This window comes from Diospyros lotus, chromosome 3 (genome assembly GCF_014633365.1).
Source record: "Diospyros lotus cultivar Yz01 chromosome 3, ASM1463336v1, whole genome shotgun sequence".
In the NCBI taxonomy this organism is placed as follows: Eukaryota; Viridiplantae; Streptophyta; class Magnoliopsida; order Ericales; family Ebenaceae; genus Diospyros; species Diospyros lotus.
This window is the reverse complement of record NC_068340.1, coordinates 19,593,243-19,737,421: the sequence shown is the minus strand read 5'-3', so window position 1 is coordinate 19,737,421 and position 144,179 is coordinate 19,593,243. Positions and strand designations below refer to the sequence as shown.

The 144,179-nt window shown below is 38.0% G+C and overlaps 5 protein-coding genes across 9 annotated transcripts; all 5 read left to right on the top strand.

The window, feature by feature from the left end:
* The first annotated feature begins 9,668 nt into the window (after nt 1-9,668).
* LOC127797844 (basic leucine zipper 43-like) lies at nt 9,669-10,583 on the top strand. Its single transcript, XM_052331004.1, has one exon. The coding sequence runs from the start codon at nt 9,772-9,774 to the stop codon at nt 10,366-10,368; it is 597 nt and encodes a 198-aa protein (XP_052186964.1). The 5' UTR covers nt 9,669-9,771; the 3' UTR covers nt 10,369-10,583.
* Nucleotides 10,584-21,823: 11,240 nt separating this feature from the next.
* Nucleotides 21,824-24,888, top strand: LOC127797430 (6-phosphogluconate dehydrogenase, decarboxylating 1). 2 transcript variants are annotated; one of them, XM_052330324.1, is made up of 2 exons: nt 21,824-22,016; nt 23,088-24,888. In XM_052330324.1, exon 2 carries the CDS (start codon nt 23,139-23,141, stop codon nt 24,594-24,596), a length of 1,458 nt encoding a protein of 485 aa, XP_052186284.1. In that variant the 5' UTR covers nt 21,824-22,016; nt 23,088-23,138; the 3' UTR covers nt 24,597-24,888. The 2 variants fall into 2 exon arrangements, with proteins under 2 accessions (XP_052186284.1, XP_052186283.1); XM_052330323.1 differs by having other exon boundaries at nt 21,825-22,016; nt 23,131-24,888.
* A 23,716-nt stretch (nt 24,889-48,604) lies between these two features.
* LOC127797405 (ASC1-like protein) lies at nt 48,605-79,660 on the top strand. The gene is made up of 7 exons (XM_052330271.1): nt 48,605-48,931; nt 75,947-76,176; nt 76,295-76,450; nt 76,723-76,908; nt 77,455-77,639; nt 78,838-78,902; nt 79,211-79,660. Exons 1-6 carry the CDS (start codon nt 48,794-48,796, stop codon nt 78,867-78,869), a joined length of 927 nt encoding a protein of 308 aa, XP_052186231.1. The 5' UTR covers nt 48,605-48,793; the 3' UTR covers nt 78,870-78,902; nt 79,211-79,660.
* A 13,032-nt stretch (nt 79,661-92,692) lies between these two features.
* Nucleotides 92,693-123,411, top strand: LOC127797280 (uncharacterized). Of its 4 annotated transcripts, none has more exons than XM_052330039.1 (3): nt 92,726-92,845; nt 122,079-122,178; nt 122,256-123,411. In XM_052330039.1, the coding sequence occupies exon 3, from the start codon at nt 122,284-122,286 to the stop codon at nt 123,076-123,078; it is 795 nt and encodes a 264-aa protein (XP_052185999.1). In that variant the 5' UTR covers nt 92,726-92,845; nt 122,079-122,178; nt 122,256-122,283; the 3' UTR covers nt 123,079-123,411. The 4 variants fall into 4 exon arrangements, with proteins under 4 accessions (XP_052185996.1, XP_052185998.1, XP_052185999.1 ...); XM_052330040.1 differs by having other exon boundaries at nt 92,810-92,841; XM_052330036.1 differs by lacking the exon at nt 122,079-122,178 and having other exon boundaries at nt 92,693-92,841.
* A 1,278-nt stretch (nt 123,412-124,689) lies between these two features.
* LOC127797279 (peroxidase 11) lies at nt 124,690-126,812 on the top strand. Its single transcript, XM_052330035.1, has 4 exons — nt 124,690-124,991; nt 125,364-125,555; nt 125,665-125,830; nt 126,156-126,812. Exons 1-4 carry the CDS (start codon nt 124,755-124,757, stop codon nt 126,578-126,580), a joined length of 1,020 nt encoding a protein of 339 aa, XP_052185995.1. The 5' UTR covers nt 124,690-124,754; the 3' UTR covers nt 126,581-126,812.
* The last annotated feature ends 17,367 nt before the right edge of the window (nt 126,813-144,179 follow it).

The following is a 144,179-nucleotide window of genomic DNA, read 5'->3' as shown; positions in this document are numbered from 1 at the left end:
ACAAAAAATCCCTAACCTTGGGAAGCTCCTCAATGATGAAACAACAAAATATTACCCTGATATAGATGAGGGTGAGCCAAGAAATGATAGCCAACCCAAGCAACCCAGTATATACCCTGAGTGTCAGCATAGATCACTAGATGATGGGGTAAAGATCACATAAGAACGCTCAGTGAGGGCTCATGATCTCATGATCAAGGGCTAAGGGGTTGGCAATTAAATCTCATGTAGAGCAGCAAACTCAAAATGTACAAACGCCTTCCAAGAACCCATGAACGTGCCGCTACTTGAAGGCCGATGGTGTTTGCAGAACACGGGTGCCTCAACAGTAGTGAGGTGCGTGATGCTTCAAGCAAGAGAGGGAAGGAGGAAAGAGATGGGGCAAGGGAAGTGTGGAAATCTTAGGTAAAAGAAGTCAATTGGAAAAGAGCAATTGGGGAAAATCAATTAGTGGAAGATCATATGGGGACAAAACGATCGAGGAAGAAAAGATCGATTGGGGAAGGGAGAAAATTGATTGAAAATTAACCACCGTGATGCAAATGATTAAAACCCTACAACAGAGAAGCCATGGGGCACCCAATGGCGGCAAGTTAAGCTCAATTCCTATACAATAAAGATTTTATTAAGTTGTAAAAACCCCTACAAAAATGGAGAAATTTTCTCTTAATATTCATAAGGATTACTGTTGAGATTGTTTTCCCTTTCCATTCTAGGGTTTTTCTAATAGTGGAATGTGTTATACGTTGCCATGGCTCATCGCCCTCCCTCCCCCCTCCCCAATGATTGTTTCTGGTGAATTCCTTTCCTCAGACCCTCCTAATGTTGATCATCACCTCATCGCCTACATGGTCTCATTATTCTTGGTCCACACACACACAAACGTTGCTTGCATCTATGCTATCACCCTTGTTCTTACACACACGTGTTCCTTCACCTTGTTTTTCAACCATCTTCTATGGTCGTTCCGACCTTCGTTGTCTTCATCATTGTTCTTTATCTTCATCCTTATTCTTTGTTCCATCTCCATTCACTCTCCATAGAGCCTCATGCACCCTTATCCCTTGATACCCAAGGTCTCACTTTAACTTCAATTTTGTTATATTTGGCTCGAGTATGATCGATGAATCAACCATGAGATCACCAAAAATAAAAAATAAATAAAATCTTCATCCTTAAGTTTTCTCAACCCCAAATCGAAATAACATCACAACCAAACAAGAAAGCTCATGCCCTATAATTAACATCAATGCTGCAGCTTGATGTTTTTATTGGCCTTATTCTCTTAGCAAGTATAATCTATCCAACTCATTCATTTCCCATATGGTTTAATGATTTCTTCATCTTGCTATGAGTATTTAATCATAGCCTCTCATCGAGAGTGTAAAGACCTTCATAGATTATTTTCATCCCTTTTTAGGAACCTTAAGTATAGCCATTCAACATATATTACATTTTTCATGGACTACCATACTGATTTCCATGTATACTGTTATTTAACTCTGCCTCCATATTTGGTTGTTGAGGGCGATCGTTGAACTCCTAAATAATATACTGATCTGATCTCCATGTATTTAAATAGTATTGTCTAGGTGTTATTTCGATCTTCGAGCTTTTGGTCTAGTTTGAGGATTTTTAGTTTTAATATTTTTTATCTTATTTGCAATTCCAATAATTTGATTTTTGTAAGACCACCGGCTAGGTAGCTAAGCTGCGTTACTTTAATGTTTTTACTTAGAAAAAAAAATTATTAAGATTTAAAGAAGAGGAGAAATACGCAGAACAATAAACATTAGTAGACATGACTAGACAAAACTCAGAAGAGCCTATGCATTAAAATTTAAAATCTTGTAAAAATGATAATGAAAGTAAACAACACCTAAACGAAAAACATTGATGGATTATTCAAATTAGCTTTTAGCCTTCCAAACAATATCAAACAACTTTGCGTGTGAATTACTATGTACTATTCCAAAATACATCATCCCCCACTATATATTTGTATATATGACAAGACAAATATGAATGATAAATAGCACTGCCACGGGGAGCATAAAAATGGCCTTAACTACAATTAAAAGAGCAGAGAGACCGATGTAACCACCTGGGGTTGGCCTGTAACACTAATTAATTCCAGCCTCATAAAAATGAAGGAGAAGAGACCAAAAATGGCGAATGGAGAAGGAGAATGGAGGAGAGGAGGATGAGCTTATCCTCTTTGAGCCAATCACAATGAGCTTCGTGACCTCACAACAGACATTTACAAGAAAATAATAGACAAAGGGAAAGAAAGAAAGAAAGAAAAGAAAAGAAAAGAAAGTTTGTGTGGTTGTTTGGGTGGGGAAGAAAGTGGAGACACAGCCCCATATGGTATTGTTTTGTAAGACGGAGAGAGAAGAAACAAATAAGATGGCCATGAAATGATGGGAGCTTAAAGGCTCTTAAAAAGAGGCTTTTGGAGATGTGGTGACCAGTGGTCGTGTGGAATTTCCATGAGTAGAATTAATGCGGAGAAAGCAGAGGCGTTTTTAACTTAAATTTATTAATTAATTTAAACATGGAAACAGTACTATACTGTCTCTCTTTACACGCAATTTTGATGAGACCTGCAGCTTGGCCTTCTCTGGTTAATGCAGTGTTAATTAATTAGTTAGTGCTGTGTTTGTTTTGTTTGATGTAATGTTTTTGGTAGTTTATGGGGTAAGACGTAGATATGTGGCATCAAGCAAATTTAGATAATTAATCTTTGTAATAAAGTTGATCTGTATATCTATGTATATTTAGTGAAGTTTTTGCTATAAGTGATGCGTGCATATATATATAAAAAGAAAACAATATTTTCACAATATATAGCTTCTCCATATAATTTATGTTGTTATGCATAGTTATTAACAAAACCATGATTAAGGTTAATTACATATATTTTCAGAGTAGATATATAAATATTATGAAACTTTAATAAAATGAAATTTATGTATGGAAATAAAAGGAAGAGTGGGGAGAGAGAGGGTTGATTGATGGATGTAGGAAGCTAGGCCAAGTATTGGGTTTGAGTTGACAGGTTGTGCAATTGGGTGGCAGGGTGGTGCACAAGCCACCCACGCTCCCTTCGAGTATTAAGGGACCCATTACCCATAAAAAAACAAAACAAAATCTATATGTATATATATATTAAAACGAACTGTGCAAGATTTAATATTTATATATACAGTTGTTGATACATTGTAATGTTCTATAATAGATGAAATTTGAACTATTGAAGAGTTAAAATTACTTGTCTATATCTCTAGATCACTCGTTATAAATTTATAAAAAAAAAAAAAACTATTAAAAATCCTTATAGAAAATAATTTTGATATTTAATTTAGTCACAATTTTTAAAACATAAAGAATAAAGAGGAATTAGTGAGAATAATCAACTCTCTTACTCGTCACAATCTGAATCAAAATGTTTTTAATGAGAATATTTCACTTCTTATACTTCCAAATTTTGTGACATTATCTTTTCTAAATCACTGATTTAATTAAAATTACAAAATGGATGATATTTTTGTGTTTAGGAATGAAATAATTATTTAGGTAAAGAATTTATTTGTCATTTATTATAATTTTCGTATTAATTCACATATTATTTTTGAGATGAGAAGCCATGCGCCCATCAATAATGTAACAATTTTCGTTCTATACCATTACCCTGGGGGGGGGGGGGAAACATCTTATTATATAGCATTTTCATAAAAAGAAATTGTAATTGTTTAGACAGTCAACAATGGTGCACCACGGGATGTACCAATTTGACTTGTAAAATGGGGACGGCAATGGTAAGGGGTTAAATCAGGTCCCCCTCCGTACGTGGCACACTCGTCACTGCCCAAATCCATTTTATAGTTTGCTTTTTCCCCTTTCTAGTCAAATAATAAATCCTTATTTTTGGGCATTATAGTCAATCTAGGAAAAACTTGTAGATTAATATAAAATTACTATGTGATTGAAGAAACACGTTGGATAAATTTATGGTATAAATTTGTCACGTTATAAATTGGGCAAAATTTTTGAGATAAGTATCTTAAAATACGCATCACATAATTAGTCACTATGAACGTTCATTAATGAAAATATAATTATCAATGGAGTCGAGCGCCTATACCTAGGGCTTTGAAAAATAGGAATCTCAAAAAAATCATTGTTTCTGGCCTGAACAATTGGGAAGCTTGGCAAAAACCACCAATCACCACAATCTTAGTCAATAGTTGAGAAATCAAGCACCACAATTTTGTCAATAATTGTTGAAAATGTAGATAAAATTTTCACATGTTTTGGGTGCCCAATAAAGATAACGAAATCCTTCTTGCTCTTGAATGTAATCAATAAAGCATAAGGAAAGTTTTGTCTCAACATCTCCTGGCTTTTAACAATGTCCCATATTAAAGGACTTTGAGTATTACATGTACTCGAGGTATAAACCCAATGAAATGGCAATTTTCTCCATCTCCTTCAAGAGCTCTTCCACAGCCACGACGTCCTTGAACTTGGCCACCACCAGGTGCTTGAACTCTATCGCCATGATTGTCGTTGAACCAATCTATTAAATGGGCAACTATAGGCATGAATGTATACACATTATTGAACGGAAAAAGTGTTATCTACAGTTAGCCTAAATGAAGGCTAGATGCCAACAAGATGCGATCGCCGACAGAGAAAAAGGAGATGGGGTAGACACGCAATCACCAGTCAGGGTTCACGTAGACTCAAGAATGCGGGCGACAAGAGAAAGAAAGAGGGTCATTACCAACGCGATCGTCGGACTGCCTAAAACCCCACCAATCCTTGAGCTAGCCCTGGTTATGAAGATAATTACTAATCAAACGCTATAAACCACATAGTAAAAGTTATGATAATATATGTAATTAACTAGCTTTCAACTATTACTAACCAATTATGTCATATTGCAAAAAGGGTTATTCTTCATCACGGTTGGAGCAAAAAATTGCATCATGGATGATAAGAAATAGTTGCGATCCAAACAGAAGACATGTAATAGACCATGGCCTCAAAATATGGCCGATGAGTAGCAATTTACTAATGCTCATTATCGAGTGAGTTCAACCTCCCAAGTAGTTACTACACCAATTTATAAAGGACCAAATAGATACTTGGAATAGAATAAGCATAGCATAATTTTAAATTCTTTCTTTCTAATTATTCCATCATGATTAAATCTCTAACTTAAACATTGAAGAGTATACCTTATGGTATAAGAAGATAACTTTTTATTTTTGTTGACATGACAAATATTTTGACTGTTAACACATCTCGAAATACTTAGTTCCTACCATCCCAGCCTAAAGAGCAAATTACAAATTTTAGTATCAACAAATCTATATCTCAATTTACCCTTTAAATTAACTAAAATGGTATATAAAACCCTATGTCATTTATTTCACTAAATTTGGGTGTCAATTCGACCACTATGTAATGCCACACAATTAGATATGTTCGCGTAAAATTGACATAGTCCAACTTATTCCAAGGTCAAATTATATTTGAATTCTTAGTGGTGTATCACATCTTGAGTGTTCTTTTTATTTTTTCTTATTTAAAGTTGTTTTAGAAAAATTATACATTAAAGTCTTCTAATTTATACAAAAATTAATTGATAAGAAAAGAAAGTAAACGGATAGGCCCAAATGGATTAACACAAACTCTATAAATTAATGTGCATGATTCATAGGAGACCCACTAATTGAAATCTAGGATTGGTTTCAATTTCAAGCCATGTATGAAGATGGAAGACTATGAACATTCATTCATTCATTCATTCATTCCCCTTTAGCTTAATTAAAGTAGCAACACGAAAACGTTATGAAAGATAAATTAATTAAAAAATAATGAAAGCTCATCATGCTTCTATAGAATTAGTGAAGTCTTGGGATGATGCTGCAATGTGCAGCCTAGCTAGTTTCTTCTTTTTCATTCCTTAGTGGTGGATGACTTTTTGAATTACAATTTGTATTTCCATTGTTCTCTATCTCTTTCATTGTTGAGAATAAATGTCAATGAAGCATATCGATCTCTCTCTCTTCCTTTTCTTGTTCATTTTGTATTGCACGTGAGGAAAGTTTATATGCATGGTGGAGAATCGCCAAAACTACATATACAATATTGACAAATAAATAAATCTAGAATAGAAAGGGTATATATCCCACACACACATGCACATATAGATAGCATCATTCATATTCTTCTTTTCTTTATTTTGTTAGAATTGAATAAATAAAGGGATTATAGAATTAAACATATATATATAGATAGATAGATGAAATTAATATATATATATATTGCTCTTCTCTTTCCTTTTATTTTTCTAACACGATGCAAACCGATGGATGGTATGTATATACGTACCATTGACTTGAGATTCTTAATTATATATATCCAGAGTAGATACGCACAATCTTGATATCTCAATTAAGCATATATATATATATATAGATAGATAGTCTAAAAGATAATTACAAAGAGAGATGTATTCCCGCACTTATCGCACAAAGCTGGAACTTTTGATTCCCAATATGTAAATACGTACAAAAGGGCACAATGTGAGAAAGCTTGATTAGTAGTGGGAAATCACCAAATCAAATTCCATGTGCGGTTGGGTTGCATGCTGCTGCCTCTTACATCCGCCAACACTTTTACAAATGTAAATCCGCCACTTAATTATTTATTATCTTCTTTTGGATCATCAAGTTTATAGTTGGCTGTGACCTCAAGGCAATTAGATGGACACAACAGGCTACTAAAAAAGGTGAATTAATTAATTAGTAATAAACAATGATATTAGCCAACACTTATTTTGTTTTTAATCCGTTCACATTAGTTGAGGCGATAAGATACGCAATCGTGCCTAATTGTTTAATTTGTTAGCATTGAGAGAGAGAGAGAGAGAGAAGCATGCAGTGTATGTGGCGACACATTAACTAATTAATAAACCCAAAGAGAGATAATGCTTGGGAACATGAAAAATGAGTATGAGTATATGGTACGTACGTAGTTTGGCACAAAAAATATAACTAGAATAATGTGTCAAAATTGAGACTTAACAAAGCGATCAATCTACTTGTGCAACAGATGAATAGAACATATGCATCCGAAATCAAGAATTACAATATGAACACAATTAATTTCAAACAAAATTAAATTAAAAGAGAGAGAGAGAGAGAGAGAGAGAAAGCTCATTTTTTTTTTAATTTTTCAACTCTAAATATTATTTTCTGAAATAAAAAATTGTTAAGACATGTTTAACTATAAAATTAGAGTTAAATCAAAATTAAAAAAAAATATTTTCTAAAATTAAACAAGACCTTACTTTTTTAAAAAGAGAAAACTCTTTTCTTTTCTTTTTTTTTTTTTGTACGGGGGGTGGGGGGTTGGGGGTGAGATTGTGATGTGGGACATTTGGTGTTGCTGACACGATTGAAATGGGAAATTAGGGTTCATTCACCAAATCTCATTTAAAAAGTGGGAAAGAAAAGGCAGATGTGTGAGAGTGTAGAAATATGGTCGGTCTTTTGAGGTAGCTTCCATAAAGAAAAACCCTTTGATCAATTTCCACATATGCCATAAAAATTTGGGTCATGGAAAGTAAAATGAAATCATCATCATCATCATATTGTTCCTAAAGTGAGAATATATATATATATATATATTTCTGCTAGCTAGCTACGTACATTCTTTCCCAGAAACTATATCTTTCACTTCACCACCTTTCTTGTTTACGCGTTTCCTGTTCTTCATTTTGCACAGACAAAAAGAAGGTACTCCTCTCCAATATATTCTATTAAACAGTGATATTTCTGCCAAACCAATGTGGTGTGGCTGCAAGATGATATTTCTTCCCTAACGCCTATTTGGTACACGGCAGTCTAAATTAAAAGAGTTTATTTTTCTATTCTTTTAGGGCATTTGACAGTTTAAAAAGAGTTCATTTTCCTATTCTTCTAGGGCTTATATATACAAAACCCTGTTATATTATTCGTGATGTTATCCGACGTAGTCAACATAACAAAATCGTATATATACATATAAATACTTTCTATTGATAAAATTTTTAGGAAAGAATGTGAGTTAATAGATTTGAAAATTATTTGGCAAGCCCTCGATTTTTAAGATTAAGATTAATTTAATGGTAAAGTTAATTAAGCACTTAAGCTGTATTGGGAAATAAAGTTATTATTAATAAGAAAGAAGAATGAATTGAATTACTATTGAGGGAAAAAGGAGATATTTCTTTTATGAAATATCTACTAGTTTAGAATGATGAAACCTAGACTTTGAGAGAGATTATTGGAGATAGCTAGCAATTCTTATAGATATATTATTATGTTTATTGTGGAAAGGGTTTGCATTTTCCTCATGTGTGTAAACAAACCAAACATTTTCCAAAGAACACATCGAGTGAGACAATCTATCAAACCACTGGAGAAGATGAACAAATCAAGCTAGCTACCCATAACCTTGACCCAAAAAAACAAAATTAATTTTAAAAAAGTATACAGTGTTGATGCCTCTAATTGCCTAATATTTCAACTTAGACAGGCAATGGGGAATTGACATGCCTGAAATTTAGGTACTTGATGTTAACTGTTTTGGTGATGATGATATTTGCCACAGTCTTGATGGGTCCATTCCATCTCTTCTAACCCAAATTCTAAAGTGCCCCTTGAGTCATCAAAATTTGGCATTAACAAATTCCTTCTGATTAAACAATTTCTCCCCCTTTTACAACTGACCTACATTTCGTCATCAATCATTAGGTGTTCATTGGCTGAAACAGAGTTTAATATGATTCTAAAAATAGACTATTCCCAAGAATAAATCTTCCAAGATTGACTTTTTACACACCATATCTCATTAATTCTAATTCCCATTCTTCTGCTTCTTCTTCCTCTTCTTCTTCTTCTTCTTCTTCCAAAGCATTCCCCATCCCAATAATTATTCTCCCCACGTCTTAAAACTTATGGTTAGGATTACATCCGATGTTTGATGATTATCCAATACCCATCGCATTATCCACTAATCCATTGGATGCTCCTGGAATGATGAAATACATGTGCATGCACCCATGCATGCCATCATCATCATCATCCTACAATGGCCCATCATCCACATCCCTCATGTTTCATGTTTGCAACTTTTAAACATAATAATAACATAAATGGTTGAGGGCATTTTTATATAACAACAAATGAAAGAATAACATGCTAAAAGTAACAATATGTAATTAAGTAGTTTATTTCATTTTATGAATCATAATAATGATTATAAGATACAATATTTTATAGTTGTATAGACATTATCTATGTTAAGGAGAAATCTTAATAATAATGCCAATATTATTTTTTTTTAATTAATATGTCACATATTTAAACCAAAAATAGCGTCGAAAGAGTAAAAGAGTAATTGCATATAGATAAAATAAATCTGAGTCACCCCTCGTAAAACTAGAAATTTCATGTACTTGGGACACCCTTTTAACATTATCCGCATCATATATATATATATATATATATATTAGTTTTGAGCTCCCGTCAGCACACCTGAGAGTACTACTCTCCACTTTGTTACCCACTAATTTGGCCTTCTCCTCCTATAAAACCCCTCCAGCCCTCATTCTACCATCCCCTGCCATCTCAGAAGAAGACCAATTAAGCTTCCAAACATCATCTCTCTGATATATTATTCATCTCTCTGATATATTATTAGTTCATCAGTATGGTTCCATCAGAATTTGCAGCAATCCAGTACCTGGCTACAGAGTCCCAGTTTCAACCCAACTTTCCCATGATTCAAAGCATCAACACCATCCCATCTTTCAACTTCCAAAATAACAGTTTTCCAAACTATCAGCTCTCCCCTCCTCTACTCCATGACCAGTTCACTCCACAGTCGACTTCCCTCAGCAACTATTCAACCTCAGATGAAGCAGAAGAGCAGCAGCTGAGCGCCATAGACGAGAGGCGTCAGAGAAGGATGATATCGAACCGGGAGTCGGCTCGACGATCGCGCATGCGAAAACAGATGCACCTTGACGAGCTAAGGTCACAGGTGTCGAGGCTTAGAACTGAGAATCACAGCCTCATGGACAGGCTCAACCAGGTGTGTGAGTGCCATGACAAGGTTGTGCAAGAGAATGCCAGGCTCAAGGAGGAGACTTCGGATCTTCGGCAAATGCTCAGTGATCTCCAGATCCCAGTTTCTCACCCAGCTGTGACTCGAGACCTGGAGGAGCTGACCTGCAACACAGCTCATCTCAGAGCTGAATATTCAATCCAGTCCCTGGCCACCATGGCCGCAAATCTGCTTCACTAGACAATAAATTGAACCACTTTTGTTTAGTTAACTTTTAGTGCCTTTGTTAGGGAAGAGTTCTTTTAGACCTTCTCCTTCATGTGGTGTATGATGAGTGAGCGGTACAAGAAGAAATGGTGCAATAACATGCTTTTAACCATGTCATTGTCACAGAATTACATGGTGGTTGGTTAATTAATTTTCATGCCTTCTCACTGAAAATTAGTATGTGAAAATGATATCTACAACAGCCCCTTAGCCATATATATATATATATATATACTTTTCCATGGTGATCATTTTCATAACCCCACTTGCTTCAATCATAAGAAATGAATAGTCCATCAAAGTCACTATATATACATATATATATCCTAACTCGTTAAGTTATGATCATCTTCTCCAACATATATATATATATATATCTATTATACGAACACCTAGCAAGTTTCATTTTTATTAACTGGAGAGATCTCCATTCTTAAGAACTAGCTAGCTAGAGAGGGGAGAAAGTAATACTTGTTTACCGAATGTAACCTCTACGTACGACAATGATACTCAAATCGGAATTTTCACACAATAATGACATGATTTTTTTTTTTTTTCCCAAAGTCAATTCCATTAAGAGTAAGCACTAAAACTGTTCAGACTAACTCTCTGAATGGTACACACCAAACTGAACCATATACTTATAAAGCAATGAACCGAACCTAACAACAAAGAAAACCAACATAAACTGCACAATGAACATAAATTGATAAGAAAAACAGATAATTGTAGTTAATGGGTGAGGATTAATGATATCATTAATGGGTAGGTGGGTTTGATGAGAAAACTGCAATACTTGTATTTCCAGTGGCAATGGGGACAAACTGTGGTGGGGTTTGCTAGTGGTAGTGGCTGATAAAATATATAAACACACACACACAGAGATATATATATATATATAAAGCAATTAAAACCATAGAGTTGAGGGAAAAGGCAGCACCCACTGAAATGAAACTGCAGGTACTGTTTTTAGCTTTTTCTGATGACACCAAAGTGCATGCTAACTTTGTTTCACCTTATTTGAATCAATCTAAATCCTTCGGAAATGGAGGCCATGCATGTCCCTGGTGTTGCCATTTCAACTTGGCCTCTGCCCTACTGCCCACTTGAGATATCTCATTTTTCACCCACATATATTATACTTTACCGTACAACTTTCATACAAAATGCCATCAAAATGATGGGATTGCATCATATTTATTTACTAAAAATATCCTTAATTTTTAGATTATAACAATATGTGTGCGCGCGCGCGCGCGCTTTCCCGTTAATGAATCTAGCAATTAACACTTTTTCCTAAAAGTTGGTCCTAATTAAAAGTGCCTGAGGATTAAGATGGGCTGCCCCCGTGAAGAGCTTAAGAAAGGCCCAACGCCTATTTGTTACTTTTGCCATGAGATTTTTTTTTTTTTATTAGAAAAGAATAAAATTTTATCTATTATATTTCTATTTTTATTTTTAAAACTAAAATAATATTTTCAACAAGTTTATTATATATATATATATATAACTTGCATGGTCTACATCACTCATCATTTTTTCCAATCTTAAAGATATTATTTTGACTATAGAATTGCCTTTTCTTGGTGGTTTTTTCAATTGAATCAATTTATAAAATGTCATTTTCTATTTTTAAAATTCCTTTTCATTTGCAACATCAATTCCAACAGAATTGTTATGTAACAATTGTCCGACGTTGATAATTTGAGAGAAGGGACATGGGTCCCACGAGAGTGGTGGAGCCCACACACCACTGTTAGCCCGCATCGGGAACATATCAAATTCCATTTGTCCATCAGCCTATGCCTATGCTGTAAAAATTTTCTTTTATGATCCAATTGACAGATGGGCCTTGCAATGTGGTCCATTTGGATTCATGGACAGCAAAGTAGGCCTCTTTTCTGGGTCTGGGCTGCTGTAAATTGTAATGTGTCTTATACAGTGTTAACATAAGGCAACAATCAATCTGTGAATTCTTAGTTGATATATGAACTGAAACAATAAATAAATTAACTAACAAATATAAATCTGGGGAATTGCAGCCTTTGCAAGTAGTATGTATAAATAAAAAATCTTGTACCTGTGACATCAATATATGAGAAGAGCGTCCATATGGGCAGCTCAGTTGGTTAGTAGCAGTGTGGGAGCAATCAATCTGTACAGTTGGGACAAATGACTTAGGATCGAGTCTCACCAGCTATAGTGTAGGAGCAATCTCTCAACTGAAGGGACTCTTTATGCGCAGTGTGCACTGGTCTAACTGCTGTTGATTGGCTGAGTCACCATAATTAACCTCCCCTCACATTTCTGTCGGGCTGGGGGTGGGAGACACTCGAGACGAGTGATTTCAACTTTTGAAACAAATATATGAGAAGAGAAATTACATTAATAAGAGAGGAGCATTCTCATTTAAGGCTTCAATTCAATAAATAAAAAGAGTGGGGATCGTGAGTGTAATTTATTATAAAAATTTAATATATATTATTATATTCACCAGCCAAGCCAAAGGCCACCAATAATGAGGTTATGCCCACGTGAAACACGACTGCTCACGTACCCACCTATAATTAATTATAAACTAATCGAATCCATCGTCATAATAATATAAATAAAATCCAAAACAAAATTATTATAAATTGTGCCACCTCATCCGCATCTCATATCTTTATGTATTATTTATGAATCGTGTTATTCATACCTAAGAGGATTTATAAAACTCTTGGCATGATTTATTGTGATATATCATAATATTTTGACATCAAAATATTGTGATATATCGTGATTTTTGTTCACCATCTTCTCTCTTTTCTCTCTCTCCCTATTCACCTCACATTCACTTGCTCTTGTCGTCGCCTCGCCTTCTCTTGTCGCTATAACCTCACCGTCTTGTCGTTGTCACCTCACCGCCTTATTGTCTCGTTGTCTCTCGCTGCCTTGTCGCCTCACCTCCTCATTGCTGCATCTCCCAGTAACTGACGACCACCCAAACCAACCGATGACGCAACAGGTAGCGACTGTTGGCAAGCGATGAGGGCGAGGCAAGCGAGAGAGAGAGAGAGAAAGAGAGTTTTGGGTGAGTTTGGATCATTTATCATAGGGACAAATTAGTTATTTCATCATTCTGTAAACCATTTTGTAATCTTCTTTACGTACAAACAACATTATCCATTATTTATTCAACTTTCATCAAATTAATTGAAATTTCCACTAACCAATTAAACTACTTTTATTCTAAAAAACAAAAAGAGTAAAAATAATATATTATCTTGATAAAATTATAAGACAATCAAAATATAACCAACTTATAAAGATTCTAAATCAACCACCCAAACTATATGTATTAACATCAACAACAACCATGCATGTAGGTATTGGGTTGGTTGGGAAAGATTAGTGCGTTTTAGTTGAAGTTTACTTAAAATGTACACCAAAGCCAAGTCAAAGCCAATTACTTGTGTTTTGCCCAATTTTTTTCCAATTCAAATAAACCCAATTCATTTTAGTGGTTGATTAAGACTGCGTTTTCTTTATTTTTCAATTTTTAGTTTTGAGTTTTGAATTCATTTTTAATTTTTTGTTTTAGTAGTCTATTTTTAAAAAATTAAAAACGCATTCCCTTTATCATTTTGAAAGACTACTTCTCAAAATAGAAAATTAGAAAATGTGTTCTCTTTAAAATTTTGAAAATAAATTTTTAATAATATTTTATTCAATAAATTTGATTATTCAGTAAATTAAAAATATTTAATGTTAATATATTATTAAAAAAATATATACTTTTTATAGTTAATGAATTTTGTAATATTTTTTCTCATTACAATAATAAAATATGAATAAATAAATAAATAAATGTGTTTTGAGTTTAGAGTTTATTTTGAATTTTTTTTATAATTTTTTTTATTTTCAAAAATATATTTTTAAAAATAACAAACAGAATACGTTTTCATTAATTTAGAAAATTGAAAACTAAAAATGACTCGAAAACAGTAAAGAAAATGCAGCCTAAACTTTTCAATAATTTTGAACACTAATCACAACCATTAAGAATGTTTTTTGGTTTGTTAATAACCACCCTTGAAGTATTATGTATTTGCAAAAATTATCCTTCATATTTCAAAAATAATAATAACTTATCTTATTGTTAAATAAATAGACAAAATAATTATTTTATTATTCATTCACAACCAAACCATAATACGATTCAATCATCGAAAACACAAAAAGAGAAGGAAAAAAGTTTTTAAATATAAAGATACTTTAGTTGTTTATGAATATTTAACTGAGACTAAATAGTGATCGAAAAAAAATATTCACTGTATTTTATTAAATATCAGAGATAATTCTTGTTATTATCTTAAACTTCAAAAATACCTCATGTAATTTTATTTTTTATTTTTTTTATCCAACCGCAATAACCATTAAGAAGTTTAGGGCATAAATTCCACGTCACAACTAAATTTGAGCATAAAATTAAGGGCAAATTATGGGGAAAAAAAAGAATATTAAAACTCATTCAATTTTAAAATATATTTTATAGTTTTTAATTTTAATTTTACAATTAAAAATATTCTATCATTTTATGTTTTAAATTCCCATTGTATTTAGTTTTAATATAAAATATAATATTTTCTAATTCATAGTGTAAAATTAAAAAATTAGAAAGTTTAGTTTTCTATTTTTTAATTAAGGATTCAAATATCTAATAACAATTAGAACTAAAAACTAAAAAAAAAAAATTTAGGATTGAACACGTCTTAAAAAAAATTAAAGCTAAATAATTTTTGAAAAAAACTACGAAATATAAATAGATGGTGTGGCAAATTAATAATCTATAAAGAAGATGATGTGATAAATAACATAAGTTTTATGTTATCTATTAACTATTTATTTTAATGAAATTAGAGGACAATCTTTAATTGAAGAAAATAATAAAATTCAATATACTTGTTAGTAAGTTATAATTTTTAAATTTTAAATGTATTACGCGTATCAAAATAATCAAAAAATAAATAAAAAGTCCAAGAAGAAAAAAATGTCACGTGGAAGCCCTAGGACCCACTATATGGCGGGCCATCAAATTGCCACCTAGCTACTTCATGCAACCAGGAAGGCCTCCCAGGCCGCATGGAAGCAACCACTATGGCCGCTTCCCCCCTTCCCCCATACTGCCACACAATAGCGTGGCCAGCGAAGATGGGGGCACTTCCCCCCTCCTACGCTACAACGCAGCAGTGTGGCTAAGGAAATGGGAGGGCTCCACCCCCCACCCCTGAGAGACCTCTCTCGAGGGTACTTCACCCCCTCGAGGAAGGTCCCTTGGGGGTGCCTAATATGCGTCTCTACCTGCGCATCAACGTATGCTCATGTGTGCGCTGGGCCATGCACCCTCACGCCGATAACTCTGCAAGACTCAGTCAAAATCACCTCTGATATACCTATCGAGAAAATTGGGCCACCCAACACATGGATAGCCCTCTCATCACTATAAATATGGGGTTTTTTTCCCTCATTTGGTATGCAATCTCTTACACTCACATCTCCCTCTTACATTCGACTACTTTATATGTTTAAAAGACTAACTTAGATATCGGAGAGTCTAAGCGGGGATCCTCACCCGCGCCCCTAACTGATATTCTTTCTTAAATAGGTCATTCATCACTCTCAACCTAACCAAGGGACTCATCCATTGTTGTTGTGACCCCTTGAAAGGCTCATTCATCGTTGTTGTTATCCCCAAAAGACTCATCCATCGTTGTCGCTCCACCTCGGGAGACTCACCTATCTCTCCCAATAATTACTCATCTTTTGAAAACTCCACACGTCACTCATCGCCCGAAGGACTCATCCATCCCCTGAGTGAGTCATCCATCGCTCGGATCAGCCACACGTGGGTTATCCATCGATAGTTTCCCATCTACAAATTTATTGTTGTAACCGTGCAACAACAATTGACGTCATCTGTGAGAAACCAACAAAAAATCAAGAAACCCTCATTCACCATGGCACAAACTTGAAGTGGTCGACAGACTCTCTCTTGTGGTGCACAATCACCTCAACGAGAGACCCATCCTCGTGTGGAAGATCAACATCAAACTACTCATGAGGGCCAGCTCCCTCTCACCCATCAGTCCGCTCATGAGGGCTAGCTCCCCCTCACCTATCAGTCTCTACGTAAGGGTCATACATTCCTTACTCAACAGCCGCCCTTCCTAGGGCATTCACATCCATTAGACATTCAGTTTCAAGCTCTACCATTTATCAACTCACATGCCCTTCTAGGGCCTTATTTTCCTCATCACATTGGCTCAAGTGTACCAACCTTACCCATGGTTCCTCTGGTTGAGTACAAAACGCTGCGACAATGGCACGTTGAAGAGATGGAAGCCCTTCATGAAATGGATAAGATATTGCAAGGTTTGGTTCCTCGAGCCTCGATGCCGATTACCAAAAATAGTTACGTCCAATGGGGCACGTCAAGAGGTTCCAGCAAATAGCTTTTATTGAAAGGCTACTCTTAACTCTCATGCTCAATCTACCCCTTCTCAAAACAACCAACCAAGGTTTCCTACCTGAGGGGCTCCTACCGAAACCTTCCCTTGCCAAGAAAATCAATAAGAGGTAGAACGTCAAAAGGCAGGTGGGCGAGGCCCTCATAGAGGGAGACATTCTGAGACAGTGGCAAGCACCCCCATGGAGAGAGGACATAACTTTCCTAAACCAGCGTCAAGGCGGAATGATGAGCTCAATGACAACCCTGCGATCTTTAGTACCTAGGAGACAACGGATATGAAGAAAATGGTTGAGCAGGTGTTACAGCAAAATAAGTTATTACTAGTTTCAGAAGAGCAATCACGAGGGGGGCTGCCATTTGTGGTATAAGTAACGAAAAAGCCCTTACCCAGAAAATTTAAGATGCCCCAAATAACCCCTTACTCTGGTAAGGATGATCCTTACGATCACATGCAGAACTATAATTCTTTGATGATGCTCCATGGATGGGACAACGCGTGTAGGGCCTTCTTATTAACCCTAGTTGACCATGCTCTGGCTTGCTTTAATGGTTTACCCGAAGCATCTATTTCCTTGTTTGGACAACTAAAGGCAGAATTTATCAAAGCATTCATTATTAATAGCCAAAGGAAGAAAGGCACGACATACCTTCTTAGCATTCGACAAGGGAGCAAAAAGACCCTACGCCATTATGTGGATAGATTTAGAAACGCTACATTTGAGATTCACAACCTACTGATTGAGATGGTAGTATCCGCCATGTTTTAAGGGGCGCAACTGACTTCTTTCCAAGAATCCCTATCTCTAGACCCGCCAAAATCCTTGGCAGATTTGTTTGCTAGGGCCAATAAATATATGCACCATATAGAAGTAATGAGGACTGTGGCAATGGATGAAGACATGGAGTGAAAAAGAAATGAACGAGATATTGAAGAAGACCTTAATCGACGACAAGAGAAGGCCCGAAGACTGGATGATGTCGAGCCCTAATTTAATCACTATACATAGCTTACCCAACCTCGGTCTGCCATATTGGTAGTCATAAAAGGATCAGGCCTAATCAGACTTCCAAAAAAGGTGGATCGACCTATAGGGAAGAATTAAGATGAGTACTGTCGATACCATAGAAGTCGTGGTGATTCCACTGATCAATGTCAGGAATTAAAAAATCAAATTGAGATGTTTATCCAGGAACGACACTTACAAAGATATGTACGAGAAGAATAGGGAAATAACAGGGAGCCACAAAGAAGGGAAGAGAGGCCTAAAGCTCATGAAAGACATAATCCTAGACAATAAGAGAGAGGAAGTGACCACAGAGATAACCTCCATTTGGATAATGAACCAACATATCAAGTTATACACGTTATTTCGAGCGGTGAAACCTTAGCTGGAGATAACTCCTCTTCCCGAAAGGTTTATGCCCGTTTGTCCTACTAGGTCAATTCAGTAATGGAGGTTAGACAAAATGAAGAGCCCATTATGTTCACACCTGACGACAAAGAAGATGTAATCATTCCTCATGATGACTCAATGGTAATCTCAGTCGTCATTGTAAAGCACCCCATTGGGAGAAGTTTGGTAGACAGTGGCAGCTCAGTTAATCTCATTTATTGGAATTGCTTCGATCAAATGCACATTTTCCAAGATCAATTGAAAAAGATCTCTTCCCCTTTATATAGTTTCACCGGGAAAACTATCCTGGTGGCTAATTCAATTCAATTGCCAGTCTTATTAGGCTCTGATCCTCAAAGTACAACACGCCAGGCCTGCTTTATGGTGGTTAAAGCTTCATCAACTGCATATAATGTAATTTTTTGTCGTCCCCTACTCAATGACATGAAGGCCGTAGTCTCTTCCTACTATCTGTTGATGAAATTTCCTACACCCCAAAGAATAGGACAAGTCCGAGGGGATCAACGGAAAGCCCGTGAGTGCTATGTTGCATTTACAAAAGGAAATATAGTGAAGAGACTTTATCAAGTGCCAAGCAAACTATGCAAGACTAAGTCGTATTATTTCCTTCATTAGAATTATTTGTATTGTAATAATGTGAGTCCAAAACGGGATTGTGGACGTAGGCAACTTTAGCTTAACCACATCAAAATGCTTGTACTCACTCTTGCAAATAAATTATCATTATTGCGTCCACTATTATCTACTAGATTCCATCAAGGGTTCTTTCTCGAACGAAAGGCTCATTACCCCACGCATAGCGCAAAAACTAGGTGAAAGCTAAAAGCCCATTGCCTTGCTCATAGCCCGGTAATGAGGGAGATAACAAGCCCATTATCCCACATGTTGTTCGATAATAGAGGGAAAATAAGACATTGTCTCGCACATAGCTTGACAATGGAGTGAAAATAAAATTACTGTCCCGCAAAAAGCCCGACAGAAATGGGCTATAATATTTGTTGCCCCGCGAGCAACCTACACCACTTCGCCTGGTGACCTAAGGCCTGTTATCCTACTGCTAGCTCGGCAATGAGGTAAACACAAAAGACCTGTTGTCTCGCTAATAGCCCAACCACAAGGTGAGAATAACAGGTCTGTTGCCTTCCTCATACCTCGGTAACAAGGAAAAACCAAAACTAATCGCGAACGTAAGCACTACACTGAACCACAAAAACAAAAGATGTATATTCTTTCTAATCGGGGATGTAAACATTATGCTAAACCGCAAAAATAAAATATTTATGCTATTCAATTGCGGACATAAGCGTTACGTTGAACCGCGAGAATAAAATATTGCAAACGTAGACGCTACGCTCACAATACCAACAAGCATGTACATGAGAAACTAGGGAGCCACGACATTGTAACAAAAAAGGCCCATTGCCCCGCTTACAACTCGGCAATGAGAAGGCAAAAACATCATATTGTCTCGCTAGTAGTTTGACAACGAGAAGGCATAAAACTGTTGTCCTCCGATACATTGAGGGAGCAAAATTTCAGTGGTCCCGCAAGTGACTTACGTCGCTTCGCCTGGCGTTCGAATGGTGTAATAGCTGTTATCCTACAAGAAGAGATGTCGTATTTATCATTTTGCAAGTAATCCAATAAACTAGAAAATAAAGCACCAATCATCATGAACACCCTTGGATTCGAAGAAAATTCTCCAATATGCCAATTTATCTCTCGACAAAATGTAGATAAATATATGAGTCAAATAATGTCATGATCACTCTTGACTTGATTTGAAGATTTTTCTAAGCCCTCGTCACCTCAGGAACTGGGAGCGTATGAAGACATTGTGTCTATACTCCTAGAAGATGAAAAACTGAATGCATAGACTCTGCCACATCATCTCGAAACCATTGGCGCTTATGAGACGTCGAAAGATAAAAATGCCAAAGTTACAAATAACGCTGAAAACTCGTTGAAACAATGGTCAAATGAGAAGCTCAAACCTCATTTTATAAAGGCACACAGGGAGCAAAATGTCAAAGACAGCTACGAAAGACGTGAATGAGAAGATTGCTATAAAATAAAATAGGAAAAATAACCTCTTAAATATAGGACAATGTTATAGGCAAAATACTCTTCCTTCTAAGAAACCCAACAGAAAGAGTAGGGAGCAATTTTTATGCTTGCCAAAACAAAACAAAACAAAAAAAGTCCAAGAAGAAAAAAAAAAACAAAATGCCACGTGGCAGTCCTAGGACCCGGCACATGCCAGGTCATAAAATTGCCACTTGGCTGCTTCATGTAGGCAGGATAGGGCCCTCAGGCTGCATGAAAGTGGCCACTATGGCCACTTCTCCCCCTCCCCCACACTGCCAAGCAATAGCGTGGCCAGGGAAGATGGAGAGACATTTTCCTCTCTTCCACGTTGCCATGCAACAGCATGGCTAAGAAAATGGGGGGGCTCTACCCCCCACCCCTGAGAGACTTCTCTCGGGGTTATTTTGCCACTCTGCCACGCAACAGCGTGGCTAAGGTAAATAGGGGGCTTCACCCCCAAGAGACATATCTTGGGGGTACTTCACACCCCCGATGAAGGTCGTTCAGGGGTGCCTAATATGCGTCTTTGCTCGCGCACCCGTGTATGCTTGTGTAAGTGCTCAGCCATGCATTCTCACGCCGATAAGATCGCAAAACTCAGTCAAAACGCTTCTGATATTCTTGCCGAGAAAATTGGGTCACCCAACACATAGATACTCCTCTCATTGTTATAATTAAATAGGGGGTCTTTTCCTTTATTCAGCATGTAATCTCTCACACTCACATCTCCCTATTACATTTGACTACTTTATATTTTCAAGAGATTAACTTAGGCATTAGAGAGTCTACGCATGGATCTTCACTCATGCTTATAATCAATCTCATTTCTTGAATAGGTTATTCATCGTTCTCAACCTAGCCAAGGGACTCATCCATCGCTGTTGTGACCCTCAAGAGACTCATCCATCGCTGTTGTTACCCCTAGGAGACTCACCCATTGCTGTCTCTACCTCTGGAAGACTCATTCATCGTTGTCGTTCCACCCCAGGAGACTCACCCATCTCTTTTGATAGTTACTCATCGTTTGGACAATCCACACTTCACCCATTGCCCAAATGAGTCATCTATCCCCTGAGTGAGTCATCTATCGTTCGGATCAGCTGCACGTGGATCATCCATTGATAGTTTCCTATCTACAAATTTATTGTTATAACTGTGCAACAACAAAATGTAAATTATAAATACAAGAAAGTAAAAACTCCATATTGTTTCCATAATCTACACTAAAATTCAACTCGATTGCCTAATCTAAACAAATAGGTCAAGAGTCAAAAGAGAACTAAAGGGTGTTTTGAAAATGAAAATGAAAACATAGGGGAGGGAACATAATTTAGGCAAGTTATGGATCAAAGTGGAAAACCCATAGATCTTGCCCACACCGCGATATATATAAAAATATCTAACCACCCATCCAAATTCTTCGCTAGAAAGGTCCACTAGCCCCTGCGTGTCAAACCATTACTCCTAATTGAGAGAGAGAGAGAGAGATCCACTGTCATATGTTTGTAATTTGACCAATATTTTCTGTCCTTCAAAACCCAGATCTCAGAATTTTGTGTTCGAGCTAGATTCGAGAACTACTTTTCCTTCGTTCTGCACTTTTGAAGGTACATCGACTTGTTCGAGTTCAGTATACTTATTTCTCGTTCTCTGACCCGTTAATCTGAACAGGGTTCATTTGTATGAATGCGTAGATTACTAGTTAGGCTTTGCTTTTTCGATCAAAGCCCAGATCTGAAAGTTTTGATTTCTGGGTTGGAGTTATATTTCATGATCATCCAGTAACAGTGAGTGGTTGGATTCAGTCTGTTTGTTTCTTGTCTGGTTGATCGACGCCAGATTGTATGGATGCGTATGTCACTCTATCATGGTTCTTTGATCTGTTTTGTGTTCTCTGATCAGCATTGATTTGATGCCGCTGCTTTAGTTTGGAGCTCTTTAGTACTTTAAAGTATATCAAATTTAGTTCCATTTTGCTTGCTTTGATGTAATCCACCATACTTTCTCTCAGTATATTCTACTATAATATGGATCTAATAAAAAAAAAAAAGATGCTTTCTCTTTACTTCTGTAAGTTGATGTCTTTGGATTTATCTATGAAACCGTTCTGTTTTATTGATTTTGCTTTGGTTGCTTATCTCATATTTGTATATCATGTTTCATCCATTATTCTGAAGGAGAATGGTCTGTGAAATTTGAGTTTCCTTTTTGACTTCTAGTTGTGTAGATTCATGGATTAGAACTTAACTTGGAATTATCGTCTTGTAGAATGGAAATTGCATTTGTCTTGTTAATGTTAACCAATCTGATTTATCTAAAAGGCGGATTGATCATGATGCAATAGATAAGGACTTTAAAGATGGAGTCTGATTCAATTCTTAAATTATTGGCATTTTAAGCATGCTAGTATTGGAATCCAAATCTGACTTCTGGATTTGTTTGTAAGGGTTCAATCTAGCTGCTGTTCTTTGTTTGAAGTTCAAGTTTGTTTCATAAGAATGGTGATAGTGTGCTTTTTCCCTTCTTGCCCCTTTCTTTCTTCCCTTGCATCAACTGGGTTCATTTTTAGGGAAAACTTAGTGCGTTTTTTTTGTTTATGCTAGAATTCCTTTGTTTTTGTATGAGCTGATCCTTTTCCAGTGATACTCCTTTACAACTCCTCTATTGCTGTTTCAAAGGTTCTCTGGTCTTACCATTGGGAAAACTGATTCGTTTATACAGGGTAAGAAATGGCTATCCCAACAAGAATTGGTCTTGCTGGTCTGGCCGTGATGGGACAAAATCTTGCCCTCAACATTGCTGAGAAAGGATTCCCTATTTCTGTTTATAACCGGACCACTTCAAAAGTTGATGAGACTGTTGAACGAGCCAAGCAGGAAGGTAATCTTCCAGTTTATGGCTTTCACGATCCTGAATCCTTTGTTCGCTCAATCCAAAAGCCTCGGGTTATAATAATGCTTGTTAAGGCTGGTCCACCTGTCGACCAAACCATCAAAACTCTCTCTGTATACATGGAGAAAGGAGACTGTATTATTGATGGTGGCAATGAGTGGTATGAGAACACTGAGAGAAGAGAGAAAGCAATGGCTGAGTTGGGTCTGCTTTATCTTGGAATGGGAGTTTCAGGCGGTGAGGAAGGTGCACGACATGGACCCTCTCTGATGCCTGGAGGTGCCTTTGAGGCTTATAAGTACATAGAAGATATACTTCTTAAGGTTGCTGCCCAGGTTTCTGATAGTGGACCTTGTGTTACTTACATTGGTAAAGGTGGATCTGGAAATTTTGTCAAGATGATTCACAATGGGATTGAGTATGGTGATATGCAGCTGATTGCAGAGGCCTATGATGTTCTGAAATCGGTCGGGAAGCTCTCCAATGAGGAACTACACCAGGTTTTCTCAGAGTGGAACAAGGGGGAGCTTCTAAGCTTCTTGATTGAGATCACTGCAGATATATTTTTAGTCAAGGATGATAAGGGAGATGGTTATTTGGTAGACAAGGTTCTGGATAAAACTGGCATGAAGGGTACTGGTAAATGGACAGTTCAGCAAGCTGCTGAGCTGTCTGTTGCGGCACCCACTATAGCCTCATCTTTAGATTCAAGATTCCTTAGTGGGTTGAAGGAGGAAAGGGTTGAAGCTGCAAAGGTATTTAAATCTAGTGGGGTTAGTGACATCCTTGTGGACCAGGCTGTTGATAAGCAGAAGTTGATTGATGATGTAAGACAAGCACTTTATGCTTCCAAAATTTGTAGTTATGCCCAGGGTATGAACTTGATCCGTGCAAAGAGCATGGAGAAAGGGTGGGACTTAGAACTTGGGGAGCTTGCCAGGATTTGGAAGGGAGGTTGTATTATCCGTGCTATATTTTTGGACCGCATTAAGAAGGCCTATGACAGAAACCCTAATCTTGCAAACCTTCTAGTGGATCCAGAATTTGCAAAGGAGATGATTGACCGCCAGTCTGCATGGCGAAGAGTTGTCTGCCTTGCTATCAACTCTGGCGTTAGCACTCCTGGTATGTCTTCAAGTCTTGCTTATTTTGACACATACAGGAGGGGTCGGCTGCCTGCTAATTTGGTCCAAGCTCAAAGGGATTACTTTGGTGCTCATACCTATGAGAGGATTGACGTATCAGGCTCCTTCCATACTGAATGGTTCAAGATTTCCAAACAGGCAAAGATCTGATTTCTGGTGGTTGTCTTATACCATGTCAAGTCATGGCTATCTGCCTAATTATGTTCTTTTCCTGTCTGAAACTAAACATTATCTGCTTTTGTGGTTTGTCATATCTCTATGGTTTGGGTCTCTGTTCGTTGAACGCTTCTGGAGATCTTTCTATTTCTGTTTCTTCTGGAGTTCTATCCGAGAATATTTTAGCTTTCTTGTTCTGTATTGAAACATGTGATCGTTTGAGTCACTTGATCCATCTCGCAGAAATAAGAGCACATGTGTCTCCACTGATCTTGAGAAGCTGTTATTTTTACGAGTACCTAGAAGTTTGGAATCTTGCATTTCCTTGTTTTGTTGCCTTCCTCTTTTCCTTTGTATTATCTTGTTTTAATCACTCGGTATGTATTTTTCTCTGACCTCCTTTTGTTGATAGCAACTGTCAGTCGATTGTTTTAGAGTTGCAGTTCAATGAATGTTTGATACTTTAATCACTTCTCAGGACCTCATGTTCTTAAAATAGCCATCTTATGTTGTATTTATATAATAAGAGAGTCCTCCTGACCTTCCACGTCAAGAATGATGATTCTATTCACCATGTGTTTCTAAAGTTCTTGTTCGAAGGATCACATTGGGGATCATCTCATAACAATCCAAAACCAAAAAAGAAATGGTGAGGTCAAATGCTTGGCAACAGTGTAAGGCAAGGCCAAGCCTGCATATAAAAATAACTCACTCCCAACTCCAAAATGGAGAGTCTCGTGCACTCAAAATGCCTGTTTAGCTCCAATGAACTGACAGAGCATACATAACCGTGCAGCTAGTGCCAGTAATGGACCAACAGACAAGGTGACTGACTGGTTGCTGCTATTAGTTCTTTCACCCTTAAATGAAGATTTAGTTTTTCGCCTGCCATTGTCTGTATATTTATGTCATATTTGAGTTCTTTGAACAACTGTTTCGAATCCTTGGAGGGAATGCTTGTTTACCATTTCACTGTTTTCTTTGGCTGCTGATATTCTGCATAACATCATTCAGCTGATCTATTGTGTCACTTAATGGTGTATTCATTGGTATCCGGCCATAGTCTATGAATGAAAATATTCATGCATTACTCTATGAGGATGTTGCAATGATATTTAGATCAAATACCTGCAAAACTACCCCATATAAACACTTTTAGAACAATTTAAAATACCCTTCCCCATAACTTTTAGAACAATTTAAAATACACTTATAGAACAATTTAAACCCAATCGTGTTGTTAATAACTTGGGATTTCCAATTGAACTAAATATGTTCATTGATTGACTAATCAGTTGAATATATATAGCCTACATCTAGCCTTTAAAACATATAGGATTTTAATCTATTATTGACATTTATATTGGATTGTTCTCCTCTCTCTTCTTCGAGTCAATTTTCCTTCTATCAGGGACAGTCTCACATATATTTGAAAGCATATGCACAACAAAATGAATAAGCCATGCATGTAAGTTTCACAGAATGCATAACACAATAAAAGCATTGACATCCATACTGTACCAGTACATGATACATCTTCTAGCAAACATTCTATCAGATTTCTTGTTTCGACTATCAAACTGAAACTTTAGAACCACAGGTTTGAGATTGGCTTGGATTGCTCTCTGCTCTCTGCAACCTGCAAAAACCCATGGGATGAAGGACATCAACATTGCAGCCAATCTAGTAGAATATCTGAAAAGAATGTCATTTTTTCCCCCTATTTGCTCCACTGTGAGAATGGCTAGCAGCCCTGTTTGGTTTATGCCCTGTGACTTTCTTCTCTTCCTTGATCTTTCTTTGATGCATTTGCTTGTCCACCTGTTTGCAAGATCTCTTACCTGATAGAGATTTACTGTTGCTTTGGCCCTGTGAGTGCTCAAAATAACCCAATGCAACTTCTGGATGGCTTGGTCCAGAAGAGGCGTCTGAAGCCATGGAATCATTGCTTTCACTTTCATCTCCTTCTTTGCCAGTTCCATGGTCGGCAACCTGGTCGTTGTCGTGGTCGCCTCTATAAGTATAATCTTCATGCACTGAGGAGGCAATGTACATTGTCCAACCAGACTCACTGCTGCCGCATTCTTCTCTGACTTCTTTGGGATACTCCATTGCTAGTGCTGAAGAAGAGAACAATGACCCCAACCAGTAGCTCTAGCTGTCTGCCCCTCCCATGCAAAGAAGAAAGAAACCCATCTCAGAATGGAGATGATATCAACAATCCATGATTAGCCAGGGACCCTCCATGTGGCAACCATTTGTTCAACTAACCTTACCAAGCATGTAAAACCAGATTCTTAAATGTGCAGCAACCAGAGCTGCCCACTTGTTCACTATAATGCCTCACCACCTGAGAACGCCTCTCATTTATTTGTCAGTTTTCACTATAAATGTGAAGCGGCCTCTTATCTAAATTGTACCATGGATGAGCCCCACCTTGCAAACAGGAAATTCATCTTCAATGCTTCTTCACGGGGCTTTCTACAGTTCAAAAATAAAAAGAAGTACAACACGAAGAGGGTGTAGTGTAAAAACAAAGAAGAAATGCCGTGCAAATGAAAAAATAAAATAAAAATACGATGCACTTTAAAAGAAATACAGAAACCCTCGAGGGACCTTAGAGTTACCCTTCTTTATGATCTCCTTTAATTGTGTCTTGTCATCAACAAATAAAGCGGCCCTTCTGCTGCAAGTTTACAGTGAGACCATCTGTGTTTTGGCTCTTGGCTTACTCTTCCTGTCCTTAGTTTGGTGTTGTCTGTCTCCTCGTGAAGTATGCCTCTGTCTTTTGTGTTACGAAACGTGGCTGATTAAGGAAAATCTAATGGTTTTGGAGATTGTATAATCCTCTGTTTTTTTAGGACTTTGTCCTTTTGGAGATTGCATATTCAGCTGCTCAGGTTTTGGGCTCCATTTGACCCATAAAGCTTTGACTTCTAGGCTCCTGGTTTGCTTGTGATGGAGAACATGGCATATCAGTCAGGACAAAAGCATAATGATCCATGTGGATTGAGATGGATCCTCATGTACTTGAAGCACAATTTTGTCTGGAGGGTGAAATGAGATAAATCAATACTGTGGGCGAGAACTTGGTTCAAGACAGAGAAGAGTTGTTTCAAAATCCAAAAATCCTAGTATTATTTGTTCTTCTTCTACGAGAACATGAGAGAGAAGGTAAAGAGGAATATTATTTCTATAGTTTTTGCATCGCAAATAATGTTCAGTTGGTGCATGTGAGATTCGTGCAAGCGCATTACTCCACAAAAAAAGTGATAACCAACAAAGGATTTTGAAACGGATGAGGGTTTGACCGGAAAAAAGGTATGATTTATGGCAATTTTCTATGTTTTTAAATCGTATGTGTGGTTGCATGTTAGGTTTTTTCAAAATTTATACTCAAAATAAGGGCTTTTGTTTGGATTAGTTAGGGAAATGGATTATATGTCTATTGATACCCCCGTTTGTGAGTTTTTGGTTTTTATAGTTTGTATCGTTGGGTTATTGTTGGATGATAATTAATTTGATTCCTTTTTTATTGTAGTAGTGAAATATTGATTCTTTTTCTTTGTTAATTATATACTTCCAACAATAATGGCAGAGACTCTAAATGAGGATGTGGCATTGTCAATTAATAAAGGTGAAAATGTTGCAGTAAATGAGAGCATTGGGGATGTAATACCCGAGAGCTCAAGGTTAGTTCCAATAAGAGACTTTAGAGAAATTAATATATATATTGAGGATAATAAAGAAGAAAATAATATCAATTGGATATCTTTTGAATTGAATGTGGATAAAGAACTCCTGGGTTAAGCGTACTTGAACTAAGATAGCTCAAAGATGGGTGACCCTTGGGAAATTCGTGTAGGCCCATCAGGATAAGTTGATCTAGTCTTTCATATCGCTCAATGTGAGATGTTACATATAGAGTAGTCGAAACTCGATTTATCAAATAAATAGCAATAAGAATTGTATATCCCCACAGTGAAATTGGCAAATCCAGCTTAGCATAGACTGAACCATGTCCAACAAAATTCGATTCCTACATTTAGCCACACCATTCAATTGTGGTATATAAGGAGGAGTATACTGTGAAACCATACCACAAGACTTAAGATAATCAAGAAACTCAGTAATCAAGTATTCACCTCCTCAATCCAATCGAAGAATCTTAATACTCTTTCCTGTTTGATTTTCTATTTCTATCTTGAATTTCTTGAACTTTTCAAAAATTTTAGACTTGTATTTCATTAAGTACACGTAACCATATCGAGACAAATCATCAGTAAAGGTTACAAAGTAGATATAACCACCCTAGGCCATAACATTTATGGACCTACATACATCTGAATGTATCAATCATAACAGTTTAATAGCTTTTTTGGTCATTTTCTTGAGAATACATGACTCACAAGTTGGACCAAGTCCAACACATAAGTCACAAATAAGACCCTGATGAGCCAACTTCATAAATCTACTCTCACTGATATGACCAAGGCTAAGGTGCCATAACTATTTGAAATTTATATGATTATCTCGACAATGCTTCTCATTTATCGTGGTATTAGGTCTAGCAACCATTTGATGACTATATTCACATACATGTATTTCCAAAAAGTACAGATCATTTACCATCACAGTTTTTTCCACACGCATATTATTATACAAAATATGGCATTCATTACATGCAAAAGAAACTGTATAACCATATTGTACAAACTGTGGAATATATACAACATTCTGAATTAAGTAAATAGTCATACAGTATTAACACATGCCCATAAGGTAAAAATACAGAAGCAGTCCATGTGGCTAATGTAGCAATGCCTACCCCATTGCCAACCTTCAAGACCACATCGCATTTCTCAAGAGCCTTACTTTGACTGAAATCTTGTGCAAATAAACAAATATAAGAAGTAGCACCATAATCTAAATCCAAGAAACAGGGTATTGACCAATTGTAAGATCAATCTCAATGACACACAATGAAAGAATCATACCTTGATGCTCTATGCATTTTCTTTTCAAGCTTCTTGGATAGTCAGGATAGTTTCTTTTCCAGTGTTCCTTCTGTTTGCAAAAGCAACAATTACCCTTGCACTGACCCTTCTTACCCTTCGTCTTTAATTGCTTACCTCCCTTCCTAGCCCCCATTGCACTCATCTTTCTTTCCCTAGACTTAGGTTTCTTCTGAGAAGAAGAAGAGGTAACCGCGAGAACTCATTCTCGCCATTTGCCTTTTATTTGTGACTATGTAATTATCTAGAAGAGAACACTCGATTTTATTCATATAAAAGTAAGTAATGAAAGAACCAAAAGACTCTGGCAACGATTGCAGGGTAAGGTCGACATGGAGTTGAGGATTCATCGGGAATTCCAAGGCATCCAGCTGACCAATCGCATAGATCATGCTGATGACACGGTCCCTAACATTTGAATCTTCAACCATCCAGGCCCAAGCACATCTTTTTTGATATCTCATATCGAGTTGTCCTACTATACTCGCCAAATAGGTCCTTAAGATGTTGTATCATGCTCGTAGCACTTGTAAAATGCTCAAGCTGATGCTGCAACTCACTAGACATTGATGCGAGAATGTAGTTACGGGCACTCATGTCATTCTCTTTCATAATATCCCAAGTGATCATTTATTTTCTCAATCGAAGTCTAGGGAATTTCAAAGGGTGGAGCAAAAGACAAAGCATCATCAATTCTTTCCATATTAAGCACTATCTTTAAATTACGGAACCAGTTAGAAAAATTAGGGCTAGTAAGCCTATTAGTGTTTAGAATATGTGATAACGGATTTAGTTTTGCCATTTTAATCTACAGAAAATAAATTGATATATTAGCTTGTATATTTTTAAAGCATCATTTATTATCTTTAAACAAATTGGTACTCCCATTAACCTTTTCGAATTCTGCACTTCTCAAGCAAGAAACGTGATCCCTTTATCATCAGGATCCAATAACGGGTGATTGAATTCTCTTTCATAAGAATACCCCTCACATTTTAGTTACTTGGAGTACACTCATAATTAAATAGGCAACACTTGCCACCACATCATGTGTGGAGCTCGATTTTTGGCTTCTAATCCATCATAAACCTCACATTTTAGTTACTTGACCTGATGGACTAGTTAGATCTCACCCACTGTCTGGCTAAGTGTAATAAGTTGAACATCACCCTCCCTCACATTTTAGTTGCTTGGTTAGGTGAGACTCGTGGAACACCACCCCATCTCATGAAATGCACCCTTACATTTTAGTTATTAGGCACACCCAATTAGACTGACGAACCCCTACAACAATGGAAAGCTACAATGAATCAGATTCATCGTTTAGAACTAATACTAATGCAATTGTAATATTTTTGGGCTTCTTATTTAGGGTCTCATCAAACACTCATCATTCATTCCATCACATAACCATTGCGTAACAAAATAAATAATAAATAACCAGAATGACCATGAACTTGCTCACAGAATAAACCCGAGCCTCAAGAGTTTAAATCGTGGTACACATCAACTCCTTGATGAACTGCTTGATTGATCACTTCTTACTACCTCCAACTCCTCAATGCCATCTTCAAATTGCATCTTTTGTAAAATAAAGACTACAAAAAGCTACATGAGGCTTATGCCTCAGTACATACTCGAATGAATAATTATTACATATTAGATAAACAATCAAAACCTTGTAACATTTATTCATTCATACCAAGCCCATGCTCATCTTGAACATACATCCACTTCCGCTACTGTTTCAAAACAATTTTGAAAACATGTATATCGCATATGTCAAATATTACAACCTAGCATCCAAGCACGTATATCTAAATCTCCGCATTAATGTTCAATGCAAATTACTACACAACCTTTGACAATGAAGCAAATAGAACCAATTGTTTAGCTGTTGGAATCGGGAAAAGTCGACTTTTAGTGACCAAGAGTCGACTTCTGCAAGCCTCAAAAGTCAACTTTCCAAAACCCAAGAGTCAACTTCCCGATACCTTGAGAGTTGACTCTCTAAGGAGAAAAGGTCAGCTTTTGACCTGCAACACAGATTCAAACACCTATCACAACTTCAAGCCAAATTTCACCTATTAAATGCTATATTTGACACACACAACCACCTATATGCATTAAATACCAAGTTAAGACTTTGATACCACTGAAGAAAAACTCGTGTATGGGTTGTATGGAGAATTTTAAAATTTTATACACATTAGATGTCTGCAATGGAATATATACATACAAGCTATACATATAGTTTTGATATTTAAATAACACGCATATTCATCATATGAATATAAATACACATATACTTGCGGTTAGTACATAAACTATTTTTGTATTGAGACTGCTCTACCTCATGTTGTTGTGGTTTTAGTCTGTCCACACCTAACACATTGTCCAGTATTGTTCTGATTTCTCATTTAATAGGGCTTGATTATATACATATTTTTATCTTAATATTGTGTTACTATTCTTACTTAAAATATGCATTTATATAAATTTTATATTATTTTAACTTTTTTGTAAGAATCTAGCAAAGGACTTTAATTCAAAGATTTGGGCGTAAAATAATATTATATATAATTTATAATGTTAATGTTCAAATTAATATTATAATATTATTAAAATTAATAATTAATTGGAGGAGGAATTCACGCAGGAAGAATTGCAATTGAATAAGAAGTGCAAGCAGCCAAATAAATATATATATATATATAGTAAATTGGAGAATTAGGCTAGGGCATGACAAGCACATATATATATATATATAATATATTATAAAAGGATGGGAGGAAACGGATTCAGAGGAAGCTATGGGCAGCCGAGCATTAGATAGATATAATATATAATATATTATAAAGAGAGAATGGAGAAACAGTGCGGCGGAAATTAATGGAAGCAAATTGGAATAAGGAAGCAGTGAAGCGACGCGACGGAGGAGAGGAGGAAGCAGGCACACAGAAAATATTAATCACGCAGAGAGAAGAAGCCGCAAGCAAGGCTTACCCGGCCAAGCGGATGCGACCCACCATGTGACCCAGATTTGTTCTAGATCTGGGTAGGGAGCATCCTCCCTTCTCTCTGTTCAGCTTTTATTTTTATTTTTAATTTTAATAATATCTAGTTAAATTGTTTTAGCTAGGGTTTAGATAGATTTTAATTATGGGATTATGTTATTATTTATATAGTTTGATTTAAAACCTGATTATTATTTATATGAAGAATATATATTGTTGTGTTTATTACTTTAAAAGATTGGTTACCTTTTAATAATTTAATGATTATACATGACTGACTGAAAAATTGTTATAAATTAGATTTATAGACAATATAAATTATATGCTTGACTATGATATTGAGAGATGATTAGCTCATATGTGGGAATCGAGGAAGTTTAGTGAGTCACGTCCTTTTTCGAGATTAGAGATTTTCAAAGAACTTAAAACTTATTTATTTTTTTGACATCTGCTCAGAAACTTGATGGAAAAATTGAATTAATAAAGTATTAATATGACTTGAGAAAAATTATTAATTAATTGAGTAAAATCCACCATTACATGCAAATAATTATAAAATATTGTAAGGGTATTTTTGATTTTGAATCGGGTTGAATAGATAATTCCATAACCTAGATTAAATGAAATTTAAAGCTTAGTTGCATTCATTAATTAGTTTTTCTCATAATAGAATTTAGTTTTTCCTTTATTTTTTTTATTTATCCGATTAATTAATTAGTTTAACTTAGGTTAAATTAAAATTATTTTGGTATTGTAATCTAATCCTTGTGGATCGACATTCGTTTCATCACTATATACATATTTGACTAGGGTATACTTATCCAATTAATTGTGCAAAAATCACACATCAAGTTTTTAACGCCATTGTTAGGGACTAGTTTATTACATCCCTTTCCCGAGCTACACACAGGAGTTGTCGTATCCCTTGTACCTACGTCTCAAATTTTCCCACGTAACTGTTACGCGTATTTAATTTATGGCAGCTACAAAATTTATAAAAATAGCAGAAATAAAAGAAGACAACAACGTTGTGCAAGTAGTAAAACCTTAGTTTCTCCAATTTATTCTTCTCGCAACACAGCCACTGCCTCAACCTCAGCCCCCCCCTCAATCGACCAACACATGGCGCCCAATTGGAGCGACAGTTGGGTGACCACCCGAAAGTCGACTTTCATTGTAAAACAGTCAACTCTTGAGGGTAGCAAGTCAAGGTTTGACCTGCTAATCCCAGGGACGTTTTGGGTACAAGATGTGATTAATAGATGCGATACTATATGGTGTATGACTTCCTAGGTTCATTACCCGCTAGTAATCAGATAGCACTGAAACCCCTTTCGGTACCAACCAACACCTTAACCCATCACCAGAATCTCTCCATATCCTGATGACAATCCTAGAGTTATTGAATAGCGCCTAATTGTGCTTTAGGACAGTATAGATGGCAGTGAAGTCTCACTTCATATAAACCTATTATAGCTAACGATTATCATGTGTTATAATCCTTACATCACCTAACGTTCCAATTGAGCGAGAGTCATGAAGTGATAAACTCACAAACTCAGTAACTGTGTATCTAACTTCTTCAATGTGACTAGATGACACCTTAGAAAACTCATTTCTTAATATTCAATCTGCCTCGGCTAATGACTACTCTGTCATGCTAACAGTAGATCACATAAGACGTTCACCTATCAATAGTGGGTAAGGGATCTTATTCTCAACACATGTCTCCATATACTAGCAATACGGAACCACATAGATGAACCTCTCCACCTCCCAATTGGATAGTTTGGCTCATTAGCAAATCCTGCACACCAATATACAAAACAACCATACTCGTTCAAGTCCAAGGATCAACACCATCACAACTTGACGACAAGACCATTATCCACCATACAATGTGGTCTATCATCGACATCACATTCGCCTAGTTGTTCCCCAACAACCACCCACAAGTCTATTAGTGATATTCTCATATCATATGGTATGTGACACACCACCCTCCCATCAGTAACTCATACTGAATGAGGTAGTAACTCCTGTATTAGTTCATATTTGACTAATCGAAGTCTTCATCCAAAGAATCTAAAGACTAAGAATAGTTTAAGACATCCTGTTACCAGATAATCATGTCACATAGTCTCAACTCCTTGAAAATAGGATCCCCAAATAGAATATTTAGGGACTCATTCATGTGTTAAACTGGAGACCTCATGAATGATGAAAACTTATCTTTTATAAATACATACAAAGATATAATAAATGTGACCAGTTACACGCTTACTAAATGTCATCCAAATCTAGCATTAGGGCACATAACACTAACAAATACTTCAAACTTTCATCTTCAATTACAAAAAGAGATAAAGAATGCTTACATTCTATTTATTTCTTTTATATCTCTTTTATTCGTGAGAAGCAAACTTTTGTATTTGATCACAATTTTGTAAAAGCTTCTCAAGTGTGCTTAATTTGTAATTTTTATCTTGTTGTGATTACGCCTAATCCATAAAAGACAAGAGATTATGCTTGAACCTTTGAGAATGCAGTGGTTATGCCCAATCCTTTAAAAGACAGTGGTTTCAATTGAGCCTTGAAAAACTGATTGTATTGGTTACTATGGAGCCTATGAAAAGTAGATGTTACATATGTACCTGTGAAAAGTTGAAGTTATAACTAAACCTATAAAAGCTATAATGGATTAAGCTTTAATGGTGTGTTAAAGTCCTCCGTGAAAAGCAAAAGCAGTGGATTAAGCTGGTTGGTCGAACCAATATAAATCTGTGTGTTGCATTATTTACATTCCTTTATTTCATTTCAGCCATTTCATCTTTATTTCAGCGAGAGTCATTTTTCAATATTCTTGGTATCAATTTTAAAATTCACAGCAACAACTTTCTGAATCTTTAAAAGAATCGTTCCTTTTTATTGAATTTATTTTACACTTTTTACATATAATTTTCTATCAAGGGTTTATTCAAAGCTTTAGTCTCTATAATTGAAAAGTCCAAATTGTTTTATCTAAAGAATTCTTAAAATCGAGAAGAGTTTATGAAAACCCAATTCACCCTCCATTTTTGGTGTTTATCAGTTCTTTCAGGTTATGCCTTAGCTTTTAAAAGGTAATGGTTGTGGCTTACTCTATTTGAAAAGTCAAGTTGTAAGGGTTATTCCTTATCCTATTAAAAGATTGTGGTTATGGCTGAGCCAATTATAAAAAGTTAAATGTAAAGTTAGTAGTTGAGTCTGCAAAAACTACAAGGTAATATAAAACACCGTGAGTGTGATTGCAAAATTCTTGGTCGTGGATCAAGGTAGTCGATTAAGCAGTTGAAACTAAACCACTCTATATCGTGTGTATTGTCTTCTTTATTTCATTTACAACATTTTTACTTTGATTTCTTTTATTCAAACCTATTTTTTCAAAAAAGATGAAAAAACTTAATCCCCCCTTCTTAAGCTAACTATTCCTTCACTTCCTAATTCAGTAATAATTTGATAGAAAAAAATGTCAAATCTCTGTATTTAAACAGTAATCAACTAAGAGATTATGCTTAATCAAGTAATAGTTGAAAGTTATAATTGATTGAAAAAGTTAATTGACTAAGAAGTGAATCTTAATTGAGTAACTATATACTTAATTAGTCAAAAAATTAGTGCCTTAGTCAAGTAAAACTGATTGGATAGAGAGTGCGTTTTTATATTTGAATTATTAATCAACTGAGTAAATGACGTAGTCAAGTAATATCTGAACTTACTTGACTAACTTTTAAGCTTACTTGAGTAATTAGAGATCTTACTTGAGGAATATTAAATTTTACTTGAGTAGTATCAAATTTAACTAGCGAGGTATGTAATTGATTTAAAAATGCATGGTGTAAAGTGTAATCGAAATAAAAAAAAAATTAGGTTATCACACACAAAAAATAATAAAAGACAAAAATATATGAGTTAAATTATGTATTTGGCTGTGAAATTTAAGATCTTATTAAATAAATCTTAACAAAGGGTTGTGAAGCATGCACATGGATACAGGAACAAAGCAACTGGGACACAGAACATGGAGACACGAAAAAAGTAGAACATTATACGGTTGAAATACATTAATTAATAAAATAATATTTTTATATTTGTAATACCATAATAAAATATTAAAACTATATTCTAAATTTATAAGTATACATTTAAAAATTTATAAATCAAAATGTCAAATAAATAACTTCAATCCAAATTAATAATCAAACTCAAAGAAATTAGTTGTATATGGTAAAACTATTTTCATGAGAATGTCACGCATCAAAGGTGGATGTGTCATTTTTAATAATATTTTAGTTAGATTTTATTTTTATTTTTTAGTTTAAAAACAATAGTATTATCAAATGTATTTGATGTGCTTCTATAGTCTTTTATCTATATATATTGCTTGATGCATGGTTATAGTTATACGTTATCATTCCAATTATACGCATCAATTACTTATGTGACAATATACTTAAAGGCAACAACCCTAACAAAAAAAAAAGAAAAAAAAAAAGGAGATGACCACAATCCTAGTTAAGAACAAAAGACTTAAGTTAGAATTTATCTCACTAAATAAAAAATTTGATTATTATTATCGCAAGGGATTTGATTATTATCTCAACTCATTAAAGATTTGATTTGGCTTCAATAAATTAGACTATCAATTTTATGAGTGTTTAAATATTGGTCTAAATAAAAAAATTGAATCGGGCTAGGCTGAAATAATCAATTCAGTACAAGATTGACTATACCTAGACATGATCTTCAATTTGGGATTTGTTGTTACCAAATTACAATAATTAAATTTATTTGTCTTGGAGTCAACCAAAGTAAAGTCCTCCACAATAGCTGAGGGTTTGAGATGTCATGAATGAGATCAACTGGGTCTGGATCAGATCAGCAGCCCAAGAAGGTAGAGGCTTCAGGAGCCCAGATGGGATCCTCGGGGTTCAGGGTCGCTGGCCCAGAAGAGGTCTCCAGGGAAGGCCATGAATGAGTCTTCGAGGATCAAAGGCTTGGTTAAATTTGCAGCCACAAAGGATGTCAGAAAGGCACGCAGGAGACTCCCCCACGCGGACTCTCTGATGCCTAAGTTAAATAAAAGTCCTAGAGGTATGTGCAAAAATATGATTATATGTGTTTGATGTATGTCTTAGGATGTATTCTATTGTCCCAAAGAGTAGGGTAGGGGTCTTCCGAATGAGTCTTAAAGAAAGAAATAGTAGAGTCCGAGCAATCCTTGGAGGTTTGAAAAAGATTAGTTTGCCTTGGAAAAGGCACATATTTATAGACACTATGTGGGGTCCATAGTCGAGTCCTAAGACTCTTCCAGGGAATGAATCGAGTGAGGCCAAAGGGTCTGGAGATGTCTTCAAGATCGAAACACCCCAAGAAGTATCTCTGGATAGGCTACAAAGGTTTTCAAAGCCACCAAGAATCCTTCATTCGGGAGACTTTGAGGGAGTTATTGAACTTATGCAAATGAGGCCTGCCTATCCCAATGGACCTCCTAAAGGGCCCAGGTGAGTATTGTCCCGGAGACTCTCCGGGGACTTTGGATTCAACGAGAGTCATGCTTAGGGCTTAGGTAATTTTTAGGGCACCCCACAACAGGATTTGTATTATTTTGATTTTTAAACTAGCACGGTCCTCGTTTAGACTGAAAATCAATACACAACATGTAGTGTCGACTCAAGGCATAAGCCAAGACCCCCAAAAAAGAGGCCCCTAGAAAAATGGGAACATCGAGATATGTAAAAGAAGGGAGACGTCAGAGAAAATGCCAAAGGAGAGTTGAGAAAGAGATAAAGAAGTCGGAGGAGATACTGAAGCCTCAAAGGATGTCACAGAGAGAGAGAGAGACATCACAGGAAACTGACCAGGAGACCAAGAGACATTGTCGTCGGTCACGACATGCGAGACTACGAGAGGAGACTAAGAGACGGCAGACGCGAGGTTACCGGTTAAGCTCAAGCGGTCACGCTGCTCACACAAGATGGCAAAAAAGAGAGGAGGGAACTGACTGCTGACTGAGGGGTCCCATCTGTTGGAAATAATAGGTTAATGAATCGATGATGTTTATTTATTAGGCCAAAATTAATGTTGGGACAATAATAGATAAATGGGTCTTAGATGTGTGAATTGGAAAAGTCTTCAAGATTAGGCCTGTTAACAAAGCTCAAATATAAAAAAAGCCTTATTGTTGTATAGAGTGTTTTTTAGTGTGGGAAAAGAATCCCACACGAAATAAACAACAACTTGGTAGACTTGTTTATAACCCATTGCACTTGAGTGTGAAGTAATTTTGTACAACTCTCCTTATGGTGCACTCTAGTCTAGCCTTTGGCTATGCACATCACAAAGGTCACATTTGGAGTTTTAGGGTGCACTTCGCACTTCACACGTACGCATTGTCGGGAGGAGCTAAGGAGGCTTAAATTTTCCCAAAAATGAAATCGGGGCTCGGTCAACTGGCTTGGTGACATGGTAAGCAATCCACGTGCTATTGTGCAGTGGGGTGCCGAGTGGATGCGACTATTCATATGGGTGCTGACAAGGAGTAAGTTAATTGACACATCCGTTCGGCTATGACAGACGCAAGGTAAGAGATATGGACCTTTGCTAGAGGGTGTGATCTAGATTGCTAGATTGCACCCAAATCTTAAAAGATGCGATTTGACTATCTAGATTAATTCGGATCAAACAATATGGCCTTTTAGAATTTGACACTTGAAATCTATAAATATGACCATTCTATTTTCTCAATCTAAATATCAATTCAAGTTTTTGATTTCTTTCTTTTCTTCTAAAAAATACTTTCTTACTAAAATAATCCTCGATTATTTTCAAGTGCGTAAGATTTTAATTTCTTCCCTTTGGCAAAGAAGAATGCGATCCATTTTTGGTTTGCTCGAAAATGTTAATATTGTGTTGTACTAATTCTTGGGAGAAGTGTTATATCTTGGGAGACAGATGTCCATCATCCTGTTAGCACCATTGTGGGGGGCAAAATCTGTCTTAAGGAGATTTGTTTCGGCATACCTCACTTCATTCTAGTTCTATTTTCTATATTTAAATCTCATTTCTTTATAATTCTATATTTTTAGTTTTATTGGTAGTTTGCACATTTTTCTAGTCAAAATCAAATTTTCAACAACATTCTTAAAACAGATTTTGTGTACTTGCTATTTATTATTTTTTAGAATTATAGCTAATTCAAGTGTACAAACTAGTGGGGGGAATGGACTAGTTACTGGTTTCAATACATTCATCATGCCTTTGGCCTCCCAACATAAGAAACTTGAGAAATTTAACTGCACAAATTTCAAGCGTTGGTAGTAGAAAATGCTATTTTAACTCACTACATTGAATCTAGCTAAATTTCTCAAGGAATAATGTCTTACACATACTGGAAAAAAAAAAGCTGGTAACAAATAAATTTAGTTAACTATTGATGCATGGAAACATGCTAATTTCCTATGTCGAAACTACATTCTAAATGCGTTGACTAATTCATTATATAATGTACATAGTCAAATCCAGATGGCTATGGAATTGTGGGATCTCTTAACAAAAAGTACAAGATAGATGATGCTAGGACAAAGAAATTTATCGCCGGCAAGTTTCTAGACTACAAAATGGTTGACAACAAGACCATTGTTAACCAGGTGTAAGAGATGTAGATCATTCTACATGAAATTGCAATTGAGGGCATGACATTGAGCAAGTATTTCCAAATAGCTGCTATAATTGAGAAGCAACATCCACAATAGAAAGATTTCAAAAACTATCTCAAGGAGATGACACTAGAAGATCTGATTGTTCGTCTTCGCATAGAAGAAGACAACAGGGTTGTGGAAAAGAAGACTTTTCCAACCAAGCGGAGATGACAGAAGAATATAAAAAGGACGCATTATGGATTGTCCAAGGACAAAGACAATAGTGCTAAGAGGTTCAAGGGCAACTATTATGTTTGTGGTAAGACTATCCATCCAGCTAAGGAGTGCCACAAAAAAAGAAAGTGTGTAGGGAAGAATAATGATAAGCCTTCCCAAGCCAACATGACAGAAATAGACAACATTACAATAGATGTTGCTGACATAAACTTATCTACAGTTGTTTATGAAGTTAACTTAGTATCTAATGCCAAGGACTGGTGGTTGGACACAGGAGCTACCAGGCATATTTATGCAAATAGAGGTTTGTTTGTTGACTATCAAAAGATAAACTAGGAAAAATATCTCTGTGATAGGTTTTAATTTTATACATATTTTTATCTAATTTTGGTCTTAACTTTATGCGATTTTTCCTACTTAAATTGTAAGTTTATATGGATTTTATATAATTTGAATCTCTTTTTGTAGGAAGCGAGCAAAGGAATTAAATTCAAGAAATTGGGCTTTAAAGAAGACATTTTTGATTAATTTATAATATTATAAATTAATTAAGAATTAATTCATAAATTAATATTACTCTACATGGGCAATTTGGCAGCATCTAAGATTGAAAGAACTGGAAAAGTGATCCTAAAGTTCACATCTAGAAAGGAGCTAACGCTTAATAATGTTGTGTATGTTCTAGACATTAGGAAGAATTTAATCTCCAGTTCTGTACTTGGTAAGAATGGGTTCAAAATGACCATTGAGTCTGATAAATTTATACTTACTAAGAGGGGTTTGTACATTGGTAAAGGTTATCTAATGGATGGATTGTTCAAAGCGAAAGTGGCTGTTGTGGACAACAAATCCAAATTCTTGTATCCACAGATTATTAAGAATAATAATAATTCTTCTGCTTACTTGCTTGAGTTTTCATTTTTATGGCATAACAAATTAGGTCATGTTAACCGTGATTCCTTACAAAAATTGGCAAGTTTAGGACTTATACCTAAACTTGAATCAGTAGATAAATGCAAATGTCAAATTTGTGTTGAAGCCAAGTTTGCTAAAAAACCTTTCAGTTTAATTGAAAGGAACAACGAACCTTTAAGCTTAATACATAGCGATATATGTGATTTAAAATTTGTTCAAAATAGAGGTGAAAAAAATATTTTATCACTTTTATTGACGATCACACTAGATATTTTTATGTATATTTATTTAGTAAAGATGAGGCTTTGAATGCTTTTGCCACTTATAAGAATGAAATTGAAAATTAACTTGGTAGGACAATTAAGGTATTGAGATCCGATAAAGGTGGAGAATATGATTAATCATCATGTGATGAATTATGTGCTAAGTTTGGTATTATTCACCAAATTACAGCTCCATATTCTCCTCAGCAAAATGGAGTAGCTGAAAGGAAAAACATAACTCTTAAAGGCATGGCTAACCTTGTGCTTATTAGTTCTAGATTACTTAAGAACTTGTGGGGGGAAGCTATGCTTACAACTAATTTTATTTTAAATAGAGTTTCCCACAAGAAAATTGGATCAATATCTTATGAACTGTGAAAAGGGAGAATGCCTTCCTACAAATACTTAAAAATGTGGGGGGTGTCTAGTTAAAGTAGCTATACCACCTCCTAAAAAGGTCAAGTTAGGTCCTAAAACTATTGATTGCATTTTCATTGGATATGCAATGAATAGTAGTACATACAGATTTCTAGTACATAAATCTAATATAAGTGGCATTCATGTAAACACCAATATTGAATCTAGGGATGTTGAATTCTTTGAAGATTTGTTCCCTTATAAAAGAGATATTCATGATAATGTTCAAAAGAGAACACATGAAATTACATTTGAGAATGATAACAAATTTGAACCTAGAAGGAGTAAAAAAGCCAAAGTAGCTAAATCTTTTGGTCCAAATTTTATGATATATATAATTGAGAATGAGCCTTAATCCTTTAAAGAGTCTATGTCTAGCCCAAAAGTTTCATTCTAGAAGGAAGGTGGAGATAGTGAAATAGAATCCATTCTAAGTAATAATACCTGGCAATTGGTTAATCTTCCTTCTGGAACTAAACTGACTGGATGCAAATAGATTTTCAAAAATAAGTTAATGCCTGATGGTTTGATTGATAAATTCAAAGCTAGACTTATTGCTAAAGGATATTGTCAAAATGAAGGTATTGACTATTTTGACACTTATTCACCAGTAATCTTTTGGATTTTAATTCCTTTAGCAACCTTGTATAATCTACATATACATCAAATGGATGTAAAAACTATATTTTTAAATGGTGATCTAGATGAAGAATGTTGGGTTGGCACAATGTATGGAACCACATACCAAAAGGGGGGTTGAATTGGGTGTTTGAGAATTTAAAATTTTTGAGGAGGTTTTGAAAAATAAATCACAAAATAGTGAAATGTAAACAAAATCTCAATCAAAATAACGCTAGAGACACAAGAATTTTAGAGTGGTTTGGCTAAACCATCCTAATCTATTACTTTAGCTCCCCACTAAGAATTTTCAAATTCACTAAAACCTACTACTTTACCAAGTAGGTCATCCAGCTCACAAACTAGGAAATACAATAATGATATACAAAGAGAAGATTTGAGAGTAGACATTCTCAGTTACAATAATCTCTTTAATGAAAACACAAAGGCTAGAACAAGATAATACAATTGATGAGTGTAGCCTTTTGAGAGAAAAATGAAAGCACAAACACTATTGAGATGTATGAATACAAATATAAGCTCAAATTATTTCCTTCTAGTCTATTAACCTTTTTCAATATTTCCTTGAGTTGTATTTATAGGCTTTTCCAGAGCTTGAAGAAAAACTAGTTGTTTTGAATTGTTGGAGCCTGCAAAACTAGCCGTTAAAGTGATATGCGATGAAAATGATCGATAGGGTCAAAGAAACGGTTAACCAGAAAGAGAAAAATGACTGACATAGACAAAAATGATTGACGGGGACAAGAAACAGTCGACCATAAATGATGCAGTAGCATTTGACCGAGCACAATCAAGAGCTTGCATAAAAGCGGTCAACATGAAGGAGAAAAACAGTCAATATAGATAGAAATGGTCAACATACTTGGAAAGTCAGCCAATACTTTAAGAGAAAATGATCGGCCGTTTTTGAAAAATGGATGGCATGTTGGCCTTCAAAATTAAAATATGGATTTGAGATTCAAATGCTATATGGCCAATTTTGATATATCAAATATAAAAGATTATTTTGACAATAAGAACTTGTTTTTCCAAACCAAATGTCATCAAGAGATTTGAGAATGAAATTTTTGGCATTAGTTGAAATTAACTTTCATGATGGTGCTTATAGAACTTATAAAATAATTTAGGTGTATCAAGAACAAAAATTTTCAACATAAAAATAATATTGTTTTTCATCATCAAAACCAAAACAACAAAGAAATATACATGGAGCAACTAAAAGGCTTCAACATAAAAGGATAAGAATACAAAGTGTGTAAACTTGTCAAATCTCTTTATGGTTTGAAGCAAGCTCCTAAACAATGACACGAGAAGTTTGATAGTGTCATGATAAGAAATTGATTCACCATAAATGAGTGATAAATGTGTTTATTGAAAGAAATTTGGAGAAACAGATGTACCAGTTTGTCTTTATGCATATGACATGCTCATACTTAGAGTGCATTACTTAGAGTACTGGGTTATTTGAAGAGAACCAAAGCATATGCAATACATTATGGAAAATACCCTTTAGTCATTGAAGGATATATTGATGTGAATTGGATTTTAGACACTAATGAATCCAAGTCAACTAGTGGTTATGTATTTACTCTTGGTCGTGGTGCTATATCTTGAAAATCTTTTAAGCAAGCGTGTATAGCTCATTCCACTATGGAATCAGAGTTTATAGATTTAGATAAAGTGGGAGAAGAAATGGAATGGTTAAGACATTTTGTAGAAGATATTCCAATATGACCAAAATCAGTGCTCGCAATATGCATTCATTACGATAGCTAAGCAGCTATAGGTAGAGTATAGAATTTTGTGGATAACGGTAAGCCACGACACATTCATCGTACACATGATACCATTAGGCAATTGCTCTCTAATGGAACTATATCAATTGATTTTTTAAATCAAAAGATAACCTATTAGATTCGTTTACTAAGAGGTTATCAAAAGAGAGAATAAACTGTGCATCGAGGGAAATGAGATTAAAGCCTAAAGATTAATGAGTCATCTTAATGGAAACCTAACTTGGCGACTTGAGATCCCATGGACTAGGTTCAATAGGAAAACTAGTTTGAATGGCTTGATGGGAAGCACTTAGGAGTATAACTTCTTCCCATCTATATGATGCAAATAAGTGCTTGCCCATAAGGGTGTTAAGGATAAGCTTTGCTTTTAATGATGATTTTATCTTGTAAAAGTACAAATGAAGTGTGGTAGGATACTCTTCATAGGACATCACCTATGTGAGTGTGAACTAGGCCGATTCTATGAGAATTTTTCTTCAGTAGATTCTCTAAAACACTTACAGAACCTAAGAAAGTTCAAGGCCGAAATAATGAACAAAATAGAGAAACCAAACTTGATATGAAGGGTAGCATATGAGATCTATTATTTGGGCTTGCAATAATGACTGACAGGTAATGGCCCGTTAGTGGGTCTAAATTATTTGGCCATTATTTTGTATGTGTGGTATTTTGATATATTTTGATCAATGTGATTAAAATTATTTGAATTGAAAAGTCAATAGTGAATTTTTTGCATGTTGAAAAGTTAAGGGAATTGGGAATTTAAATGGGTTGAAAAGTCTAAGTTAATGAAAAGGAAATGTGTGTGGAAAAGTCAAAAAGACAAGGGTTGAAAAGTCAAAATTAATTGGGCATGAATGGAATTTGGCAATGGGTTGCCACATATATATATATGTTTTTTTTTTTTGTGTGTGTGTGTGTGTATAAGTGGGGGTATATATGTATATATGCTTGGAAGAGAGGGGTAAAATAGGAAACTAGAAAAGGATGGAGCATGTGAACTTGGCGTGCAGGCCACTCCTCCTCCATGTTTACTTCTTTCTTCTTCATTCTTCTCTCTTCATTGGTCTTTCCCGATTCTTCTTCTTCTTCTTCTTTCTTACTTTCTTCTTCTTCCTGATTTTGGAGCTTCAAGAAAGCTAGAGTTGTAGATTTTAGAGAGTTGTTTCTTCTCTTCGATCCAGTCATCAGAATTAAGGCAAGTTTTTCTTCATCTTTTCCATTTAAGAGGCAAGTTCTCTTTTCTTATTTCTTTTGAAGGCAAGTTCTCCTCATTCCTCTCCTTCCTAGTTCATCTTCAGTTCATGGGTCATTGGTTCTTTCATTTATCTTGGAGTTTTGGTTCTTGAACCCATTTTTGGTTCAAATGGGCTTCACTTCTTAGGTTGGTGGATTTTCTTGGATTTTTGATAAACCTCTTCCAAAGTCTCAATAGGGTTTTGTATCACCATTTTCTTCTCAAGGAATGATGCATAATTTGATTAGAGTTAGGAGAAATGCAAAGGTTTGGTGTATCTTGCTTGCGTTGTTGTTTTCGTTCATGTTTCTTCGTGTCCATGTCATTGCTGGTTGACAGATGGGCTTGAACTGTCGACTGTTGGGGTGTTATGGCTTCTGTTGGTTGACAGATGGGATCGAGTTTGCTGACCGTTTGGATTCATTTGAGTGGGTTGCGAGAAATGGGTTCTGTCGGTCGACAATTGTGCCTTGGGTTGTCGATTGTTAGTGTGTTTGGCTTTTGTTTGTCAACCGATGTCCTTCGTTTGTCAACTGTTTTGTCTTGCTTGATTCGTTTATGGGAAATTGCGTTATAGCTGTCAATCGACCATGCCTAATCTGTCAATCGTTTGGGAGGAATAGCCTTTAATGGTCGATAGTTGGGGGTGAGGTTATCGACCGTTCATGGAACAGGCGCCTGATAGTCGACATATGTGACCAAGTTGTCGACCGTTTTGCCACTGCCATTACCACTATTCAATGCATCTTCTAATGCTTCTATTTTGCCACCAAATCATCATATTAATTAATAATGGATTCATTTGTCGTTCGATATCATGGTTAGTCATTGTTGTGAAGAAGATTAGTCTTGTGCATAGAGAAATTAATGCCCATGAAGGGTAGAGATGAGGGAATCGTGCAAGCATGCATGATCTTATATGTGTGTATAAAATGAGTTTCATGTCTATGATTTCATGCCTATGTTAATGAGTTATTGTATAACCATGGGTGAGTAGTAGTAGGGAATTTTTTTATGCATATGGTTATTTTTGTACGGAGATATATGTGTTTTAAAGTCTTGGGTTGAGCTAATAAATGGGCCCAAAATTCAAGAGAAGGTTCAAAGTGAAAGTTACCTTTATCGATGTACTATCTTTCAGACAGTACTCTTCTTTATCTTCCTAGTTCTGTGTCGACTTCTTCCATTCATGTGGGGGATTGTTGGAATCAATGGGTCAATGAATTAATGATGTTAATTTATTGGGTCAAAATTAATGTTGGGACAATAATAGATAAATGGCTTTTTGATGTGTGAATTTGAAAAGTCTTCGAGACTAGTTCTATTAAGAAAGCCCAAAATAGGAAAAGTCTTATTGTTGTATAAAGCGTCCTTTAGCATGGAAAAGAATCTCGCGCGAAATAAAAACAAGTTGGTAGACTTGTTTATAAGCCATCGCACTTGATTGTGAAGTAATCTTGTACAACTTTCCTTATGTGCACTCTAGTCTAGCCTTTGGCTAGGCTCAAGGAGATAATTTTGATTTCCTTTATAACGTAGAAAAGTTAAAATTGCTTGATAATAATACTTTGAAAAAAAAAATGTTTAAATCTTGAATTTTTTTAAAAACATGACATATTTTATGGTATTGATGGTTTAGATTTATTTAAAAAAAAGAAATTATAACCATAAAAATAAAACACCACGTGCGATACTAAATTTTATAAAAAATATATATTTTTTTATAAATACATAGATAGATTATATAATACTATTAACCACACATGTTATTGTAGGTTCAGTAGAAAGAAATTTTCTAAAATTAAAATTAATAAAATTTTATTTACGTTCATCTATGACGTAAGAAAGATTAAGTAATTTGGTTATATTATGAATTAAAAAAAATTTGATTTCTAAATTTAGAATACAATAATTTAATTAGTAATTTTATATCTCAAAAAAATAAAAAAAAATAATTTTTCAATCATTTATATTATTAAAAGACTATTAAAATAATTGTCACCTAAGGCCACACCTACTCTTAAGCTAGCCTTGACAACATGTACTATGTATGCGTCAACATGTATATGTTGTATATGCTTTACTATTATGTGTAGTTACAACAACATTGCCAATACATAAAAGTCCATGGTGGTTCAATCTTTAGTTTGAATTTTTTGTTAATTTTGAATCTCATCTGATTTGATTGAACACCCATAATAGCTTTGTCAAATAATAAAATATACGAAATCAATATCATTCTCTATCATATTATATCAAGGGAATCAATATAAATTTATATAAATACTAATTCCTCGTCGTTTACAAGGGATTTTTGAACTAACACCCCCCTCCCAACCACCAATTTTGTTGTTGTTGTTTTTTTTTTATTTTGGTCAGGTATTTATATTTTTTCCATTGAGCACCAAAAGATCTTTTTAAAGATGACCCCAAATAATTCTACAATTCATTTCTAAGTTTAATTAAACTGTATTCATACTTCTCACTCAATTCGTGTATTAAGGATTTATAATTTTATGCATCACTTATATCTAATTTTTATTTTTAACAGAGTCGACACTTGTTTTTATAAATAACAAAGAAAACTTTAAAAAGTAGTCAAACAAGGCTGCCAATGCCTTTCCACTTTGTCGATGAATTCCATCGGAGCACAGAAATATGGTTGAGGTTGACTTCAACCCTTTCGTTACGCCCCAAGGCCGTCAACCGTCCGAGTTCAAAGGGTACTTCCGGCAATCCAAAATCTAGTGGCATTACAGCAAATAAATAGAAACCCAAGCCCGGTTCCAGAATCCCCTTCTCGATCCGATCTCTCTCTTCCTCTCCCCCTCTCTTCCCCTCCCTCTCTCTCTCCGATGGCCTTTTCTCGCTCGTTACAGAGTCCCAGTTGGCTTCCAGGGGCCACTGCCATATCGAATTCCATCCACCCTCTCTGATTTTCCACAAAGATTCACTTTGCTTACTCGCAAAAATCCAATGGGTCTTTCTCAATTCTTTCCCTCCATCGATTGGGAGCATGAATCCTACCCAGAATATCGAGATTTTGCAGTCCTTCCACTGTTCGCACTCTTCTTCCCCACTGTTCGTTTCTTTCTCGACCGATTTGTGTTTGAGGTAACTCCAATGGGTTATTTTTATGGCATCCTTGCTTTTCCTGGATCGGTCAACTCGGAAGGAGAGCTGTATGCTTCTGATATATATCGATTAGTGTTTTTCAAATACGGGTTTAGTAGTGGATTTTCCAATCTTCATTGCATTTGAACTTGTACTTGTTTAATTGAATAATTTTATGGGTTTTAGTATTGTGTGATGATTGCATGTGAAAATATTCTATGGTGCTGGTTCTATTGTTGTAACTGTGTAAATGTATCTGAGGAAGGTGAGCCCATGCTGAGGATTGGTTATTGTTGTCAGTTAATATATCTGTGTAAATATATTGACTGGCACTGAATAGTCAATATATATTAGTTTGAGCATTTTGTCTCAAATGTAATGTCAGATCCTAGATCTGACAGGAGAATTCTCAAGTAATTGAGAAAGAGTGAGGCAGGAAAATGAGGGGGAAGGTTCGAGAGAAAGAGAGAGAGTTGAGGAGGGAATTCAATTGTTTCAATTGATTTCTCATGCTTTGTAATGGCTGAGTCAGTTCCTTTTATACTGATCCACTGCCAGATTGGTCGCCAAAAAGGGTTACCAATCCAATACAACTTTCACCACTTGCCATGCTGGAACATTCCTCCAGCTATGCAGTGTACTATTTTATTTATAATGCCTAATAGCCTAATCATGTGACATGTAATAGAATTGATTCAATTGAACAGAGAATTACGGATTTTCTTTGTAGAATGCTTAGTTAATTAAGTTTTGATGCTCTCCTGCGGTTTCTCTAGGCAACCTGTAATAATCATAAGCATTTGGTTGGTTTTATACCTTTCTTTTTTCATTTGCTTGAGAAAGCACATCGAGGAAGAATTTCTGTTGGGTGGATGGTGCAATAAGATGACATTGTCTAGCTTGTTGAATGGCTGTATTAAGACATAATCGTTTTGATTTTCTTTTTGGGGGGAAAGTTTGAAGTTAAAAGGTCTCAAAGTCAGCCGCAAAAGTATTAAGTTTCTTCTCAAAACACTGGTATGATTCTTCAACATGATAGGAAAAGGGATCTATTCTATCTCTATCTTCAACATCCCAAGGTTAAATTTGTAGCCTTGCTAGCTTTGACAATGAAACTCTTTAAAGAATAGACCCAAGCTCTCTCTCTCTCTCTCTCTCTAAAAGCTACATGGTTTTGCCTTAAAATCTCCATGCTCTTGCTGAATAGGCTTTGGGTAGGAAAGGTCATTGGGTTGGTGTTACGTGGAGCCATGGACTCTTCCATTCCTTCTCGTGCACCCTTATAAAGGAAACTTACATTTGGCAGAAAGTTGCCGGGGCTCTCACATGGATGAGCGATAGAATGACAATGTTTTCTTTAAGATGACCTTAGTTTGCATTAAATAAGAAGGGAGCTTATTCAGAATATTATACAATACACATCAAACAATTAAATGCTCTTAATGTCCCAATGTACATATGTCCAACTTTGTGCCATTTGTTTAGAATTCATATTGTTTGATGCCACAAGTTTTATGATGGTTATTGGCTACCTCCCTCTTTTATCCAAGCTTGTGACCGCTTCTTGATAGGAATCCATAGGTGATAGAGAAAGACCTAGAAAAACTTAGTGGGAGATATTTATGCATGACGTGATCTATGAGGACTTAGAGAAGATAAGGCCATGGATAGAAATGATTGGCGAGCTAGAATTTATGTGGTCAATCCCACATAATGGGATACAAGCTTGATATGTTGTTGTACTTGTGTCCTATTTTTTGATAGATATTTCAATATTCTAGTACTCAATGTTTAAGAAGACATGGGACGTGGACATATACACAACAGTCAACCATGATGCAAGATAGCATGTAGGTGTGTTTTGGTTAACAACAATCAGCCTTGAAAACAAAGCTGTAGCCTTTAGCAACAATCAGGTACTATAAGCTCACAAATTCAAACATCACAAAAAAATTGGGAGCATGCTGTAATCCCCTCCACTAATTAACTTTGGATATCTCAAGTACAAACAAATAATTAAACGTGTGAAAATAAGGCTCAATTGAATGTTTATGCATGCTGCAAAGGAGAGAGCATCAAGGCAATCAAAGGTTGTTAGGTTTCCAGTCCTTGCCCTTTAAATCAAGGGATAGTGTCATTTTTCTCATAAATGGCAAGTGCTCCATTTACCACACAGGATTAGGTCTTTCATTTGAAGTGCTGCTCCTTATATCTTGTTTAACTTATATGGCCATGGCCCATGGGGACAAGGTCATCTATCTTTTCCTTTTCATTTTTATTTAGTTCATGATAACTGATGACCATCTGTCTCTTCTACCTAATAGCTTTCACAAATCACTAGACTAAGAGTGTACGAAATCTAAAGTTAAAGTTTGTACCGACAGCATGCTAACTGATGGCCCCATAACATACTCTAGAAATTACACAGTTCAAGGACTATCTTCAGGGTACTTATTTTTAAAATAAGATTTTACCAGGGTTGTGGTTTAAATCTAAATAGGAATCAGTGCAGAATGGTGAAAATGGATAAGTGTATCCAATATTTTATTTTATCATAATATCTCTTTAAAGTTAAAAAGGAAGTTCTATTACATGACTGTAAGACCATTTTTATTGTATGGCATGTGGAATGTTGGGTGACTAAGAATAAACACATGCAAAATATGAATGTAATTGAGATAAAGATATTATGATAGATATGTGGTGATACACAAAATGTGGAGAAAGGAAAAATATTTCTTCACTCGTATATGGGAGCTGTACATAGCAGGAATATGTATACAAAAAGGATTCCAATCACAGCCCTAACAGATTTTGATCTCCTAAGAATCATCAATCAACTAAAAAAGGAAACAAAGAAAATCAAAAAACTGTAAATCTCCCTAGCTGTATTCCTAACTGTACATAGCCCAAATAGAGAAGATTTGGGATATAAATGCTGTGATATTTGGACATCTACACTCCCCCTCAAGCTGGGGTGAAGATATTGTTCATCCCAAGCTTGGAACTTAGGTCTTCAAAGCATATCCAAGGCAATGCCTTAGTTAGGATGTCTGCAACCTGAGAACTTGTTGGTGTGTAGACTAGCTTGATGACATTCCCTTCAATTTTCTATTTGATGAAGTGACAATCAATTTCCACATGCTTAGTGTTAAAAGTTGTCTCAAGTATAGGATATGAAGATCAATAAAAATAGTGTATTTTGAGGGCCAATGAAGTATTAAATAGAAGTTTATTTTCCAATTATGCAATTAGTTATAGTTGGGGGGTTAAACTGTAAATTTGTAATAGTCTTCATTGGGATACCTGCCCACTATTATAAATAGAGGACAAGGGGTAGCAGAGAGGGAGAGAGTTCTCAGTTTTCTGTTTGCTATTCGTAATGAGTACTGTTTGCTAGAGAGATAGCTTTGTAATCTTGGGGGGCAAATTCCTATTGTACTCGGGAAATAGAAGGAAGGGATCTTTGTTGTGTACTGATCATTCATACATATTGAATAAAGAAAGCTGTTCGAGGGGGTGTTTGACTGTTGGATGTAGAACTGGTGTAAACCAATTCGAACTAGGATAAAATTAGCTTCTTGTGGTTTGGGTTTCTCTTGCTTGTTTCTTATTTCTGTTCTGATTTGATTGCATTTAATTTTCTGTTGTTTTGGATTGATTTCAGGTAAGGAGTTGAGAGAATTGGCATTTTGATTTTGGCCCAATATTAATTGAATATTCATTTGTTTAAAGCAATTCCTGTAAATAAGATTGACTGAACTGCCACTGTTAACCAGTATTTTGCTGATGGGATGCTTTGCAATAATAGTTGAAATTATCAGGGGGTCGTCGTGTGGAATGATTATGTCTCTTCTATTGGCCGACGTGAATGTAATAGGCTTTTCATTTTCCCTAACTTCCATTATTGAGTTAATTTGATATGCTTGACGGGCGCAAGCTTTTCAGGAAAAGGAGGAGTCCCCTGCCATAGTTTCGCCACCCGAGATGACATGTATGGGCTGATGAACTAGTTCATTATCCAGAGAAGGATTCTCTCTGTAATCCCTTCCTCTCTTGCTGTCTCTGATTTGATTTCTCCTGCCCTTCTTGTCTCCCTTCTCCTCTATGAGGCTCCCTGTCTCTCCTCTGTACATACATTCGAAGATGTCCTTCACGAACTAGCATCTCAATCTGATCTCTCAACTCTCGGCACTGATCAATGGAATGACCATGAGTCCTGTGATAACTGTAATATTCTTCTTTATTCTTCCCCATGGGATGGTTAACCTTTTTCGAGAGTCTAATGAGACCTAACCCCTCTATGGTTGCAAGTATGGCCGACTAAGGTTGGAGGAGTTTGGTGTAATGGTGGAATTGGGGATGAGGTACATCTTATCCCTTAACCTGATCGGAGTCTTCTTCAACATCACGTTCTTTCCTTTTCCGCTCTTTATCCTCATTCCCTCTTACAGCTCTCATAACTTCTATATGGAGCACGTATTTGTTTGTCCTAGGAAACAAATCTGCTAGGGATGTTGGTGGGTCCAAAGATAATGATTCTTGTAAGGAAGTTAGTCGTGTTCCTTGTAACATAGCAGATACTGCCATTTCAATTGGTAAATCACGGATCCCAAGAGTAGCATTACAAAATTTGTCCATATACTGACGCAGAGTTTCTTTATTTCCCTGCCGAATACTGAGTAAGTATGTAGCGTCCTTCTTTCTCCGTCTGTTAATTACAAAGGCTTTAATGAATTTTGTTCTAAGCTGTCCAAATGAAGAGATAGAGGCCTCAGGTAAACTATTAAACCATGTGCGGGCATACCTCAACAAAGTTAGGTAGAAGGCTCGGCACATTATGTCATCATCCCATCCGTGCAATAGCATTAACGACTCGTAGTTTTGAATGTGATCATAAGGATCATCCTTGTCGGAATAGAGGGAAACTTGGGGCATCTTGAATTTCCTAGGTAGTGGCTTCTGCAATATATCCGCAGTAAAGGGAATTTTTTTGCATTGTTGTTCCTCTGCGGCCAGGATTAGTTTCCTCCGTTCAAGTACCTCTTCAATTACCTTTTTCATGTCATCCCATATACTTGCTGCTGTTTGGTTATCTTGTCTTCCCCCCGTTGCCGTATGGGCCACGGTTTCATGGTACCTCCCCTTTTGTGGGCTCCTCGCCCTGTCCTCCTTTCACGGATTATCATTTCTTTTGGGTGCAACATGGAGATTCTTCCTTGGTGGTGGTGATCTCAGCCTATTCTCCCAGCGAGGAGAAGACCGAGAATGAGAGTCGGGGGTGGCTTCCCGATAGGAATTGGCTCCCAAATCAGGCTGAGATTCATGTGGCTACATAGGTTTCGGCATAAACCTTCTCAAGGTATCGAGCAATGTCGCTCCAGGCATCATGCTTTGGAGTATCCCAGCCATGTCCTGAAGTGCTTGCATACCTTCAACATGTTGTTGTCTTAAGGCCCCATACTCATCCCACAGGACCATACGCGGTGGTTGTTGCGAAGTCCCAGCTTAATTAGTGGGGTGTGCTTGTGAGTCGATGTTAAGCGAAGGCAGGGCTAGCTGGTACCCCACCTGTGGATTTAGGGGGGTAGTGCGAGCATCTCTTTGTAGCTGAGAGTCTGGAGAAGATGGAGGTGCTCCATGTGGGTGAAAGTCCTGTAGAGGAGGGTGCGCTCCTTGTTGCCGAGAGTCTCGTGGAGGTGGGCGTGTTTCTACTCCTTGAGAGAGAGTTCATCGATGTCCACGGGTGTTTGCCATACTTTAAATTGACTTTTTGTCCTTCTTCCCACAGACGACGCCAATTGTTGTTGCCAAAATACAACAATCTATTTTTAATTGTGGGAGAATACAATTTGTGTGTGGTTTCAAGGTTCAAGTTCTCTTAGGTCTTGTCACATTTTGAACTCGTCACATTTTAGACTTTCGTTACATTTTGGACTCTCGTTACATTTTGGACTCTCATCACATTATAAAGTCTTGGCGCATCTTGGAGTCTCAGCGTATTTTGGAGTCTTGGGGCCGTGAGGTGCCTGCCCACTCAATTTTCTATGAACCTTTCTTCATTTGCTGGGCATATCAACTGGTTTTTGGGAGCTAGGAGTAAGTCTAGCAGTGTTAAGACCAATCCGGGTAAGGTGCACTGTTGATGTGATGTTTAAAAGTTTGTGTCATGACCCAAGGGTAATTAGAAGAGCAATAATGTAATTAGTTACCTTAGTTTTTAGGAGCTATTTCTGTTATTCTGTTATAGCACATAGGGTTGTTATTCTAGATGTTTCTTTCAGTTGTATAGCCTATAAATAAGCTCAAATATGTAGAGAAGAGTATGCTTGAATTGATTAAATGAATATTCTCATTTCTCTCTCTTGAATTCTCTCAATTTCCCTCTCTTTCTCTCGGTTCTCCCTAATTTCCCTTTCTGTTCTATTCTTACCTAAATTCCTCCCTATTTCTTTCGATATAACTTCCCCAATTTCTTCCAATTACCTTTTAAATCTATCATAAACTCTAGGTTCGTAACAATTTGGAACCTTTGGGATTAAGAAATAACATTAAGTATGGATTTGGTTTATGGTGGAGTGTGCTTGGACACCATGAAGAGACCAATTATATTGATGTTAGGAATATATTTATTAGGGAAATCCTTGAGAAGGAGGAATCAATCCTAATAAAAGTTGCAGGTATAGAATGCAGTTGAAATGTTATCCAAGGGTGTTCCATTGTCAAAATTTATAGCATCATTTGAAAATTTCTTAATGTTTGTTGTTGTGTTTTGAATGATCAGGTATGTCAAACATTCCTAGAGGTGAGCAGGTCAAGTTCATCTATTGGAAGGCCAAGCCTTGAATGGATGAAGGTTGGAGTATACTCAAGACAATGGTGGAAAATTGTTAAAAGTTGTCCCGAGTATAGGATAAGAAGATTAGTAAAAACAGTGTATTTTGAGGGCCAATAAAGTATTAAATAGAAGTTTATTTCCCAATCATGCAATTAGTTATTGTTGGGGGGTTAAACTGTGAATATGTAATAGTCTTCATTGGGATATCCCCCCACTATTATAAATAAAGGACAAAGGGTAGCAAAGAGGGAGAGAGTTCTCAGTTTGCTGTTTGTAATGAGTACTATTTGCTAGAGAGATAGCTTTGTAATCTTGGGGGGCGAATTCCTGTTGTACTCAGGAAATAGAAGGAAGGGATCTTTGTTGTGTACTGATCATTCATACATTTTGAATAAAGAATGCTGCTCGAGGGGGTGTTTGACTGCTAGATGTAGAACTGGTGTAAACCAATTCGAACTAGGATAAAATTAGCTTCTTGTGGCTTGCGTTTCTCTTGCTTGTTTCTTATTTTTGTTTTGATTTGATTGCATTTAATTTTCTGTTGTTTTGGATTGATTTCGGGTAAGGAGTTGAGAGAATTGGCATTTTGAAATATTGTTTGAGTTGTCTAAAGAGCTCTTAATCATAACACTTAGTTCTGTCATGGCACACAGGGTTCTTGGCAATACTGATGGTAGATTGGTTGTCATAGAAGAGTTTCATAGGGTTTTCGGTCTTAACTTCAAGTTCTTCAAGTCATCTTTTTATCCAAATCCCTTCACAAATACCATATGCCATGGCGTGGAATTCTGCTTCTGTGTTATTTCTGGAGACCACCGATTGTTTTTTACTTCTCCAAGTAACAAGGTTGCCCCACACATAGGTGCAATATCCAATGTAGACCTTCAATTTGTGATTGAACCAATCCAATCTCTGTCGCTATATATTTCTACCCCTTGATTGGAACCCTTCTTGAAGAAGAGACCCTTTCTTGGAGTTAGCTTCAAGTATCTCAAGATTCTATAAACTACCTCCATATGTTCTTCCCTTGGATCACTCATGAATTGGCTCACAACACTAATTGAAAAACAGATGTTTGGTCTAGTGTGAGAAAGATATATGAGTCTATGAACTAACCTTTGATACCGACCATTATCAACTGGAGCACCCTTCTCTTCCTTTTTGAGCTTGGTGGTGGCTTCCATTGGAGTGTTAGCTGGTTTATCCCACATTCCTCTAACAAATCCAAGACATATTTTCTTTGAGACACAAAGATTTTATTGCTAGATCTAGCCACCTCCATTCCTAGGAAATATCGGAGACTTCCTAAGTCTTTAATCTCAAACTCTTTGGCAAGGGTTCTCTTTAGACCAACCACTTTTTATGTGAAATCACCAATGACAATAACATCGTCAACATATATAATCAAGATGGACATTTTACCTTCAAATGACCTTTTCATGAATAGTGCATGGCCGGCTTGACATTGGAAGTAGCCGTGAAGCATCACCACTCTTGTAAACCTCTCAAACCATGCTCTTAGTGACTGCTTGAGATCTTATAGTGATCTTTTTAACTTGCACACTTGATTCTTTGTAGCTTGAGTCTCAAAACCTGGGTGAATTTTCATATACACTTTTTCTTCTAGGTCACTATTTAAAAATGCATTCTTCACGTCAAGTTGAAATAGTGACCAGTTTAAGTTTGTTGCTAGAGACAAGAGAACTCGAATAGTAGATGTTAGCCACAAGTGCAAAGGTTTCTTGGTAGTGAATACCATAAGACTGGGTGAAATCTTTTGCAACAAAACGAGCTTTATACCTGTCAACACTTCCATCTTCCCTATACTTTACTGGGAAAATCCATTTGCATCCAATTGGGTTTTTACCTAAAGGCAAATTGGTGACTTCCCATGTTTGATTCTTTTCTAGAGCACGCATCTCATCCAAAGTTAATGACTTCCATGAGGGATCCTTGAGAGCTTCTTGTATGGTGGTGGGGACTAGAATTGTATCCAAATTGATAACAAATGCTTGGAAGTTTGGTGAGAGACTCTTGTAAGAGATGAAATTATGAAGAGGATGTTGCGTGCATGATCTCACTCTCTTCCTTAGGGCAATTAGCTAACTCAAATCATTCTCAGGTGTCTCGTTAGGAATATTTTTAGAAAGAGTGTTACTTTTATTCATTGAATCCGGATTGGGCTCTTGGTCAGGTTCGGTCAGTGATTATGGTTCTCCTTGATGTTGAGCATTTCTGTTCCTGGAGTAGACATGAAACTCTATATTTGTTGGTAAGTTTACTTCGGCAGGGTTAGACTCAGGTTGAGGGGTAGCACTTTGGGTTTCAGGCAGTTGGACTGTTGTGGGAGTTTCGGTGACACTAGGATTGGGAGACAAGAATGTAAGAGGAGTATGATTAGAAAGATTCACAACATCCCAAGACTGACATTTTTACGTAAACTCACTAAGCACTTTGGGTAGCTAGAATGTTGTGGGAGTTTTGGTGACACTAGGATTGGGAGACAAGAATGTAAGAGGATTATGATTAGAGAGGTTCCCAACATCCCAAGATTGGCATTCATGCATAAACTCACTATTCCCCTAAATGGTAGGATTGGGATAAAAGGGGTGATTCTCAAAGAAAGTAACATCCATAGAATAGTAGTACTTTCTTGTAGAAGGGGAAAAACACTTATATCCTTTTTGAATGGGTGAGTATCCTAGAAAAATACACTTGATAGCCCGAGGATCGAACTTTTCGTGATTATGAGGTCATATGAATGTGGATGAAGATTGAACATCTGAAAAGTTTTAAGTGGAATGGTGGACACAAACTGAGAATGTGGGTAGACTTTTAGGTGTGCTTGGGGAGGAGTTTGGAATTTAAGGACTCAAGAAGGCATTCGATTAGTCAGGTAGGTGGTTGTGAGAATGACACCCCCCCAAAAATGTATAAGAAAATTGGTTGAAAACAAGAGAAATTAGGCAACTTCAAGAAGGTGTCTATTTATCCGTTTGACAATACCATTTTGATGAGTGTCGACATAAGAACTTTGATGGATAATTCCTTAGCTCAAAAGATAATCATGTAGAGCAGAGTTGAAATATTCTTTTGCATTGTCTATCCTTAGAATTTGAATTTTGGTATGAAACTAAGTTTGAATCATGACATTGAAATTTTTGAAGACTTGATCAACCTCATACTTTTCTTTGAGAAGGAATACCCATGTTAATCTAGTGTGGTGATCAATGAATGACACAAACTAGCGAGATCCCAAAACATGTTTTGTGTGAGAGGGTCCCCACCCATCACTATGAACCATAGCAAATGGACATGAGGGTTTATATAACTGATTTGGAAATGAATTGCAAATATGCTTTGAAAATTGACACGTCTCACATTAAAACAAATTGGAATTTTTATTCTTAAATAACAAAGGGAACAACTTTTCTAGGTATGCAAAATTCAGATGCCCTAATTGAAAATGCCAAAACATGGCTTGATTATCTGAATTGGGAATGGAAACATTGAAAGAACTTCGAAAACCTAGATTACCAACTTGTAGAGCTTGTCCATGTGGGGAATTAATGCTTGTGAGTAGGTACAACCTCGAACACTGTTCAGCACTGTTAATCGTCCTCTTTGAAGCCAAATCTTGAAATTCACACAAATTTTTGAAAACATTGGTGACAATTATAATCTTGAGTAAATTTGCTAATGGATAATAAATTACAATCTAAATTTGGAACAAACAACATTGAGTGAAGGGTGAAATTCTCGGTTAACTTCATTGTTCCTACTCTAGCCACTTGTGATTGTGTTCCATCAGGAATGCGAACAATCCACTTTTCTTCGCAAGGACTGATTTTAGTGAATAGCCTTGAGTCTCCAATCATATGGTTTGAAGCTCTGGAATCTGTAATCCACACAGTTGAATTGTTGCTTTTAACATTGAGGGCATGGATGATGTTACCTTTATGAGCCATGGTTTCTGTTGCAATGATCGAAGAGGAGAGGCTGCTTTGTGGTTGGCTAAAAACTTTCTAGAGAAATTCCATTTGTTCTTTGCTAAAGAGGTGGAGTTGGTCCTTTCTTTCGAATTCACCGTGTTCCCCTTCTTTCTCTTCGGTTTGCTGACTTCATGTTCATTGGTTTACCGTGTAAATCCCAGCACTTGTCCTTCTTGTGACTAAGTTTATGACAATACTCACATTTTGGCCAATCCTTCTTCTATTTATCATGGTTTGATGCGGGTTGACTCACACGGGCAACAACTTGTGGGGATGGATTTTGGGTCCCCAACATGACTTTCTTTCTACTCTCTTCCTATCTCACTTTGGCAAAGGCTTCTTGAAGGCTTGGGGTTGGTCTCGTAGACAGGATTCTTCCATGAATATGTCATGAACCTAGGGTTTAACCTAGGATCAATTTAGGAATTGGATGAATCTAAGGCCAAGAACATAAGGGAATTAGAGGGGAATTTGAAAGAATGAGGGAGAGATTAGAAGTGTTAGGGGGATTAGAAGAATATAAGGGAAAGAGATGAAGATCAAGAAAGAAAGGGGAGAGAATTTGGGAAGGAGAAAACATATTCAATTCTTTAATTTTTGGATAAAGAAACAAACCCATTACAACAACCTTATATAGGCATATTTTCCTTGTAATAGTCTAGCACATGATCCCATGTGCTTCTACCCACTTGCTAATATATCCCTAACAAACTATTATACCATATTACAATAATACCCCTTTATTGCTCAGGGTCATGACAATTCCTCTCGAGAGAGAGTTCTTGTCCCCAAGAACTTGCAACAAGTAGCCATGGCTCTTCATCCAATTCTGGCATTCTCTATCTGGTTCATCCTTTTTTCCTTCTTCCTTCTTCTAGGTCTCTTCTTCTTCATTTTTAGGTTCTCAATTGAAACAAAAATGATAATCATTATAGACAAAGCTGCATCTTCCTCCAAAGAGTAACATACTATTTCCCTTGGGTTTGCAATAGCTATCAAATTAAGGTTGCTAGTACCCATAGTCTGGGGATCCAACATAATGCCAAAACCTGTCAATGTGTCCACATCAAATACCTTCAATGAATTTAGTCGCTCCTTGTCGCAGGTAGCAGCTGAAATCTGCAACCCTACAACCTTCAAATGTCGATCATTCCGAAACTCTAACCGACCAGCTACCACATATGCTCCCCTCTTCTCATCATCTGCAAAATTAGCAGCAACACAGTGGCATCATTTAGGATCAGCAAGTCTTCCTTCTGCTGGTGCTGTCTTCCTCTTATCTTTTGATAAAGAACCCTCCAAGTTATCTAATCCTTCAGTCGATGCATTAGAATGCCAAGGGTAACAAGTTGGCCAAGTGACCAAATACTTCCCAGCTTTCCTCTTGCAACCTTTTGGTAATTGCCCTTTGATGTATTAATTCTTCTTCTATCTTGTCAATCTTAGTCAAATAATTTTTTTCCAACTCCAAAAACTCTTGGTTGCCTTCTGTTATCTCTGTCATCCAGGTAGCTGCATCATTTAGCTCTAGTTTTGGCCTTCCATGAGTATCATTTGGAACATCCTCATTGGGAACTTCATTTCCAAAGGAACCATTGTGTTCCTTTAATTCTCCTTTCGCATCTACTGTCCTATCCACCTGATTGTTATCGATTCTCTTTGGATAATGCCAGTCATCCTTCTTGTCATTGTTGCTGAAATCAAAATGCTTCTTTTTCTGCCTAAAATCTAAAGTAAGCAATGAATCGCTCTTCCATAATCTTGATTTCTCCTTCGGCTGCTCCATTTTTAGGAAGTCCTCTTTATTAAAACTTCCATGATAATCCTCAAAGAATTCTACAGGGAAGCTGTAATGATATTTTTTAGTAAGTATTATTGCAAATTCCTACAATTGTTCATGTAGCATTTGGCCGAATTCCTTATGTTTCTTGTTTTTCCTAGCTGAAAATACAGCATTCTTTTGCTGCCCTTGAGACTCCATTTGTCTCATGCATGAACTGCTCTCCATGGTCGACTTCTCACCAACAGAACACTTACTAGCAGCCTAGAATTTGATTGTAATTATCACCTGAAATTACTGCTCCGTTATGATCGATGAAGTCGGATCGAAATTACCGCAAAGGAGCGCTGGAATTCACAGCCACGAATCACCCATTCAAACTCACCTTCAACAATCCACTCCCAGCTGCTCCAAGCTTTGCTAGAATCAGTTACCGAAATTGTTGGGATTCTTGGCCGAGATCCAAGACCTATTCTGCCACGTTCAGAGCCACCAAGAACAGGTCAGAGGACTCGCCTAACCTACTTCACTTCCCAATGACAAACAAGAATTGCTAAACTTCCATCGAACCAACTTTGATCACCCTGTCACGGACAAGGGCAAGGGCGCCTATTAGTCGAAGAGGTGATATTGTAATAAAGGTGGTAGGCAGTTAGAGTATAGAAGTGTGTAGAAGCTGGTAGTTAGTAGCTTGTAATTCAAATGATTGACGTCTCCTTGAGGAGGGTATATAAGCCAGCTTATACCGCTGAAGCGGGGCATCTTGAAATACAATTGAATCACATTTTCCCCATTATTCTCTCTCGACTCTCTCTAGCTCTCTCTCTCTCTCTTTATCTCTCCCCCTTGAATTTCATCCTCTTCGGATCTTACACTCTCGCGCAATTCATTCTGAATTGCAGGAGAAATCATTGCCAGATTAGAGATCTGACAATTTGGTATCAGAGCACGTTCGTGGGCGAGCGGGAGGGCCATGGCAGACGGAACTAGGATGAAGCATATGGAAGCGCAACTCCAGCAGGTGACAGCATCAGTATCGAAGATGCAGAACCAGATGGAGACATTTGAAAATTCAGTGGAAAGAAGGATCGATGGAGCGGTGAACTTATAGCGGGAGGAGAGTCGATCATAGACTGCTCGATTAGAGGAGCAGATGAGAGAACAGAACCAAACTCTCCGGGATCACATGCATCAGTTTATGTTGATGCTTTCACGCCAAACTCAGGTACGAATCTCTCCTGAGTTCCCTCCAAGGGAGCATTCGAAACCGATCCTAAATGATCTAGGGGGTAATAGCAGATCGAAGGGATCTACAGGACTGGAAACAGAGCAGCCAATGATGGAAGAAAACGCGAGTGTCAAGAGATCGGGTGTAGCACAAGGATCAAACCAGAGTGGGTCGTTGATGCCGTATATGGAGATTCCTTTATTTGATGGCCAGAATCCGCGATGGTGGGTGAGGCGTTGTGAGAGAGTGTTTCATCTCTATAATGTGGCCGAACAATAGAAGGTAACAATTGCTACGACCTACCTTAACGATGTGGGGGATGCATGGTACCAGGGGTGGATGGGAGTGAAAGACGAGTGCTCTTGGGAAGAATTTGTGGAAGATTTGGGGAGAAAGGAATGTTAGACGTAGTAGAAGAATTTAATAAACTGAAACAAGGAGGATTTGTGTAGGTCTACCAACAAAGGTTTGAGGAATTGAAGGCCCTCATGTTGATCTCCAATCCCACACTTACCGAGGGTTACTTTGTATCAAGTTTCATTAGCGGCTTGAGCGAAGAAATCCGCCCCATAGTGAAACTGTTTCAATCCAAAACAGTACAGTAGGTTACGGAGTGCGCTAAGCTACAAGAGCTAGTGGTAGAGGCATTATCAAAGAAGCAGAAAGGGGTGAGTAGAGGATGGCAGGTGCCTATGCAACAGAGTAACAAGGGGTGGAATTTGGAAGGAGGAACAGGGGGACCAAACGGTAAGGCGTTAGCTCTACCAGCTCCATCCCCATTGTTTGGGAACAATTTGAGAGAACAGAGGAGGCTAGCAGGACTTTGCTTCAGGTGTGGAGACCAGTACACTCCAGGCCATCAATGCAAACGCCAACTGCTGCTACTAAAAGGAACAAAAGATGGGGAAGAAGAGGTTGAAGAAGCAAAGACCCAAGAGAACGAAGGAGAAGAAGAGAAAATGGAGATTTCCCTCCATGCTCTAAGGGGAGCATCCACAAGTAAAATCATAAAAGTAGATGGTAAGGCACAGGAGGACGACCTGTCTATACTCATTGATAGCGGAAGCACACATAGCTTCCTAGATGAAAGAGTAGCTAAGAGGCTCCATTGTCAACTCACCGAGACCCTTCCATTGTCTGTTACGGTGGCTAATGGACAAAAGGTGATCTATAAGTCTGCGTGTATGGGATTCTGTTGGCAGATGCAGGGGGAAAACTTCGAAGCTGACTTAAGACTTCTCCGGTTAGGAGGCTGCGATATGGTCTTAGGTGTGGATTGGATGAGAGAAGTAAGCTCCATTTGCTTTGATTTTAAGAAAATGGAAGTCCCTTTCGACAAAGGGGAAAAATGAATGACTATCACTGGCAGTGCGGAGGCTAGTACTTTCAAACTTATTTCAGGAAAAAGACTACATAAGCTATTCAAAAGCAAGTGGACTCAGGTGGCTCAATTGTTCTCGATACAAGCAATCGAGCAGGAGGAGGAGGAACCGAACTATGGTGGGAAACTCAAACTAGAAGCAACGAAGAATGGCTTCATTCCCTGGGAGGTAACTCAATTGGACTTACTTGATGAACTCTTAGCTGAATTTAAGGATTTGTTTGAAGAACCGAAAGCTCTACCCCCTCCCAGACCGTTAGACCACACCATAAACCCAATTCCGAGCCGGTTAACATCCGTTCTTACTGGTATCCCCCAAAACAGAAGGTTGGGATTGAATGCATGATTAAAGACATGCTTTATCAATCAGTCATTCGACCCAGCATCAGCCCATATGCCTCCCCTCTTCTCTTAGTCAAAAAGAAGGACGGCAGTTGGCGGTTTTGCATAGATTACCGCCAACTCAACTCCCTTACCATAAAGAATAAGTTCCCTATTCCTATCATAGAAGATCTAGTAAATGAGTTATATGGAGCCAAAGTTTTCTCCAAACCCGACCTCCGTTCAGGATATCATCAAATCCGTAGGAGCCCCCAAGATATCCACAAAATAGCCTTTAGGACTCACCAAGGGCACTACGAATTCTTAGTAATGCCTTTTGGTTTAACTAATGCACCAGTAACTTTCCAAGCCCTCATGAATTAGATATTTGAACCCTATCTTCGCCAATTCATTCTGGTATTCTTTGATGATATCCTAATTTATAGCCCCAGCTTCCCTAAACACATAGAGCACTTACGAATGACCTTGCAAATCCTTCGATTCAATAAGTTGTTCATCAAGAAGTCCAAATATGCCTTTGCACAAACCCAGGTGGAATATCTAGGCCATATTATATCAGAAAAGGGGGGAGCACTGACTCCCAGAAGGTTACAGCAATGAACGCCTGGCTAAGACCGACTAACGTGAAGAGTTTGCGAGGATTCTTGGGCCTTACAGGTTATTACAGGCGATTTGTTAAAAATTACAGCATCATCAACAAGCCATTGACTGAGTTGCTCAAAAAAGAAGGATTCCGTTAGGGTGAAGCAGCTGAAGCTGCCTTTGATTGACTGAAGAAAGCCATGAGTAAGGTTCCTACATTGAACCTCCTTAATTTTAATCAACCGTTTGTATTAGAGACTGATGCCAGCAACTATGGAGTTGGAGCAATGTTGGCTTAGGGAGGAAGGCCCATAGCCTTCATCAGCCAAGCTTTAGCGCCAAAGCACCTTGGCCTTAGTGTATACGAGAAAGAACTATTGGTGGTTTTGATAGTAGTACAAAAGTGGAGGCATTATTTGGAAGGGAGTAAGATCATTATTCGAACTGATCATGAAAGCCTGAAATTCCTATTGCAACAGAAGTTACATACACACCTCCAAAGGAAAGGTATGTCTAAACTCATGGGTTTTGATTACACCATTCAATACAGGAAAGGACACGAGAACAAAGCAGCCAATGCCCTTTCCCGCTGTATGAAGGAGGGAACAACGGCAGCCATGACTTTTGTCATACCAGAATGGCACTTAGAGGTAGCAGCCAGTTACGAGAAAGCAAAATGGACCAAGGATCTAATGGAGCAACTGACACTAGACCCCACGAGCAAACCAGGCTATTCACTAAGGAATGGACTGCTAAGGTACAAAGAGAAGCTGGTAATCGGAGGTGATGAGCTGCTACGAAGGAAGATCCTAATAGCCCTGCATGATTCGCTCGTAGGAGGCCATTTTGGGGTCCAAAGCACATATAACAGAGTATAACAATTATTCTATTGACCAAGGTTGAAGAAAGCAGTACAAAATTACATACAGAGCTGTGACATTTGCAGCTGGTGTAAGCATGAGAACATTCACCCTCCAAAGCTACTGCAACCATTGCCTCGACCAGAGCAAGCATGGTCCAGTATCAGTATGGACTTCGTGGAAGAATTATCTAAGTCAGAGGGCAAAGACTGCATACTAGTAATCGTGGACAGACTCACCAAATACAGCCATTTCTTAAGTCTAGCTCATCCCTTCACAGCCCAAGAAGTGGCGCGAGTGTTCCTAGATCAAGTGGGTAAATTACATGGCTTGCCTCAAATCATTGTGACAGATCAAGACAAAGTCTTCACAAGCTTATTATGGAGGGAGCTCATGAAATCACTCGGCACCAAGCTCCACGTGCCATCAGCATATCATCCGGAAACAAATGGACAGACGAAACGAGTGAATCAATGCCTCGAGACCTACCTTCGGTGTGTGTGCTTAGTGCAGTCCGCAGGGTGGCACAAGTGGCTGCCTTTGGCACAATGGTGGTACAATACCAACTACCACTCGTCCTTGAAAATGACCCCGTTTGAGGCTTTATTCGGCTACAAACCACTACTGCTACCTATCAGTGGAGGCCCCAACTTGGTAGCCATAGTGCATGATTATCTCACTCAGAGGCAACAAGTAATGCGGACTCTAAAGAGAGAATGGGCAAGCGCCCAAAACCGAATGAAGCAATACGCTGACAAGAAACGGAGTGAACGAAACTTCTCAGTTGGGGATCGGGTCTATTTGAAACTAAGGCAAGCACAACTGAAGACTCTCTCCCCCAAGGCAGTGTCCAAACTCAGTCCTAAATTCTATGGTCCGTATGAAGTGTTAGCTTGGGTGGGCACAACTGCATATCGATTACAACTTCCAGCAGAGACTTCCATCCATCCCGCTTTCCACGTCTCTCTCCTTAAACCATCTCCTGGTTCCAACCCGGTGAGTGCAACTCTACCCCCGACTGCTCTAGCATCACAATAGGTAGCTGAGCCTGTAGCTATCGTGGATAAGCGAGTGATATACAAACAAAACCTACCCCTCACGCAAGTGTTAGTTCGCTGGTCCAACCTCCACCCAGAAAACAACACATGAGAGTATTTACCAGACTTACTCCAGCAATTTCCAAGGGTAGTAGGACTCCTATAAACTCTTCTTGAGGACAAGAAGAATCCCAAGGGGAGGGGAATTGTCACGAACAAGGGCAAGGGCGCCTATTAGTCGAAGGGGTAATATTGTAATAAAGGTGATAGGCGGTTAGAGTATAGAAGTATGTAGAAGCTGGTAGTTAGCAGCTTGTAATTCAAATGATTGGCGCCTCCTTGAGGAGGGTATATAACCCAACTCATACCGCTGAAGCAGGGCATCTTGAAATACAATTGAATCACATTTTCCCCACTATTCTCTCTCGACTATCTCTCTAACTCTCTCTCTCTTTATCTCTCCCCCTTGAATTTCATCCTCTTCGGATCTTACACTCCCGCGCAATTTATTCTGAATTGCGAGAGAAATCATTGCCAGATTAGAGATCTAACACACCCTCGAAGCCAATCGACCACTTCAACTGAGGGTTCTTTGTCGCTGAATCACTCCTGGGAGCCGCCGAGAATCACCGGCTCTGAATCTTCAACCAAGATTGCTTAATCTTGGACAACTGCGATCACTTTGGGTATGCCCGCCTCGCCTCGAACTTGGTTCACTTCATGCATGTCACTTCTGACCAGCTTTGCCCTCAATTCTGACCCAAAATCGTCGGAAATTTGTTTGGATGTTAAATGCAACTAACACCCAAGAGTGCTGGAATTCAATTGCAACTGGTCGCCATGGATCGACATCCTCTGGATTGGGTCGCGCTTGTTTATCAACACCGAGCCCAAGTGTAGTTGTCAAAACTCTAGAAGTTGGGTGGAATCTCTTGAGTCACTACTCAATCGGTTCCGCACCGAGTCGTCGAACTCCACCAATCCAAACCCGATGCTGAGATCGCAGGAGCTACTGTTACTATTTGCATGAATTACCGCCAATGAGTGTTGGCTTGGCGACACCTCCGTGAGTTGCCTCCTTTGACTCGTTAAGTTTCGAGAATGGCTTGCTCTGTTTTGATCTGTCCTTCCTTCTTCAGAATTCACACCAAGAGCAGTCAGAAATTAACTGAGGAACGATTGCTCTGTTGAATTCGCCATTGGAACCGTTTGATATATCTCCTAAGATTACAACCTACCTTGCTGTTGAGAACTAAATGACCTTACGGAAGAAACAACCAAGGATGACCGCTCTGATACCAATTTGTCATGAACCTAATGTTTAACTTAGGATCAGTTTAGGAATCAGATGAATCTAAGGCCAAGAACAGAAGGGAATTAGAGGGGAATTTGAAAGAATGAGGGAGAGATTAGAAGAAGTGTTAGGGGGATTAGAAGAATAGAAGGGAAAGAGATGAAGATCAAGAAAGAAATGGGAGAGAATTTGGGAAGGAGAAAACATATTCAATTCTTTAATTTCTAGATAAAAAAAAAAACCCATTATAGCAACCTTATATAGGCATATTTGCCTTCTAATAGCCTAGCACATGCTCCCATGTGCTTCTAACCACTTGCTAAAATATCCCTAACAAACTATTATACCATATTACAATAATATCCCTTTATTGCTCATAGGGTCATGACAAAATATCATCCAAGTTCGTACTTAGAACAATTAAAAACTTGTATAGGTGCTTCTATTCAACAATCTTCTTGTAGTACAATCCTTCGTTTGGGCATTTCCATTTGTCCTCCTCAAACATGTCCAACTGCTACTAATGCCAATTGAGGATGTTGAAGTATTGTCTGACGATAAGATCTCCTTGCCATTGATTGTGAAGAATACACTCAATCTTGAACAACTTCCAAATTTCTACTTGTAAGTATGCTTTCTTCGCAACCTTCCAAATTTTTGTAGCGTTTCGTAGAGGAGAAAATTCTCTCCAATTTCATTCGTCATGGAGTTGAGGAGACATGACATGATTAGGTTGTTCTCTATCTTCCACAATTGAAACGTTGGATAGTTTTGACCATTTAGTTTATGGCCAGTAATGGTGCATGACGTGTTGTCGATGGTTCCCATGTGACTCGGGGGATGATTTTTTATGACGAGGAACCCTTCTCGAAGGCCATGATTTTTCTTGGATTTTAGGTTTCTAGAGGTGGCTCGGAGACTGGGCTATAGCGGAGGAGGCTACAGTGATGGCAAACAATGGCTAGGATGAATAGGAACGACGACAACGGACGATGTCGAAGATGAACAATGGACTGAGGGATTGCCCTAGAACAAGCAATTTCTTTACCTTAGTTGGAGACATAAGAGATATCAACAATTAAGGCCAAAAAAGATAGAGAAAACCCTAATCCTGCTCAAATACCATGTGGAGAAAGGAAAAATATTTCTTCACTTGTATATGGGAGCTGTACATAGCAGAAATATGTATACAAAAAAGATTCCAATCACATCCCTAACAAATTGTGATTCTTTAAGAATCATCAATCAACTAAAAAAGGAAACAAAGAAAATCAAAAAACTGTAAATCTCCTTAGCTGTACTCCTACCTGTACATAGCCTAAATAGAGAACATTTGGGATATAAATGCTGAGACATTCAGACATCTACACAAAAAAATCAGAATTAGAGTTGTAATAAGGTTGGGGTAGCTTTTATTGAAAATAAGATGTGTGAGATATGATTAAGCTATACTGCACATGAGAGAAGAATATTAACAAACACTTGAGGAAACTGAATGGAATAAAAGAAGTTTGTAGCAAAGAAGTAGAGTAAGACTAAAGAAAATTTAGTAACAAATCCTTAGACATAATATGAAATATAACAACCTTATAGTAGATATGGTCATAGATAGGGATGATTAGAAAGAGAGAATCCATTTAGCCGATGCCACCTAGTAGAATTAAGGCTTGTTATGATAATGAGTGTTTTTATTCTAATGAAACATGTGAATAGTCATGGATAGCTAGGGAGGCAAGTAGCACCATTGCAGAACTTCTACAAAAGCACAATATTCTGAGCATGTGGTAAATTTCAATCTAAAACACTAAATTTAAAAGACAACTTCTTTCATTTATGTTCTCAAGCACATATAAAAATGAATTAAAACTTGCAAAATAAAGTTTTTAACAAATGCATGTTGTTACACATCATGTGCAATGCCAATGACTGAGAAACCTGATAGGCTCGCTATTCATTGGATGTATCAAAGACGGCCCAATGGGTAGGGGCAGGAGAGTAAATTGGCTGGCTAGCATAACAACCAGCCATGTGTGTAGGGGTAGAATGAGAAAATCGCTAGGTTGTTACACAACCCAGCAGGTGCGAAACTGAATTCGGTTAGAGGAGGGAAGAGAATATAGGAGATGGAGAAATTGGTAGGGGTAAGAAAATTTTGGATTCAATTCTTAGGGAGAGTTAAGGGCCCCTCGAATACCGAGTTTTTTCCTTGTAATTTGATTGAGGTTAGTGAAATTGAATCCAACTTTAAGTGGTTTCTTTCCTGGTTCGCATCAATTTGGTATCAGAGCATCACCGATCCTGATGGTGAACCTGATGGACCGAGTAGGTGAATTGGAAGGGATGATGGAAGACATGCAACGGGGAGTTGATGCCATGAGGGGTGAGGTTCAATCAGTGGAGAAGAATGTCGCGAACATGCTGGAGCAATTCGCATGGATGAGAACAAGGTGGGGAGAGCAGGAACGGGAGAGGAAGAACACGGAGAAGTTGGGAGAGTAGCCACCGAAATTCATTCAGGATTCCAAGGCGACGCCGGAAATAGGAGTACGACAAGCTGAAGCAGGTGGTTTCGATGGGGGCTGGCGGTCGGAGATCCGTGGATGTCAATTGGAGATGCCTCTCTTCGAAGGCGAAGATCTGGATGATTGGATATTTCGAGCCGAATGATACTTTGCGGTGAACGGGTTAACTGATAATGAGAAGTTGGATACAACAACACTGTGTTTGGAGGGTGTTGCCCTTTCATGGTTCCAATGGGAAGAAAAGAGATGAGAGGTGAGGAATTGGGAGGACTTCAAATTGTTGTTTAGGAGTCATTTCTGACCAGCCCAAGAAGGCTCCGTAAAAAAGAGGTTTCTAGCCCTTCGACAGAAGGGAACTATCATGGAGTACCGCCAATGCTTCGAGACATTGGCACTGCCTCTTGAGAACCTACCGGAAGCCATGTTGGAAGGGCATTTCATAAATAGTTTAAAGCCTAATATCAAGGCCGAGTTGAGGCTAAGGGGCTTGGAGCAAATGATGGATTTAGCTCAACGTACAGAGGAGCGGAATCAAGTGGTTTGGGGAGGCGCGGTTGGATCTGGTTCGAACAAGGGACAGGCCACGCCAAACCCAATTTCGACTTACCAGCGAGGGGGAATTCTGCCACACTCGCAACAACCCCCCAAATCGACAACAGTTAGTCCTACTAATCCATATTGACCACAGGCCAATGGGAGATGGAGTAACCCGCCCTTCAAACAGCTTAGCAAGGTAGAGTGGAAGGCAAAAAGGGATAAGGATTTATATTTTTGATGTGATGAGAAATATACTATAGGCCACAAGTGCAAAAATAAAGAGCTACAAGTGATGATAATAGTCGATCCTACTAATCCATATCGATAACAGTCAGTCCTACTAATCCATATCGACCACAGGCCAATGGGAGATGGAGTAACCCGCCTTTCAAATGGCTTAGCGAGGCAGAGTGGAAGGCAAAAAGGGATAAGGGCCTATATTTTCGATGTGATGAGAAATATACTATAGGCCACAAGTGCAGAAATAAAGAGTTGCAAGTGATGATAATATATGATGAAGAGGTAGAAAAGGCAGTAGTTGAGGGAGAAATGTTGGAAGAGATAGAAGGAGAGTCAGGGCAAGGGAGGGAGGTCATTGAACTCTCAATGAACTCTATAGTTGGATTAACTACACCACAAATTATGAAGCTCAAAGGGGACATAGAGGGGCAGCCAGTAGTGGTGCTTATTGATGGAGGAACACTGCATAATTTTATAGCCATCGAGCTGGTACAGCAGTTGGGTTTACCGAGGGAGGAAATAGCAAGATATGGGGTAATTATGGGAACGAAAATGGTAGTGCAAGGGGCTAGAATTTGCAAATGAGTGAAGCTTAATCTCCAAAATCTACAAATTGTAGAGGATTTTTTACCTCTAGACTTGGAGAGCTCAGACGTAATTTTGGGAATGAATGTGGATTGGAAGGCCCTCACAATGAAATTTCAGATAAGAGGCATAGCAGTAACATTGCAAGGGGACCCTAGCTTAAGTAAGACCTTGGTGTCCTTAAAGGCGATGGTGAAGGCCTTTAAGGAAAATGGGGAAGGAATGCTGTTAGAATTGGGAACCATGGCGACAGAGATCAAAAAAGTTTAAAAGGAAGCTCTAGTGATGTTAAGGGGGGTGTTGGCTGAGTTTGAGAGAGTTTTCTCTACACCAGAGGGGCTGCCATCTTGCAGGAGGAAGGATCATGCCATAAATTTGGTTTCGGGAACCACACTGGTTAGTGTAAGGCCCTACAGATACCCTTATTTGCAAAAAAAAAAATGAAATTGAGAAGTTGGTGGGGGAGATGTTGGTTGCTGGAATTGTCCAGCCTATTTTCGAGTCCGGTGCTGTTAGTAAAAAAGAAGGATGGAGGGTGGCGTTTTTGTGTGGACTATAGGGTCTTGAACAAGGTTACTATGCCAGATAAATTTCCCATTCCCGTGATAGAGGAGTTACTTGATGAGTTGTATGGTGCCATGGTCTTCTCCAAGCTCGATTTGAAATCTGGTTACCTTCAAATTAGAGTCAAGTCTGAGGATGTTTCCAAGACTGCTTTTAGGACTCATGAAGGGCATTACGAGTTCCTAGTAATGCCATTCAAGCTGATGAATGCGCCAGCCACCTTCTAATAATTGATGAATGACATTTTCAGAGAATATTTGAGGCATTTTGTATTGGTATTCTTTGATGACATATTGGTGTATAACAGGGATTTTGAACAGCACACACAACACTTTACGTTGTGCGCAGACAACCTGCTCTTTGCCAACAGAAAGAAGTGTGTGTTTAGGCAGCTGAAATTGAATATTTAGGCCATATTATGTCTCATCATGGGGTTTCAGCCAATTGAAGCAAGGTACAAGCTATGTTAGATTGGCCTACTCCTACATCAGTAAAGGAATTAAGGGGATTCCTTGATCTCACGAGGTATTATAGACGCTTTGTGAGGGATTATGACAAGTTAGCAAGGCCTCTAACAGAGAGATTAAGGAAAAATAACTTCTTTTGGGATATGGCAGCCGAGCAGGCCTTCCAGCAACTTAAGGCTAAAATGGTATCCCTACCCATTTTAGCCTTACCAGACTTTGGGAAGTCCTTCGTCATTGAGACTGATGCCTCGTGACAAGGAATGGGGGTGTATTAATGCAAGAGGAAAGATCTATTGCTTATTTCAGTCATGCTTTCAGTCAGTTAGGGAGGAAAAAATCTGTTTATGAGAGGGAACTAATGGTCATAGTGTTTGTTGTGCAAAAATGGAGACACTACTTGTTAGGCAAGAAGTTTGTGGTTCTAACAGATCAAAGGAGCCTCAAATACTTGATGGAACAGCGGGTGTTGAGTCTGGAATACTTGAAATGGATGGTGAAATTGATGGGGTTCCAATTTGAGATACAATATCTGCTGGGTTTGGAGAATAAGGCTGTTGATGGGCTGTCTCGAATCTACCACCCAGCCATAATAATGGCCCAACAACAATAATGGCCTTAACAGTGCCTAAAGTGGTCCAAATGGACTAGTTGGCCATTGAGGTAAAGGTAGATGGAAGATTGCAAGGAATTATTCAAGATCTCCAAGCTGATCCTACTTCACACCCTAACTTCTAGCTGGTGGACAACCATCTCCTTTACAAGGGAAGGTTGTATTTACCCAAGGGATCCACTCTCATTCCATTGTTACTTCATGAGGGGCACGATAGAAGTGTAGGAGGACACTTAGGATTCTTAAAAACTTACAAGAGGGTGGCGGCAAATGTCTGTTGGCAGGGAATGAAGAGGGATATATATCGATATGTAAGTGATTGCTCGGTTTGCCAACGAAATAAATATATGGCCTTAGCACTGGGCGGACTCTTGCAGCCCCTTCCTATCCCAAACCAAATTTGGGACGACATTGTTATGGACTTCATTGAAGGATTGCCAAAGTCTAACAAGATGGACTCAATTTTGGTGGTGGTGGACAGAGTGAGTAAGTACGGGCGTTTCATTGGCCTTAAACACCCGTTTACAACTGGGGAGGTGACAGGAATTTTTATTAAGGAAGTAGTGAGGCTTCATGGAATGCCAAGGTCCATTGTATTGGATAGAGACAAAATTTTGGGAGGAGATGTTCCGACTATAAGGTACCAAACTCAACAAAAGCACAGCTTATCACCCTCAAATGGATGGGCAAACGGAGGTACTTAACTAGACTTTAGAAACCTACCTACACTGTTTTGCTTCCTCAAAACCGAAGGCATGGTACATATGGCTACCTTGGGTTGAATTATGGTATAATACCTCCTACCACACTGCTACCAAGGTGACTCTATTTCAAGCAGTGTATGGCGAGAACAACCACCGTTATTGAGGTTTGAGAAGGGAACTACCCCTGTTTCAATGGTGGAGCAACAGTTGATTGAGAGATTTATTCCTTAAGGAATTGAAGGCACAGTTGATGAGAGCACAAGCAGTGATGAAGAAGGGAGCATATTTGAAAAGAAGGGAGGTGAAGTACAAAGAAGGAGACTTGGTTTATTTGAAATTAAGGCCATATCGTCAGAAATCATTGGTCGTCCGTGTAAATGAAAAGTTGGCTGCCCGATATTATGGTTCATTTGAAATTGAGAATGAGGTAGGCCCGGTAGCTTATAAGCTGATACTGCCACCTCATTTCCCTATCCATCCTGTATTTCACGTGTCCCAACTACAGGAGACAAGGGGGGCATTGGAAACTAATGTGGAGATTCCCTGACAGCTTAATGAAGATCTTGAGATGTTGGTGGAACCGGAGGCAGTGCTTGGAGTTTGGATGGGAATCGAGAAGAACTTACGGGGATTAGAGGTGCTCATACAATGGAAGGGGCTACCCCTGTTAGAAGCTACTTGGGAGCCTTACCATTTGATCCAGCAGCAATCTCCATTTTTCCACCTTGAGGACAAGGTGAAAGTTGAGGGGGGGGAGTAATGATAGGCCCCCCAGTTCACTGGATGTATCAAAGACGGTCCAAGGGGCAAGGGTAGGGGCAGGAGAGTAAATTGGCTGGCTAACATAACAGCCAGCCATGTTCGTAGGGGTAGAGTGGGAAAATCACCAGGTTATGTAACAACCCAACAAGTGCGAAACCAAATTCAGTTAGAGGAGGAGGGAAGAGAATATAGGGGAGGCAGAAATTGGAGGGAAGAGAATATAGGAGAGGGAGAAATTGGTAGGGGTGAGAAAATTTTGGATTTAGTTCTTAGGGAGAGTTAAAGGTCTCTCGAATACCCAGTTTTTTCCTTCTAATTTGATTGAAGTTGGTGAAATTGAATCCAAGTTTCAGTGGTATCTTTTCTGGTTCACATCAAAACCTTGTCTGATGATGAACAGAATTATTCTTGCATTTCTGATAGCTTATCTGATTCCAACTTCTTTGCAGGAGGATTGTAGGCACCTTTATTTTATGCTATAAAAGCATATTGCGTTGCCTGTTCTCTATGTATTTCTTTTCAATTTTGAGATGTAGATAACTTTGCTATTTAATCAGTGCGTGCTCAGCCAATCAGATCCAACCCCCCACCCCCCAAAAAAAGAAAAAACACCAAAAATAAATATATAAAATATCCCCCATTTTTCATCTACCGTGATACCTCAATTTGAAATGGTTGTATCTGTTGCAGAAATTAGGGAGACAGTTGATTTTTGGGAAAGGAAAGCAGAAACTGGCTGTTGAAACAGATGACAGGAGAAAGAGAATACGAAAATTCAAAGAATCAGCATGGAAATGTGTTTATTTCCTTTCTGCAGAGATTCTGGCACTTTCTGTCACTTATAGAGAAGCTTGGTTCACTGACACTAGATCCTTTTGGTTGGGGCCAGGAAATCAGGCCTGGCCTGACCAGAAAACCAAGTATGATTCCAAATACTATACATCAATGGTCTTTGTTCAAGTCCATATTTGTTATATTCTTGTCTTCGATTTTCTTGGGGTCTCTAATCAGTTAACTGACTATTTGTCAAATATTCAGGTTGAAATTGAAAGGATTATATATGTATGATGCTGGGTTCTACACATACTCTATATTTGCTCTAATTTTCTGGGAAACAAGGCGCTCTGATTTTGGGGTATCAATGAGTCATCATGTTGCCACTGTCATTTTAATTGTGCTTTCGTATATATTAAGGTACGTTACCATGTTCAAGAGAATCATTTAGCTTGTAATTTTATTTTTTGGCACCATAATAACAAATAAGCTGATAGCAGTCAGCTTATAGACTCAAAAAGAGTGACAACAGCCTACATGATGTCCTAACATATTACTCCTATGAATATAAAGATCTTTTAGAATACTACATGGGTGTAACTCCATACATTTGTGAAATTTGGTTCTACTGCTTTTTAAAAATTACTGACAACTAGCATGAACAATTCATTTTCTTCTGTGTTTTGTTGTAGGTTTGCTCGTGTTGGCTCAGTTGTTTTAGCAATTCATGATGCCAGTGATATATTTCTGGAAGTAGGGAAGATGTCTAAATACAGTGGTGCTGAAACTCTTGCCAGCTTCGTGTTTATTCTTTTTGTTTTGTCTTGGATCATTCTTCGCCTAATCTACTATCCATTTTGGATCCTCTGGAGTACAAGGTGAGTACATGTTGATGCATATATCTATTGAGGATGGCCATCTCATCATCATCACAATGTTTAATTTTCCTAGATGTGGTTGTCTACATGAATTCTGGCTCTCTAATCATCTTTATCCATGATATATTGAGGATGACTATCCAAAACTAGTAATTCCTTTATCTGCATTGTCTAGTAAGAACTGGCTTAAATTAAAAATGGTGTTCCAAAATCCCATCAATGCTTGCTTGTAATTCTTTTCTTAAGCTTGCTGGACGACCTACAGAGGGATAGACTACAAGCATACTTGATTGTAATTTCTATATTTAGTAACATTAATTGCTCGGTTCTTCCATTTATTTCACTATAAAGAGCTTCTAGCAATTGATCCAAGAAAATCTATCTCAGCTATTTACTTTATGCCATGTATTATTGCAGCATCGGGCATGAAAAAGTTTCTATTGTAATGGATTTGTCATATGTTGGTCAAGCAATATCTTTTAACTTGTGTTTGCATCATTTTTCTAATCTGTTCCTATAAGCTCTGTTGCTTCATCCATATGACAGTTATGAAGTTGTCCAGACCTTGGACAAGGACAAGCACAAAGTGGATGGACCAATTTACTATTACGTGTTCAATTCTCTTCTTTTTTCTTTGCTCGTCCTTCACATTTATTGGTGGGTGTTGATGTATCGGATGCTTGTCAAGCAAATAAAATCAAGAGGCCAAGTTAGTGATGATGTTCGATCTGGTAAGTAGCTAACCTAATCTTACTTTGCTATGGGAATGACTTTGACAGCTTTGTTATTTGAGTACTTAGTCGAATCTTTTCCAAAATGCATGGATAATTTAAAATTGTAGAATTATTGGAACTTATAAAGCAATAGAATTGATTAAAGAAGAAAGCGGTCATCACCAAGAGCAACATTGATTGATGACACAAGAGCTTAGAATTAAGTTCTAATAATGTGTCATGTCAATTATGGATGAGTATAAGACACAAACTTTAGTTGGACACTTTGTGGCACAATACATGTCCTAATATGATAACTACCCATGCCATTTCTTAAAGTTTCTTAACTTTGGACAGTTTTGATACTTGTCAGACATGATGTCATTGCTTAGATACGAACATGTCATGCAATTTTGTAGAAAACAATCTGAAGCCAAGAATAAAAAATTAAGATAATGTGTTTGTGCTTGTTTATTTTTTTTTCCCTCCTAACCATTTTAATTTTATGATCAAAATAATTTTGATTATTTTTTGACTTTTGCCCCCTTCTAGCTGTGTGCTTTTCTCGTGCTACCCTCTTTGTTGTTTATCAGAAAAAAGAAAAAAAAAAAAAAACAAAGACAGAATAAGCACATTACTAGGGATCAATCATGTATTTGAAGTTTTTTTTTTTTCTTTTTCTGAGAAAGAGGATTTCAAGTCAGTATATATCATAGATTGTCAAACTCCGCTGAATTTATTCTAGAGGATGAAATTAGTCTGGATAATTGCACTGTACAGATGTTTCTTCAGTTGTTTGTTTATATATATATAAATTAGTTCCTACGGTGGAAATTAATATTTCATATCATCAGTGAATATTTCAACTTCTGGTGGATAAAGATGGTCATTTAATACTGTTGCAAACAAAATGCAGTAGCTTTGCCATTTCATCCTGTTGAAAACAAAGTGGACCAAGTTTTGTGCAAATTCACTGTACAATGATGACATAAATCGCCTACATGATATGCCATTGAACTTCCTTGTGATATCCACTCTGCTGTGCTTGGTTTTTCTAGTTTAGGTATATTAAAAACTTCCTTGATGGAAATCGGGGTGAGTTTTTGTTTTGTCCTCATCCCGACATGGTTGCAAAATTCAAACTAGAATATACCTCTGTTCTGCACTTTCTTGTTCACTTCTTGATCTCTAAACGAGATATTTTTACCTTATGCAGATTCAGAAGGTGAAGAAGAACACGAAGATTGATCATTGCAAAGATTTGTAGTCCACCAGTTTGATGTATGCTAACTGCACTGAAATTTTGTAACCGGTTACATGTGAAAAATAGTTTCATTTATGTTGTGCCCTTAGATATTAAAGGTGGAGCCAGTTTTCATGATCCACATTTACCCTAACCTTGCACTGCTCGCATTAAACTAAACATCATGGTCTCATGCCCTAAAAAACTTTCAAGAAAACGTCTCCAATGCATTGACTTGCAGATCACCCAATTTCTGTGGAAAGTTAAGATGTCTGTCTTTTGTACCTGCATCCTTCGGTCTATTTTGCATTAAGAATTCTTACTCTTTTCATACTTGGTTTTGCAGGTAGAAAGAAGTTAGGATTTTAAAACTCGTAGATGCATGCTCAATGTTATATCAGATCCATTTATTGACAAAACCCGATGCGAAAGCAGGACGGGGAGGATAGCAAATGTGCAAAAATTTCCTCAATAGTTTGAAGATTTGTCTCATGCAACATTGCTTAAGCTTGTAAACCTGCCAGCTTAACAGGAATTGTTGCTAGGAAAGCTCATAATTGGCTAGAGATTGTAATATTGCAGTGAATAATTAGTCACTCTTTCTTCCTTTCTTCATCTCCCTCTTCCTCTTGTTACCCAGAAGCCTTGATCTAAGTGGTTTTCATTTTCAGAACCTCAACCTTATACCAGCCTGTAATGGTTGAGCTACAGATCCTTACACTAGTTTCGTTTTCCAATTTACTTATTGCTGAGTGAAGCAGCCTGCAATTCTACTCTCATTCATTATTTTATGTAACTTGAAGAAAGACCCTGCCCTGTGAGAAGTTTCATTTGCCTTCAGTTTCTACATTCTCTGTTCCAATGTCAAAATCATATCGAGTTTAGTCTAGAAATTTTAAAATGTGATCTGAGTAGGGTTGGAAAGTCTCAAGGTAGTCCTAAATCCTAATTTTAGCCAAAACGTAGAAGATTTATTAGTAAAAGCGGTGGCTTTGGTGTAATCATAGTATTGTTTCTTTATAATTGAATGGCCGTGAGTTTTGGTGGGTGTCGTAACTTTAAAGTTCTTTATATAATTGGAAGGCTATGAGTTTGAATAGTGAAAATAGTTTTTTTTTTTTTGTAAAATAAATGTAAAGTCTATAATGCACGGAAATATCTTGGAAGTACCCTTTCAGTGTTTTTAAAAAAGAAAATTGTACCAAAAAGTCAAGAAATATTTAAAAAAAATTAAATCATTTTTATAATTTTTAAAACGTTTTGAAACTTTTTTTACATCCAAACAAAAGGAATTCTATTTTTACTTTACTTGAATATGTCATTTATTTTAAGATTTATTTGACAAGAGTGTTCATTATTTTTTATTTTTTGTGATTTTGAAAAAAAAAAAAAAAGGAGAGAAGCATTTAATTGTTTGTTTTTGCTTTTCAACATTTTAAAATATTTTCATAAAATAAAGATAAAAAAATAATTTTATAATTTTTATTCCCTTTTCCTTTCACCCCCTTTCCATTGTCCACGATTGGAGTGGCCAAAGGGTTATTCACCCTTAAGAATGACATTATGATCCTCGATTGTGATTCTTGTCTTCATATCTATTTTTTTTATATTATATTTTATAAATTCAAAGAAATTTTATTTTTTAAAATAAAAATAAATATTAAAATATAGAACAAAGAATAGCAAAGGGAAAGTTGTGCCCTAAAAGCTTAATATTTTAGGGTTTTGAATTGAATAGGAGTATAATTTTGTGCACCTCCATTTAATGGGGTGAACTAACTCCCTATTAATTTAGAGGGTAAAAAAATCATTTTCGAATTTCTTTCCCCAACCCTGTTTCTCTCTTCCCCTCCCTCTCATTCCCTTGTTCTCATCACCATTCTCCCATCGCCGTTGCTACCTCGCCCTGCCTAGCCATTGCATGCTCGCCACCTCATTGTTGCATCCTCACCGCCTCATCTTGCCTAGCCAATCGTCGACCGTTGTTGCATCCTCCCTCTTCGTGGCGATTGGCGCGCGAAAGGCAACAAGGAAATGAGATGAAGCGAGGCAAGGTGGTGGCAACAATGGTAAGAGGATGGCGGCGGCGAGAGAAAGGCGACGAGAGGGTTGTTAGAGAAGAAGAGAACAATGTTGAAAATATCGATATCGATGGAAATATCAATTCTACAATTTGGCAAAAATATCGATGTCGATGGAAATTGACGTATAATTTACGAAAAGTAAGAAAATTTAGTTAAAAACATAATATTTTTTAATGAAACTTTTAGTAATGTTAAAATAATCATTTCTACAACCAAAAATCATATTATATTTAAAAAATTATATTATATCTAACAAGTAACAACTAAAAGGTATAAATATGGATATAATATATAGACAAGCTATATAAAAAATTAAAAAGCTTCTATTAAAACTTTTTAATTAATTTGCATCACACAAGTCATGCAAATTTTAATACGAAAATGAAGTCCTAGGTAGTTCATACATGGTGTGGCTAGCATCTAGATTTATACAATATTCATACCATGACATATAATTTGAATGGTTTTGAATATAATCACGAATATGCCATGAATAAGCTTCTTGATTTCTTCCTACCATCTATCCATCTATAGGAAATTGTGTGTAAGGATCATTGGAGATCCCAAAACCTTTATAGCCATCATCACTAGGCCCTAAACTTATGGATTCAAAAGTAGTTGAAATGTTATCTTCATTGGATGATGACATCCCTAACTAAATTTGATGCATTCTCTTTGTATAATCCTTACCAATAGCCCTTATGCCTGGACCCCAGCTCTACACCCATGGTCTTCATCTTGTGTGCAATGAGTGTATTATTCTTCACCAGTAAATGGGCTCAATGGAAAACTTGTATTAGTATCATTTCTTTGAGTAAAAGCATAATTATTTTCTCCATTGTTGTCGTCATCATCGCCATCATTATTATCACCATCATCGGCACCATTGTCTTCATTATGAATTCCATTAATATGATCATCTTGATTGAAGCTAGTTGTGGACCTACGCACCTCTCCTCGTATTGCAATGTTACCAATGTCTTCATTACTAATTTCATCAATATGATCATCTAAATGAAAGCTAGTTCTGGACCTACACACCTCTCCTTGCATTCCCATGTCCCATGGATCACCTCTACTACTACTCGTAACCTCTTTTGATATCACCTAGTCAACATTGATTCCATATTTGCAAGCACTTGTAGCAATTTGGGGATTGGGGCTACCTTCATCATCATCAAGGTATAGTGAACAAACTCATTGAGAGAGTTGATTCTCATCCTCTTCTCCTAATTCCACTAAAATGTCCAAAAGATCTAAATACTCTGTTTCTGTAACCTTATCCACTGCAGCCTCCATGTCTCTTATTTTAAGCTTCATATTATAGTAGCAAAACACAAGTTTTTATAGTTCCTCATATACAAGACAATTCCGTTGTTTTGTATGAATGAGTGAAAAAGTACTCCAATTTCTCTCACATGTTGAAGATGAGACAATTTGAGATAAAAAAACATACCAGGCATCATAATAGTTCTAGCAGCAATGGCAACGCGATGACCAAATCCTTTCTTTGAATCTCTAAAATATGTTAGCTATGTACAAAGAGAGCTTATCTCAAACAACTAATATAATGCAAACATTTAATTAAAATAAATTCTCATTAAATAATTTACCTCATTTCCAAATTGAGCAATTCCATTAGCGTTTGGATCTAGCCTTGAAAATACTTCATGAATTGCACTTATAAATTTCGTATTCACACCAACACCTTCTCTGTATTGGTACCTTGGGTTAAGGTAGTAGGCTTCAAGGGAAGAAAATACATAAATACAATTATTAGCAAGATAAATTTAAAAAAAAAAAAGGGTATCATAAAATTAATACTTAAAATATTATACATGCCACATGAAGTGGATGACTAAGTGTTCTATCCCAACAATCATTGATAATTTGAAAAACCCATTGTACTGCTCTTTGTTGTTTAATGGAATTTTTCATGATATGAATGAATTCGTATACAAACAGCATCGTTGGAACAACTTCTGTATCAACTAACCGAAAGACTTCGTATAACGGCTCATAAATAGCTACCACATGTGCAACTTGATTCCAAAATCGATATTCAAGGATTTGTTGCTCCATCTTCTATCCCAATGGTGTAGTACTCAATCGATTTTCAGCTCACACATCACTAGTAAACAATTGCTTAAGGCTGGACTTCTTTTTCAAAAGACTATTTAAGTAGAGATAATTTGTGGCAAATTGAGTTGCTCTAGGGCAGACTATTTTTCCTCCACAAAATTTTCTCATTTGAGCTAACAACCACTCATGATTGTAGATGTAATTGGTAAGCGCTCTAGTATAATATCCCAGATTTTCAAAATGGCTCAAGAGTAATTTTAACGTGGGTCATAGGTAAAATTATCAAAAGATTAGAGGGTTAAGTATAATTTTTTATAGTTATCAGTACCGAATCAACTGTAGGGAATGCCCCGGAGTGAAAATATCTATGAAAAATGATATGGTCTCGATGAGCGTTCTGAGATAGGATTTATGGTATTAAAAGAAATCAAAATTGAGACGATTTTCGGTACAACTAAAATATAGTTATGATTTAGGCTGAAAAATCGAATTGTCGTAGGGGACCTTTGGGAAATCAACGGAACCTTGAAAGGGCTCCGATTTTTCATAATGATCAACCCTATGATAGTTTTGGGATGAAACAAAGGTCCTGTGAGGACGTATGGACGAAATCAATATTTATCGAGTAAATGCCAGTTATTAATTTCGATAAATCAAGATATGGTGTGGCTTGAGGGTAATTGTTTTAAGGTCTTGGAGGGTCCAAGAGCTATTATCAAAGTTTATAGTGTAATTACCAAAATCCCTAAGTGCAATTAAGGAGAATTAGTGACGGTAAATGTGTAATTCATACACATATATATATGTATATACCCGTGACTTGTTTGCCCTAGCATTTCTTCTAAAACTTGGATCTTGCAGAGAATGAGAGATGCAGAGGAGAAGGAGAGCTTGGCTTGGGCTAAGATCAAATGTGAGATCGAGAAAGAGAGATTGAATGAGAGAGTTTGCGCGAGTGAGAGATGGTCGATCTGGTGGCCGGTTGTAGCGTGAAGAGGCGACAACAACTGCTTGCTGGGCGGTTGCGGGTGACCATGGAAGTTGAAACTGGAGCAACAATGGAGGTCGGCAGACCAGGAGTGGCTCGTGGTAGTGCATGCGAAGGCGGTTGGTGTTGCGATGGGCAGCAGCGGAGCCGGGAGCTGCAGCCATGGTCGCAAGCGATTGCTACAACGCAGCAACCAGCCGCGAGCAATGGTGCAGAGGTGGTGATGAGGCAGCGGTGGCCGGAGGTGCTCAAAAGTCGCTAGCGTTGGCTCACGACGGCGGGCATGGTTGTATTGTGCAGGAGCTTGCGCAAGGAAAAAGAAGAACATAAGAAGAAGGGAGGAAGGAGAAGAAGAAGAAAAGAAGAAAAAAAAAAGAAAAATAAATTAAGAAAAAAATGTAAAAAATTGGAGAAAAATCCCAAAAAATGCTAAAATGATTTTGGGAATTATCTTGGGGCTAGATGAGTATTTCGAAGCCAAAAAATTGATCGGACACGCTTTTTGAGGTCTTGACACACATACCAAGGAAGCCTGAGAGACTAAGTTAAGGTGAATAAATTTTTTTAAAAAATTCTAGAAATTCAGAAATGTTATTTTATGAATTTTTATAGATAAATATTTGAGAAAATATTCGCAGAATATTTAATTTGAATTTATTGAGGAAAAATAGGAAGAAATAGAGAGAAAAATAGAGAAAATGCAAAAAATTATGAAAAAATAGGTTTATATACTTATTTAAATAAATGTGATGATTAGGGTGCTTTGAGACTTAAATTGAAGTGACTTGTGCGAACTTTGAGGTTGGTACGCAAATCGATGCGATGCACGTATCTTGAGGCGAGGCATAAATTTTGAGGTAGCCCGATAAGTTTGAGAATGTTTGGATTCCCAGGATTTTGCTCAGTCTTCTCCCTAGGCTCGGACTTGAGTCATCCTTTCCCAAGCGAGTAGACAGGATATGTTATGTTTACCTTATATTATGCATGTATATACTATTCCATGCATAAAGATTATAAACTTGTACTGATTTTTATATGCATAACTTGTACATGATTTTTATATGCAGTTCATAGAAAAAAAAGATTTTTTTTAAATGTTTTTAAAATGCATGAAGTATTTTCATCCTACTGGGAGAAACATAAGCAGAAAGATTATAAATGATACCCTAACTGATTTCTCATCTTGAGAATGTGAAATATTGAATGATATGGTATATTTTAGACACCATATGAAATGATATATGATTATGACTTGTGTATTAAGTAGGGTATCATCTGCATTATTAAAGGACTAACTAGTAGATTCCCTAGTGACTCACAGCAGGAAAAGATCATGGTACTATGAGGCTTGGCATGCCAAGGCCATGAGAGACACGGGTAGTATGTTTAAGCACTGCTATCACGTGGGCTATGATGGTATTATAGTGTGATGATGATGTATGTGCCAGTATATGTACTTGTGTGCATGTGCGTATAGACGCTAGGCCAATTTTTACTAGTGTGTCCTCAGAATCAGTGCATGCATCTCATATAAAAAAATATAGGGGACTTAGGTGGTTAGGTGAGCAACTTATAGGGGTTGTTTCTAGGCACCTATTTTTTCTACGCTATGTTTTTCTGTTGAATCTCAAATTATGTAAACTTATACTACATATACTCATTGTTCATTTTACTATTATGTTATTGTATCCATGATGCTCATTTTAGCATTTTTTTTATTGCATACTCTCTTAGTGGGCATGACATACCTTATACTCGCGAGTCCACAAGATTCACTCTTTTTTTAAAAAAAAATAAATATTTTCAAGAGATTCTTCTTTTGAATACTGGTCCAGCAGATCTTTTGGTATGATGTCAGACCCCTTTTGATTCTTGATATGATATAGGATGCTCTGTGGAGACGCGCACTTATTGATGAGTCTTTTCTTTTGTACTTTATTTTTTTGATACACATGTGTGCCAAAAGCCCGCGATATGGGATTGTATATGTAATTATGACAATATATTTTTTTTTGTAGCTGTTGTATATGAGATATCGAGATTTTTTCGTGGGAAGTTGATATAGTGTTTTAATTCTTGTCTCTATATCTTGTCTGTATTATTAATGCTTATAACAAATCAAACTAGAGAAGAGGCTCACTAATCCACGGTGGGGCCGCTAGGCTTAGGGATTAGTGCCAGTCAGGACCTATTAGAAATAGGGTTGTGACAGATTAGTATCAGAGCCTAGGTTACTCCTGAGTTAGGCTTGTATCTTTTAGTTCTATTCGATTCTCTAGCCTTGTTTAAGGTCTTGTCTCTTTGAGTCCCACAGAGTCATTCTTAGCTAGGTTTTAGATCGTGATGTGAGTCATGGCACATTATTGATCTAGCTTTTGCTAAGAATGTTAGAGTCTTGTATCTTTTGATCTTTTACTTTCAAATTCTATTGTTGCTCTTATTGACCTAACACTATGATGACGGGGACGATGCCTCCTTGCACTAGGACAGTTGGTCGGAATAACCTAATCTATGAAATATAGGGTTCGATAATATGGTTCGGACATAAGGATGATTCGGTGATCATGAATATAAATCTATGAGATTTAGAGACTATGACTTGAGGTCATTAGTCAAAATCATTATGATGAATGATAAGATAACAGGTAGTTATCAAGGATGATTGAATAATGGATAGTTTGTCTGATATGACATAGCCTAGTTGTTGAGTTAGGATTAGATGATAAATATTTTTTAAGTTCATTCAGTGACTTTGAAAATAGACGTATAGCTTAAGGATCCAAAGGATTGGGTCGAGCGAGAGACCGAAGGTGGTCAAATAATGGCATGTGAATTATGCCAGTTAAAGAGGAGACAGTAGTGAAACCAAAGTGACTCGTAGAGACGAGACAAGGAACATCTTGATAAGCTTCCCTCTCTTTAATATTCATGTTTACTAGATACATATATGGATCGTGTAACACCCCAAATTCCACGGGTGTCAAGTAGTTTAGGATTTCGAGAATATATTTTTTTCCACACACCATAACCATTGACATACAATATAAAATTCCCAGAAATCCCAATTTCACATTCTCAACCTATCAAACTTAATAATTAAATAGCTAAGACAGGTGATGTTATTACAAACACAAAAACTAGATCAAACCTAATATGGTACATAATCATAATGCTTTATTTATCATATAGGAAATCGTTCAAAACATCTACAAAATATATTACATGGTCATCATTTCTCGTAAGCATTAATTGAATGTCTCAAACATGACTGAAAACATACTAAGGTTTGCATAGATTCTAAACATCAACTGAATTTCTCGTACACAATCAACGACATGTTAAACACATGCTACATACAGCAAAATAAGCTTATTCTTCAACTATCTCCTTTCCCTTAGAGTTGCTTGTCGAACCTAGAACATTTAAATATTCTAGGGATACAGTCCAATTAGAAGATAAACTTTCTAGTGAGAACTCCAAATAGTTTATATATATGCATAAATATGTATAAAGTGTATGAGAAAATAAGGAGGACTATTCCAAAGTGCCTCGTGAACATGTCAACCTACTTCAACGAGAGATTTCTCAACGACGCATGCATAGTGTCTTTTGAAAGGTCCCTAACCATGTTACCTCGACCCAACCTCATAGAACTCACGTAACAACCATATTTATTGTCCCTTAGGCTTACACGACCTTCCACATGAGAGCTTTCTCATGTCACATTTAGGGCATCTCGAGGGAAACTCCAACTATGACTTTCACCTTTAGGCAACAACAAATAGGTATAACAGTATGGCCACATGGACTTTATGAATACAACAGTTTGAAAGCCAACAGTATATATTTTCCTAGAAAACACATTTTAGATATGTAATATGATTTCATGAAAGAGAATAATAAGAGTTTGTGTACAGGAGTCTCACATTGAACTTAATTTGGTAATTTTTCAAAATTCATGTCAAATCTTGATTCTTGTGCTAGGCTTCTAACGGTTCTCAAATTGTCTCAATGATCCCTAGCCATAATATTCATTCAAAAGAATATCAATATTTATTTATTTTTCATAATTTCTCCTTATTTTCTTTAAAAAAATTCCAAAATAAATATTTCATCAAGGTTTTTTTCTAAATTTTTCTCCACCATAAATCATAAATTAATTTCATAAAAATAATAAAATAAATTCCAAATTCAAACCGTACCTCACGCGTCTTTAGGCACTAGGTGCATGTGCTACGCATGGAGTTCACACATGTATTACACGCACATTGTTTTCTCCGACGACTTGAAATTTGCTTTGATCGATGATTTTCTTCACCATCCTTGCTCTACACCTTCGATTGATTCCATTGGCACCCTTGGATGCTTGAAAAAATGGCCAAAAACCCCTCAAAAGCTTGCCTCTGGCGAAGCATTATTTTTCCGACCACCGCTTGAAACACCTTTAAACCATCACGAGAACTCACCAATTTTTTTAGAAAATATGCTCAACACTCCAAAAACACAAACCCCTTATCTAATTCCTTTGAATCACTCTCAAATGCTTGGATTTGATGCTCAAAAAACATTAAAACCCTTGGCCTATTTATAGGAAAAATCTGATCATCCCTTAGCCAATCACAAGCCATTGCTTCACCTTTAAGCTTTCTAGGCTAGTGATGGACATTCCCTGGCAAGATCCCGCTGTCCCATCGCCGGATTTGGCTCCATGTTGGGTGGCAAGTCGGCAGCCACTTGTTACAATAGTTTTAGAAATTGCATTTCCACCCCAAGCTTATTCCAAATGCCATTTTAGCCCTTATTTCAAGTCCTTAAGTTTTGATATTTTACCACTTGCACCCCTAAGTCCCATGCTTCTCAATTGGCCCAACAAATTTGAAAAAAATATCATTTTTAACCCTTTTTCAACTAGAATTAAAAATTACACTTAGACTTGAATGCATGTTTTGATCGCAAACCCTTTTGTTTCATCCCGAAACCACTTAAAGGTTATTCCTTATATAAAATATGAACATTTTCAGAGTTTCATTGACTTCCCGAAAGTCCCTTACTATCATTCGATTTTTCAAGTCGACTCATAGTTGTACAAAAAATCGTCTCTGATTTAATTTCTTTCAACATCATAAATTTTGCCTCAAGACGCTTATCAATCACATACATTTGTCCTTAGATATCTAAGCTTTAGGGTACTCCCTACAGTTGATTCAATGACTTATTGCCCTCTCAAGCCAATTTTTCGATACTTCGAATTCATTCGTGGCAATCTTTGGAAATACGGGGTATTAAAGATCGTCCCCATCATCGTCATCATTACCATTAGACATTCCTCAATTTTCACCTAATTGTCATCGCAATTCATTTATGATATTTTCCACTATTGAGCTAACTTGCTCATATTAATTAAGTTTTGATGATTAACAAAAATATTTTTATGACATAAATGTATTTCTTTCTCATATAAAAAATAAATTTATTTTGAATTAAAAGTGAGTACAAAAAGTAAATTTATTCTGAATTAAAGATGGATTGTCTTTCGACATGTTTCCTTCTTTTGATCATTTATGTCTCAAAAGTTTATGTTTGAATTTTTATTTATTAATAAATGCTTTTATTACTTATGTAAAAAGTATATTTATTTTGAATTAAAGGAGAATTACTTTTAAACATGTTTTCTTTTTCTCATACAAAAAGTAAATTTATTTTGAATTAAAAAGAATTGGTTTTAAACATGTTTTCTTTTACTCATGCAAAAAGTAAATTTATTTTGAATTAAAAAAGATTGCTTTTAGACATGTTTTTTTGTTTTAATAATTTATGTCTCAAAAGCTTATATTTAAATTTTCAAATCTTGATTTCTTATGCAAAAAGTAAATTTATTTTGAATTAAAGGTGAGATATGTTTTCTTATTGTTTGAGAAAGCCTAAACATTTTTTGAATTTTAAATTTCATATTAACCATTTCTTTATTGGTTAAAATGCTTATATATATCCCCCAAACTTATTTTTTGAATATCCATTGCATATATTACACATCCAAATCTCCCAAAAACTCTCAAGCTAATTTTTAAGTATTTCAAGACTCTCAAAAATTCATTGTTCATCCACCGAAGAGCCACAAGGCAAAAGGAGAAAAGTTCTTCAAGTCTTCTATGACAAATCTGAACTTCTCCATTTGAGATTACAAATTTATTTATTTATTTAAATATTATTGCCTTGTATAATTTGTTCTTAATTACTTATTTGTGTCCAAGTGTGGATAAATTATTTGTAAATATTTAAATTATTATTGAGGATTGTATAGGTTTCCTAGATCCGTTAAAATCTAAATGAATCTAGTTTCCAAGATAAGTTAGGGAGAAAACTTTAGTATAATGATTGCCTAGAATCCATTGTAATCTAGGTGTGTATCTAGTTTCCAATGTGAACTAGTGTGGAAATCTTAGTGGAATTATTTTAGTGGAACCCCAAGAGTGGTTTAGACATTGGGAGAGTAGACTAAGTGTATATGAAGATACCGAATCACTATAAATTGTCTTGTGCCTCATTGTATTTATTTTTGTTATATCTTGTGGCTTACATGTATTATTAATCTCAAATATAATTTATTATTAATCTCAAATATAATTTATTATATTTATCAAATATATATTTTTTAATAAAATTATTAATCGAGAATATTTATTAAAATTGAGAAAAATTTTAATTACTTAATTGACCTCTCTTTTGAGTGGTCATACCCTAAGAGACTAACATCCACCACAATCGATTTCTTTTTTTTGGCTACATCTTTCATTCGTATCCATTCCAATATCTCAGCTTTTACTTCCAATGGAACATTTGGACATTTTCTTGAATTTATCCTTGGATTTATATGTGGTAAATGAAATTTAAAGTGTGTGGTACTCCATTTTTCATGAATAAACCACAAAAGCTGAATTGAGTTCTATTTTTATTTCCTTCCATTGAAAAACAATACTTCCATGCATGATCTTTTGGGCTATTGCTAACATCTCTACTAACACTTCCACTATCCATAACTAAAATTTAAAACGGTATCTATGAATATAAGAAAGTATCTAAGAAGAAAATGAATAAAAGAAATTACATATCAATAAATAAATTGAAAGTAAATAAACTATAATGAAAAATTATAGATAAATAAATAATTAAAAAATAAAGTTAAAAAAACTATAATAATAATAATAATAATAATAATAATAATAATAATAATAATAATAAAAGATAACAATGCACGTATACTCCACACATGAATCATCAAATGAAATCAATATATACATATATAGACAAACCAAATATTAATAACAAAATACCAAAAATTTCAAGGCCCCACATGAAATCAATAAACAAAAATTCTCTAAATGAAATACATTTGTAAGGCCTCACATAATTTCATTTGTAAATTATATATCTACATGAAATACATAAATTTTTATTTTCTCTTATTCTTGAAATAGTACATAATTAATATTATTTGAACAAAGAGATGACAAGAATAGCACATGAAAATGGATCTTCATTATAATTAATGTATCCTTCATTATATTATTTTACAATCTACATAATGATATATACATATATAAAGTTATAAACATTAATTTAATAAATTCGAAAGTAGAAAATTAAGTGGTTTCAAGGATTTATACATAGAATAAAAAAGTATACAAGTGCTTAACAATAATATAATAATCATTAAAAGACTAATTACTCAAATATATCACCAACAACAATGTAACTTTTATATAAATGAAAAAAAAAACAACAATTAAATTACCTCAAGAGCAAATTTTGCGTTTGGTCGTAACAAGTTACTAAGTGAGTAGAAACAAAATCTTCCAAATTATTTTTAACAAAAACACAACAATAATCAAATCATTAAAAAACTAATTACTCAATAGAATTTCGATGAACAAGGTAACTTTTGATGAATTAGGAAGGAGAGGGGGGAGGGATCTTCAAATTACGTTTTGTGTTTTGATTTTAACTTGTAAACAAGTTTCTCAAATTAGCTTGTAATTTGAACAAAGGGATGATGAGAATAACACTTGAAAATGGAAAACGAAAACATAGCAAAGAGTTTTTATTTTTAAATAACAATTCAAGTGATATGAGAATATTCAATCATGAGATGTTTGACTATTAAAATAAAATATAAATAATGAGATAATTGACTATAAAAATAGAATATGAATAATAAGATTTTTAATGAGAATGAGATTCGTCGTGTGAGTTGAAAAGTTATTTTATTTATTTGATAAAACCTTAACAAATTCTTATTTAAAAAGGTTAAATTTTACTTTTCATTTATAAAATTTAACCGATATTTTTTGAATATTTCACAGATATTTTATGAATATTTTTAAAAATTTTCTCGATATTTTGTAAAATTTATACTACAAGTTTATGAAAAAAAATATTTTATGAAAATATCACAAATATTTTAAAAATATTTTAATGAATAAGAGATTACATCCTTACTCTATATGGATACCTTTTATTTATGAAAATATCACAAAAATTACGAATATTTTAAACTAGGAGAGGGGAGAGACGAGGGGCCCACAAAATTGACTAAGGCTACGTGTACTTCCGTTGAACCGGGTGCACAAAATCGCAGTCATTGAATAGACCCCCTAAACCGGTTCCACGGTTTGCCCGGAAAAACCAGTTCCTTTCTTGTGAGAAAAGCCAGCGTCGCTTCAATAAGGGGTTCAACCGCAGACCAGATCAGACATTCAAAGCCCAGCAATTTCTCCATCAGACTCTCACGTTCCCGGATTCAATCGTCACTTTGGTCGTGAAAAGGCAGGTCTCTCTCTCTCTCTCTCTCTCTCTGTATACATTTGTTGTAAACATCTGTAGACTATCAGTCACATGATTCGGTCTATGATTAATGAGTGGGGTACTATCCAAAGTTCGAAATTTGCGGCGTTATTCGAAGCTCGTTCGCTCTCTTTTTATTTTTGGCTTCAAATGTTCGGTCTTTTAAGTCTCAATTCATGATACTCCAGAAACCGGGTTAACAATGCTAGCTAGGTTGTTTTATTAGGTTATCACGTTTCTTGTACTTTCATATTCTCACTCCAAAACTGTGGTAATTATGACTCAATGTTACGGGTAGATTTCAGTTACACAGATGTGTTGCTGATGAAAGACCTCTTGAGGGGTATTGGGAAAAGTATTATGAGAATTTTGTATAATGTGACTTTGAACGTGAATATACTCACTATCTTTATGGAGTTACTTGCCCTCACTAGAATTGCTGCAGGGAAAATGACAAACCGCCCCTAGGATTAATCAAATTCACCAAATCTGTAGCCAGCAATACTGAAGATTTCCTTATAGAGCAAGTCAATATAGAAGGAAAGCAGATATGACGTAAAGTAGGTTATTTTATAATGCTTTACGATTGGTTTCTCTATCTATTTATAATAAATGAATAGCCACCTCTAACAGATACACCCTTTCACAGGTATCCAATTGAGGAGTAGGGGATGGAAACTAATGAAAAATATTTCTCCTTGTTTTTTAAAGTAATGGAAATGGGAGGATCTTGAACAACAAATGACCATTAATACCCTTTTAATGGAAAGATAGAGTATTATAAAGTTCAGGGAAAATTTCAAGGTTAATATTGTAAAAACACATAATCAAGTTTTCCATCAATTTCACTTCCATCCTTATTTAGGGGAGACAAAAAGTAAGTTTTTAGTGGAGAATGGATTGAAACTGTAACCTGGGTTGTTGCAAGAAACTTGGTGAGCTAGAAAGTGGCCAAAGATGGATACTAGCTATGCTATGAGGTAATATAGGCATTGGTCAGGTTTAATGAGGCTTAGAAGCCTGGGGCGAGTGGTACAGTGGACCAATTATTGGTGATCTTATTCTTACATAATAATTGATTCCAAGATAGAATGCATTTTCTTATTTTGTTAGTGGTCCAGAGGAATTTGAATGGAATCTAAGTGGCCTAAGTGTATTAATTAAATATGCTTATGGGCATGTGAATAAGGAATAAAAACGTGTCAGGAACTTAATACTTGTATGAGGGCTATTTAGTACTTTTGGCTTGGTAGTTGTATTGATAGCAAGCTACTATAGATTGTACATTTGAAATGGCAGCCTCATTGGCGCCAATTCATTAACTACCGCTTATGCTGGATTAGTATATTAATCCAGTTGAATGATAAAGAAGTAAGTACTTTTTCAAAAACATTCTTTCTCTCTCTCGATCCTGCTTCTCTTTCTCACTGATTTCTATTCTTTCTCCTTCTCTGATTTTCTCTCCAATTTCCCTCTAATTTCTGCCCTAAATTCTCTCAATTAGCAGAGAATTTCCCTGTCAGATCTGAGGACCTGACATTTTGGTATCAGAGCAAGTCCTTGGCCACCTGTTCAGTTTCTCTCAGAGATCTCTATGGCTGATGGAACAAGGATGAAACAATTTGAGGCACAGTTGCAACAGGTGAATGTGACTGTAGTCTGTATCTGATCTCCAAGCACGAGTTGATTCACTGGAATCTGGATCCAGCCAAAATCATGATGCTCTTGCACTGGACAGGAAATTTGAGTCTTCCATGGATGGATTAGCAAGAAGATTGGACAGCTTCATGCTTATGTTCTCCAAACTGCCTCAAGTGAGTCTTCCAAATGATTTTCCTCCTAAGGAACGGTCTGATCCAATCCTCCAAGGAAATGGAACAGTTCCTAGGACAGCTGGTTCTTTGGAGTTAGAAATTGAGCCTGCTGTAATTGGAGAAAATATAGTTGAAAGAGCTGCAGAAAGGAGGCAGGAAGTACTGGCTGCATCTAATCAGCCTTATTTTCCATTGCCAAATCTGGAAATACCAATGTTTGACTGCTGAAATCCTAGGTGGTGGATTAGGCAATGTCAAAAGCACTTTACCTTGTATAGCATTCCGGATCAGCAGAGAATTACTTTAGCCTCTGCCTATTTGAATGATGTTGCGGATGCTTGGTTTTAAGGATGGATCCGGTTATGAGACAACTGTCAATGGAAGATTTTGTGGAGGATTTTTGTGAAAGGTTTGGTGATAGAAGTATGACAGATGTTGTGGAGGAATTCAACTAATTGAGGCAGGAGATTTCTGACCAGAATTATCAGGTGAAGTTTGAGGAGCTTAAGTCTCTAATGTTGAATCTCAATCCTTTTCTATCTGAAGCATTAGGTATATTACATATCAAGCTTTATTAGTGGCTTGAGTGAATAATTGAGGCCTGCAGTCAAGATGTTACAGCCTAAGACTGTGAAACAGGCAGCTGAAAGTGCTAGATTGCAGGAGCTTACTGTAGAGGCTCTGATTAAGAAGCAGAGAACTCATATGAGAGGAACTAATTAGTATTCCAGTCAGCAGGGGAATCAGTTAGTGGCAGTGAGTCGGGGATCTAACCGAGAAGCAGCCAAAAACAACCTGAATTTCAGGAATCTAACAGTTCATCCAATTGCTACTTCAAATCAGCCTACAGGGGGAAAATTTGGTAATGTGGAACAACGTAGGCAAGCTGGTTTGTTCTATAAGTATGAAGATAAATACATGCCAGGACATCAATGTAAAATACAATCGTTATTATTGGAAGGAGGAGGAAATTGAGGAAATGGAGGAAATTCCAGTGGCTGCAACTGAAATTGAAGAAGAAGATAATGGAGAAATATCACTGCATGCCTTGAGGGAATTATCAAACAGTAAAATCATTAAGGTAGAGGGAAAGGTTCACAATCATAAACTAATGGTGCTGATTGACAGTGGAAGCATCCATAGTGTTTTGGACGAAAATACAGCCAAGAATCTTGGTTGCAGGCTTACAAGCACCTTACCTCTATCAGTGACTGTGGCTAATGGCAGTAAGGTGCTTAGCAAGTTCACCTGCATTGACTTTCATTGGAAATGCAGGGGGAGAGATTTGCAACTGATTGAGGTAAAACTTGGTGGTTGTGATATAGTAATGGGTGTGGATTGGATGAAAACAATTAGTCCAATCAACTTTGACTTCAACAAATTGGAAGTCACCTTTGAGAAAGATGGGAGGAAGCTGACTCTTGCTAGCAGCTTAGATACGGGCACATGTAAGATGATTATAGGAAAAAGGCTGCAGAAGATGTTGAAGAACAAGCTAGCACACAAGTTGCACAGTTATTCTTCATACAAGCCTTTGAAGAAATGGAGAGGTTGCAAGAGGAATCTAGTGAATTCTATGTGACCATCAACGGTGAAACTCTACAAAAAGGGGAGGTATGAGTGTCAAGCTCGGAATCTGAAGAAGGGTTATCTTCTGTAATTTCGGAAGGAATGGTTTAGGCGGGAAGAATTGAGAGGGAGAGATTGGGCCTGTTTGTTGCAGCTTAAAAGCTGCAACTTTTACCTTCTAGCTTCAAAAAAGTGGGTATGTAGTGTTTGTTTTAGTTTTTAGAATTCTAGCTTATAGCTTCTACTAGCTTTTAAAAGGGGTAGAAGCTGGCTTTTTCAAAGTTGGGGTACCCCAGCTTCTACAACTTCTGATTAAATAGTTACATTTTTTTGATAATTTTGCCCCTGTTTTTAACAAAGAATTACTCTTCTGTCCACACAATCAAGGGTCTCTCTTCTCCACCGCCATCTCCATTTTCAAATCTCTTCTTCTCACTCGCCATCTCCCTTTCTCTCTATACACTAATTAATTTTTTTATAACACTTGAAACTTATACATATACACTAATTAATTTTTAAATTATCATTCTATAACTATTAAGGGTATTATGGACAATTATACAAAAATAAGTTATTTTACAGTTTATGGTATCAAACATCACAACTGTTTAACTACAACTTCTGAGAATTTATAACAAACAAATTCACAACTTATTCTAAGTTTTAAAAGCTATAATCTAAGAAGTTAGAAGCTATAATTTCTTTAATTAAGCTGCAACAAACGGGGCCATTGAGAGAGAGATTGAGAGTGGGCGAGAGAAATGTGAATTGAGAAATGAGAGGGAAAGGAAACCGTGGAGTAATCCTCACATGCTTCCCCATCCTCAACTTATCTTCATTTATAGGAGAATTACACAGCTTGGCACGGCAGTTAGGAAACAGCCCGAGCGCGCGCCATTTGAAATATCCCCTATAGGATTATTACAATTCTGCCATTACCCATCTAATTACAGCTATACCCTTGGTCTATGACAATTCCCTCCCCTTAAAATATTTCTTGTCCCCAAGAAATTACAATAGACTTGTCATTCTAGGAAAACGTTGCAGAAGGTCAGGGAGATATTCCCATGAGGCGTTATCCGGATGGAGGTGAGACCATTGCACTAATACTTGCGTCAATGGAGCCTGGTCCTGGTAAACCACATGTTTGTCCAACACTGCCATTGGTTCAGCGTTGGTCTCGCTGTCTTCAAGGGGAGTGGGCAGTGTATTGCTGTAACTGTCAGTTGGTCCAATGGATTTTTTCAGCAGGGAAACGTGGAACACTGGATGGAGGCCCACGCCCTCAGGCAATTGGAGACGATAGGCGACAGGTCCTACCTTTGGCACGATCTTGAAGGGCCCATAGAATTTAGGACTGAGTTTAGAGATTGGTCCCTTGTGAAAAAGGTGTTGTTGGAACCTTTTTACCTTTAAGTAGACCTCAGTTCCTTCCTCAAACTGTCTTTCTGTGCGATGCTTATCTGCCAACTGCTTCATCTGCTGACTTGCTAGGGCCAATTCTTGCTTAATAGTTAGTAGGCCAATTCCTGCTTAATAGTTAGTAGGGGCTTCTTGTCTGTCCTTTAGGTACTGATCGGCGGATGTTTCCTGAGGAGAGTAGTGCATTACAGCAGGAATGATGGGTGGCAGATACCCAAACAGAGCTTCGAAAGGAGTTCTCTTGTGTGCGGTATGGTAGTTGGTGTTATACCACCATTGGGCAAGAGCTACCCACCGACTCCAGCTTTTTGGTTTGGAGACACACAAGCATCTAAGGTAAGTCTTGAGACATTGGTTGACTCTTTCGGTTTGTCTCAGGATGGTAGGTAGAAGAAAGATGAAGCTTAATGCCGAGCCCTTGAAATAATGACTTCCAAAACTGGCTTGTAAATACTTTATCACGATCAGAAACGATCGCCTTAGGCAACCCATGGATTTTGAATACTGAATCCATTAGTTTCCTTGCGACTTCTGTGGCTGTGAACGGGTGAGCCATCATGAGGAAGTAGCTGAATTTAGTCAACTTGTCTACTACCACCAAAAGAGTGTCAGCACCTTCAGATTTTGGTAAGCCTTCAATGAAGTCCATTGAGATCAGTTCCCAGGCTTGTGAAGGTATGTCCAGGGGTTGAAGGAGGCCTAGATAAGGAATTTTCTCATGTTTGCACTGTTGACAAATAGTGCATTCTGCGACAAACCTGGTGACATTTTTTTTGAGGCCCTTCCAGTAAAAAAGTTGTCTTACCCGCCGGTAGATAACATTGAGCTCGGAATGTCCACCTATGGGGGAGTCATGTAAGCTCTGAAGTATCTTCTTTTTCAACAATTCGTCTTCCCCGACCACCACTCTGTTCTGGAACCTCAATAGTCCCCCTTTTAATTGGTAGTTGGGATCATTAGTGGCCTGCACGGAAAGCCTGATAAGTAGCTCTTTGATCCAGGGAGTCTGATCATAGCTGTGGGTAATGTCTTGCACCCAATCTAAAACCACGGCTGAAATGGCCTAACAAGCGGCCGGTACATCTCTCCGTGACAGAGCATTAGCTGCCCTGTTTTCCTTTCCTTTGCGGTATAAAATGATGAAGTCAAAGCCCATGAGTTTGGTAATTCCCTTCCTCTGTAACTGGTTGTGTACCCTTTGTTGGGCTAAGAATTTGAGACTCTCATGGTATGTCTTAATGGTGAATTTCTTGCCCTCTAAGTAGTATCTCCATTTCTCTATAGCCATTAGAATTGCCAACAACTCCTTGTCATATATACTTAAGCCTTGGTGTCTTGGGGCCAATGTTTGACTTAGATAAGCCACTGGTCGCCCTTCTTGGCTAAGCACCGCCCCTATACTAGTGTCACATGCATTCGTTTCCAAAATAAACTCCTTGAAAAAATTGGGTAGAGCCAGTGTTGGGGCTTGCGACATGGCTGCCTTAAGGGATTCAAACGCCTCCTCTGCTTCCGGCCCCCAATCGAAGTTATTCTTTTTAAGCAGTGTGGTTAGTGGCTTGCTAATCATTCCATACCCTTTTATGAAGCGCCTGTAATACCTAGTCAGGCCGAGGAAGCCTCTTAGTTCCTTCAGGGTTTTTGGCCGGGGCCAGGCCTTCATAGCTTCATTTTTGTGAGGATCAGTACTAATTCCTTGGCCAGATATGATATGACCCAAGTATTCAACCTTCCCTTCTGTGAATGAGCATTTAAACCTTTTCACATACAGCTTATGGAATCTAAGGATCTGAAATGCCAGCTTGAGGTGGGATAGATGCTGGTCTAAGGTAGTATTGTAAATGAGGATGTCATCGAAAAAAACCAAAACGAATTTGCACAAATAGGGAGCAAAAATGTGGTTGATCAATGCTTGGAAGGTTGCAGGCGCATTGGTGAGGCTGAAGGGCATTATCAAGAATTCATAATGCTCTTGATGGGTTCTAAAAGCGGTCTTAGGACAATTGGCTAAGTTCATTCGGATTTGGTGGTATCTGGAGGTCAAGTCAAGCTTAGAAAAAATGGTTGCGCCTGTTAATTCGTCTAAGAGGTCTTCAATAATGGGTATAGGGAATTGGTTCTTGATGGTTAGTGAGTTGAGTTGCCTATAATCCACACAAAACCTCCAAGTGCCATATTTCTTTTTCACTAGGAGGACTGGTGAGGCATATGGGCTTTGGCTTGGTTGTATCAAGTTTTTGGACAACATTTCTCTTATGCGTTTTTCTATTTCGGCCTTTTGTATAGGAGAATATCGATAGGCCTTTAAATTGACTGGTTCACTGTTGGGTTTAAGGTGAATGGAATGGTCAAGGATTCGATAGGGTGGCAAGGTTTGGGGGGTGGCAAACAGATCCTCAAATTCCATTAGTAAATTGTGAATGGGTAAAGGGAGGTATACCTTACTGTCCTCTGTTGTCAAGGAAGTGTTCCTCGGTGCAGCCAACTTCTGTTCTTCAGCTGTCATTAACCCAAGTCCACAGCATAAATGGAGTGCAGCTGTCCCACGGTGGTACTTCCCTGTTCCAGCAACTTTTGAATCCGTTTTCCTGAAACAACCCTACACTCCCCTATTTTTTGACTCCCATGTAGAGTAACCTGTTGGCCCTCCAAGTTAAAGGTCACTTCTAGAGTATTAAAATCGAATACTAAGGGGCTCATTGTCTTCATCTAGTCTACTCCCAACACAACATGGCACCCTCCCAACTTGAGTATTCTCAAGTCTGCCGAGAATTCTCTTCCACTCATTAGCCACTTGAAACCCATACATCTTAGTTGGCTTACCATTCTGGTCCCATCAGCTATTAGGACTGACAGTGGGGGAGTCTCCTAGAGGTCGCACTGTAGGTTGTGGGCTGTGGTCGCATCTAGGAAACTATTTGTGCTGCTACTGTCTATCAACACGACTATCTTCCTTTTCCAAGCCACCCCTTTCACCTTGATGACTCTTCTCGTTGCTTGGCCCTGCAAGGCGTGCATTGAGATCTCACCCCCTTCATTTTCCTCAGGTAATTCTTCATTTCCGCCCGTTCCCGCTTCCTCCTCCTCTACCTCCTCCTGACCTTCCATAGTAAGTAGGAGTTTCTTACACTGGTGACCTTGTCCATACTTTTCTCCACAATGGAAACATAGGCCTAATTGTCTCTTTTGGTCCACCGTTAGGTTTTGTGGTTGGGTCACAGGTTGGAGAACTTTACTGGTAGATCCTCCTCTTGGCCCTTGGAAATTACTTCCCCTGTGATATCCCCTGTAGGTGTGATCCCCCCTGCTGTTTTTGGACGACAACCTATGTCTCCTAGCAAAAGTTTCCATCAAAAGCTCGTGCAATCGAGCTTATTCAGTTGCTTGTGCCACCGTGGTGGGGTATAACATCTTAACCGTCGGTCTAATTAACTCCTCCAGCCCGCTGATAAAACTCGAAACAAAGTACTCCTCATCTAGGTAAGGTTGCGACAAAGAGAGCAAGGACCTCAATTCTTCAAATCTGGTTTGGTACTCCTCTACTGTTCCATTTTGTTTCAATTTGTTAAACTCCTCAATTACATCAGATCTGGTCTTCTCTCCAAACCTTCTGCACAAGTGGTGCACAAGTGGTTAACAAACTCTGGCCAACTCAAATCCAACTTGCCATGACTCCAATTTTGGAACCACGCATCCGCCACATCATCTAAGTAGGAAGCAGCCACACATACCTTATCACCTTCTGCAATTCAATGTTGATAAAACATACGTTCACATCTGCGTATCCACCACCTCGGTCTGTCCCGATCGAAGGCCGGAATCTCCATCCTCAACCTTGGTTGAGCTGAATTGATACCCCCATACCCCCTCTAATGTGCTCCCCTCTCCCACTTCCGTTGGTTCTTGAGGTCGCAATCTATTCACCGGTGCAGTCAGTATTGGTGCCGACGTTGACCTTGGGGGAAAATCCGTTGGTAAGTTGACATTCGGCTGCCGAGCAAACATGCTCAGAGCTGCCGACAGTTGCTGGCCGAGTCACGAGAATTCTTCTCGAATTCCGGTCACGGCCCGATCTAAAGCAACTGTGTATTCCGATCTACTTCGGTGGATCTCTTCCTGCGCATTCTGAATTCCTAACTCCAGCGTCTCCAATCTATCGTCCACCTGCTCCTGGTGTTGCCGCAATCCCAACTCGACCGCGTCCAGTCTGACCTCCATCTGCTTCGCTCGCGTTCCGTCGGCCATCCCTATTGCCAGGTCGCGGGCTCTGATACCAATTGTCAAGCTTGGAATCTGAAGAAGGGTTATCTTCCGTAATTTCGGAAGGAATGGTTTAGGCGGGAAGAATTGAGAGGGAGAGATTGAGAGTGGGCGAGAGAAATGTGAATTGAGAAATGAGAGGGAAAGGAAACCGTGGAATAATCCTCACATGCTTCCCCATCCTCAACTTATCTTCATTTATAGGAGAATTACATAGCTTGGCGCGGCAGTTAGGAAACAGCCTGAGTGCGTGCCATTTGAAATATCCCCTATAGGATTATTATAATTTTGCCATTACCCATCTAATTACAGCTATACCCTTGGTCTATGACAATGAGCTTGACTCTTTATACATGCTTTTAGTTGAGTATGAGGACCTCTTTGTAGGACCTACATCCCTACCACCTAAAAGTTTGTTTGATCATGCTATTTTGCTTAAACCTAATACCGAACCCATCAATATTTGGTCTTATCATTATCCACCAACCCAAAAGGCTGAAATTGAGAAACTAGTTAAAGACGTGTCATATAAATCAATCATCCAACCCAACCATAGCCTTTTTGCCTCACCGGTGTTACTTGTTAAAAAGAAAGATGGCTCTTGGCCATTTTGCATAGACTATTGTCAATTAAATGTCATAATAGTTAAAGACAAATTTCCCATTCTTATCATTGAGGGGATGAACTCAAACATGCCACTGTTTTTACCAAACTTGATCTAAGATCTGGTTATCGTCAAATTAGGATGAGACCAGAAGACATTCCTAAAATAGCCTTCCGCACCCAGCAAGGTCATTATGAGTTAAAGTTATGCCCTTCGGGCTAATTAATGCTCCAACCACTTTTCAAGTCCTCGTGAACTAAATTTTTGAGCCCTATCTACAAGATTTTATCTTAGTTTTCTTTGATGATATTCTTTTATATAGCCCTACCCTTGTTCAACACATTGACCACCTAAAAACTACATTTAAGGTCCTTAGACTTAACCAATTGTATGTGAAAAAGTCAAAGTGTGCTTTTGCTCAAAGGAAGGTGGAATATTTGGGGCATATAATCTCTGATCAAGGGGTGAGTACTGACCCTAAGAAGGTGGCTGCAATGCTTTCTTGGCCAAGACCTACCAGTATAAAGGCTGTAAGGGGATTTTTGGGGTTAACTGGGTATTACAAAAGATTTGTTAAGGATTATGGAATTATAAGTAAGCCTTTGACAGAATTACTGAAGGAGGACAATTTCTATTGGAATCCTCGGGCAGACATAGCTTTTGAGAAGTTGAAAACAACCATGAGTAAAGCTCCAGTGCTGGCCCTACCCAATTTTAATAAACCATTTTACTGGAGACTGATGTAAGTAATCTGGGAGTGGGAGCTATGCTTATGCAAGAAGGATAGTTGATAGCTTTTATAAGCCCAGCCTTAGCTCCTAAACATCTGGGGCTAAGCCTTTATGATAAGGAATTGCTGGCAATTTTAATAGCTATGGATAAGTGGAGACACTTATCTAGAAGCCAATCAGTTTTTTATAAGGACTAATCATGAGAGTTTAAAATACTTGTTACAGCAAAAACAACTTAGTTACAAAAGGAGGGGATGACAAAGCTGTTGCCCCTCAATTATACTATCCAATATAGACGGGGAAAGGAAAACATGGCTGCTGATGCTTTGTCTTGATGTTTTGAAGAGGGGACCAATGCTACCATTATTGCCATTGTTCCTGACTGGTTGCTAGAGGTGATAGCTAGTTATGAGTTAGCTGACTGGACTAAGGAATTACTAGAGCAATTGGTTATTGATTCTTCTAATAGGCCAGGTTATTGGTTAATGGCTCAATTTGGTTTTGTGGTCGGTTGGTGATAGGAGATTGTGATCAACTCAAGGATACAATTCTGCAGTCATTGCATGGATCTCCTTTGGGAGGACATTTAGGTATTAGAAACACTTATCATAAGGTGAAACAACTGTTTTATTGGCCACATCTAAAGAAAAATGTGGTGGATTATGTGTTGGCTTATGATGTTTGTCAATGTTGTAAGCATGAAATAGTGGCAGTCCCTGGATTACTACGGCCGTTGGCAACGCCAAAACAGGCTTGGACAAGTATATCCATGGATTTTGTGGAAGGACTACCAAAATCAGAGGGCCGAGATTGTATTCTGGTGGTGGTGGATTGATTCACTAAATTTGCCCACTTTCTCAGTCTCTCACACCCTTTTACAACCCAAGAAGTAGCCAGCATATTCTTGGATCGTATTGTCAAGTTACATGGAATTCCTCATTCCATAATTTCAGATAGGGATAAGGTCTTTACAAACTTATTTTGGCAGGAGCTCTTTAAATCCTTGGGCACACGGTTGCATATGTCTATTGTTTATCACCCGAAATCAGATGGACAAACGAAAAGGGTCAACTAATGTTTGAAGACTTACCTTCATTGCCTTTGTTTTCTACAGCCATGGGTTTGGCATGAATGGCTTTCTTTGGCCCAATAGTGGTACAACTTTTGCCACCATAGCTCCATTAAAATGTCCCCATTTGAAGCTTTATATGGATATAAGCCTCCCCATTTACCTGTTACTTAGGGTCCAACCTCAGTTGCTGCTGTTGATACTTATTTACAGCAGCCACAGGTATGTTACAGTTGATAAGAAGGGACTTAGCAACTGCTCAAAATAGGATGAAGCAGTTTGCTGACCGGAAACGGAGTGAAAGGGAATTTGCAGTGGGAGATATGGTTTATCTTAAGTTGAAACACTCCCATCAAGGGGCTCTTTCTCAATGGGCAGGTTTCCAAGTTAAGTCCTAAATATTATGCCCCTTTTCCTATTTTGGCTAAGTTGGGGACCATGGCTAAAAAACTACTAATGCCTCTTGACACTCAAATGCATCTGCTGTTTCATGTTTCATTACTTAAAAATTCGGTTGGAACATAGCCGGTTAGTTCTTTTTTGTCCTTGTTTGCACTTGACGCTCCTCCTAAAGTGGAACCAGCCTTAGTTGTGGACAAAAGGGTGGTGTACAAACATGATTCTCCCTTAAACACAAGTTTTAGTTTAATGGACACATTGCCACTTAGACAACAACACTTGGGAGTACCTTCTGGACTTGCTCACTCAATTCCCTCAAGCTGCCCCAGGAACTTAATACTTGTACGAGGGCTATTTGGTACTTTTGTCTTGGTAGGGGGGGGGGGGGGTCAGGAACTTAATACTTGTTTGAGGGCTATTTGGTACTTTTGTCTTGGTAGTTATAATAGTTGTACTAATAGCAAGCTATTGCAGATTGTACATTTGAAATGGTAGCCTCATTGGTGCCAATTCATTACCTATCGCCTATGCTAGATTAGTATATAAACTAATCCAGCTGAATGATATAAAAGTACATTTTCGAAAACATTCTGTCTTTCTCTCTCTTGATCCTGCTTCTCTCTCTCCCCAGTTTCTGTTCTTTCTCCTTCTCTGATTTTCTCTCCAATTTCCCCGCTCTAAATTCTCTCAATTAGCAGAGAATTTCCCTGTCCAATCTGAGGACTTGATAAAATGAAGCTAGGGAATAGCATCAAAACATGTGTAACCCGCTTAGAAATCAAATTGGATGAATTGTATTTCTCATCCTCCCATGCAAGAGCTGCAATTTGATTCGAAAAAAGGGAAACCAAGTGTTCTGCCTTCAATGTGTTTGTGAATCCTTGAAGTGTTTGGAGTGCTTTTTTGTTTGGTTAGTGAGAAATCAAAGTGTGGGTCTTTCATTTGGTTGGTGCATGTGTTGCAAGAGAGTAAGATTATAGGAAATCTTGCCTCCTTGCAATGGTGAACAACCTAGAAAATTAGTGGGGGAGGTAGGATAATCATTTTTTTTCACAAAAACGAATAGAAAAAAAGAAAAAAAATACAAATACAGTATATATCTATAAGATTCCTCTATGAAATCTCATGTTTTAAAACTATTGTACAATAGCTTCGTTTTTGGTGGTATCAAATATATCTCTTTCTATGTATGTGACTAGGCAATCATTCATCCAATTGTCTCCCAAATAAATTGATTAAAATCCCAAACTAACTTAACATGTACAATAAGTCATCTTAGATTCTCATATGTCTATTGAAACAAACAAAATTATATACAACTAAAGGCATAAACATATAAAATTTGTGTCAAGACTAATGGTAGTGCCGAAATCCGGGTGACTTGGAAGGCTATGAAATCAATGGCGAGCTAGCTAATTTTTGCAAACTGCAGCGGTGAGTCGCGATGTAGATCCGAGTTTTGAAGACAAAGCGGCTGTTGATTATTGGTTGCGAAATTCGGCAAGTGAGGGTTGCACTAGAGTTGATTAACGTGTTAGAGTGGCGCTAACTAAGTAACAAAGTCAATCGAAGAAGGTGCAGGGCTTGATCGATCAAGGAAGGCGAGCAACCCAGACGATTCCAGTAGGCGAATTCCAATTGACCGATTAAGGAAGGCGAGCAACCTAGGCAATTCTGATCAATTAATTGGCTCTAATTTCTGTTTGGAATTTGAAGGTGATTAGGCCAGGCAATTCCGACTTCTAGTGAATTTTGGCATTAGAGACAGAGAAGCAACCGGGCGATCTCTGATTGAATCTTGGATTTGACGTTCGACGCTATTAAGCTCCGATGCTAACTATGCTTGTTGATCCATAGTGAAACGGATCTTGAACAATAGTTGATCCATAGCGATAAGGTGTAGTGATTCCCAGCGATCGGTTTGGATTGGGAAATCATTGAGTTGTGGCTACTGTTAGTCTTGATCGGTGGTCAATTGTAGATCAGAGAAGATAGTAATTGCAGATTAGAGGAGGCTTATCGGGTTGCAGTAGGAGTTTTCGGAGTAGTTGATTGTGAATCAGGAAGCAATACCTTAAGGTGGCTGCTATGAGGCAGAGACATAAGGGAAATAAACTTAGAGGCGGATTCCGTTGAGAAGCAGATTCTTCAAACTTATCGTGCTTGTTGATTGTTGGCGCTCGAGGCTGTGAGTAAAAGAAACAAGAGGTTGATTTTAGGCTTTGAAATTGGGTTAACCTTGTTTGAAGTGGAAAAGCGAAATAGATTGGGTGCTCTTCGGCTATTGAATTGCACTTCAGGCGAGTATAGGAACTGTTATAACAGGTGAATCAGAAAAATGTATCGAACTCCTTCTCCTTGGTCTTCGAAGTGTCCTATTCGTGAGAAGGTGGCCATGGGAAGCGATGCACGTATGAGACCATTACAACCTCAATTGTAGCAGAAGAATGTTGCATTTTCACTGGGATGTCCTACTCGTAAAGCCATGGGAAGCAGTGCACTCACGAGGCAATTGGAGCCTCAATGGCAGCAGAAGAAGGCTGCATTTTCAGTTGGAAACAACATGAATCATGAGCAGTTTGGCCAGAAGAATCAGGCATGAGAGAAGTTGGATAATGAGTTTAACCGAATTGACAAGGAAAAAAGCAGTGGGATACATGGAACGTGCAAGGAATTTGACCATATGTTACACGAGTAGCTGCGGGAGTTTGCAATGATACTGACTAAGAAGTATCACTATAGCTTTCCCATTGAATTTTTCAATGATTATCGCGGAAGTTTTAACCTAGAGGAATTCCTTAAAACGGAGCAGCTGAAGGAGAAGTTAAGATGGCGAGAAACTCATTCACTACTTACCTCCAATGTGGAGTGGAAGAAGTATACCAGTTTAGGCAGAATTAACAAGGAAGGTGATTGTAATGACAATGCTAGCAGCAAGAACAACAATTTCGGGGGTTTGGTCCAGGGTGTGTGAGCAAAAGGAGAATTAAAGGAAGACACCGATTCCTTTGGACAAGAAGTTCTTGATTCCAAATGATAATCATGGAAGTCCAAAACTAGAGTTGAATGATGTAGTTAGTCGGATGATAGGGATAATAGGAGGTAGCAAGGAGTTTCTGGAATTGGAGAGGAATTCTCCTGCTGAGATGGAGAAGTTAGAAGAAGAAATAAGACCTCAAGATGCACCTACTAAAAGGCTGCAAGGGAATAATGAGGAAGCATTTGATGAAGTGACAGAGGAAGCCAAGACCAGCTCGTTACCCCCGGTGGCTAGTGCTTGGGCTGAAGGAATTGGTGGTGTTCATCAAAAGTTTATGGGATAGCATTGGATCAGGAAAATTTGACTGAAGGACAATCAATTTATACGAATGTTCATGCTAGAATTCTTCCTCCGATTTTGGACCTACCGAAAGCTAAGGAACAATCAAATTAAACATTGGTCCATTAGATAAGTTGGTTACAAAATAGGCTGGAGTTGTGAGTGGCAATACCTGCAACATCTATCCTAGGCTGGGTCTAGATTGTGATGGACCATATGTTGTTAAAGAAGGTTCTAAGGATATTGCTCCTTTGACTTTGGTGCTGAAGCAGGTTGAGCCGTTCTTGACTTGGGTTAAAGTAGGTCTCAACTAGTCTCCAGTGCTGGTTTTGACAGGGAAGGACTACCACAAGGTTTGGGAGAAGATGGAAGATGAGGTTGTTGCTGGACTGCTTGTTATTACAACTTACTGGCATAATCTCTATATAAAGACTCTCGAAGAATACACTCTACCTCGACAGGAAAGGCAAAATAGAAAGAACATAAAAGTGAAAAGGAAGTGGCCTAGAAGGAGAAAGAAAGAAAGAAAGAAGAAGGATACACCAAATAGAGAAGGCTGGGATTGGATGAAGAGTAATAACTCTTCTTGCAAGTTCTTGGGGACAAGAACTCTTTTAAGGAAGAGGGAATTGTCGTGACCCTAGGAGTAATAGAGGGGTAATATGGTAATAGGCTTATTATAGTTGTTAGGAGATATTTTAGCAATTGGTTAGAAGCACATGGGTGTTGTTATGCATCCTATTAGGAACTAGATATGCCTATAAAAGGCTATTGTAAACGGATGGGATCATTATGTTGAATGGTATTGAATTTCTCTCAAATCCCCTCTCATGAATTCTCTCTAATTCCTCCCTCCCTTTCTACTAATCTCCCCATTTTCTCTATTCCGTCTACTATCTCCCCCCAATTTTGTTCAATTTCTCCCTCCAATCCCTTCTGTTCTTGGTCCTAATTCATTCGGATTCTTTCCATTTCCAGTCCAACCCTAGGTACATGACAACTAGTAGGGGGCCGAACTGGACATCACACTCTAGACCAGGCGGTAGCAGAGGAGCCACCAGAGTTGATGACAGAACCCAACCCATGATGAGGGGCGTTGAGGCCCATCAAAATCTGATTCCTATGCTAAGACTCGACATCCCGGTGTTCAAAGGAGACAATCCAAAATGGTGGGTTTGCAGGTGAACGTTTTTTTTTTTTTTTTTTTCTTTTTTTCAATATCGGGTGGCAGAAGAGCAAAGGTAAACGTAGCGGTTGCATACCTTAACGACATTGGGGATATATGGTTTTAGGGGTGGAGCAAGGGAAGAACAATCCTAAGCTGGTTAGAGTTTGTAGAAGGGCTGTGCTGGAGGTTCAAAGAAAGGAAGATGGTGGACATTATAGAAGAATTTAACAAGATGAAGCAAGCAAGAAGGATCGATGGACGAGTATCTCGGGAGGTTTGAAGAACTTAAGGCGTTGATTGATGTCGATTACCCCATGCTGGATGAAGCCTACTTCGTATCCAGTTTCATTAGTGGGTTAAATGAGGAGTTACGATCGGTAGTCAAGATGATGCAACCCACTACCATCAATCAGGTTGCAAAGAAGGCCAAGCTGTAGGAGTTGGCCCTAGAGGCTATTTTCAAGAAATAGAGGATGGTAACAAGGGTTCTAAACATGAGCAGTCCACAGGTAAGAGACGGAGGGGGGTTCAAGGCGACTAGCTCGATCCAACAGAAAGGACGTATGATGCCCAAAACTGCCCAAAATCTAGCTTATTTCCGATAGAGATAAGATCTTCACTAGCAACTTTTGGTAGAAATTATTCAAGAGTTTAGGGGTAAAATTACACATGTCGATTGCCTATCACCTAAAAACGGATGGACAGGTGGAAAGGGTGAATTAATGCTTGGAATCTTACCTTCAGTGTGTTTGTTTTGCTAAATCTAAGAGTTGGAACAAATGACTGCCCCTAGCCTAATGGTGGTACAACACCAACTTCCATAGTTTACTGAAAAGAACCCCATTTGATGCTTTATTCAGCTACAAACCCCCTATTCTTCCTGCTGTTATGCAGTACTCGAATATAGAGTTGGCAGCGGACCATTACTTACAACAGTGACATGAAGCTCTGCAGGTGATTAAGAAGGAACTAACTACCGCACAAAACCAAATGAAGCAAATGACTGACAAGAGGAGAAGTGAGAGGTTATTTGACTTGGGGGATAGGGTGCACTTAAAAGTTAAGAGGTTCCAACAACATCTCTTCTCTAATAGTCCTCCCTCCAAGCTGAAACCCTAAATACTATGGTCCCTTTCCCCTAGTAGCAAAAGTAGGGGAGGTGGCCTACAGATTACAATTATTGGAGGGAGTATCAATCCACTCTCTTTTTCATGTTTCTCTACTGAAGAAAGTCATTGGACAGACGAACAACACCATTGTGGATATTCCTTCGCCATTGAAAAAGGTGGTGGCTAATATAGAACCCCTGGCTATATTGGAAAGGAGAGTGATTTATCGAAACTCCTTGCCATTGACTCAAGTTTTGGTGCTATGGGCCCATCTACATCCTGATCATACTACTTGGGAATACTTCCCATACCTCTTCAAGCAATTTCCTTGAGTTATGATTTCTTGAGGATAAGAAATGTGTTTTGTGGGGGGTGGAGAGTTGAGTTGTCACATACCCAAGGGTAGCTATGTAATTGTGCCCCTATATTCTGTTAGGGATATTTTTTCATTTGTCTTTTATCTTTTTGTCTTGTAGCTGAGGCGATTATAATTCTGTTAGACTGCACATGATAGCAGCTGTGAGCCTATATATTGAGCCATAGCTTGAGGTTGGATTATTCATGAATGAAATTGACTGAATATTCTCTCTAATTCCCTCTTATCTTCTTCTTCTTCTTTCCCTCTCTCTTCCTCTCTAAATCTTCCCCTCTCTTTCTTTTAATTTCTGTTGGTTTCTGCTCAAATACCCTTGTCAGATTCAGCAATCTGACAAGTTAGTGCTGGAAATGATTGTACATTTTAGTTAGACATTATAATTGAAAAGAAGCTTATAAAGAGGCTAAGCGGAGAGGATAAGGGTCATCTTGAAAATACTACAAAGTTTCTTTTTCCCTCACCCTTTCAAATCCTCCCTCCATTTCTATTCTTCCTCTCGGTTCTTCTTTAATTTCAAAAACTATCCAAGTCTCATCCTCGAGGCTTGACATTTTGGTATCAGAGCCAATGCTTCTTGGCGGTGAGTCCTACAATTTTGGTAGAAACTCAGGCGAGTTCACAGTAATGTAAGGCTAGGTGAATTCCAACAATCATTGGCAGTGATTCAGACAATCCTTGGTTGTTAGGTACGGGATCTAAAGCAGCGATTCTAGCCATCTAGGCAAACTCAAGGAGTGACAGAGCCAGTGGTCCTCCGACCATTGGACAGTGATTGGGTGAGAAAAAGGCGTCGATTGGGAGGCAATCATTGAATCACGGCTGTTAAAGTTTGCACTAAGTCAAGACATCCAGCATTTCATAGAAGCATAAAGCAACAAGACGTTTTGTTATTCATGTTAGTGTCAGATCTTGACGAATCTGATAATGAACTCCAGAGAATTCATGAGAATTCTCTAGAATTAGGGGAATAGAATTCGGAAAAGGGAGGGAAAGAGAGAGATAAAGAAAGAGAGAGAGAGAGACAATTGGAGAAAGAATTAGAATGATTTTGATTCAAAATTCAACATGCCTTCAATACAATCGAGCGATCCTTTATATAGATAGGATCCTGCATTTCTATTCCTGCTAAGGGAAGTTTTATTTACATTAGTGCCCCTTCTAGAATTAACTACCCAACTCCCTAACCGTGCATGTGACAGCTTGCCACTTGCATGACTTATTCCCTTGCTTGTAGCTTATATCATGACAGTTAGTTGAATATATAACAATAACTACTTTTTTAACAGTACTTATTGGTTTTTGTTTATTTTTCTTTCTTGTAAAAGTCGCCCCTATCCTTTATAAATAGAGGGCTGGCTTGAGTTATTTCATGATGACATATCGTGTACAAAGTGAGGGAAAAGCCTAGAGGAATAGACTTTGTAATCTTCGGGGGTAGCTCGTGTAAAGAGTTGTGAGTGAGTGTGTACCGATTGTATTCTTGATAGTGGAATTCTATCACCTACCTTCAGTTTGGATGTAGGATCATCAATCAATTGATGATCTAAACTAGGATAACTCTCAGTCTACTATATCTTGTTTTCTTATCTTTTATTTTGTTTGTGTTGTGAATGTGAGATTGAGATTTGTGAGGGACGATCAATTGTGTAACAACGATGATTACAACTTGATTATGACAAATAAGGAGGGTGTAAAGGAGAAGCAGGTTAGGGGGCGACTGTTGAATCTGCAGCGATCGTGAGCAGATCCAGAGGTTATTGGTCCATCACAATTGTCGGCTTTGATCGGTAATTCAATTGCAAATTAGAGGTACTGAATTTAGGAGAATTGAAGTAGAGCCAACCAGTCCTCGGTTGTAGCGATTTTGAAAGGTGGAACAGGCTAACGATTCTCAGTTGAGAATTTTAGCAATTCCTATTTGAAGTGTGATAGCGAAGCGGAGCTAAGTGACTTTTGATTCTGATTGGAGGTAATGCCCAAACCAGAATTGAAACTATGGCTGAAGGAACAGGGTTGAGGCAATTGGAATCAAGGATGGCGGCTTTGGAGTTCGGAATGACTTAGACGCATGAGGCGATCACCCAAAGCAGGGAGGATGTGGTTACAATTAGAGAGAGCATGTGTGAGGATTTGATGGCCACACGGGAGAGTATATAGCAAGAATTGGAGAGGCATTGGGAGACAATGGAGCAGTATGACCAAAGGATTAACATGTTCAATATACTGTAATCCCTCCCTTAGTTCCGGTTACCACCAGAATTTCCTCCCTGGGCAGTCTTCGATTCGGGCTTGTCTGGTCAGGGCATCCTCCCTAGGCCACAAGGAGTGATAGGACGAAGGAGATGCCAGACATGGAGCAAGGAGTTTAGGTAAGGGAATTAACCCCTTATACTTCTAATTACACTCCTATGCTAAGGTTGGAGATACCATTGTTTGACGGATCAATGCCGAGGTGGTGGATTTGCCAGTGTGAGCGTTTTTTCCAATTTTGCAACGTGGCTGAAAACTAGAGGATTAACTTGGCAACAACTTATCTGAATGATACGATTGATTCTTGGTACCAAGGGGACCAAGTCTAGAGAGACTAATACCAAGTGGATTGATTTTGCTGAGAAACTGTGCAAACGTTTTGGAGAGAGAAATATGGCGAATGTAATTGAGGAATTTAACAAGATAAAGCAGGGAGGATTAGTGGCTGACTATCAGGAGAAGTTTGAGTAGCTAGGACTCTAATGTGGAGCTCCCAACTATCCCTCATGGAGAAATATTTTGTGTCAAGCTTTATTAGCGGCATTAAGGATAAACTAAGGTCCATGGTCAAGATGATGATGCCTGCTATGGTGAGAGAGGCGACAAAGAAGACAAGGTTACAGGAGCCTGCTCTAGAAGCAATCTTTAAAAAACATGAAATCCCACCAGGTAATAATCCTCCCACCAGTTAGCAGTTGGAAGGAAATCCTGAAGTTTACTCTAAGGGGGCATTTGGTACAGGAGAAATTTTAAGATTTCTGGGAATGTTAGGTTAGAAATCTGTATTCCTATATTTGGTACAATTTTTTTATAAAAAGAATCCTGGGAAATATGATTCCCGGGAATGATTTTTAAGTAACTTTCCCACAAAAAGATTTCCATGAGGGGGTTGGGAATCTAAGTTTCCCATGGACTTGGGAATGTTTTTAACATAGAAAAAGACTAAAACACCCCTTACCTTTTTATAACCCCATACAAACATATTATATATATGTAATATATTTATATTAAATATATTATATATACATATATTTATATATTATATATTAAATATAAAAATATATATTATAATATATTTATATTATTTATTATAAAATATTATATATATATTATGTATATATATTATATATATCTGCATATATATACATAATGTGTAAAAAAATAATATTTTTTTGACTTTCTAAAGATGTTGTGGGTCCCAATATTTTATCTAGTAGAAGAAATTTATTATTTTTAAATAAAAAATTAAATAAGGATAATTTTGAAAAAAGAACATGAATTCCCAAGAATATTACATTTAAACCAAACATAGAAATGTAAGATTTTCAAAAAAGAATACTCAATATTCTTGAGAATGTTTAAAGCTAACCAAATATAGAATTGTATAAATTTTGGGAATCAAAGATTTCCAAGAGCATTGCCAAGAATCATGAATTCCAGAAATTTAAAAACTTCTCTCTTACCAAACACCCTCTAACCTTAATGCAATAAAAGATTCTATGCCAGAATAGAGGAGGTAGCTAGGATTGTGCTATAAATGCGGACACAAATTTCGTCCAGGCCACCAATGCAGAAGACTGTTACTGAACATGGAAGGATTAGATGAAAAAGAAGAAAAAGACAAAGAGGTTGTTCTCCAAGAAAAAACTGGTGAGTGCAAGGTGATCACCGAGAAGAAGTTGTAGAAATTATTATAGAAAGGGGCTCAAGAGTCACCATTGTATTTTATATAGGCTATTGAATTCGAAGAAAGGATTGAAGCGGATGAAGAACAAAGGCTGTGAACACTGCTACACTTCAACTCAATGAGGAAAAGCATGGGAGAAAGAAAGAGAGAAGAATACAACAAGTAGTGAAAGCAGGGATTGGTTGAGCTGTACTTGGGGACAAGAACTTTCTTAAGGTGGGGGGATTGTCACTACCCTAAGGGTAACCTAGTCATTATGCTTGTAATACCTAAGCTGTGTTGTTCCTTTCAGTTAGTGCTAGAAACGACTGTACAGTTTAGTTAGACATTATAATTGAAAAGAAGCCTATAAAGAGGTTAAGCAGAGAGGATGAGGGGCATGTTGAAAGTAATACAAAGTTTCTTTTTCCCTCTAAATTTCTCTTTCCCTCTCTTTTCTCTCTCTCAATTCTCCCTTCGGATTTCAAATCCTCCCTCCATTTCTATTCTTCTTCTCAGTTCTTCTTTAATTTCGGAAACTATCCAAGTCTCAGCCTTGAAGCTTGGCAAATGCCTGTGATTCCATGTCTTGATGATATTCTTTTTACCAGCATTGTATCATGGATGCATCATTGAAAGAAAGTGGTAGCTAAGCTTTGTGTACTTTTAATTAAGCTTATATAGGATACGATGGATATGTGCTATATATGCATACTCAAATTATATATTTTTGTTCTGGATTATGTACCTAAACATTATCCTTTCTAATTATTGTTTAGATTATCATTCTCTTCCTCCCCTTTTCCTTTTTTCCCCTCATGCATAACCCTCCAAAAAAACAAGTAAGATTGCCATCCTTTCAATGCTTTGATATTGGCATGATATCAAGGAGGGTGGAGCCAGAGAAAGTGCACTTGCTTTGGGTTTTATTAATTGGTCATGACCCTGCAGTACTTTTTCTGCTCTATACGAGTTTGGCAATGCATTATGCCCCAATATGATCATTTGAGGTGTTGGGCTGTTACAGAGGTGCTGCTTTATTGGCAGATGAGGATGGCAGCACCATGATGTCCCATACAGACCATTTGGAGAGACAAGAGCTTGCATTTGCATCCTTATAGATGATAAGAATAATGTTAGCACCATGCTGAAATTACATTTATTTACTAGTTATTCTAGATGTTGTCTTACCCAGGTGTGAATTAACTGTGCTTACTGCTTTATAAGTGATCTCCATTAGTATTCTTAGGCCCCGTTTGGTATTACTGTAAAATTTTTATTGTTGTAAAAATCACTTTCATGAGAAGCCCTTTTACAAGAATCACTTTTTATAAAAACTAGTTGTCAGCTCCCAGGGACCTTGGTTGGAATTCCTTCGTCCAGTGGACTGTTCGAAGGAGAAAGAATGCAGATAGGAAGAGAAATTAGGGAGAGAGAGAACGGACAGAGAGAGAGAGAGAGAGAGAGAGAGAGAGAGAGAATGACGGAGAGAATGTCAGAATTATGTTAGAATAATTTCATACCCATCCGTTGCAAGGATCAGCTGAATATATAGCTGGATTCCTTGCCCATGTGCGGCTAACCGCATACAGCTAGGGAATGTACAACCCGCCTAAGCAGCAACAAACTTGTACCCCCCTTACAGCATACACTACTGCCTATATTGCTAATAGCTATTTCTCCTTGCCTATTACATTTAATTACTCTATCTCCCTCTCTTTGCTACGCGGATCATGACAATTACCCCTCTCTCCAAAATTTTCTTGTCCTCGAGAAATGTGGAGGAGGTTGGCTACTCTCAGAAATTGGCGAAGCATGTTTGGTAGGTATTCCCATGTGTTGCTATCCGAGTGGAGATGAGACCACTTGATGAGTACTTGAGGAATAGGGGCCCCGTGCTTGTAGATCACCCTCCTATCTAGCACCGCCACCGATTCTTTAATGCTGTCATTGGCACTGGGAAGGTCGGGTAGAGTACGACTTGTTGGTTGAGTCCCTACCGATTTTTTAAGGAGTGCCACATGGAATATCGGGTGGATGTTGGAGCCCTCGGGAAGTTCCAACCGGTATGCTACATTTCCCACCTTTGCAATGATGGGAAATGGGCCGTAGTATTTTGGATTCAACTTGGAGCTGGGGTTTTGCAATAATGCCCTTAAGTGACCTGGTTTAAGCTTCAAATACACCCATTCTCCCACTTGAAATTCTCTTTCACTCCTCCTCCTATCTACAAATTGCTTCATCCAGTTCTAGGAAATAGCATATTCCTTTTTTAGCACCTGTAACGCTTGCTGCCTTTGCTGGAGATAAACATCCAAAGCTGTCACTGTGGAAGAGTCTCCCAAGGATGGTAGTAGAGGCGGTTTATAGCCATAGAGTGCTTCGAAAGGTGACCTTTTTATAGAACTGTGGTGGCTAGAGTTGTACCACCATTGGGCCATGGGAAGCCACTTGTGCCAAGTTCTTGGCTATAGGAAGCAAGAACACCTTAGATACATCTCCAGACACTGATTCACCCTTTCGGTTTGGCCATCGGATTCAGGGTGGTAAGCAGTTGACATATGTAGCTTCACCCCCAGCAGCCCCATTAGCTCCTTCCACAGCAAACTCGTGAAGAACTTGTTGCGATTAGATACTATGGCCTTTGGTGCACCGTGTAGTTTAATTACCTAATCCAAGAACACCTTTGCTACCTCTTGAGCAGTGTAGGGTTGAACTAACCCGATGAAATGGCCATATTTGGTGAACCGGTCTACTATCACCATGATGCAGTCTTTTCCTTCAGATTTGGGGAGCCCTTCAACAAAATCTATTGAGATACTCTCCCATGGTCCCTCAGGTATATTCAAAGGTTGCAGCATCCCTGGTTTGGCTATATTCTCGGATTTGCATCTCTTGCAAGTATCACAGCTTAGAACAAAATCCTTGACATACCTCTTCATCCCTGCCCACTGGAATAGTTGTTTGACCTCGTGATGGGTGTTTTCAATTCCCGAGTGTCCCCCTATGGGGGAGGCATGTAATGCCTCTATTATTTTCTTTCTTAACTCCTCATCCTCGCCTATCACCAGCTTCCCTTGGTACCTGATTACTCCATTGCTCAAACTGTATCCTGGTCTTGAGGCTGGACTTACTACCAACTACTGAAGAAGTTCCTTGGTTCTTCCAGCTTTTTTGTAACTGTCAGCTACCTCTTGGCACCAGTTAGGAACGAGGGTGGTGATTGCCGCTAGACTTCCTTTCTCCAAGCACCTAGATAGCGCATCGGCTGCTAGGTTTTCCTTCCCCTTCCTATATTGGATAACATAGTCCAATCCCATTAGCTTTGTCATCCCCTTCCTTTGTACCTGGGTGTGTAGCTTTTGTTGTAGCAAAAATTTCAGACTTTCATGGTCTGTTTTAATCACAAACCTCCCGCCCTCCAGGTAATGCCGCCATTTCTCCACTGCCATTAATACCGCCAGTAGCTCCTTCTTGTAGATACTTAGCCCAAGATGCCTAGGAGCTAGAGCTTGGCTTAAGAATGCTATCGGCCTCCCTTCCTGAACCAATACTGCCCCGATCCCCTTAGCGCTCGCATCCGTTTCTAGAACAAATGTTTTGCTAAAATTTGGCAGGCTTAAGGTGGGGGTACCTGACTCATAGCATACTTAAGATCTCTAAAAGCTTCTTCTGCCTTGGAATCCCACTGAAATCCATCCTTTTTCAGCAGATTGGTGAGTGGCCGGCTGATCACACCGTAGTCCATTACAAACCGTCAATAGTAGCCGGTTAAACCCAAAAATTCCCTCAGCCCCTTGACATTTTGAGGCCTGGGCCAAGCAACCATGGCTGCCACCTTGCTAGGGTCAGTACTCACACCTATTTTTGATATAATATGCCCAAGATATTCCACCTGCTTTTGTGCAAAGGCACACTTCGACTCTTTAACATACAATTTATTGAATCTAAGGACCTCAAGGGTAGTTTTAAGGTGGGTCAAGTGTTGGGCAAAAGTGGGGCTGTAGATCAAAATGTCATCAAAGAAAACCAATATGAATTTGCGTAAATACGGTTAAAAAATCTGGTTCATTAAGACTTGGAAAGTTGCGGGGGCATTGGTGAGGCCAAATGGCATTACTATGAATTCATAATGCCCTTGGTGGGTTTTGAAAGCTGTTTTAGGGATGTCTTCCAGCCTCATCCTAATTTGATGATAGCCGGATCTTAAGTCGAGTTTGGTGAAAACAGAAGCATCTTTTAACTCATCAAGCAGATCTTCCGCAATTGGTATGGGAAACTTGTCCTTGATGGTCATGGCGTTAAGTTGGCGGTAATCGATACAAAACCGCCATGAACCATCCTTCTTTTTGACAAGTAATACAGGAGATGCGAATGGACTATGGCTGGGTTGTATGATGGATCTTTGTAACATATCCTTGATGAGTTTTTCTATTTCAGTTTTCTGTCCAGGTGGGTAGCGGTAAGATCTTAGGTTAACAGGCTCAGCATTTGGGTTTAAGTTAATGGTGTGGTCAAGTGATCTTTTGGGTGGCAAAGCAGATGGCTCAGAGAAAAGGTCCCTTAATTCAATTGAGAGCATGTTAAGAGAGTCGAGTTCTTGTACCTTCCAGGGCTCATGCGAGCTGCTGTTCACAACCATTGTTAACTCCCCTTCCTACACTCCCTGTTCTTGTGTGAGTTCTATGGCATGTATAGAGAAAAGCTGGGCCACCTGGGAAAGTTTGTTTTTAAACATCCTTTGCAACCTCTTCCTGGAAATCATCTTACACACCCCTGACTCTTGACTGCCTGTTAGGGTCTTTTTCTTCCCATTCTTCTCAAAAGTTACCTCCATTTTATTGAAATCGAAACTGATAGGGCTGACCCCCTTCATCCACCGAACACCACATCACAACCCCCCAGCTTCAATAGCCTCAAGTCTGCCACAAATTCTTCACCGTTCATTTCCCAGCAAAACCCAACACAGGAGGACTGACTCAACTTTATTTCCATTAGCTATTGTTACTGAAAGGGGGGGGGGGGGGGGGGGGGGGAGCTGGAGATCTCACATTCTAACTTTCGGGCCATAGTCTCATCCAAGAAGCTATGGGTGCTCCCACTGTCTATAAGTATCATGACTTGAGCATCACGGGCTCTTCCCTCCACCTTAATTATCTTATTGCTGATTGACCCTTTAAGGGCGTGTAAAGAAATCTCTCATTTGTCTTCTTCATCTGCTTCTGGAGTCCCTTCTACCCCTTCTTCTTCATCCTCCTCTGCTTCTAATATTAACAGTTGCCTTTTACACTTATGCCCAAAAAAATATTTATCTCCACATTTGTAGCAGAGTCCCGCCTGGTGCCTTTGCTCCATCAATCGTCCCCCATTAGCAGGATTTGGAACTGTTGAAGGCAAAGCCAAGACCCCTTTGCCTCGTTGTCCCGTATCCCTTCCAGTGGCCCTGTTTCCCACCTGCCATCCTCCGGTGATGATCCCCTTAACTTGGTTTCTTTGTTTTCTCATCAGCGCTTCAATCGTCATCTCTTGCAGCCTTGCACTATCAGCAACCTGTTCCATCGTCCCCGGTTGCATCATTTTAACCATCGGTCTCACCTCATCTCCTAACCCACTGATAAAACTCGACACAAAATACTCTTCTGTCAAGTGGGGTTGGTGCATGACCATCAACGACCTCAACTCAAATTTGAGCTGATAGGCCTGCACCGTTCCTTTTTGTTTGAGCTTGTTAAATTCCTCGATCACGTCCCTCAAACTCTTGTCTCCAAACCTCGTACAGAGGTCTCTTGCGAATACATTCCATGGACTCCCTTCTTTGGTCGCAAGCCATCCTTGGTACCAGGCGTCCCCCGCTTCATTCAAGTAAGCGGATGCCAAGACAACCTTCTACTGTTCCTGAACTTGGTATAGTGTGAACATTCGTTCACACCTCCTGGTCCACCATCTTGGGTTCTCCCCATCGAATAGTGGGATGTCTAATTTCGGCACCGAGAAGTTCGGCTGATTCCGGTGAGCTTGAACTCCCGGTCCTCTTCCCATCAGGCTTTCTTCCATCATCTTCGGTTCTAATTCAAATTCCGACACCCCAGCATGCAGAGGCTCCATTCCTACCCCAGGAAGGATTGGCTTTGTTCTTTCCCTGGGAGGAAACTCCGTTGAAAGTCTCACTGGTTGTTGCGATGCGAACATTCTCACGAATTGTTGCATCTGCTCCATCAGTTGTCCCCTCAATAGAGCACTCTGCTCCCGGTTTTCTTCTCGCCACCTCTCCATGGTTTGGGTAATTCGATTATCCACTCCCGCTCCTACTGAGGATTCGAGTGTACCCATTCTGGTCTGCATGTCCGCCATGGATGTCGCCACTTGCTGTAGTTGGTTTTCCATTTGTTTCATTCTCGTTCCATCCGCCATGGCGAGGGTAACTACAGCTCCGATCATTTCCCAAGTCGTACTCTGATACCAAAATGTCAGCTCCCGGGGACCTTGGTTGGAATTCCTTCATTCAATGGACTGTTCGAAGGAGAAAGAATGCAGATAGGAAGAGAAATTAGGGAGAGAGAGAGAACGGACACAGAGAGAGAGAGAGAATGAGGGAGAGAATGTCAGAATTCTATTAGAATAATTTCATACTCATTCGTGGCAAGGATCAGTTGAATATATAGCTGGATTCCTTGCCCATGTGCGGCTAACCGCATACAGCTAGGGAATGTACAGCCCACCTAAGCAGCAACAAACTTGTACCCCCCTTACAACATACACTATTGCCTATATTGTTAATAGCTATTTCTCCCTGCCTATTACTTTTAATTACTCTATCTCCCTCTCTTTGCTACGTGGATCATGACACTAGTTTAAGTGTTTTACCAGAACATTTGAAAATGGTTTTAATATTGTCATGTGTTTGGCTAATTAATGAAAAAAAGTACTTTTGACAACGAAATTACCAAAAAGGATATTTACCCAAAGGCTTTTATAGTTTATACTGTTTTGAAATAAAAATGCTTTCAATATATTTTTGCACTAAAAAATATATTTTATTATATTCACGTGTATTTAAAAAAATAGAAAAGGAGCAGTGGTGGCCAGTGAATGAAGCCAGCCGCTACGAAACCCCCATGGCTGGGACCCAGCCATAGGCGTATCACCGTGGTGGCTGCAGCAGCAGTGGCAGGGGGCTCCTGCTGCCACTCGTCATTTTTTTAAAATTTATGTATATAAATATATATACACATAAAATATACTTCTTTAGAATATACATTATCATATATATTTAGTATATGTAGGAAGGACAGTGATTGTAAATTTAAATGTTTATGGATGTTAATTCTGTCCATTAATAATTTAATTTTCTGGTTCTGCTTTTGCTGTCCTTAAAAGCACTTTTAAATTTTAGTCAAATGGTACAAAAAATAGACAAAAGTGCCTCTACTAGTAAAAAAGCGTTTTTCTTCACCACTGCACAGGCAAACAGGCCCTTGGCAAGACAGAAGGTTGCACATCATTTTGATATCTGTACCATGTGTTCTTAATTTAGTTTTTTCCCCGATTTGGCGGCCTATACTGGTGAGTTAGTATCTATGTTGTGCATACTGTTTGAGATTACGAGATACTGATGATATATCTTCTTGCTTGTTTGACAGAATTTGGTGAATAGGATAGAGGAAAGAGATGGAAGATGTGATAACGGCCATTCCCCCGCCTTCAAGGTTTTTTGTGGACGACCTTAACAATTTCACTCCTCCATCACCACCTCTTCCTTCGCCATTCCTGTTGTTCTCCCCCCCTAATTCACATAGACACATCAGCCCTTCACTCCTCATTATTGCCATCTCTTCTTCATCTCTTCATGTTTTCCACCAAGTGTCCTCTAAAACATTAATTGGAACCCTCATCCTTCCCGAGATCCCCTTCTCCGGAAACTCAATTGAACCCTCTCTCGGGGACAAATCCTGCAATATTTATGCTCTCAATAATGGTGATAACTTGATTGTTATTGTCTCTGTCCAGTACCCAATTGCTGCAGAGAGAGCTCATGCAGTCGCAAAATTGCTGATTGGTGAACAGATTGTTCCAGAAAAGGTGTTGATCTTGGATTCAGTTCAGAGTAGAAACTTCAGGGGCAGGCTATCACCAGATGAAACATTGGCCTTCAAGCTTGAAACATCGCAGCAAAGAAATTCTGGGGAGTCACTGCTTCGAGGTGTAGACTATTTTCCATCAGGAAGTGTGGTGGACGGATTAAGTGCTGCCGTATTGGCTAGATGCCAATTGAAGAATATCAAAGGATCTCTTGTTGTTTCATGGCCCGAATTTGGTGGTCCCACGACGTGGTTGGTCAAGTCTTTGCTGCTCAAAGATGTCCTACCTGGCTTGGAATTCGAAATGGATGGCCAGGGTGATGATGTATGGGCCAAATTTGGTCTGGCAAAGGATCTGGCTGCTGATTCTGAGTTATATACATGATAAGTTAGTTTTGCACTGCTCACCCGCCCTTTTAACGTCGCGTACACAATCATCCCCGTTTTCTCTCTGAATTCAGATAATATTCGGAGTTGGCAATTGTGTAACTCTCAAGCAGTAGTTGTGACCTTGTCAAGGCATACCCCTTTTTGCATTTTGGTACAACTTCAAAGTAGCCTCTTTGCTTATCATAATGGGAACTGAGAGAAAAAAAGAAAAGAAAGGCTTCGCTTCTCTCTTGCTTGTATCTGTTGAGATTTTGGTGGGTGGTTTTACCTAAATCTTGCTCTTACCATAACAGAATTTGATGATAGATTGTTAAGATGTTAATTACAACTGTGCCCTCTACATGCATGGCTGATTGTGAGATATTTCAGATTTATTTGAAGGGTTCAGTAGATCAACTTTGAGCAGAACTAGCTACCTGCGTGAGCTTTTTCACATGGACCCATTAATTTTTCTTGATTTGGTCTTCAATGGAGGCTTCTCTGGATTGAGGATCATGAGATTCTAGAAACTTTCAGAGGTTTGAATAAGTCGAACTGAAAATGTATGATTGATTATTACTTGAGATTCCCAGAATAGAGTAGAGAAGTCAGCAAAATGCAAGGGAAAATTTTAATTTCTTGTTTGATAAGGAATATGGTGAGAAACATTTAACGTGTTGATTGAACCTTTTGTTTGCCTTGGGGATCATCCTAAGCATAATATTAATACACACTTGGCTTCTGAAACAAACACCACACATTTTTTAAGGCAAAAAATGCACATTTTGAGTAAAATTCTTAACACTCCCGAGTGCAATTTTGTTCACCCCTTTAATGGGTTGAACATAATCTTTAGTACTTTGAGGGTTAAATATAACGGAGGGGCATATATTGAGGGTTATGTTCATCCCGTTAAAGGGGTGAACAAAATCGCACTCCCCCGAAAAAATAATAATAATAATAATAATTGAAAATTTTAACATGAAAAGCAATAGAAACTATATTTTAATTAATTAGGAAGAAAAACACAATTCTTTGCTATATCTTAATATATGCAAAATGTAACGCCCCATGTCCAAGTGGTTGTGGTTTAGGTTGTATAATAAAAAAAGATTAAATTATGCATTTTATATGGACTGTTAAATTTCTTAGGTATGTTCCGTTGAGATGACATTAATCTAGCACATGATTGTGCTTATTAATATTTTCTCATTAGACATCCAGCTAACAAATTAACTCACTCCACGCCAATAAAATAGTTAGGAAAAATTGGATTATTATCCAATTTATTTATTATTAGTAAACCTTCTGCGTCTTTAAGATTTTCTTACCCAAGAAGTCCAAAGGCAAGTTGGACGGACATTCTTCCTGTGAAAAAGTTGGAAGTGTCAAATATTAGCTGTTCGCCAGAAAATTGCAGAGATTTTGGTTGGGTTGCTTCTCCAAATCCTTTAAGAAATATATACTCATGTATAATGTCAAGAACAAATCCCTCTCTCTCTCTCTCTCTGGTAACTTTTGGGTTTATGGATACCCACCAACCTTACCAACATTAGTTACATCCTCTATTGACTAGAAGCACACACTCAAAACAGCTGAAATCTTCCCACTTGTATATATATCACAGTCCCACCCATCTCCATCTTAATTAATTAGCTCAAGAAAATTTAAAGCTCAACACACTACTACTGCATGAAGATGGCACTGTTATGCTCTGTGCAGTTCTTCATCATGATTAATCTTGTGGTTTTGTCCATTTTCAGCACTAGCTTGCATGCAACTGACCCTCCTTTGACACTGGACTACTACAAATCCACATGCCCTACTGTGCTTGAGATTGTGAGGAAGGACATGGAATGTGCGGTGCAATCGGATCCGCGCAACGCCGCCTTTATTCTCCGCCTGCACCTCCATGACTGCTTTGTTCAGGTTTGTTTGTTAGAAGAAATACGGGATACTAAATGATAAATCTGCGTGTATTGCTTCGAATGAATTGTCTGATAACTGTCATAGAAAGCTATTTATTATAAGGAGAGTTGTATAAACCTATAATATAACTAATAGCTGAAATCAATTCATACCTTGATTTGATTTTACTCTTAATAAGGATGATGGAAACTCAAAATGAGTGCTGAACTACATATTGCCGAAAGTCTTGAAAGATTTTTTCGAAAAAAAAAAGCGCTTAGAATATGTTCGGAAGAAAATTAATTGGCTCTACCGTGGTTTATGATTTATGGTATCTTCTAGAGCTAGAATTGCTTGCTAAAACAAGTACTTGGTTTGAATGAGCTGTTACAGGGCTGTGATGGATCGGTTTTACTGGACGATACGATCACTCTGCAAGGAGAGAAGAAAGCTTCAATCAACAAGCATGCGCTGAACGGATTCGGGATCATTGACAGAATCAAGAACAAGCTGGAGTCTGAATGCCCAGGCATCGTCTCCTGTGCCGACATTCTCACTGTTGCTGCAAGAGATGCAGTTCTTCTGGTACAGATATCCAAGCAAAACTGTGTCAAATTAAGGTAGCATTTTAATGCTATTAATTTGGAGCAGAGATGCTGTGATCATATGGTTTGGTTGTAATATTTGTCTGCAGGTTGGGGGGCCTTATTGGGATGTTCCTCTGGGTAGGAAGGACTCCAAATCTGCAGGCTATGCTCTGGCTGATTTGAATCTTCCAACGGGAGATGAGGGGCTTCTTTCTATCATCTCCAAGTTTATCTACCAAGGCCTCTCAGTCACTGACATGGTAGCTCTTTCTGGTGAGCATCATTCAATCGTACGCCAGTTTGGTTGTGTTTAATATCAGCAAGGCACCAAAAAAAACTTCAGAATATATAACATGAAATATTGAATGTTCCCATAAAACATGAAACTGCAGTCTAATTCGAGATTCATAAAGAGTCAGTTTTTAATACTCGAACATTTTGCTAGCTACCAAACCAAGGCTTGCCCTCCAGTCGATTTGATGCCTTATTCATGTAAAAAGAAACACGATGAACAAGATTCTTGCAGGGAATTCAGGATTCAAACCAGCAACTCTTTTCTATCTTGATGTTGGTTCTTAACACTGCTTGTAACCTGCAGGGGCTCATACAATCGGCATGGGGCGGTGCACGAACTTCCGGGCAAGAATCTATGGCGATTTTGAAGCAACTTCAGGGATGAATCCAATTTCAAAGACATATCTGAGCAACCTGAGATCCATCTGCCCAGCTGCTGGCGGTGGAGACGACAATGAAACCGCCATGGACTATCTTACACCAAACCTCTTCGACAACTCCTTCTACAGCATACTACTGAGAGGGGAGGGGCTGCTAAACTCTGATCAAGAACTCTATTCCAGCGTCTTTGGGGTTGAAACAAAGAAGCTCGTCCAAAAATATGCAGAAAATTCAGTGGCTTTCTTTGAGCAGTTCTCGGAGTCCATGGTGAAGCTGGGGAACATCACAAATCCAGACAGTTTTGTCAATGGAGAAGTTAGGAAGAATTGCAGGTTTGTGAACACATGAGTTAATTGATTTGTTGGTTTTGCAGCAGTGTTTCTTGACAAGAAGTGGCTGAATTGCCACGGATTTGATTTAATGTAGCACAGATGATATTAAAAGCTGAAGTTTGTCTTTTGATGTATCATTCACATTCATTTGGTTGCCTGCTTAAAAGAAAAGTTTGCAGGGTTGTTTCTGGTTGCAACTGTAATGTTGTTTCTTTGTTATTAATTCTATGAAAAGTTGATCAATCTCATGCAACCAAAAAGTCTTGCAGTAGTTAGATCTTGGCCTTGTTAATTCTATGCAATACCCGTTAAACTAACTCAAATAATAATAACATATTAAACTTTTGTCTCACTATATATATATCATGAAATCAATTACATTAATTCCAACTCATTACTCTCATTGAATACCATGAACCCTTTGTTCAACTAGAGGGGAGGAGAGAGAAGATGAAGCAACCCATCGAGAGATTGTCTCCATTGAAAGATCGAGAAAGGGGGAAAGGGTTTTAAAATTCAAGGGAATTTCGATTCTATTTTTTATTTTAATTGTTGTATTGATCGTGTTACCATATTCGAATTCTTTTTCAAAAGAAGTTTAGAAAAGAGAAAAAAAAAAAACTCCTTTTAATTCTTTTTATAGATGGAGGTGATAATTGACCAAATATATTTTTTCCTTTATATTTACCTATACCCCTTTTTAGATACCCAATACTCATATTTGCATCAGTACTCCTCGGATAATGCAGTCTCTATTCTCATGCCCATTAAGTCATGAATATTCATCAAGATTTAATATACATGTAAATATACAGGAGATCAGGGTTTTTGCAACTTTGGTTTTCAACTTTGTTTTTTTTCTTTTTTTTTTTGGAGGGGGGGGGGGGGGGGGGGGGGGGGGCGTTTATAATTTGTTTAACTTCATAGATTGGTGGGTCCATAGGAAGTTGCTTGCTTGAGCTTAATTGATGAGTAATGAGAATTTGATCTGTCCTAGTTTAATTATAAACATCATAATAAAAGCATATACAATAAAATAAAAACAATTATTTATACTAATATATACAAAGAGAATAACAGTGAGAGAAAATTCTTTATATACCTTACCTATACCTACACAGATTTTAAATTTCTTTATCCGCAGCTGTCCTGTTCCTGTTGAATAAAATTTCAAGTCCATGACCCCAAACAAACCTGATTTGCCCGACATAGAAATTGCCTCCCTATTTACAAATTCAAAGTGTAAATACCATAAATCAAGAATAATGCTATTTTGAAGGGGAAAAAATGTATATTACTGCAAAGAAACCCCCATAGTTCAGCTCCAATGGGCTGTAAATGGGCCGATCCCACAGTTCATATTAAGTGTTTTTGCCAAATACTTGGTGATATGGATGATTGTTGAGACAAGACACATTTTGTACTTGGTTATTCTGGAAATTTTACCTTTGCATTCCTTCTTTTTGATGTTTATTAATAAAGGGGAAAAAGAGTTTTGGTGAGTTTTTGATGTTTCCATTTGTCATATATCTATGCATTCTTTAAGCTTTTTGTAGTTTTGGGATCCTCATAGCAATCTTCAAACCCATGTGTGTTTTGAACTGCCTCTTCTTCCTACAAGAAAGAAGAGTGAAATCTAGTCTCTCAATAGATCCTCGGACACTCAAGTTAATCAGTGTGTTAAAAAATAATGTAATAGTAATGCAATAAATACATAATAAATGTTGTACTTGAATGCTTGGACATTGGGCCTTTTTATAGGTAGTCTGTGAGATCAATGTGACCAAGATAAGGCCATAGACTATCGGATATGATCCTTAGAGACCAAGTAGATCGATTATGGGCCCAACCTTAGGCCCTAGCTTGCCATATTGTAAGTTTGGGATTGTCTAATGTCAAGCCTTGGGGTAGGCCAAACCTTTTGGGCTCTCTCTAACTTGAGGTTTGTTATGAGGTTCCCTAGGAAAATCAAAGATAAAAATCTTAAAATCCTTAGAAATATTCCAAGTAGGTTGAAAACTTGGATGACCTCAAGGAGTCTTTCGGGGCAAGAGTCTCCCGAAGTCTCCGGAAAGGTTTAGCCATAGCATTTCCAAGGCCTAAGACTTATTCAGAGTCTCCCTAGCCCAAGCCATTAGATGGCTTTGAAGTCTTCGAACCCACCCAGAGGATACTCATTGGGGGACTTTAACCCCAAAGAAACCTCTAGGCCCTTCGACCTTATCCAATGCATCTTTCTTGAATAGTTGGGAGACCCATATCAGCATGCCACGTGTCACGTGAACCCCACTACCAAGTGTCTATAAATACTCGCCCATTCCACAGCAAATAGACCTTTTTGGATCCTATGATACCTCTCTCTCTCTCTCTCTCACACACACACACACACACACACACACACACACATACACACACACAAACTCTAGACCCGATGACTTAGACCCCAAACCCTTTAAGAGATAACCCATCAAAAGACTCCCATCTAAAGCATACATACAACATACATTCACACTCATACTTCAAGACACCATTATCTGACTTAGGCATCAGAGGGTCCACATGGGGAATATCCTCGCATGCCTTCTAATTGTCTCTGCGTTGTAGATCCTTCTGGAGACCCTGCAGAAGACCAGCTATCCAAATACTCTTTGAGGAGCAAGGCCCCTAAAGATTCCCAGAAGCCACTCGGAGACTCCCCATGTCATCTTAGCTCTCCTAGACAACGAATTGAGCCTAACATCTATTGACCCTCATGGGTGCCTCGGACCTTGTGACTCTGCCTGGACCCTTCTTGAGTTGTTCTTTAAGACAAATAAATTTAATTGTTGTAATTAGGAATCAACAATTTAGCGTTGTCTGTGGGAAACGAGCAAGAAGTCATCCTCCATGACAGAGCCTGTAAGGTTCATGTGTGCAAGGACGTCATCCCAGTTTGGGAGCCCTTTACAATGCCCCTACCTAGGCTTGTAGTGCCTCCCAATGAATTATGCTCCAAATCCTTCTGTGAGGAACAAGGGAGATTTCACAAGGCTTTTCTCCTACTATTACGAGCCTTCCAAGGCTTTCCCCTTACTATTATGCCAGCCCTCAGGGGAAAAACGTACATCCCCCCTCTTGTTTCATGAGTGTTATTCTGTTCAGTCGACCGAGAACTAGTCGAGGAAGGTGGGAAGGGCTGGGGGATGTGACTCTCATTATGTTTTTTCTAAGATTGAACTTGATGATAAAGGTTGTTATTCCTAGCAATGTTGGTCCCCGAGGAAAAGCGTCACCCTGAAGTCATTCAAAAGTGGAACAACATCTTCTTCGGGCTGCTTGGGTCGGTCAATTTTGTAATAACCAAGAATTTTATAAAATCATATGTTTGAGGAAATAGGATATTCCCCAAAGGATTATGAAAGTCCTGAGGTAATAGTGCAGTTTTTGAACTAGGGTAAAAATGCAATTTCCAAAAAGTTTGGGGTAAGAATGCAATCTTTGAAAGATTCAGGTGAAAGTGTGATAGCACAAAGGCTTAGGCTAAAGTATAAAATGCAAAAGCTTTGGGACAAAGTATAAAATGCAAAAGCTTCGGGCCAAGGTATAATTGTTGAAAACCTGTAACGGGGTCGTTGGAGAAATGAACTCGCTAAACAGATCATTAGAAGTCATGATGAGGTTCACAAATCAAGGTGCATAGGTAGTAGGGTGTGTGGAAGAAAACTATTAGCCATTTAAAGTCATGATGAAGCCCCATTAATGACCCTGAGGTGGCGATACGGGATTGGTCGGAAAACTCTATAAATAGGGCTCAAGTTTAACTTAAAGCATACCATTGGAATTTGAGACAAAACTAGGCCAAATTGAGAGGGTTAGAGGCGAGGGATATTGTAATATCCCAAATTTTCTAAAGGGATCAAGAGTAATTTTAACATGGACCATAGGTGAAGTTATCAAAAGATTAAGGACTTAAGTGTAATTTCTTACAGTTATAAGTACCGAATCGATTGTAGGGAATGTCCCGGGGTGTAATTGTCTAAGAAAAATGATATGTATCGATGAGCGTTCTGAGATAGGATTTATAGTATTAAAAGAAATCCGAATTGAGATGATTTTCTGTACAGCTAAAATACAATTTCGATTCAGGTTGAAAAACCAAATCATTGTAGGGGTCTCCCGGGAAGTCAACGGAACCCTAAGGGGGCTCCGATTTTTCGTAATGATCAACCCTGAGGTGGTTTCAAAATGAATCAATAGCCCGGTGGGGACACTGGGGTAAAATTATCCTTATCGAGTAAGTTATGAATTATTAATTTTGGATTTTCGGTATCGTAATGCAAATTAATTTGACGTTTGAGGATGTAAATGCAATTAGAGAATTATCTAAATGAAATAGAGATGAAGTTTGGAATTTAAATGTGTAATTTTTTCTATTATTATGGGATAATATAAAGTGATATATATATATATACATATATAGTTGTGCATGTATGTGAGTGAGGCGGCTGAAAGTTGCAAAGTTGCTGCAAGCTAGAAAACTAATTGTAGACAAGATTGAGGGAATTTAGCAATAAAGTTTGGAGTGATTTGAGGGAGAAAGATTAGTGTATAATATATATATATATATAGAGAGAGAGAGAGGGGGGGGGGGGAAATGAAGAAGAAGAGTGAAGTAGAGAGTTCATGAGAGCTGGGAGTCGAGAGATCGCGAGAGAAAGCTGAAGCAGAGCAACATCAAACTTGGCGTCGAGAGTGTGGTTGGTTGGCTGGATTGGTGGCCAAGATGGTGGCCGAAAACGGACGCAGCAAGCAGCTGTGACGTTCCAACAAGGCCGGTAAGGCGAGGCAGCAACCGAAAATGGCTTGGAAATGCTGAAATCGGCCATGGCAGCCACAACAAAGCTGTAACACCCCGCCTTCCAGGGCATTAATATATGCTAGGATTTTTTTTATATACATCAAACATAAACCAAAGATAAATCCTCAACATAACCTTTATAAATTAACACTCCCAAACATAGCGAAGGAATGATACACTGTAAACATAAGCGAAAGCAGGATCAGAACCTGTAAGAAATCTCGAAAACATAACATACGTGGGTACATACACATCGATCACCCCAATATAATATTAAAAATATTGTTAAAACCTAAACAATACAACCGAATGTAATAGATGGTCCTAGCCCCGCATGGGGCCCACAAAATTTTCCTTCAAGCTCATGCCTCGATCACTTCCTTACCTTTCCAGCCACTTGTCTCGCTTGGAATGTGGAATATTCTAGGAACATAGTCCAATATTAGAAGATGAAATCTTCTAAGTAAGGGTTATATAAGCATGAATGAATGAATGATGCATGAACATTTGTAAACAGATACCCTAGTGTAACTTCCCTGACCCACCAGCCTGGCACGGAACCCTAGGCAGAATCCCAAACCTCTGTAGGATAAGCCTAATGTTGTTCCATCAATTGTCCTTGGAGAATTACGGTTACGCTCTTAGGGTGACATCTTAATCCCATGCACGAGTTTCAATATAACAATAATATCGTGTCATGCATATATCATGACTTCCCCTACAACAGTATATGAACGAATATGACGAAAATGATCATAACATATGTAAATCTCATGCATAGAAAGGTAATCATATCGTATATGGGTTATAGGGACAAAACCACTCACCTTTCACAATGTTTGGGTTACCTCGAAAAGTGTGCACCTGCCTTAGTTTTCGTGCCAAACTTCAAAATTCGCACCAATTGTTTCACCTCAAGTCCCAAAGTACCCTAGGCAAGATATTTACTTAAATAATCAATAAAAACTATTTTTCCTTAATTTTCTTTCTTTTTTTTTTTTCTCTTTTTTTCTCCAATTATTCTCTATAATAATCCAAAATAAATACCTACATAGATATTTTTTCCAAATATTTTTCAATGATAAATCCTAAAATATTTTTCTTAGCATTCTAAAAAAAATTACAAAAAAATATAAGCCCGCACGAAGCCCACGCGCCGGTCGTCTTCTCTGGCGACGGCATACTGGAAAACTAGGATTTTTACACCTAGACAATCTACAGGATTAATCGATCCTAATGGTACCTGAATCAGCTTGAAATGAGGTCGAGAAGAGGCTCAACGCAGAGCTCGAACTCTCGGTCAGGCGGTCCGCCTAGGTTTCTGGCAAGGCCTCCGATCTCCTTCATTTCTGCTTCGTTGCTCACCAAATGCTCCAGAATGCTTCTTCTACTTATGGGAAACAAAATCCGTCTATCCTTAGCTCTCAATTCGATAAAAAATGCCCTCGATTTGAGCTTCCAACTTTTGAAAATTTTAGCTTTTTCGAGCTTTATTTATATGCGAAAATCGAGCCCTAAAACAACAACTTTCGCTTCAACCAAAGCCACTAGTGTCTCCCCAAGCCTTAGATCACCCAAAACCCACCGAAAGCAACTCAAAAGCTTGCTTTAAACGATCCATTTTCTGGCCACTTTCGGCCGAAAGGTTTGTCCATTTTCGGCCATTCTAAGGCCGATTGACGGCCAAGATTGGTTCTAGGGTCTTGCCTTGAGGTCCCTTGCCACTTTCTCTAGCCTCCCATGGCCGAATTCAATGATGGGATGGAGCTTGGTCAGCCATGGCTTCCAAGCTCTTTTAAAAATTACACTTTCACCCCCTCTCATTCTTGAATTGCATTTTGGCTCTTTCCACAAGGGCCTTGGGTTTTCCAACATTACTATTAAGACCCTTACATTCTAAATTTCTCATTTGACCCCTGAGATTCCAGGAATTACGTCATTTCGACCTCTCTCTGATAATTTTAAAAAATTGCACTTAGGCCCGAATCTTCATTTTGGCCATAAACCTTTTTGTTTCTTCTTGAAACCACTGAAGGGTTATCCTATATACCGAATATGAATCCCCTTAAGGTTATGTTGACTTTTTAGAAGCCTCTTGCGACAATTCAATTTTTCAGCCCAATCCAAAGCTGTACCAAAAATTGTCTCTGATCCAATTTCTCTTAATGTTAAAAATCATTTCTCGAGATGCTCGTTAGAGATATTCCTATTTCCTCAAACATTTAATCTTTAGGGTACTCCCTTCGACTGATTCGGTATATTTTTTAGGCTTTTTCAAATGCCAATTTTCCTTGAATTTTCATTTTTCTTTTAAAATAATAACCCAAAGTTCTTGTGTATTACAAAAGCTATCGTGCGGTAGCCATGGAAACGAACGATGAGCAGGGGAGAGGCCATGGTGGCGGCCAGTTGTAGGAGCAGCAACCACCGAGCTGCTGAGGGTGTGCGATGGTGACCAGTGAGGTTGGTGGTGGTTGGCGGAGGCTCGACGATGGCGCGAGGCAGCGGCTGGGCATAGCACAGGGGCGGTTCACGTAGGAGTTGTAGGGGAGACGCACTAGAGAAGATGAAGTGGATATGAAGAAAAAAAAAAGAAAAAAAAATGTGGAGAAAAATTTTGGAGGCTAGAGGAGTATTCCGAAGCTAGAAAATTGATCGGACACATTTTTGAATGTCAGGGCACGCATATTGAGGAAGTCTAAGAGGCTAAGTCAAGGTAAGTAAAATTTTTTAAAAAATTTTAAAAATTCAGGAATGTTATTTTATGAATTGTTATAGTGAAATATTTGAGAAATATTTATTTTGGATTTATTGAGGAAAAATAGGAAGAAATAGAGAGAAAAATAAAGAAAATATAAGAAATTATGGAAAAATAGGTTTTAATGTTTATTTAAACAAATATGATGATTAGGGTGCTTTTAGGCTTAAGTCGAAGCGACTTGTGTGAATTTTGATGTTGGCACACAAATCGAGATGATTCACCTATTTCAAGGCAAGGCGCGAATATCAATGTAGTCTGATAAGCTTGAGAAGGTAAGTGGTTTGACCCAAAACTTTATTTTAAGTAAATGATTTTATCATGTTGTCATGTCTTGATGTGAATATGTTCATGTAGATTGCATTTACATGTATTGATGATGAAATATGCATATGTACACGATGATATTATTGATCATGTATTCGCATAAAGGTTTGAGAGTACAGGCCGAGACCGCTGCTCTTTCAAAGGTGCACCCATACACCTTGGCCTGGTAAGAAGGCTGTGAAAATGAGGAGTAGCAATAAGGTACGGTCGGCTCAAACTGAAATGAAATAGAAAAGGACATTTTGCATCCATGCACGAGATATATTTATTGTTCCCTCACTTATATGATTCATCATCTAACTTGGACTTTGCCCCTGAAATATTCAAACGTTCCAGATGGAGATTGTAGTAGAAACGAGGATGAATGAGGCATGAAATGACACTTAACAAAGTGTATAATGAATTGAATGTATGTTATGTAGCCCATATATTTAAGTTTTGCTACTTCGAATTCTGAAGGTTTTGAGGAATGATGATGTATAATCTTATTTATTGGAAATGAGGATGTAAGAATTGGTTTACGATTAATGTTAAGATGTTAGGTTTGATTCTAGCTTCCACATTTGATATTGATATGCCCTGCAAACTTGGAGAGTTACAAAACCTAAAATAGTTGCGAGACATGGACATGAAGCCCAAGGGCCCAACGGGTTGTAGGAGATCAAGGAAACAAGCCGAAGGAGCAAGAGGTGGAGCCGAGACCAAGTGGGGAGGACCCACTCGATTATGCCAAGTGAGTACGACACTACTTTGGTTTTTTGGGCGTAACTCTCTCATACGAACTCCAATTGAGGTAATTCAAAATCTTATGGAAATCCAAGAGAATTATCTACAAATTTTATGTTTTGAGTTTTGAGAGATTCCAGTTTAATCAAGGTGTAAATCTGGTTCTAAGTTGATGCACCTGCACTATTAAGGCTCAGAGTCAAGTATTGAAGGAAGATGGATCCGAACCAAGACAAAAGGAAAAAAGAAGGCATAAATGATTGGCCCCCCACTCGGTCATGGAGAGACCAATTTCCCCTCACTTTTCATGACCCACTCGGTTATGCCGAGTGGGTACGACACTGCTTTGATTTTTTGGCCATAACTTTTTCATACGAGCTCCGATTGAGTTGATTCAAAGTCCTATGGAAATCAAGGTGTAAATCGGGCATGAAGTTGAGGTACGGGAACCACTCAAAACCAAACCAAGGAAAAGGGCAAAAGAAGGCATGACCAAGTGGCCCCCCACTCGGTCATGGTCAAGTGGGCTTGGGTCAATCTCTCATCTTTTCCCTCTCGAATGGGACGCGAAATCATCGAAACAAGCTACGAGATTCTCGCCCTGATTGTCACACGTCTCCTCTCTCTCTCCTCCGCTATAAATAGGAGACCATGCCTTCATCACAAGGTATGCACTCTTGGGCCCCTCAACACAATTCCATATTGTTGGCTCTTAAGAACTAACTTAGGCATCGGAGGGTTTGCGCGGGGACCCCTACCTGCGCCCTAACGTTGCTCTCGTTTTGCAGGCCACTCGGTTATGAAGGCCACTCAGTTATAAGGCCACTCGATTATGAAGGCCACTCAGTTATGAGGCCACTCGGTTATGAGGGCTACTCGGTTATGAGGGCCACTCGGTTATGAGGCCACTCGTCACCTCAGGTCACTCGGTTATCTTGGGCCACCAAATCATCAGCCCACCAGATCATTAGCCCACCAGATTGCCAAGACCCACATGATCATCCAGACCCACGTGATTGCCAAGACCCATATGATCATCCAGACCCATGTGATCATCAAGACCCACGTGATCATCTAGACCCATGTGATCATCAAGACCCAAGTGATCCAGCAAGATCCACGTGATCATCAAACCCTCAGCGCACTTTGGTGACAAGACCCTCATCGTACCTTGGCGACAAGACTCTCGGGACACTTGACTCTCAGAACCCTCAAGACTCACAAGTCCCTAGAAACTCCTGTGGTCAACCACGCACCTTACATTCTCCCACGTAAAAAAAAAAAAAATAGATTGTTGTATTTTGGCAACAACAGATATGTATGATGATTCTCTTTCGAGATAGATGTATGGAAATTTTGGGTTGGATATAAAGAATGATACGGTTTAGTATTAGTTTTAAATAGAAAAAAAAATTTATCCCAGAATTGTCCCAAATTATAACATGCTCGAGAAAGTGGGGTGTTATAGATATGTTCTTAAGAGTGAGGGGAAAATTCTAGAAGAAGAAAGAGTGAAATCGGTGAAGAAACAAGGGAGGAAAGGGCCTCGCCAAAAAATTTAAAGGTTTGCCAAAATTTGGGCTGAAACTACCAGAAAACAACTAGGTAAGTCCGATCTAAGTTTATATTTCGGTAGAGGGGGGAGGGAAGAAGCCATTGGAACAAACGAAGGTCGAATTAGAGTTAAAATAAGTGAGAAAATAACAAAAAATTGAGAGACTATTATGTCGTTGCCGGATAAGACAACCGACACGTGCAGGCATGTGGCTTGTCTTCCTAGGGCGCATGTGGGAGCGTGGCTGCTCCTTTCCCTCTACAATTTTCCAAAAAATTAAAATAAATTATTTAAAATAAGTCTATGTAATAATATTTGGTATTTGATTACAAAAACTTGTGTATTCTGCAAAAAACCCAATTCCGCTCTCTTTGAACAATACACCTAAAAGGTAAAACAACAAGTTGAGTGGTTCATGCATACTATTTGTGACATCTCAGACATTTTTTTGGTTCATTTGTATGGTTTGTGACTTACATATCATGTTTTTCCTTTACCGAGCATATTATTTTCTTTTACCATGCGTCAAGGCATTTTTGTGGCTAGTTGGTGGGTTATCATGTGTGATCGTACTCTCGGTGGGGCTGAGGAATTTGGACATCCCAATCACATGCCCTCAGTGGGGCTACCCTCGGTGGGGCTAGGGAGTTTGGACATGATGACTGGCGGGGATGATGGCGACAGGAGGAGATTCCATGACATACTGCACATTGCATTTGCACGCATGTACCTTCCTTCCTGAAGCACTCATTGAGATGTTTCATATCTTATATCGGCATATTCAAACGTGCCAAGGACCCAAGGTTCTAGTTCAAGCAAGGGTAAAGAGATGGTGCTTGACTAGCATTGAGTTTTTTATTTTGTTGCGTACATGTGTAATCCAAATGATATATTGTAAATAGCAACTAGGATACCCAAGTTTGTAAGTGGTGTGTGGATATCCTACAGTTGTACTACAATTGATGTACAAGAGATGTCGTTGTAATACTATAGATTAGTGGGTTTGATGTATTAGGTGTATACGAGTTATGACACGTTGTATGTGCTAGGGAATGTTGAACTCATCATATTATGTTAAAAAGATGTGCTTGTGTGTGTATAAAAGTCCTTTGTATTCTTACTAGACGTAACATAGTTGGAAATCCTAGCTACCTAGATTCTCAGGTTCGGTCATTCACTTCTGTTGTTAAGGATTTCCCTAATGCCCTAGGTGGTTTTAGTACAAATATTGTGTACTAATGTAGTGTGAAAAATTAGGTCATTACAAGTTTCATAGACATGCTTTCTGCCCGCCCGAGCATGTTGCAAACCAAAGGGGTGCCTTCTTGTACGATAAGAGGTGGTGAGGAGTTGATGTGTTGCACGAAGGGTTGATGAGAGGAGATTATTATCAACACCTTCTATAGTTGATATATTTTTGCAACCACTCATCTTGATCTCTGCATTTGCCCCCTTTGTCCAAAGATGTTTAGCGACTATTATCATCCCCACAAACCCTAAGTGGGCTGGAAAACACGATCAGCTGCGGCTAGAGTGTCTCATGACTTTTTCCATAAAATGCTTCAAACGCAAAGGGTCATGCAAGTTGTCAAGGCATTATGTTGATTGCTTCATGAGTGCCATTCTCAAATAGCTCTAAGATAATTTACATCATGATACTAGGTCGACATGGAAGTCCACGATGTAAGCAAGAACGCTCAAGCAAAGATAATACTAACTAAAAACTAACTCATTATAAACTGCGGATGTAGGGGCATATACCAAACTGCATAAAGAAAATATGTTTGTATAAAGGAATGTAGTAGCAGTAATGCGTGTGTATTTTTCATATATATATATATGTGTGTGTGTGTGTGTGTGTGTGCACACGCGCGTGCGCCTTGTTTGTTTTGTAGTAACTCAAAAATGGATCGAGAGTCTGACTTAGCTCACATTGGGGAACTAGGGGGATGGAACCCCCTAGGTTCGATTTGATGTCAATCTTTGTATTTGGGACTAAGATTTGATCAAAGAATTGTTCATGAATAAATGGGATTCTGGAGAAAGATGTCCGAGTAAAAGCATACGAATAAACTGTTGGATTCTTGCTCTGAGTACATGTCATAGTGAATCCCCCAACATCCCTGCGTTTCATGTTGAATCTTTAAATTGAAAAGTTAGCCTCTACCTTTGGTAGTGCAACACCATACCATGACCTTCGTGCCCCACAAAAATACAAAGAGGAAACAAATACACCTTTTGAAGCAACTATGTTATATGTCAGGCCAACATTTATTCTCAACATGCCTAGTTGTGGACATAGGCATTACGCCGAATCAACGAAACAAAATATGGATATTTTGGTTGTGAAGTAGGTGTTTCACTAAGCCACTGAAACAAAATATTGGCATTGTGGAAGTAAGCATTTTGCTAAACCGCCAAAACAAAATATTGGTATTCTTTCTAATTACAGATGTAGGTGAAAAGTCAAACCGTTGAAACAAAATAAGGGTGGATGTGGGCACTAGGTTAAAATAGAGTGCTCTTATGCGCGCCCTATGCCATTAGGTGGGGCCCACATCCTTTCACCCATAATTCTCTTTCATTGGGGGCTTGGGAAAAATCCACGAAATAGTTCAATTTTTCTTTGGATGCAAAGAGAGGGTAGTGCCCCCTCCAAATTACTGATCTCTGCCCCGTTCATTTGTGCATTTTGTTGGAAGGAATGGGGTTTAGCAAACATTTCATACAAGTCCACTAGTACTCACCCCCTCCACTGCACTAGGGTGTCCATATCGTGTCCACTCCTTATCGCCCAGACTTTTCCACAAAGGGATTCTTAGGCTTTGACGTCCTCTCTCCCATTTGGCCCTAGGGAATAGCGACGATGACTAGGCTACGGACGAGACCGATGAGTTTAAGGTGGTCTAGGGACCCAGGAATGTTCATCACCCCTAGTTGTAGGTGGTGACATTGGTACCTCTTCCAGATTTGCTTGCTAGATGATTAGCATAATATTTTGGATGCTTATTGGAATGCTATATTAAATACTTATTAGGGTCAGGTATCTCATAGTTCCCTGACAGGTACATCGATACCCTTGAAGTTATTTTATTCTTTCCATAATTTTACATATACAACTATTTTACCCCCCTTATAAGTTGGGGTAGACCGGCATTCCCAAAATAGTTACAATGGGGAGCCGATTTTTCTTTATGCCTATGTGTGTGCAAGAACACAGGTACTTGCAGAACACATTATCCCTTCTTGGAATAGCCAAACACTGTTGTTGGTAACATGTTACTGCTTTTGATATTCTATTATTTTGTGTTCCTGCTTTACTTCTATGCATGCATGCATACTTGCACATAATGCATAAGCATGCACTTGACCTATGCACTTAGCAATCCCAAGTGTCTACCTTGTCTAAAAAAATAATGCTCATTTTCTAACAACCCCTTCTCCTAAACTGCCCGAGAAGAGGTGCTACGGGGAAACAAAATAAAACTAACTGAAGTCTGATACCATAAATGAATATCTCAATCAACTAAAATAAAACTCTGAATAAATCATAAACTGAAAACCATAAACTCTGTCTAAGGGAAAATCCCTCAACTGAAATGTAAACTAATACTAAACTGACAAACACTATAACTAATAAACTCTCAGACATCTTTGGTCTTGAGTGGCTCCACTTACACACACTATTGACCACTGTTGCTAGGCCTCACATCTGGTACTCCCCCGTTAGGACCTAGAATGGTGAAGAGTACAAGGTGAGCTACAAAGCTCAACAAGTGATAAGCTGGAAAGAATAATTGAAACTGAATCGAAGAATATCGATACTGATAAATTACTTATTGAACTTGTACTGAGTATAAACACTATCTGATTTCATTCACAAAATGTAATGCACATAAATTATAAAATAAATGCAGGTATGTTTCTTTGGCTTATAGGCCCACATAACTGTAATACATACCTGACTGATCTGAATCCTGCAAACGTAAAAACTGTAAGCGCATATTGCGGGCAATATGCCCCTAGCCCCCTGGTCGACATCAGGCGAGCAACTCATAACTGAGATATAACTAAAATTGATACTAGTGGAATCCCTGCGGACAAGCAGCCTGGCGCGCATAATGCAATGCTCATATAAATGCTAGCATATGATATGTAGTGCTCCATATAAGGTCGTGCTCCATGCTCATACAAATATGTATGCACATAATCTCACAAAATAATGTTAAACATGTCATAATAAATGCTAAACATGTAATCTGATCTTCAATATATTAGAATACGAAGATTTTGTAATTTTTAAGTATGGGCATGGCATATTGGATTTTATCATATCTTGGCATAAAAATTCAATATTTGAAGAATTGAATATTTATATTAAATTTAAGACTTGCATTAAGAATCTTGGAAGTTATTCAGATGCCATTTGATACTATTCGGATGATTGTTGAAGCATAAGGGAGCAATTCGAATGAAGCAGCAGCCCATTCGAATGAAAAAAAATGGACAACACCAAGGTCATTCGAATGGCATAAACTCATTCAAATGACAGAGACTCATTCGAATGACAGAGACTCATTTGAATGATAGATGATATATAACACAGGCTATTCAAATCTTTCAAGGACTCATTCAGATGACTCACAAATTCATTCGAATGAATTTGACAATTTTCCAACATTTGAACGGGCAGAATGCAACTCATTCGAATGCAACAATACCCCATTCGAATGAATGAATGGAATACACACGGATCATTTGAATATAGAGAGACTCATTCGAATGCTAGACTATAAAAAGCAATAGCTTACTCGATTCTTCAAGGACTCATTCGAATGACAAGAAAACTCATTCGAATGACAGACTCAAAAATTTCAAAAAACACATACGAATGATACGATAACGCTAAGAACTCATTCGAATGACAAAGAGGCTCATTCGAATGACTAAAAACTCATATGAAGCGAAGCTTACAATAATAGAGACTATATCTTGAATGAAAAACTTGACATTACTACACCATTCCAAAAGAAATCTTGGGAGAACAATCCCAATTGATATAAAATAATATCAAGATGGATCAATCAATCGTTTATGAAAGAAAACGCTATAAAAATTATGCATAACTTATCATAACTCACTGGATAATGATATAACTACGAATATACATATGCATGTAAACTGATAAAAATCTGGGAACAAGAACGAAGAGTCCTGTTTAATCTGAAAACATATGCTATCATGATTCAAAGATCATATTTAAAAGAATCGCTAAAGACTCATGCATATCTTCTTCCTGCACTCACTGTTCTACGCATATATATATATATATTTACGTATCTGTTGTCTATTATATAAATCTGAGGACTCAATCAAAGAGACTTGAATGAATTGATAACGAATGCGAAAAGAACTCTCGCATGAAAGGATTACGGGGTGAAGAACTTGCCTTATGATCGATTGGATTGACTATTTGCTAAACCACTTCGCCTATGCAAACACTGATGCTGTTCTTGGCTCTTTGTTCTTCACAGAAATCTCCTCTAGCGGCATGAGAAGATTATGACAAATAAACTAAATATATATAAGCATCACAAGCCCTAAAAATCATCTCTCAATCTCCTACTACAATTTGGAGACTCTTACTTCATCTCTCGCATGGACTCCTAATCATGAAATAACTTTAATTACATAATTAAATTCTAATCACAAATTGCTAAATGACCTTCATGTCCTAGCATTTAATTTCCACAATTTAAAAAGAATTAAATGCTATTCCCTCCTTTAAAAATATTCTAAATTTCCACATTAAGTAATTAAATGGCAAATTCTCTTAATTAATTACTTCAATAATTAATTAACTAATTCTAAATAAATACTAGGCCCTCTAACGAATCGTTGCACATTTCATTAATAAGTGTAAGCCCAAAGTACTAGAGTCAAAATGAGCTAAAAAATGCCAAAAGATAGGAGAATCCTAGCCTATGGTTGGCTATTTTAGATGGTGAATACCTAACGATCCCGAAGATTTTTACTAGCCACTCCAAATCATCGTAGGAGTAATACCCGAGAAGAAGAATCACAATACTCCCACGAAGAAATATTAGAAACCCCTTAGGACCCCCCCCCAAGGGAGAAGTCAGAAGGGTGGAACCTGCATTGACTGGATGGAGTGAGTCATGGAGAATATGTTAACCCTTATGCAAGGGATGCGACCAACAAGTTAGGCTATTCCCTGAGCTCCTGATGCAATTGACAGATTCCAACGGCTAAATCCCCTTATCTTTTGAGGAAAACCAGGAGTCGACCTAAGTGAAAGTGAGTATTAGTCAGAGCAAATTGAGAAGATTTTTGATTTTATTGGATTTAGTGAGGAAGAAAAGATTATTTGTGCCACCTTTATGTTTCGGGACGAGGCGGACCATTGGTGGAGAACTGTGCAAAGAACTCTCCCAGGTTCTGTGGGGCAAGGTACGCTAAATATTGATTGGGGCATAATTTAAAGAACTCTTTAATGCTAAGTATTTTCCCTTGTGCAAGAAAATGAAAAAAAATTGAGAATTTATGAATTTGAAGCAAACTAGGGACATGTTTGTTACCCAATATGAAGATAATTTTACTCGGCTAATCAAGTACATGTCCATCTATAATTTGGACGAGGAAGCAAAAGCCCAAAAATTTCTCAATGGTTTAAAGATGGAAATTTAGCAAGCGTTAAGCTCCTTAGGGGCTCACACTTAGACAGAGGTGGTCCTACAAGCCCTGAAGGTAGAAAGCAACCTCTATCGAATGGATGCCCTCAAAGCAGAATTTCGAGAACATGAGGACAAAAAATTGGAAAAAGGATACGACTTGGGAATACAAGGAAGCGATTTCAAAGGTAACTATTCTAGATGTTAAAAATCTCATCCTGGAAAACCCTGTGAAGGAAGAAGCCAAGGGTGTTATGCTTGTGGAAGAAAAGATCGTGGCCCGAGACTTTCCAAAAGGGCCTGTGTGCTTTAATTGCCAATGGACTGGCCATTTCACTAGGAATTGCCTGCAAAGAAGAGAAATCAATTAATACAGGATGAACAAAAGAAGCCAAGAACCACAACGGGGTCGTGTGTTCAACCTGACGAGAGAGGATGCCAATGCTAGCTCGATAGTCATACAAGGTACAGTGATCTTCCTCAATACACTAGTGCAAGTATTGATAGATCTTGGGTCTACTCATTCATTTATATCAGATGCATTTCCACGTTGTCTAGGATTGGAATTGAGAGAGCTAGGGTGCCCCATGATAGTAGCTACCCCTTTAGGAAAATAAGCTAAAGACCTACACAGTTTGTAAGGGTGGAACAATCATGTTGGGGAAATAGTATGGTGATCAATTCACGTATTTAAAGTGAGATTTATCAATGATTTACAAG

Excerpts from the sequence above, each read along its gene's own strand:
- LOC127797844 (XM_052331004.1), top strand. The coding sequence starts at position 9,772 with ATGGTTCCATCAGAATTTGCAGCAATCCAGTACCTGGCTACAGAGTCC.
- LOC127797430 (XM_052330324.1), top strand. The coding sequence starts at position 23,139 with ATGGCTATCCCAACAAGAATTGGTCTTGCTGGTCTGGCCGTGATGGGA.
- LOC127797405 (XM_052330271.1), top strand. The coding sequence starts at position 48,794 with ATGGGTCTTTCTCAATTCTTTCCCTCCATCGATTGGGAGCATGAATCC. Across the intron at positions 48,932-75,946 it reads TCGACCGATTTGTGTTTGAG|AAATTAGGGAGACAGTTGAT; the intron begins GTAACTCCAATG and ends TATCTGTTGCAG. Across the intron at positions 76,451-76,722 it reads GTGCTTTCGTATATATTAAG|GTTTGCTCGTGTTGGCTCAG; the intron begins GTACGTTACCAT and ends GTTTTGTTGTAG.
- LOC127797280 (XM_052330036.1), top strand. The coding sequence starts at position 122,284 with ATGGAAGATGTGATAACGGCCATTCCCCCGCCTTCAAGGTTTTTTGTG.
- LOC127797279 (XM_052330035.1), top strand. The coding sequence starts at position 124,755 with ATGAAGATGGCACTGTTATGCTCTGTGCAGTTCTTCATCATGATTAAT. Across the intron at positions 124,992-125,363 it reads TCCATGACTGCTTTGTTCAG|GGCTGTGATGGATCGGTTTT; the intron begins GTTTGTTTGTTA and ends GAGCTGTTACAG. Across the intron at positions 125,556-125,664 it reads CAAGAGATGCAGTTCTTCTG|GTTGGGGGGCCTTATTGGGA; the intron begins GTACAGATATCC and ends ATTTGTCTGCAG.